At 30.5% G+C, this 128170-nt stretch overlaps 1 protein-coding gene across 5 annotated transcripts; it reads right to left on the reverse strand.

Annotated features, from left to right (window-relative positions):
* Positions 1 to 17685: 17685 nt before the first annotated feature.
* On the reverse strand, positions 17686 to 108800 carry LOC142330943 (facilitated trehalose transporter Tret1-like). 5 transcript variants are annotated; one of them, XM_075376438.1, is made up of 9 exons: positions 87807 to 87965; positions 70665 to 70836; positions 54693 to 55048; positions 52436 to 52711; positions 44667 to 44975; positions 41720 to 41834; positions 39077 to 39250; positions 34122 to 34255; positions 17686 to 17709 (listed from the first exon to the last, which is right to left on the reverse strand). In XM_075376438.1, the coding sequence occupies exons 2-8, from the start codon at positions 70792 to 70794 to the stop codon at positions 34128 to 34130; spliced, it is 1488 nt and encodes a 495-aa protein (XP_075232553.1). In that variant the 5' UTR covers positions 70795 to 70836; positions 87807 to 87965; the 3' UTR covers positions 17686 to 17709; positions 34122 to 34127. The 5 variants fall into 5 exon arrangements, with proteins under 5 accessions (XP_075232553.1, XP_075232543.1, XP_075232535.1 ...); XM_075376428.1 differs by lacking the exon at positions 17686 to 17709 and adding an exon at positions 30714 to 30776; XM_075376420.1 differs by lacking the exon at positions 17686 to 17709 and adding an exon at positions 81190 to 81250 and having other exon boundaries at positions 32272 to 34255; positions 87807 to 87940.
* Between the last annotated feature and the right edge of the window lie 19370 nt (positions 108801 to 128170).

Here is a 128170-nt window from a genome sequence, read left to right on the forward strand (position 1 = left end):
TATATAAAATATTTTTTGTTTTGTTTTCCACATGAATAAATTGAACTAAAAATATCTGGCGATAAACAAAAATAATTTAAAAAATTTTCTATATGCACCGAGCCAATCTTGTTATCGCTGGAAGAATTACATGGAGAATACAATTGTTTAACATAAACTAAACTAGAAATACTACTGTACAGAATGTACGAAATGTTTTGTCATACCGTAACTTTTTGTGATAGATTTGTATTTTGCAATAAGGAAATAATATTAAATTACTTCATTAAAATGATTTTATTCAGTGACATAAAAAATAACAATTTTGTCAATTACAAATTACAAATAACAATTGAATAAAAGTAATATTTATCGCATATGATCTGCTTGAAGAAACTGAACGATACAGTACTTCTCTTTTCTTTCTTCACTTAGTGAAAAAAAAAGAAAATTATGAAATACATAAACTACTTTACATTTTTACAAGTATTTACCTATATGTAATATAGAAAAATGTAATTAACTGGAATTTATAACGCTTGTATATTTAATCACTTAAATAATTACTTGAAATAAAACGAATTTATATTTCGCAGATGCAGTTATTCAGCTTTAGATGTTTATATCGAATTTTACGAAGTTAAACTGGAATAATGACATAATTTATTTATAGATTTTTTAATATTATTTTCAAAATTCCTTTACTGTAGTTTACAGGCTTTTCCTAATACAGAGAATACAGAAAACGTTACACAACAAAATGGTGACAAAACAACATGTGTAGTGCTCTGTATTTCGCAACAAGCGGTTTGATAGCGAATAATTTATAATTACTAAGTTGATAAATAACAACTTTTGCAAATCTTTATTTCTCAAAAATCTAATTTATTCACACCATATAATTTAAAATGAACTTCAACGGTTAATATAATATATAACAAGACAGATTTTTAGTTATAATACATTTAATGATAGCAAGTGTAGTAAGCATAGTACCAGTAAGTGAATTTTAATATAATTTGTGTTATTTTAATTTTCTTGGTTCTAAATCTTATAATTTAAACATTATAAATAATAGAGAACTTGATTTAATGCTTTTTATTTAATACCTTGAATTAAATAGAATATTACAATTACAATGCTAGCAGACATTACAAAAATGATGATATCTCAATTGAATTATAATACTGATAAATCTATTTATTCTATTATTTATATATATATATATATATATATATATATTGATATTCGTTTTGGTCTTCTTTGGACCTCGGGTAACTCGTTGCTTGATGTTCAGTTTGTTCTTCTTTACTTCCCAGACCATTTTCTATTTTCACTGAACTTCCAATAACTTTAATAACTTTAAAAAACAGACTAATAACTTTTAATTATCTAAAAAGAATATATATTTATTGCAACAAATTATAGACATTTTAGTAATGCTGCTTTATTTATAGACTATGTTATTTCAATGTACTATATTTTAAAATACTTTTTTGTTATTTATGTCCTTTTTAGTTTTTCTTCGAAATTTTAATAAGATTATTGTAGTTTGAAACAGGGCGGAATTCTATTTCTTGTATTTTTCAGGCTATAGTAACTTTTTTAGTTATTCGCGTTAAAAAGAAAAAAAAATAGTAATAAATAAATAATTTCAAACTTCTGTTTCGCATACTAACATGATTAATAAACTGTACGTTTCCAATAATGGAGAATTTTATCAAGAATGGAGAACATACAAATGTATTACAAAGAAACAGATATTACAAATAATATTAATAATAATATTACAAATTAATATTATTAATTTGTAATTAAACACACATAAAAACACTCACTATTTTTTACGTATCATGTAAAAAAATTAGTCTATTCTGTATAATAATGAGTTTTTAAAAATGGCTATTTTGCATTTTTTTTTTTTTTTTTTGATTTTTTGTGAAAGTAATTTGTTTTTTTTTATATGGAAGTACCGTCTTACGGTGAAAAATACATTATATTTCCAGATAACAATTATTATAGTCGAACTTCTTTTGCCATAGGAAGGTAATTTTTGAAATGTTTTAATGAGGCCAGTAGCAGATTAATTGATAGTAAGACTTATAAAAATGTAACGTTTTGCCTAGATAAACCTCAGTTCAATGTTTGAGACCGGACTATATAATATTAAAAAAAATTAAATTATTTGAAAAAAATTGATACTGTTAAAAAATCCATCAACGAGTTTTTGAATCTACTGGTAGTTCTGATAACACAAATCGGTTCAGAGTTTGGCGAAAGAAAATATTTTATTTAAGCAATTAACTGTGTTTAGCAGAAGATCATAAATGAGGTCGAGTAACAAAAGGACAAGATCCATCGAGTAAGGAAATAAAAGAATAAAAAAAAGTTGTAAAAGACGTCCTAAACAAAACATTCTGCAATCAATTGTATACATTTGAATTCTGTTACAGATTTCAAAAAGAAGTAAAATAGAAAAATAAAGAAAAATTACAATTATTTAGAAACAAAAGGTTTTAAATTTATAATTAAGTCCGATTTTTTTTCAATTAAGGAACTTAATAATTCAAATAATATATATTTTTTTCCAAACTTTTCAGTGTGGAATTAAGTTTAAAAAAAAATTCCTGTACTGATTTTTATAATTATTATTATTCCTTTACAAGACTAGCTCTTTTTGATTCTACCTCACAATTAAAATAGATATCACATATATAAGAAAGAACAGAAGCCAACCGAGCAAAGATGTTGCCACAGAATAGTTATCAATTCGCGATAGACAATAGTTGAAAAGATATGGTAATTGATAAAATCAAAGAGTTTTAATACTCAAAAATAATTGTTTATTAATGGTGGCGTACATAACTCCCTAACAATACTCAGAAGCAGTTAATTACTACGATATTGTCTGACTACAATAAGTCTTATTCGATGTAGATATGTCATTATAACGAGCTTTTTACCTTCAACTAATTGCATGTTACTTATTGATTATCATCACATTTTTACAGTACTCTGTTGAGAAAATCAAAATTAATAAATGAAATATTACTAGGGTAAGGGCTGTAGACAAACTAAAATACGCTGTTAGCATGAAGTATAAAAAGCTAATCAACGTTCTTTGTCCATCAATTATTACAGTTAGCGGATATCCTTGCTGCAACATCCTTCACCAATTGCAGATGACTGACAGTACTAAACAGTCAACCCAATTATTTTAATTTAACAAGACAGAACCGAATAATAATACCAGTATTTAATCATTACGATCTGTAATAGTATGTTACCTACCACGAAATTATAAGTACATTTATGAAGTGGTTTTATTTAATAACCAGATATAGTTACACTGAAGCGTATATTAAAATAAAGTAGTAAAATTTTATTTTAAGATTAAAAATCAGCACAATATTTAAAATCAGTAATTAACAGTTTATTATGCATTTTAACGTTTTCAAGAAAAAACGTATTCTGATACATTCATTATGTTTATATTTATTGTAGAGAATAAATAATAAAAAACTATACAGAATAGGTTACTCGGACACGTTTATACATTGTAATATATCCTCTCTCAATGAATTGTTTAATGATGCCTTTGACAAGATTATTAACTGAACAAACCATGTCAATATAATTACCAAAACATCACTATATTCCGCAATGTAGATCTCAGAACAGGTAACAAAAATTAATTTTCAATAATTTTGAATGAAAATAGGATAAATTACTTTAAAAGACGTAATAATAAATTCAATGGCGTATTAAATTATTTTCTCTCATTGTATTGCCGGATAAAAGTTGTCAGTTTAAATTTTCTATGGTTTAATTCATTTTTTTTTTTAATTCAGGCTAATATACTAAATTAAGGAAATTATAGTAAATAAAGAAAGAAAATTTTTATAGTGCCGGAATACCGTCAATATTAAGATAAGATTAAACACAAAATATTTTTTTCAATCGTAGCATTTTAAAACAAAAGACGTAATTTAAATAATGTACTCAAATTTAAAGCGAAGTTTTAAATCATTTCTTTCGTTAAATAAAAAACCAAAACGGCTCTAAAATCGTTTTAAAAAAATAAAGTTATTACTTTCCCGTCTAGCGCTATAGCAGAGCAATAGCTTTAGAAGGGGAAGTAATGTAATCGGTCCAGTTTAGGCATATGCGATTTTCACCGGATCTTTACGTTTTGACACCAAAGGAACCCAAAAAACCGGATGGAAATTTTACGGATGTACATGTGTATGTTTGGTGTCGCCCTCTAAATCACCTTATATCTCCAGAAATTCTGGAGCGATTTTCACAAAACTTGATCAGATTACTTCTATGTATGGGAAATTGATGTCATTAAATTTTCAACTTAAAAGGTCAAAGGAGTGATGCTGTAGAACAAGGTCACCCTCAGTATCTCGAGATTTCGCTTAAGTAAGATGTTATTTTTCTTAGACACATTTGTTAAAAATTAAAAAATAATATCTGCAAAAAAGGTTTGCAAATCGCACTCCCACCCCAAAAAATGCGCTAAATAAACTAGTGGATAACTGTGTATACTGCGTTAATAGTACCCCCTCTCACCACAAGGAGCACTAGTGTAGCACTGAAGTACAGTTGCTGCTGCAGTCGTCTGCAGTGTTGTAACGTCACATGAGCGACAGAATTAAATAAGTGAATAATATATTTAAAGTGTAAAGAAGTATTTAAAGTGGTCGTTAGTACCGCCACACCCGCGTGAATGAAATACAATATGCGCAGGCGCTTTAGTTAGAATAATTAAATTAAATACACAAAAAATATTATATTTAAATTAAACGATAAATATTTTAAATAAGTTGTATGTGTGTGTAAGCCGTGCACCAGAAAAAAGCCGCGTGACGGGAAAGTCCTACAACTGTGTTGTCAGCTTTAATTTTGAAGAATTTCTTTCTCAAGAATTCTTTCTCAAGAAATATCAAATAACAATAAAATTAATTTCCGGTCTCTGGCATTATATCGCAGTCTATGGATTAGAATTCCTCTTGGAGTTCAAGGGATTTTTCTTACATCTTTTGAATCTATTAGTGTATCCACAAGTTTAAAAGTAAATCCCAAAATCCTCTTGCACTTTATATTGATTACAGGGAGAAAGTACATAACCTCTGATAAAACATCTCGATGATTCACAAATTACTTTTGAAATTGAAAGAGCGCGCCAAAACTTGTGAGTGCGGCCAAGAGCACTGCATGTTTGCATATTATTCAATAATTGTTACCTTTTTTAATCCTTACATTAAGATAATTTAGGATAGTAAAAAACATGATGCTAACTCATAATGAATTTAAAATGAATAATAATTCTATTTCCTTCGATAACCAAAGAAATATGTTTTTTTCCAACTCCCCTACTGGGGCCAGACCCGCTATTAAGCGTAACACAGTCCTGGGAGGTGCCTTCAAGCATGGCAGCTTCGACATGACAGCTCGGCTCGCCAGTTGGATCTTGCTTTTGTGCTCATGTAATATGTTGAACAAGTTACTTTAACATGTTTATTCGATACGGTAATTAGAAAAAATAAAACTTGCTATTTATTCTGCTGGTGAGTTATATTTTTGAAGATAATAACTACCACATATTACATCAGACCAGACTCAGTTACGCTTTATTAGTAACGAAACTTTTGACCTTCAAAATAACCCTGATGCATCCGCGTGCTTGATTTTATAGTACTTATATTTTACCTCCTTATTAGATAACATTAATATTTTTATTCAACCGTGTTAAGTATGTGTAAATAAACATATAAACTTAATATGTTGTGTAATTCAAGTTTTGTAAGGTAGGTCTATATTTAGTAAGGCCTATTATCTATATTAGCCTTGCTGGAATATGTTATTTTGTTAAACAAATTACCTGAATGTTTTATAATTAATATTTATTTATATTCCATATTATTTTTAATATCAGTGATAATGTTATTTTGGTCGCAAAAGTAAATATAGGATACTAATAACTTGACCTGCTGTAAAACAAGCTGATTCAAGATTGTCTGTCGCTTTGATAGAGTAAGACACAATAAAATTTATCAGGAAGATACTGCTAGGCAGATATTCAAGAAACGTAATCCTTGGATAAATTTTGCACAGCAATTACATTCCCGAATAAAATATTAAAGCATTAAATTCCTATTCTAAATTTATATATGTTTTATTTATTATTACTACTTCTCGGTTTCTGGTGATAGCCTTGATTTATTCTTTTATTGTTAAGGTTCTGTATGGAGAGGAGATAATAGTCTAATAATAATCAGTATACTAGGTGGGTTTGGATGATGAATTAGAGTCTGCAACGACTGCTACAGTAGGATATTTGAAGTTGTTATTGTGGTCAATAGCATTTTTTTTTCCACATAGCTTTTGGATATCATAATCCACTAAATACTACGTTATAACAATGTAAATATCTAGAAAATTATAGGTATGTAATAAGGACTGATTTTAAAAACTGATGAATCAAATTCTAGAATAACGACAACGAGGCCGATTAAGGTTTAGGTTTTACAAAAATGTGGCTGAACAACTGTTTTTTACCTAATATTTTAAGCAACTAAGCTTGATATCCCAGTAACTTTAGACATCAAAGATCCCCAAGCCTTCTATAGTTACAAATAGGACATAGTATAGGGATCGCAAGGTCGTTAGGAATAAGTAAAATAGTACTAAACTAATAGGACGGAAATAATTCCTATCAGAAAAAGCTCTAACTGTTCGTGGGAATGTAATTAAAGAATTGCGTATTGTAGAATCTTGTCTTATAGTGCTAGTTGCTGCTTTATTTGATACTTCTATTTCATCTTTTTATGTAAATATACTAGTAAAATAGTCATTTTACTTCAAATATATTTTTTTTTGCCATGGTGACAAAAATGTAATTAAGTAAAAGGATTCATTTTTATTTCTTTAATGAATATCTTTAATTTACAACTCTTTAACTTCACTCTCAACAGGGCTAGGGACTCGATGTATGGCTTAAAACCTTCCCTGGGATAACAAGAATGTATCCTGAAAATTTGAAAGCAACTGGTCGATTGGTTCTTGCGTGATACTGTTGCAAACAAACAATCAGACAAAATTTGAATATATATATATATACATTACAGTTGTATGAAATTTAAATAAAATACCACCTAAAGAAAATAAAATTAACCTGTTTCATTTATGCAACATAAACAAAGTTTTATTTCATTTCTCAATTTTTAATTGATATTACTTGTCTTACTACACGCTGTTAATCCAGTTGCAATCTTGCAATTCTTTTTGTCCAAACGCAGTCGACTATTTCAAAGCAACGTCCTAGGTCGAACAGAGAAATCATTATTTGGCCGGAATTATGACGTTGATCTCTAGCCCAGAATTGTTTTATTCCACTTAATTTCGGTTACATTTAACTTAATATGGTTAAAAGAACGCTTGTTTAAAGGCAATTATTTATTACCACTTCTGGGTATGAAATTAGAAGCGATAATTTGTCAGTAAAATGGAAGATTATTTTTGTATTCGTAAATAAAACAGGTTTTTTAATCGATTATTCTTGTAAAACAATTATAAAATAATTAATGTAAAAATTACTTAAAAATTTTATTCATAAAAATAAACCCGCTTTGTTTTACGATCTATTTTCGTAATTAAAAAGGTAATACACCTGTATAAATAAAATTACATAATTTCTTTTTTCTAATCAGCTTTATTTGCAATCGGTTTCCTAAAATACATTTTGAAACCATAAGTAAATTGAATAAGAAAAAATGACAAGAACACCCAATGTTGATACAAACATTCGGACCTCAAAAACAGTACTTCATGAAATTATAACAACAAAAAGTTGATAGCGGTAACTAAAATAAAAATATATGTAACAATAAAACGACAAACTAGAATAATATATACTTTAAGTTAAGGGAATATTGAGGATAAATTAGGAAACATTAGGGGTAAGAATATCAAAGGAATAATAAAGAAAAGAAATGATATTAAGAGAACTAAACAATAATAATAAATGAGTCAATAAAAGCATAGTAATGATAGTAGTAATTCCTGATAACCAGTATCAGAATGTTAGAATGCCACAAAAGTAGCAAGTTCATAGATAATAATGTTCTTGGAATCTAGAATAGAAAAAGTAGCGATAGATACCAAGAGGAATAACAACGCTAATTCGAGCATTGAACACAACACTGCACAAAAAAAATAATTACTTATTAAAAAATAATTTGCATACAACACCGAGATAGTATATGACATACGATTTGTGTTATCAACGACAATTCATGTCTAGAGACTTAACACGAATCACTGAGGTCCAGCACATGAAGGCTTTTCAGCCGTCTATCGTACCTACTGTTATCCAACAGGTTTACAGCTAAATGTTTATCATGAGTATTAAGTCGAGACATGTAAATCCCGCTCATCCAACGAATTTCCTCCTACGTACGAGATCTGTAGATAGTCATGAACCTCGTTATTCGTTACGAACCCCGGTGTCTTCGTTATAACCCACAGGGTTTTGTTTTGAAATTGGATCGCCTTAATGTTACTGCATAACTCGTTCAATTCGTTCCCCACAGTCCTATACCTTAAGTTCAAATCGGTTTTAGAAATGCTTTGTATATCAGTAACTTATGCGAGAGAGACCGGTTAAAATTTCTACCCAGTATTCAGTGTAACCGCATAAAGCTCATGTTACTGTTTCATATTAACTGTTTCTCTTCTTTTCTTTTATGTGATTCCTCCAGATCGATCAACGATCAAGGTGCATACCTAGGCACCGAACTGCTCATATCAGGAATAAGTATATTGTCTAAATGAACCCGAAGGCAATCGCTTCTCCTCATGATAAACGTCAAGCGATCGTCTTAGCTGGGTTTACCCTTATTTTCCACCTGCATAACCATTCGTCGATGAAGTTCAAAGTAGACTGTAGCTTTCTGGATCCTCCAGAAAGCTACTTTGAACTCAATCGCTAAGGTTGTTGCCACATCTGCAAAGATCGCAAATGTGACATGGTGTGGGCCGGAAAGGTTCGCAGTGAAGATCGCATACAAAATCGGGTTCATGTCTGAACTTTGAGGAACCCCAGACTGAATGTTGAAAAAGAAGGACGTTACACTTCACTTGCGTAAATCGACAGCTAGGCGGTTTCGTAACGCTAGCGTTACGAAACCAAATACTTTATCTAGATAAAGTGTTTGGGGCAGACTCAACTTTAATTTGAAGAGAAGGCCAGGCAGCCAGACTTTGTCAAGTCTTGCTTTACATCTAAGAAATCCGCTGAACAGTATTTCTTTCTTTCCAAGCAATCGTAGATATTAACAAGCTCCACGGGTTTGCTCATCGTTGAGAATTCACACCTACTGCCGAATTGGTGATTCGGGATAATGTTGTTCTCCACTAAGATTGGCCATAGCCTCTGAACGAAGATCCTCTCAAAAACTTTAGAAAGAACCGGAAGCAAACTTATGGGTTGATATGAAGCCGTTTTGTCAGCAGGCTTACCCGATCTCAAGATCATAGTTAATTATCGTAAGTTTCACTTCGTCGGGTACCAAGTCGTCCGAATGATAGCATTGAAATATTGGGTTACGTAGAGTAGTGATAAAGGTGGCAGCATGAATAACATCCTTCCAGTGATAGATTTAAATCCCAGAGCCTTGTTTCTATCCTTTATCCTTTTAAATTCATCCGATATTTCAACACTCGAGATCGGTCTCACTAATAGACATACTGGAATCGGACTATCAAGAAACTCAAAGATCTCTTAAAAACAACATACATTATTATAATGCATTCCGATGTAATGATATAGCATTATAATGTTCGTTGAGCTACCTCCATTTCAAACCAATCATATTCAGGCAACTTCGGTGGCTGGCTTGGGCCTTTGAGTATCCTTGAGATCTAATGTCCACGCTGTCACGTAATATCAGATAACATGTTTTCTGAATACTTCACATCAGCATTATAATGATCGAGGTTATTTATTTGATAGGAGTAAGTCAGAATTAGAAACACCTTATGATATTCTAGGTTTACGAAGGGTCGTCACTGTTCGCCATTGTCGGCATTGTTTGTCATTCATTTGCGAGTCCATAACCTCATTCTCTACTTCTCTACTTCTCTGCTTGAGGTGTCACTAATGGTATCAACAATATTGTATCTGATTAGTTTGCTACGGGCCGCATTAGGAGGATCTCTAATAGAGGCAACAACTTGCTCCCGTTTCTTGTTATTTGGAGCGCCACTGTCCATAAGTGTTGTTTCCCCTCACAATTATGAGCAGCTCTCAGCTGTCCCAAAACAATGATATAGGCAATGCGCAATGTAAATTAAGGAATAAAATTAAACAACGTCTTATAGTATTCCTTAAAGGCAAAATTCCAATAAATTATTACTAATATAATACCTACTCCCAGTTCTAACTCGAGTTATTCCTTAGTACACTTTTTACACAGTCCTATAAATAAACCAGCGCTAATAAATTAGTCAATCTTCATCCTTCAGAAACGATTGTTAAATAATATTACATAATGAAATATAAGAAACTTATACGGTATCTTCTATCATTAATTTTATGTTAATGACATTTATTGAATACAAACTTAAAACATTTTTATTTAAAAGTTCTGAATTCTGATATCCATGATATACCGTGTTACAAAAATTGAAATCAATTGATAAAATGATATCAATTGAAAATTGATACACTTTAAAAATTAAAGTTGTAAAATAAAGTATAGAATATTACATAACACATTTCAATTCTTAAAATTTCAACCTTTGTTAAATTTTAAATATCTTGTAACTTCAAGATAAAAAAGCTACCAACAATTTAATTAATTTGACGCCGACTTTAAAAATTCAAAATGTAAATGAAGTAGGTTTTTTTTTTAAATCGGAATTCTTAAGTTATTTTATTTTAGTTGAAAAAAAAAATTGATATTCAAACAAAAAAAAAAATTTTATAAAAATAAACATTATGTTGAAGACATAATCTTTCTTTACGATGAAAACATCATTCGGTGTAAATCCCTCTCACATCAACAAAATTCACAGAAAACCTTCATTACTGAGAACGAAAAAGACAAAAAACAAACTTCTTATACCTCAAGATCATAATATATATATATGTGTGTGTGTGCGCGCGCGCGCGCTTCCGTGCGCGTTGAAGATCTGCAGAAACCTATCATAACTAAAAAAACCTTTACACACTTATTACAATTATGCCATATAATACAGCATTTTTCATCCATACAATACAATTTTTTAAACGTATACTTACCACATTCTAGTTATACAAAAAGGTTATGGGGATTTCAATAAACAATATAAAATATTTAACATACGCAAACGGATCAACAGAATGTTGATAGACAGACATTTACATAATTTCTTAAAATTAAAAACATTACTTGGATAAAAAACGCTGAAACATTGTACGCACATTAAAACACAGATTATAATGTTATGCACAGAATGACAAGAGAAAAAAGTAAATATTATCACAGGGGATTTACAAATAAAATTCAATAAATTTGATTTATCTTAGGTATATAAATTTGACTGCCCAGTATGTTAAAAGTTATACTAAAGGACAAAGAGGTCGTGACTTATTATAAGATATAAACCCTAAATCTACTTTCAAAAACGAACTACTTTCTCATTGAAACAAACTACACATTCACAAATATCAACAGTAATATTAAAATCTTATGTACAAGCAAAAAGGACGCAAATTTGACATACTTGAGTACTCGAAATGTATATACACTTAAAACACAAACATTCTTTGGAAATATCATGAATAAGGATTTTCATTAGTCCATTCGTCACCATCATGACTTTCGGCGACGAAACAACAAAAAAATTCCCAGCGGTAGTTTATGAAGTAACTAAATACACAACAAAAGCTACTCAGGCAAAAGTAAACATTTATTTTTACAATCTTTCTTCCTTAATTAGTGTTCTGCAGTCGATTTTTAAGAAGTCTTCAAGTATTTTATTTGAATAAAAGCTTCAAAACTGAAAAAAGCATGATGGCCGAATACAAGAAATCAAAAAATAAATAAATAAAAAATAAAATTAATAGCCTAATACTAATATAAAATAAAGGTTGTTCCCGTTCCCCGAATTTAATGACACAAATATATTAACAAAAAACTGTGTACATAATGTTGCAGAACTTCTCCATAAACACTAAAATTTAACTCTGATCGTGATAATCAAATTAATGAGTTAATAATTCGTAAAAATAAAGTAACAAGTTAAAAATAGTAAAATAAACGTCTTAGAATATTATTTTAGCCAATGTTATCATTTAAGATAAGCAAAAATTACACCCCACTTTCGGTAAATTTTTTGAAAAGTCAAGTTTAAACACAGAAAACGAATAAAAGATGAAAACATTAAATTTGTTTGTTATATTAATAATTTTAATTTCTTTGTTATATTATCATTATGACTTTGTGACGTATATCAGTTTACTATGAGTTAGAGGAAGGGATTTCCAATGCAAATTAAGCACTATTCGATTGAATAATTTATATTTTAAATAATTTTACTGTTAATTGTAATATAATGTTAAACAAAAACCTTCTTAACTTCATCTTTATCATGACTGATAAAGCGTACATCCATTTAAGAATAATAAAAATTAGTAATATAACAATTAAAACATATTTTTTAAAAAATTGTTAAAAATAAAAAATGTAAAAATAAGTTAACAAAAAAAAAGAAGAAAATCACAAATATAACTAATTCATCGTTTACTTTGAACATTTTATGATTTTACTCACGAAAAATTTCATGAAAATTGTGATAAAATAAACATTAAACAAATGAAATAAAAACTAACTTTAAAAGCAAGTCCTAAAATGTATAAATAACACATTTCAATTCTTAAAATTTCAACCTTTGTAAAATTTTAAATATCTTGTAACTTCAAGATAAAAAAGCTACCAACAATTTAATTAATTTGACGCCGACTTTAAAAATTCAAAATGTAAATGAAGAAGGATATTTTTAAATCGGAATTCTAGTGTATTTTATTTTAGTTGGAAAAAAAGTTGATATTCATACAAAAAAATGCTGCTTGTATGAAATAAACTACTTTCAAAAAACAATGCATGAAACCTCGATCTCGAAACAAGGAAATAAATACAGAGGTGTGATTGCTACTGAGCCCGAGCTACGTTTCCCTGTCGTAAATAAATAATATACGTTAATGTAAGTTTTCTAACTAATCTTTTTGAATCTTACCAGGAAATTCTTTGATTATCATAATGGTGGTAGATTACTAAACTATACATTATTACTTTATAATAAATAATCCAGTACTAAGCAACGATGAGATTTGTATATAGCTTCATAAATAAACTTAAATATATACGTATAGTTGAATTGAAAACATTTTTTTTGGAGTCGGTTGGAAAAGTGAAACTATGTATGAAGAATTCGATATGATCCAGGTATGAAAATAGTATTTATCTAATTTAAGTGACGTTGCTTCTGTTAAATTTTATTCAGTGAAAGAACTGGAATAAGATGAAATACGGTAAGATAAAACAAGCTTGTACAAAAATGACAACATTACTTTTAAAAAAAAATGATTACATGAAGCAGTTGAATACATGCTTTTATGAATAAAAATAAAGTTAGTTTTTTCACTCATCTTATACTTGAGTAACATAGACTGCACTGAACCTCACCTTGAATAGTATTTGTTTCATTTTCTTTTTTTATTACGACCTCGGACACGCATTTGCAAGTAATTTAAAAATCTAATGTAGACACCACATGACTTCCTTGTACCACTATTAAATTACATATACACTTTTTTTTTTTAAATGAAAACTACATAAAATTTTATTTCATTAACAACTTTTGATATTTTTTCATACCTTTTTTTATTGTTATCATTGAATTATTATTTATTGTATTTTTTTTTATAATACAGGTTAATAATATTAATAAATCAATATATTTAAATAAAAAAACGTGAATGCTACATTATTGTCGTCTATATGCTTGCTTTTTTCTAACGTGGCTCAAAAATGCTGAACTGAAAGAATATACAGGATTATTTAATTAAACTTTAAGGTCAGTTTGATTTTCTTATTTAAAGTTAGAGAATATAAAGTGCATAGTATTTAAAAGTAATTCATTAGTTTTCTTTTTAAATATATTTCTTCGAAAACTACTGTTTTCATACATCAAACAGTGGGTGGGTCCAGGCAGTAACATCGTCCTAAACCTCTATTTATGTTTTAGTTTTTTTATTTATATATTAAGTATAATGTAATATTTTTATTAATATTTGAATGAACCATTTATATGTGTATACAACGAAATCTTATTTGATAAAAGAAAAAGTTGAACGGTTCTTTTCAGTTATCTGAACGAAGCCAAAGTTGTATTCCCTATCAAAAAATATTAAATAATGCTACTTAAAGTATGCAAATAATATTTTGAGATTTCAGTTACGGTTTTGTATTTTCAAAGTGGAGTTCATTTTTAGCAACGAACGATTAAAATTTGAAAATACTGAAAAATATGCATCTTCAAGTAAAACTAGCAAAAGCTTGGTCTTTATTTTACGGCAGTATTATCGAGCACATATTCCAATCCGGATTATTTTTCGAACATTTACACCGGATACGTATATTTTTTGGTGTGTACGTACCGTTATATATTCAGACTCCATACATACTAAAAGATAATGTTTATAACGCGCGCAGAATGTATGAAACGATTCATATATATTTTTTTCTATTATAATAATAACCTTATTTCTGCATAAAAAATAAAAAAATAAATACATATTACTGTGATCACAAAAATAACAGAAGTCTAGAACAAGCCTCTGAAGAATTTTTAGGATAACAGAATTTGTTATCGTGCATTACAGAAATATAGTGTATACTTATCATACTCGTAATGCTTACTGCATTAATATAAGCTGCAATTGGAATAACAATAAAACGATTTAAATACATAAACTCAGTCATTATTACATATAACCTAGATAGCGCATTTACATAAATAATATAGACATAATTATTAAAACGTCTATAAAATTCATTTATGTTATTATTATACATTGCAAAATAAATGTACTTCTTAGTGTGTAATAAGAAGAGAAGATATTAACAATATAACTTTTTGATATTTCCTTTAATATTTAACTTAAAAGGCATTTCGGGGTTTACATAAAATATCTGTAGTTAAGTGGCAGTTGGAATTTCCAAAAATTCACATTTGTAGCGTTTACCTTCAACCGATTCGACCGTAACGTAAATATTGCGATTTCCATCGACCAAGAGAGCATGAAATTTAATCACATCTTACTGATAACGCTTGCGAATCCTTCCGTTCAAAGTTTAACGAAAGTTTCAACAGTTCATGATCAAACATTTTTTTTTCCTGGTATACTGAAATGGTTTTACGAGGAAGATTTTATTCACACGCACTAAGCCGAATATAAACCGAGTAAGATTTTTCAGAATTATCTGAATCTGAAGTATAATGTACTGCTATATTAAAACGAAATGTTGACTAGTTTAAATTCGTTAAAAAATCTGTATTTATTTTAGGATGTAATTGCTTTAAATTAGAAATCCCAAATTTTCCTAATTATTTTTTTAATTTATAATTAGTGTTCTTAGGCAACAAAGTTACTCAATCATTCATATCGGTTCCATGCAATCCGATTATTCGCATGGTAATACAATAAGTAATACATATCCCTTTGTTTTTGCTTTTTTAGTTAGATTATAAAATCTAATGAATCGACTGTATTATATTTGTATTTGAACACTTAAAAACTATGATTAATCTATTAAAGTATAATTATTTTAATTTATTATTTAGTCTATTATTTTTTATTGGAAAACCTACTTTTTTCAATTTAAAGAATAGAAAATCCAAAAAAGGTTTATTTTATATAATTTAAGCATATAAACATACATGTTTGCATTAATAGTTATACCAAATGCGCGAGGGCATTTGTTATATTCTACTACTTACAGTAATAAAATTAGAACATTCAAATTAGTATTTATCATTTCATAAATTATTGCAATATCTCTAGTATACCCCAACAATGACCTTTAAAGTATTAGTGTTGTTAATATTAATAGAGTAATATTAATTTTTCTGCTTTCATCAAATTATTATTAGACTAATGAGAAAATTAAAAATATAAAATTTATTGCAATCAAGACATTAAATGCAGTAAAATTACTGCGTGTTTTAGTGAAAATATTTCACAAATTGTAAATAAATTGGAAAAATATAGTTAAAAGAAGAGACAGACTTATAGGCCAAATCTTAAAGCATCCTGGAATAGTCGCTTTGATATTAGGGGGACAGGTAGAAGGGAAAATTGTGCAGGCAGGCAACATGGCAGAATATGTAAAAGAAATTTTTAGGGATGTAGGATGTACGGGACATGAAACGACTGGCACTAGGTAGGGAATCTTTGAAAGCTACATCAAACTAGTCAACTGACTGAAGACAAAAAAAAGAAAAATTACACCATATTATCACATTTCATAATGCTTGCTGACCAACGAATTATTTAATTTCCAGATTTCTATGGAAATATCCATTTTGACCATCCCTGAATCATTTTGACTAGTTTTGGCATGACGTCTGTACGTATGTACATATGTACATACGTATCTCACATAACTCAAAAACGATTAGGCGTAGGATGTTGAAATTTTGGATTTAGGACTGTTGTAACATCTACTTGTGCACCTCTCATTCCTTGATTGCTTTTGACTGAACCAAAAGTGTCCAAAAAAGGCCAAAATCTAAAAAAATTTGAATTTTGGACTTTTTCTTAACTGCAGTAATAAGCCCTCATTGACAGTTTTTCAACAATATATCATAAATGGTACTTATTTTCATTGATTCCAGAGTAACAATTTAATTAATGAAATATTTGGATCTTAGGGTAAGGCACATTGGTTCAAATCAGACTTCATCTCATTTTTTTTAACTTTTTTGTTTTTTTAATTTAAATTCATTGATTTATTAATACTAACCTCTCATTATAAAAATCTTTTTATGATGAATAATGATTGAATTAAAACAAAAACAAAAAATGATATGAAAAAATATCACTGGTTTGTAATGAAATAAAACTTGATGTACTTTACAGTTTAAAAAAAAACTGTGTAAATGTAATTTAATAGGCATTCAAGGAAGTCATGTATTGTCAACATCAGATTTCTTTTTATTATAAGTTATGTGCAATAACATTGTTTCATACAACAGCCTGATGTGGTACTTAAGTGATCAGTAAATAGAGAAAAACTTTAATACAGTATACTAAAGAAAACATCTATTAACAAGAAAACCTGTGAGATTTCTCTAAGACTTATAAAAGCTTTAAAAATTGTGTCCTATTACAATTATTTAGTGTATGGAAAGAATAACTAGGATTTTTTTTAAGTTGAAAATATAAAAAATAAATTCAGACTAATTTATTACTAAATTTATTCATGAAATGCAAATTAATATTGATCATACTTAATGAATTCCTCCATTTTGCAAACATAGCTCTAATATCTTTTGTATATTAGCTGTACTGATATCAAAATGTCTGACTCTATAACTCAAACATTGATCACTATTCATGATTGAATAGTTTTATAGTTTACTGGTTGTTTAGCTGGTGATATTTTTAAGGTAGCTCTGAAACAAAAAATTGAAGGGGACTTAAATCTGGAGATCATAGTGCCTATTGTGCTGCACAATGTGTCCCTGCCCAATTGTCATCATATTTTTCTTCAGTTATTCCTTTGTACATTGAGTAGTAAGAGGTAGACACACCATCTAACACAAAAATTGAATTTAGATCAATACTTCAACCAATTAATTGATCTAGAACTGGTCACACTTCTTCTTCAAACAATTACCTAAATTTCTCTCCTACCTGATTCAACTGAATAAAAAATGGGCTTATTAAATCATCCCTTATAGAGCTCCAAACATTAGAATTTATAGTATGTTAATTACTTTCAATTATTACTCTAGGATTATCATGACTGCAATGAATATCCAATTTATATTCAATTATCTTTTATAGAAATAGACTTATAGAAAATATTAATCTTTCATCAAAATAGAGTTCTAGTTTTCCAAAAAATTACCAAAGGTTCAACTACTAAATTGTAATCTGCATTGCAAATCTCTAGGTGATACTTCTGCGCAAGCTTTTTCTTATATAGATATACTTTATTCTCAATCCTACCTGTTTTTGAGATCATCCCCCACCCCAGGATATGCTGCCATCAAGATAACTGGCAACTGATTAATTCTCTGAGGTAACAATCTCTCAACATTTGCATTTTGATCCTCAGATATCATACTTTTCACTTTATCACAAGTTTTTCAATGAAGCATCCAATTATATATTGATATTTTAATTAGGTGGCCAAAATCTACATATAAGTTTTTTGTAAAATACCTCCATAGTTCTCCAATAATTTTCTTCATTGTGAAACCATAAAATTCTTGATAATCAAGTAAGGTTCTTGTGAGTTATCTTTACACATCATTGAGTGAAATAATTAATTGTTTGTCATGTTTTTGGAAAAAAATGTAAAATGCAGTATTTACTAATATTAATGAAGTGATTAAAAAAAATATATGTGTGTAAAAATATATAGATGTATTTTAAAGAAAGATTTAAAAATTATTTTTCAATACAGTATACAGAGGTCTTAAAAACTGAATGAACAATTATCTTCTTATACCTTTCTACAAGCTCCTACTGTAGAGAACATATTTATAATTGGTATTAATTTTTCTGTAAATTTTTTTGCATTAAAAGAAAAGAGAAAATCCTTACTAAATGCTAAAAAGGTAAGCAAAACAAACACTACTTAAAACAACTTAATTGTTTCAGAAGAATCATAAATAAATGGCTTTTAAAACTGTTGTTGAAATTAATGCAACTGACCTTGACTAACTGTAAATTCAGTTATAATTTTTGGACTGGCTCCAGGGTATCATAACTTTATGTAACGGTACATAAAAACCAACTTCTGAGTAATAAATTTTAATAATAGATCTTTGTCAAAAATATTAAAAAACTAATCTATTTCTAATTAAGGTAGATTTTTTAAATGATGTGTTACCTGAAATTTTGCAACATTGTAAAATGAATTAGAACTTTGTCTGACTCATTAAATTTTCTTATTTAATTAATTGCAATTTTAATGCTAATTCAATCTTCTTTTGGTGGTGATAATGAGATAAGGAATGATGTATTTCCAAATACTTGCTAAGAATGGAAGCCAGAAGCAATTAATTTCAAGAGTAGCCAGCAAACCACATTTCAAACTCAAAATGGTTGAAATGCACTTTAAGGTCACTGTAGGTAATAAATTACTAAAATGAATTACATATAAAACAGTTTTAACATTATTACTGTAGGTAACAAGAGAACACTTCTTGATAGTAGGGAAACAAGTTTTTTTTTTGTTTACTTAACCTACGTAACATAATGGTAATGTCTGTATCTTTCATTCAGAAGGTACTGAAAGCTCTCAATGATCTTGTTTAAGTTTAGCATTTATGTGCTATAAGTATGTCATATCGTATTCCTGTTTACAAGCCTCATGGTGAATTTATCGCTAAAAAAAAAATTAATTTTATTTTAACTTGTTTATCCAGTTATCTTAATTTTCTAACTAATTTCTGTTGATTATTCAGTGTCTTGTTCAGATCATCTATTGTACTCTATTTTATATATATTTTATGCTATTTTATTAAAATTAACAACAAATTTTGTTTGCTTGTAGCCATCATGGAAATTTTGTTTACAGAAAAATACAAATAAAAATGGATATTTTTCAATTTGAAAATACACTGCACACATTCTTTGAAATCAAAGATCATTCTTTATTTAAAATTTAAAAAAATTACTTTCTTAATTAAATGTTTTATTATTTCATTTTATTTTAAGGTAAATATATTTTTTTTTTTACTTCAGACAGCTCAGTTTGTAATAATTTATATATGAAAAATATTTAGAATTTTATGAATCTTCTGTACCTATAAAGCAGCTTGTCCTGACTGACTGACTGACTGACAGATTCATTAAAGCCCAGCAAAAACTATTGAAGATAAATAGATGAAAATTTGCACACATGTTCTTCTTACAGTGTAAGAGCACACCAACAAAGAAATTTTGAAATTTTGAGTTTAAAGGATTAAAATGAAGTAAAAATGAAATTAAATATATATTTTTTTTAATTTTGGATATATCAATTTGATTTTTTATATGTGTAATCTTCATGTGAATTCTAAAATCCACTTACTTAATTTTTGAAATTCAACCTTGAAAGGTGTAAAAAATCTTTAACAATGATTGAATATTCACTAGATAGATAATATACATTATAGATATTCACTCGATTTAGGATTGCAATACTCTTCTTCTGGGAAAGAACATAAAAATGACTTTATACTAACATATAACACTATCTCTGATGGTTATCCGTATGACCTTCAAAAAAGGTCCTAGATCATATGTGTGACTACATATTCCAGTGTAAAATTTTCTGCACTTTTCATTCGTGGGGTCAAAATTCCATTTGAAAAAAATAGTGTTAACCTTGATATAAGATCAAGGTCATGTTCAAGGTCAAATCCAAGGTCTCCATAAGCTATCCCTCTCGAATATAATCAGTTTTTGTTTAGATAATTTTTTTTGTATTGTGCATAGTTTATGAGAAAATCACCTGGGGTGAATAAAATGAAACACATTATATACATTAACTAACAACTAATTGGTCATTTAAATGAGTTGTCTCATAATTTCCAGCCAAACATAAAAGGTTCAAATAGAGACCTTTTTAAAAAACTGACAACAAATGTTTTTTAAAAATAGTAAATTTAATATTTAGTTCATTTTAATCCTTTAAACTCAGAATATCAAAAATTCCTTTCTTACTATGCACTTACACTGTAATAAGAGCATGTGTACATAAAAAAAAACCTTCTGATTCACCAACCTACCTACCTACCTTTCAGGAGAAACCATTAATCTAGAAAGGTTAAAAATTAATGCAAAACCTTTAAAAAGTTACAGTTACAGTGGGCTATACATTGTATGTCCTGATATTGCACAAAGCATGGCAGAACAAATGCAAAACTTTCAATGGGAGATACTGAAACAGCTTTCATACCATCTGTGTAAATATGAAACCAGAATTTGCCCATAGATGGCCATACCTGTCAATGTAGTTACCATCAAACCGCATCACTGACACCATTTTCTTTCTTTTACAGCTAACAAAGATTTCCAACTCACAACAATACAATTTTCATACAACAGTATAGTTTTAATTAGCAATGATCATGTTGAGTTTTGTACCTACAAATTACGATTTGTGGACAGCATTGATTTTCTGTTACCATTTAAAGAACACTGCTGCAGAATCACATCAAATGCTTGTTGAAGCTTATGATGAGCATGCTGTTGGTAAATCACAGTGCTTTGTGTGGTTTAAAAAAATTCAAAAGTGGTGATTTTGACGTGAGAATGAACGTGGAAGACCACCAAAAAAGTTTGAAGACAGCAACTTGCAAGTGTTATTGGATGAGGATGATGCTCAAACGCAACAACAACTCCCGGATCAATTAAATGTAACACGAGAAGGTGTCTCCATATGTTTGAAAGCCATGGGAAACATCCAGAAGATGGGAGAATGCGTTCCACATGAACCTAATGTAAGACAGCAAGAAAACTGAAAAACCACTTGTGAAATGCTGCTCTTCAGATACAAAAGAAAGTTATTTTTCCATCGAATTGACAGGTGGTGAAAAATGGATATATTTTGAGAATCCTAAGCATAAAAGATCTTTGGGTTACTCCAGGCGAACTATTGACATCAATTTCAAGGCCAAATCGCCATGGAAAGAAGACAATGCTCTGTGTGTGGTGGGATCAGAAGGGTGTGATTTATTATGAGCTGCTAAAACCTGGCGAATGCTAACAACAAAAATGCTTGATTTGAATCAAGCATGCATGAAAAATTACCAGAATATCAAAAAAGGCAACACAAGTGATTTTACTTTATGATAATGCACCATCACACACAGCAAAACCTGTCAAGGAAAAATTGAGGTGTTTGAAAGTACTTATATACAGTTTGAAAATACTTTCACATGTGGCTTATTCACCAGCATCAGACTTGGCTCCATCTGACTACTATTTATTTACATCAATGGGACATGGACTTGCTGAGCAGCGCTTCACTTCTTATGAAAATATACGAAAATGGCTTGATGACTGGTTTGCCTCAAAAGAGCAGCAGTTTTTTTGGTGTGGCATTCATAAATTTTCAGAGAAATGGGAAAAATGTATAGCTAGCAATAAATAATAATTCAAATAAAATATTTTTTATCATTTTCATACAATAAACATGTATTTTCTACACAAAAATTATGGTTTCATATTTACACACCTGGTACACCCTGGATCTGCCACTATTACACTTTTATCTACTTAATTACATGAATTTTTGAGTAGAAACAGAAGTAGACCAATAATAACATCCAATAAACTGTCACTTAATTGATTCAAGAAACAGCTGACAGAGTTTTTCAGTGTGGGAAAAACAACTTCAATCCTTTATTTAAAAAATACTCAATGTTAAAAGAGGATACGTTGAAAAGATAATTTTATTTATCTTTATCATAATAACAAGGATTTTGATATAAAATGAACTATCACTTTATGACAAGCAATTTTTATCATATACAACCTTCTTATATTTCTGTAAGTTTAAGTTTTGCAATAATTTATAGGAGAAGAAAAGTTTTGCCATATGCTGAAAGAAGAAGAAAAAAACAGTGTTATAGGCTGGATTGTAAAAATGTAAAAGGAAGAAGAGATTTTAAAGGAAAATAAAATTATAGTTTAAAACAAATAGAACTCATCAACATTAAGGTAATAAAACATAAGAAACAAAGAAACACTGAGGTCATAAGAAATAAAACAGAATAAAGACAATGAAGGTCAGGGATCGACCTCAGGATGCATCAGCTACTGATTACATTATGCAGGGAATAAAAGATTATTTTTTTAATAAATAAATCACAATTAAAGAAATTAGTTTTATTAGAAATTTATAATTAAAACAATTACTTACCAAGATTCACATAATCATTATAATTTTATAAACTACATTAATTACCTATTCTTCAACATCTAATATAAAATATTGTAAATCATTGTAAGAAATAAAAATAATAAACTTAAACTTAACTGAAGTTAATAGATTAGTGTAATTGCCAGTATAAAACAATTCCCTAGTGGATTAATAATTTAATGGAATTCATAGTGAAAATATATTCATGTAATTTGTATGCAGTGATGCTGGCATATAGGCACTGTAGAACTGCAGAACCACCTATTTCTACTTGTTATTATCAATAAAATTTAATATGAGTCCTTTTTTCTTAAATCTTTCTTTATACTCATACAATATATAATCCTTAAGCTTAATGTCAATAGCCATCCCCCGGTTTATGAAAAAGATACAAAAATCTTTGTATGGAACTGTGCACTTACAGTTCCAGCAGCATGGTATTTGGCTGTTGTGCATATGCACACATAGGAAGCTGCATGCAAGGCTGTGAGGGAGAGAGAGAGACCACTGTCATTCCTGCACTGCCTACACTGGCGTGCTGGTGGAAGGTAGTTTGTTTTTTTTACTATGCGTGTGTATGAAACATTCCTTATTCATTCCCTTTCCTAGTATAGTTGGTGGAAGGAATAAGTGGTTTAGTTGTTTTTTCAGCAGTGATCAGAAGATGGCAGAAAGCAACAGCTCTTTGATTGCCAAATCTGTCCAAAACCACGCTGGAAGGATGAAAGAGAACGTAATTACTAAAAACTAATTATGCATTTGTTTCTGTGTACATAGAAATTTAAATTAAGCACCATTGGATTATAGTGTTTTTAAGTGAATATTTTATTAAGTTATTATCTATTAATACTAAAAAATATTAAGCACTATGTGCTTAAAAACTGAATCCCAGATAGATATTTTATGCAGCTACCAGAGAGGAAACATAGTCCCTGACCTGATTAGGTTCGTAGGCAGAGTAGCCTCCCCCCACCCCTCATTAACTACTCAAACACCAATAACATAGTAACTCCAAATGTTGCCACATTCTTAGCACAAACCCAGTGGTAGTCAACTAAAATTCACAAAACATCACCAAGCATAAAAGGTTTGAGGATGCAGGGAAAGAATGGATTGAAACAAAAACAATCTTCTAACAAAGGAAATCAATATCAATTCCATGCATTGAAATGTTTAAAGGACTGGACACCTTCAGATAAAAATAAAGAATTTAAAAAAGTTCTAAAATATATAACTTAAGAGAATAATTTCCAAAAACTAAGCATTGAGAATGTTAAATAATTAATCATTAATAATAAAATCTGTAACAAAAAGGAAAGATCCAAACTGAGTAGAAACACATGTAGACTGATGATGACTTTTCACTTAACTGATTCAAGGTGCAGGTGACAGAGTTTTTCAGTGTGGGAACATCAACCTCAATCCTTTATCTCAAAAATACTCAGATGTTAAAAGAGTTTATGTTGAAAACTAATTTAAAGGAATGGGGATGATCAGGGCAAACGAAGCGAGTCCTGACCATCTGAGCAGGACGCTCTGCTCACTGGACCCCTTGAGTTCATTAAACTAATAAACAAAGATTAAAGACCCTTCAATTTATAAAAACTATTAGCGTATTGTAATTTCTTCAGAGCAACAGCTTGATCAGTACAGGACCCAATTCTTGTTAATGCAATAACAAGAATTGGGTCCTGTACTTTGAATATATAGAATAACTTTATATATATAGAATAACTTTGAGTTATTCTATAATTTTAACAAAAATTTTTTTTACATGAGCAGTAACTCCATATCTTTCACTATCAGTAAGTACAAGCTATTATACCTCAAGATTATTATACTTACTATATTGGGCTATGACAATGGCTTATCAGAAAATTACTAATCTGAATTTTTTGATGATATTTTCTTTACTGATAAAGCTAAATTTACAAGATTGGCCATTCTTAAAACCCACAACATGTACATGTGGTCAACTGAAAACCCTCATGCCATTTCAGAGAACCATTCCTAACATCAGTTTTCTGTATACATATAGGCTGGTATTCTGGATGACAACTTATTTGTCTGTTTTTTATCTGAAATGCTCAGTGGTGAAAGATATTTACATTTAACAGCTGATCTAAGACTTTTAATCAAAGATTTCCACCAAACAAATGCAACAAAATGTGGTTCATTCTGGATAGAGATCCGGCTCATTACAGATTACAAATTCAACATAACTTAAATGAAGCATATCCAAATTGATGGATTAGTCGAGGAGGCCCAGTTCATGGCCTGCAAGATCTCCTGATTCCCTTGACTTTTTTTTATGGCACCATCTAAATACACTAGTATGTGGCACTTCTGAGGATACCAGAAGAATTTTGCCCAAGAATACTAAATGGGACTGAGAGGACTCATCAGACATCTGGCAATCTGACTCATCAGAGTATGGCAATCAATGAAAAAACTCCTGAATGCATGTGTTTTGAATGAAGGCTGCCATTTTGAACAGTGGCTCTAGTTTCTTTTATTAATGTTTTATTATTTCATATGATAATTTTTGTTGTTAAATAAATTTAAATGGAAAAAAACGTTTTGTTTAATACTCAGTATCTGCTGCCAAAACTATTTTTTTCTCCAGATATTAATTGCCTCCTGAGAACAGAAGGGCTTTGCCATTATTTCTTTGGGAATACTCTAGCCCATCTAAAAAATTATGTCAAATGACAATGTACCAAACTAAAACAACAAACCATTCAGCCATATTCCAATTTGGAAATTTGAATTAAATTTATTAAAAATTAAATTAAATATTTTCTATAATTTTTTTTTTAATTTACTATTTATTTACATTTTACACATTTTGGGCATAAAGTTTTTTCTAAAGAATAATAATTTATTTAAATTGCAGTCACTTGACAGAAGTCAGTCAGGGTGCTAAACACAGACATAACATTCAAATCTATATCATGGCTACAGCACTTTGTAGCGTGATCTACATACAAACCAAGCAAGCCTTCATACTTAATTATATTGCTTTCACAGTATTTCACAAAAAACTTAATGTAAAAAGTAAACAGTAAGATTAAATTAGCGAATGTATAGTGACTCAGAATTGTAACTGAATTGCTCTGATGACTGATAGTATTATTACTACTAAATTATTACTGGTTCAGCTTCAAACACAGACACAATGGATAAATAAAAAATTCTGTGCAGTCAGCATTTGCCAATGTTCAGTTGGTTTTCACTAGCTGACATATTAGCATAACATCAACATTTTCCACCAACTTTTAAAAAAAAATCATAAATGGATAAACATTAAAAAAAGGGTAAAAGATATTTTCATTTTATAACTGTGCACGCTTAAACTTAGAATTTGTTTATTTGAAATAACAGCTGTACTTTTAAAAATTTTATTATTAATTTTGTAATTACCATAATTTAAATTAATTTATCAAATTCAAAATTTTCTGCTACTTATAACTTAACTGGTAATTCCTTTATTTAGTATTGCTGTTTTACTAATACATACAAACTAATATTGTTTACCTTACATTTTTTCTTACCAAAGTTGACACTGTATGTAGATGGCAAGTAAAAACTTGATTTAATTATTTCAGAAAAGATTATTGGACTTGGACATTATATAGTTTTATTATTTAATTGTTATTTCATTAACAATAGAAAAGTGATCATCTTTTAATTAATATTCAAGAAGAAATTTTCCTAAATTTTATTTAAATTAAATTTGATATTGTAATATATTTATTCATAACAGACTATATTTGTTTATAATAATCACCTGAGAAAACAGTTTGTTTTTTCTCATAAATAATGCATACTTAACCCATTTCTAATTCTGATAGACCATCCTGCCACCCCTAGGAGAAGATATCCACCTTGTGATGATTCTGGTCACCCCAGCTAATCCTAGCCTTGTTGGGCTTACTGAAGGTCATCTTTTAGACCTTCTAAATCTGATTACATATCAGTCATCAGCTTGGCCTCTGTCAGGATGTACTACCAATGCAAATTCCTCAGCAGATATTTCTATCAATGTGTTAACTCAAGTTCTCTGTAGCCTTCGTATTAGACTTCTTCCAATCTTGCCCAGCTACTCTAACACCAAAGATCAACATCTTTGGTGGTATGCTGTGTTTAAATTTGCCTCGAATTACGAGACATTCACGAAATTGACTCAAATTAAGTAGAACTAGGCGCGGGGTTCGTGCATTTGCGAACTCTGTTAACTAGTTCAGAGGGATACGATGTAGGGCATTCAAGATGCCCGGACGAGGTCTACAGCAAAGGCAAAAGCTGAGTTAATAAATCACTGATACAAATATCTACAGAGGCATTTACATCGGTGGCATCTCAATGAGGCCAGGCTTATTACTATAAGTCAGAGGGCGACAGACGATTCCCATTAAAGCCCAACAGGACCAAGAACGGGGTGGGATGGTGTGGCCGGGAATGTCACTAGGCGGATGTCTTCTCCTACGGGGTTGGGATGAGGACTACAGACAACCCATGGTCATCCAGCCAAGCACCGACTCTGTGCATGGCTCGACTGAGGCTCAGTTGGGCGTGTTCCATGTCACGGTCTGCAACAAGTAGTGCAACGTCGTCAGCGTACCCAACCAAGACAGATTCTTCAGGCATCTCCAGCCTCAGCAAGCCATCATAGATGGTGTTCCAAAGGTCGAGGCCGAGAATCGACACCTGCACCGCCACTGACGTGATCGCAGTCCTACGCCAGCCTGCCGTGGTCTCGTAAATGAGATCGCGGTTCCTCAGGTGTGCGTCCACCATTCTGAGGAGGTATTGAGGCACATAGAATGAATGCTTCAGAGCCCGAATGATATTGCTCCACCGTGCGAAGTTGAAAGCATTTTTAACGTCCAATGGAATGAGGACCACACGTCGCGAAAAATGATTGTGGTCCTCTACTCGCTGCACTGCCACAAGAACCTCTTGAATTGCATCTAAGGTCGACCGACCCTGCCGGAAACCGTACTGGTTGGGTGACAGGCCACCTACCTGATTCATCACTGCAACCAGTCTTTTCTTTAACAGCTTCTCCAATATCTTCCCAGCTGTGTCAAGCATACACAGTGGGTGGTAGGAGGACGGCGACTCTGGGTTTTCTTTACCCTTGCGAATCAGCACAAGATACGCGGTCTTCCATCTGACGCTAAAAGACCCAGCCTTCAGATATGCATTATGCATTATACATGTCTAGAAGAAGACGGGGCCTGTAGCGCCCCAATAATAATAATGATGCCCTGATGTAGATAATCCCCACGTCTGGAACACACAACATCTACGCTCCACGTCCAGGGCGGCAACAGCTGTACTTACGGACGATACATGTAGCTGGGTAACGGGGCTCCGAGTGTTTTCTCGGAGGTGCAATTTTTTCGGCCTAATTACATCTATAGGCCGTATTTGAGGACTGGATTTTGCGGTCACCTGCAGATATAAAAATTTTATTGATTAAGGAAATTGATTGATACCACCTTTAGAGCTGGCGATTTGGCGGCCACGGTCGAAGTGATTGCAGGTGTAACGGAGGCCTTCCGCTGTCCACATGCCCTCTGTGATGGCAAGCTTGTAGTTAAGGTGCCCATGTATGTCGGTGCATGGGAGCCCTGAAAACCTCAGTGTGTAGGGGCCTGGAGTCAGTGCAGAGACTGTGCGTCCGCTCTCTGCCAAGACATATGCAGGTTCCACCGGAATATCAGAACGGACTTCCAGGGTTGGTAGCCCTGGAATGGGGGGTGTACCCTGGCGGCTAGCCTTACTACAGAAGGGATCAAATGACATGCAACTTGAACAATCAAAAAACATGGCAGAGGGTTCACGTAAACAACCTCGTTTAGAACCAGCCGTTTCACTTGTGGCGAAGCAGAGAAAGAGCGCAGATTTAAGAGGTGTAGATATTGAGGCCAAGAGCTTGCAAAGAGCTTTTTATAAGACTAATATACCAAAACCAAAGTATTTGTTAATCACTTAAGAAAATGGAAATTTCTCGTGGGTGAGTCCTTTTCTCATTGCTCGATAAATAACTAAATGTGCTGGAGGCTCGGTTAAAGACATAAGGAAAACCTATAATGGACTTCACGTGTAGACTACAAATGATGTACAGTCACAGAAGATCCTAGGGTTAAGAATATTGGAAATTTTGCTGTACGTGTCGATCTGCACGGCACACTCAACACCTCAAGGGGTGTTGTGGTCTGTCAGGATCTTCTGAACCGCACGGAGTAAGAAATAGTTGAACAATTGACACCACAAGAAGTAACAGAGTGTCACAGTTTGTACACGAGAAGGAACGGCGAGGTCCTGCCCTCTACATCTCATGTCCTCACTTTTAACTGGCCAACTCTGCCGGAGAAGGTTAGAGCAGGAATTCATCATTTGGATGTGCATGCATTTATCCTGCAGCCTATGCGATGTTTCAAATGTCATCGTTTCAGACACACTGCAGTCAGATGTGTAATTCAAGAAATCTGTGTGTGTGTAGAGTAGAAACTCATGAAGGCGATCCATGCAAAGATCCTCCTGTTTGCATTAACTGCACAGGGCATCATAACAGTCAATCAAGAAAGTGCCCTGTGTATAAATTGGAGATGGCAATTCAGGTATTCAAGATATTGCAGTAAATAAGCTATCCTGAAGCGAAGAATATCGTAAATAGGAGAACTCCTCGACCTACAATGACATATGCTGAAGCAGCTGCTGTCTCTCCGTCATCGAAGGTTAATGTGGAGCAGCTCCTTTCCACGTTTGCAGCAAGTCTTGCAACCATGCTAGAAACAATCATCGAAACAAAGATTGAATCTAGGCAGTGGAAGGAAATAATTACACCTCCAGAAACTCATTCACAAATGGACGTTGAAATGGAACGCCCTCCAACGAAAGAAATAACAAAACCTGCAATAATGGAACCACCAACTGATGTGCATAAAAACAAAGTAACATCAGAAAAAGCCAACTTCATCACTCCTTCATCCAGCCATTGAGTGAGGAAGGGTTTGGCAAAGGCACAGAAAAAGCATGAGGATAGCCTGATGGAGGTGCAAGTATCAATGGAGATAGCACCAGATGTAGAAGTTATCGAACAGACACCCACGGACCCTCCAAAAGCCGAGAGGGCATTAAAGGAAAGTACAAGTGCTTCAACCGAGCCAAGTATGTCACTAGAGATAGAGTTGAGTTTGGAGTCAGTAACATCCATGCTGACCGCTCCGTCTAAATTGTTATCACCAGATGCCACCCATTGAACATCATTGGTATCTGAAAGGGAGGATGATGCCAAGTCTGATGCTTCAGATATATTGTCATCTGAAGTAGAAGCTGTAAGGAGGATGGAGAAAAAACTCAAAAAAGGATCGCCGACAGGAAAGCCTAGGAGGTAAAGTAATTAACATCGATTAGTTTGTTAAGAATCAAGTTATTTTGAAAATGTTTTCTTTATTTTGTTTGTGGAAATGCAGATTTTAGTTACAGCACTTAGTTTCACGTGAAATGTCATGATTTTAACTTATTTTTTCCTTTTGGTGTGGGAAGGGACTAATGACCAAAGTAGTCGATGCCACTGAAAACCTCAAAAAAAGAAGTAATAATATAATTTTATTTTATTTATCATAACATAATATTATTATAAAAAATATATGATCATGTATATGTATTGTATTATTTATTATAATATTATGTTATATTATATATTATTTTAAATATTAATATAATATTTCATTTTTTATATCTTGAAATAGTATATCATTCCATTACTGGGCATAGGAGTTGCATGTTCGTCCATAACAACTTCAATTTGTAAAAGTAATACTGTTGTTAAAACAGTAACAATTTCTAAATTTTTATAAAACAATTGATTTTATATAATTATAGAATTGACTATCAACTGAAGATGTGGGATCCTGCAAAAATCAATTCTTGGTGTAAATTTGGTAAGTTTAACTTATCTATTTTCTGTGTTTTGGAGGTTTAAATTTCATATATATATATATATATATATATATATATACAGTACAGCAGCCATCATTAATGGTTAGCTTGGATGATCAGCCCACACGTCACTGCTGTACTATTGTTTTCTGAAATATTGGCACATCATGATTAGTCATCTCTTAGTAGTATAAACATGATGCAACGTACATTGGGAAGTAATTATTGCCACTCTAAGCAGGTCATTACGTAGCGGAAACTTTATATATATATATATATATATATATATATATATATATATATATACAACACACATAAGATATGTAAGTAATAAATTCATTAGCTACTAACAGATGTTTTGAATAACAACTTATATTCTCCAACCAAACAGAAAAGGTTCAAATTGAAAGTCATGGAAACGAGAAGTTGGGTGGGATTGCAAGGCAATCTTCTGATTCACTACCTGCCTGCAGAAGAAACCTTCAGGGCAGAGAAGTTGAAAATCAATCCAAAATCTTTAAAATATTATGCTGTACTACACATTATACGTCCTGATATTGCACAACATGTGACAGAACAATTGCAAAAATTTCAATGGAAGGTACTCAAACAGCCTTTTTACATCCTTGACCTGCCACTATTTCACTTTTATCTTTTTATGAAATTAGAGTAATTTTTGAGTAGAAACATTTGTAGACTGAAGATAACATCCAAAAAACTGTCAAGATTATCTGATTTAAGAAACAGGTGGTAAAGTTTTTCAACAAGGAAACAAAAGTTCAGTCAGTTTCAAAACCTCAATTTTTGATTTTAAATATTAAAAGAGGTTATATTGAAAAAATATTTTATGTCATATTTTTATTGTAAAAATAAAGATATACAGTTAAAATGAACTGTTACTTTATGACAAAGCTGTTGTTATTTAAAAAACTATCTTTATATACAACCTTCTTACATTTCTGAAAATTAAGTTTTGAAACAATTTATAGGAGAAGAAATGTTTTGCCACATGTTGGAAGAAAATTTAACAATATTGTTAATGGAAGGATTATAAGAATGTAAAAAGAAAGGACTTGAAATGAAAGGAAAAGGATCTCATCAAACAATGAAGGTAATAGCAAGAAGAAACAAAACATAAATTATTGCAAAACTATAATTAAGAAATAAAAATAATAAACTTCTTAAATTTAACTTAAGTTAGTAGATTAGTATAACTGCCAGTAAAAAAACATTTTAACATTTTATTCTAAATTAATAACTCAGTATTGATAGAGAAAATCTATTCATGCAATTAATATATATATATATATATATATATATATATATACACACAATAATTACAGGAAGATATACATAGATAGAAAACAAAATCACTGATTATGTCCATAGGATGAGTTGCCCACACATTACAACTCAAATGCCAGCAACATTGTAACTCTTGCATATTCATTTATTCTGACAAAGTATTCACTATCAATTACCATCCTACCCAAAGAAGTGCTTAAAGGATCCCTCCAGGTAATAGTCATCCATTCCATCCATAATTTCACATTTCAGAATATCTTTATCTAGAAATTTAAGCAGCACATACAATAATTTTACATTGATCAATCAAATCTATATGCAGCCAAAACCGTTTCCTCTCCAAATATAAAATAAACATCTGAGAACAGATGGACTGAAGCATCCTTTCTTTAAGGATATCCTAACCTATTTCCAAATTTATGGCAAACGACAATATACCTAACTAAACTAACAAGCTATTCAGTCAGATTCCACTTGGGAGAACGTACTAATTTCTGCAGTTCAATAACTTTCATTGCATTGAATACTATTATTATGGTAAAACTAATTTTGTAACCTGAAAGAGTTGAACCTGATAAATAATTCTAGTACCTACACAAACATACTGATGCTATAACTGTAATGATTTGCCATTAAATTTAATTTAATTTGTAACTTATGATACAGTGAAATAAGTAGAAAATATTTAATGAGAAAATAATAAGAAAAAGCATCTCTTGTAAATACTTATTATGAAAAAGATAGAATAAATTGTGTATCATTGGAAAGACTATGCAATACTAGAAAGCTTGGAAAGGCTGTGAATAATAAGAATCAATAAGTGTTAAAACCTTAATGAATCCTTAAATGTAAATAAGAATTATGGTTGGTTGATTTTTATGTTTTTATTTACTGAAGATTATGATTTAAATTTTACTCATGTACAATTTGTATCCAACTCAAATAACCATAATTTAGTTTTCATGGACATTCGTAGAAGTAGTTAACTATATTTTTTCATGTTTTAAACAGCTTTAATGTGCCACTAATGATGTGTAAGAGTTTGCAAAGATATACATTAATATTAAAGCCCTAGTAGTAATTACAGAGACTAATCTAAAAGACATACGAGTATTTATTCTTTCAGGCTACAAATATTTCCTCATGCGTATAAGTATATAAACATACATACACATTTAAAATTTGCCTACAAATTAAAAATAGTTAAAAATGTTCAGTTGTTTAAATAAAGAAATTTAAAATCACATCTAGTTTATTGTACTGTTTTCCAAATGAAAGACAGAATTGGTAATTCATTAAGCGCATGTTCAATAAAAATGTATACGTTAACTGAATACTGGTTACAACATGAATTATAATTTAATAGTGGTAACCAGATATAATCTACAGTTTTCCAGAATGAAAATATAATTATTGTAGTATACATGAACAACACCTAAAAAGCTAAATCATTATACAGACTTTTATTAAAAATCTGTATTGTGACATATAATAAAAAAATTGTATTGAACGATTTTAAAGTATAATGTGATTATTTTCTTTTCCAAGTATAATTCCTTTTACAAAAATTTTGAACTCAAACATATATAAAGATCCATACTTCAAAATATCTTATTTTCTTTTTTACACAAAAACAATAATAAAAAGTGTAAAATTAAAAAAAAACATGTAATTAATTACATAAATTTATCCTCCAGATTTTCTGTCTCTATTAACAATACGACCATTCAGAAGGTCTTGAATTTCTTGCAAGGACATTCCACGTGTATCAGGAAGAAGAATCACCGTAAAGGCTAGAGCAACTAAACAAAATCCTGTAAAAATAAAACTTTTGTTAATAACATAAGTAATTTAACAAAATTTTAGTTACTGATTTTAATTCCTCTAATTACAACTTTTATATAGTAGAGCAAAACCACAACATCAGTATATATAACAGCAACATGAACATTACCAGATTATTTTGAATAACCACAAATTTCAGTCTGATTATGTTTTAATGAATAATTTTAAAGACACACTGTTAAGAGTAAAATAGGAAGTTTGATTACGTAAGATACTGGTAACGATGTATCATTCAGATTAAATTAGTAATAATAAATATTATATTACTTTTTATACATTAATTTTTCAGTGACTAAAAAAAATATGTTTACGGCTAAAGTTGATAAGTGCAACATCACAGAAAACTTTAAGTCAAATTTAATGAAGACTCCAAATAGGATTCAGATTAAGGTATATACAAAAAGCAAAACGGAGTTTGGAAGTCACAATATTTTATGTTGAAAAGATGTAATATTTTTAATTTTCCAGTATAATAATTTTAATGCATTTATAAAAAAAAAGGTTATACCTTTGACTAGTATGCAAGTCTTTGTTTTTGTTTTTGAAATCTGAGCCAGTTTTGCACATTTTGGATGTAAAATTTTATCCTGAGGGATAAATAAAAGGGATCCAAATAAAAGGAAGCCTCTAATGGGGCAAAGTCCAAACTATGACATGAATGTAGGTGGAAATTTTTCTAGCTTAATCTATTAATGGTTTCAAATGTTGATTGTTCTGGATTGTACGGTGCGTAAACAAACATTATTCTGAAGAAGCATCACTTTATTCCTCGGTAAACTTGTTTCATTCAGCTAATTCAATTTTTCAAGTACATTTCTGTTGTACTGGATATTGATAATACGCAGGCCTTAGAAAAGTCACACAGAATTAGTCCTTTAACATCTCAAAAAAAAAATTGGCATCACTTTACTAAGTAGTGATGATTGAATCTTGAATTGTTTCCTGGTCAGAGAAACAAAACACTATTTTTTCTAAAAACTTCTTCTTTTAAATCAACTATTTTTTTTAGTTTCCTACACATGTAGTCTGGTTGGTTACTTTTTGATTGTTGATACAATATCTCGAAATCCATTTTTCACATACTGTACATTATGATTTTTTTATGAATAAATGAATGAGCTGTAACAAAACTTAAATTACAATTTTCAGTCATTTTAATTGATTATTTCTATTGCAACTCCTGTTCTATTGCACATGTACAAATAAATTCATCAGTATGAGACTACAAAATTGGAAATGAAAAAAAAAAATAATTGGTCATGTCTCATACCAATAACACTTACTTACTTGGCTTATGTTCAACCCACGTGTATTTTATCATGTTGCTTGAGCATTTAGGATTCAATTTTAGTTAAGAGACTTGAAATCCTCTGAAACTAGAAATCTTATCACTGAATTCTGTTCTTGAAAAGTTTATTTTTCAATAAGATTTGTCATTGTTGAACTATTGAAGATAATTATGAAAATTAAAATAGTTATATTATTATTTATTTAAATAAATAAAATATTTGTTTATCAGCTACTTTAAATAGATTACATAGATATCAACAAATAATTCTGGAAGTACCTTACTGAATTGAATATCAGAACTCTCTGATATTTTTTCCTCTTCTCCTCCAGGTCGGACCAAACTGGTAGATACAACTCCACCTGAAGGAGTGTCTGGTTACTCTAACGAGCCTTCCCACTTATGGTTGTATGTCTGGCATGGTAGGTCAGCTCTTTTGAGGAATCTTCTGCCAAACACGGCACCAGGTTTTTTCTTTTAGTGTTCAGCTTACTATCCCCTGCTGTCCCCAGAGGTTCATTGGTACTGTCACACCTAGGCATACCACCCTCACCTCTGGGGCTGTCCTCCCTACCCTACGCTAATAGCCCAGGCACCGCTCCTCTTGATCCTTACTTTTTAGCACTTCCTTAGCGTATGCGTCTACTCTCCTCCATTGATCTTCACTGCTTAATATGAAGTCCACCAGATCATCTGGTGTACACTCAGCAATTCCAGCCTTATTCCGCAGTGTGTCCCAACATCGACATCTGAAGACTGTGTGTTCCACAGTCTTCCTCCTCACAAAACATACATGTTGATGACTCTCATTTACCAATTTTAAGTAGGTAATTCTGAAAAGGACCATGTTCCATTACAATATGTGCTGCGTAATAGTTCATATCTCCAAATTTCCTTCCATTCCATGCTTCTAAATCATGTATGTTCCTCTTGGTCCACTGTGCCACCCCTCTTGATCTCCACCTGTTTCTTCCATTTAGTGATCAGTCTTGCTCTGGCATATTGCTAGATCAAATCTTGTGCTATGTCTACCCTTTCATTCACTTGCAACTTGAGTGGCAGGAATGAGGCAATAATGCATAATGCTTCATACGAAACCGTCCGGTAGGCAGAAACTACTTCTATCAGGGCTCTTCTGTGTACACTATTCACACATGATAGGTTCCTTTTAACTCGTAAGGCTTTCCCCCACACTGATGCTGCGTATAAAATAGAGGAGCTTATCATTGATACTACTAGCTTTCTCTTAGATGCCTTTGGAGCGCTTTTTGACGTTAGTATTGCGTTAAGCGCTTTAACCATTCTTTCTGCTTTCTTACAGCTATTGATGATGTGGTCAGTAAATTTTCCACTTTTATCTAAAAACACTATAAATATTTTAAGGAGTTGGTTTCATAAATTGATTCCCCATTTACTACTAAATTTATTGGCTGGATTTTTCGTTTGCCGGTCCTGACAATTTATGGTATGACAATGTATAGTGACAAGGTATGGACAATGTATGTATGTTTTCTGGGTGCTAGATTTAGTCCTCGTGCAACTCATCCAATTATTAATCATAGCTAATGAGCGATTGCCTCTGTCCTGAATTTCTTCTTCACTTCTTCCACGCACCAAGATCGATAGATCATCCATATAGATAATCGTCTCCACCCCCTCAAGCAACTGTAGTTCCAGAACCCCATCATAAGCTAATATCCAGAATAATGGTCCTAATAAGGAGCCTTGTAGACCTCCATATATATTGAATCTTACTTTCTCTTCTTGTGTGTCTACATAGCACCATCTGTCTGTTAAATATTCTTTAATTTGTCTGCGTAGGTATGGACTTATTCCTTTTTCTACCATAGCGGTCATGATGATCTTCCAAGAGATTGACCCAAATGCATTCTTCACATCAAAGGAGATGAGAAGGGGAATTGTTCTGGTTTGCCAGGTCCCAGATCTCACTTCGCCTGCCCATTCGGTAACTCTGGCAATGGCCTGGATCGTTAATTGATTCTTCCAAAAGCTATTTTTGGTTTATCCCCAATCCATTGTTCAATTCGTCTACTAGCTTATTCGCCAACATTTTTTTCAACCAACTTCCCTGTGGTATCAGGCTTAAAGGTCTGTACTCTATGTTGTCATTCTCATGATTGTGCTTTGGGAGGAACACCACTCTCGCCTCATTCCAACACCTTGGGAACTCTTTATTCTCTATACCATAACTGGTCACATGAACCATCTGCCAAGGCATTTTTTTGACTAGTTCTTTCAGCAATACTGCTGGGATACCGTTGGGTTCCGGGCTTTTCTTATCACCTAGATGTGCTACTGCTGTTGTTACTTCTTCTAAGGTGAACCTTCTTGCTTCACAGTCATCGACTCTTCCATCACTTCTTCTGCAAACGGAAACAGCACTGGCACTTGTGCCTTTGATAGTATAGGTAGCCTCTTTCCAAAGCGTTTTGTGACTATCTTGTAGGCTTGACCCCATTGGTCATTATCCAGTTCTTGACACAACAGTCTCCAATGTTCCCTTTTTGATTTTCTTATCTCCTTGTTGAGTGTCCTCCTACATTCTATGTACCTTAAGACCTCGTAAGCCTCACCACCAGTATGCCTGAGTCTTTGTTTTTTCCTTCTATTTGACAGTAGAAGTTGCCTCAAATTGACAATTTCCTGAGACCACCGATACATTTTATGTTTACTTACGTGTTGGGTTAAAACTCTACCCATTTCTTGCTGAATTATATTTTGTAGTATTTCAGGAGTGAGATTTAATCTTAATAATTAACATGGTTACCATTTTTAAATATTAATTGTACAACTTCTTTGTGGTATTTATTAATTTTGTAGAGAACATCAATTTAAACATATGGACACAATTTCATTATAAATATCAGTCTATTCTTGAAATTTGAATGTCTGACAATGATATGCTACTGATATGTTGATACTTTTCTGTTACATGTCCTGAAGATCAGAACTTGTTTGATTATATACATTTAAACGTTTTAATAATACTTTAGAATGGTCATACTTGTGGCTATTTTTATATAATAATGTACATAATTTAGAATGCACGATGTGAAAAATAATTGTAACAAAAAGATATCAGAAGCCCTTTTACAATAAACAATATCCTGATAAACGGTGAAATTTTCATTTGTTAACTATTATCTAAATATTAGAAAACTTTTTTCCCTCACTCAGTTATTCTGAATATAAGAGCAGCAATTTTTCTTGGGTTATGGTTAAAGATAATTTGAGTGCAACATAATAAGAATAATACGAATAGTTTGATAAAATAAATACCCAAATATATAGCCATGACTGAAATGTTTGTAATTTTTTTTTTTAATTATCTGTATGATTAATACAGTCTCACATTACATAAAATAATTATGCAATATTTAACATAATAATAATAATAACAATAATAATGTAATATTTTACATAATTATAAGACTACAAAAAATATAAATAATTTAACAATAATTAATAATGATTTCAGTACCAGCAAATATCCAAAATGCCATGTCTGTTCCAAGCATTTCACTCACTGATCCAAAACCCTTAGTCATGATGAAACCAAGTATCCAACAAAATGATGCTGTTACAGCTGATGCTATGGCTTTTATATTAGCAGGAAACATCTCACCCATTACAGCCCAAGGAAGAGGACCAAAACCTAATATAAATCACATTGATAAAAACAAGCACAAAATAGAATATACTTAAGGAAAAAATATGAAGTTTTCAAAAAATTTAAGGAGAATTTCACCAAATATGGCATCAAAAATTAGTAGCAAACTTTGTAATTATTCATTTACACCTGATGTCATCATGAAGAATAACATGACAAAAAATGTTTAAGAGAAGATTCTATATGTAAAAGCAGTACATGATAAGTACATATATTATCAGGTATTTATAACAAATTAATAATTCTCATCAAAAATAAATTAAAATATTTTATAAAATAAAATTAAAAAAAAAACAAATACTACATTTTTCAAAACCTCAGTACCAAAAGAAGTAAAAAATAAAATAAAATCATTTAAAATTATTGTTTTATACTTGAGAGGCTTGAGAGTCAGTAAAGATTACAAAAATATATGACGTCATAATAATAAGTCATATGAAAAAAACAACATACATAAATTTCATTGAACAGAATGATTATGTTTAACAATTCACATGACAACGCTTAAAATTACTAATTTTAAGAAGCGGTACTAATGAAGTAGGAGTTACTTCTTAATGAGTTCTGAAAAATCCTCTGAAACAATGACTACCATCAATTTGAAAATAAGTTGTATATTATACATCATAAGTATATTTTAATAGTTTTTTTACTGAAATTTCATAATTTTTGTTTACATAATCATCAATGTTTAGTTTATCACTTTGAGAGCATTAATTACTTTACTAACATTAATTGAGTTTTAGGGAACAATAATTAATCTAGTAAATAAGTGTATTCAATTTATATACATTTAATTTTTATGTAAAGTGCATTTAAAGTAGATTGGGTATGAATGAGACAGTTTAACGAGCACAGAACTCCACAAATAAAATTTGTGATTTGTATTTTCATACATTTATGAAGGGCTAATATTTATTTTTAATTTCAACTTCAACAGGTGAAAACAACTAAAAATCGGTTGTTTTCAAAATGTTTCTTCACTTTCTTAATCTTTGTCTAAGTGGTGATGAGGATATAGTTCGTTAACAGTGGATAATTAATAAGTAGATAAATTTTACATGTGATATTTGTTCTGTTAGCAATTAGTATTTAAACTACAGTAAAAATTTCTGCAATCTATTATTATCATAACTTATGAATATGTCTTTTGATATGATTAGTTCATCATATCTATGCTACTGAATTTTTATGGTATAAAAAGTTTTTCAAAATAAAATAAAAAAATAAATATCATATTTACTCTTTACGAAATCAATTTTTCATCAGTATTCAACCAGTAATCTATTAATTATAACCTCAAAGAGCATATCAAAATAATTTAAAACAATTTATTGACAATCATGTCAAAAAAGTGGTAAAACTTTTCAAAAACTTAATAAATGTTTCTAATTTTTCTTTCAGATTTATTTATGAATAAATGAATTCGAAAAAGTAAAGTTTTACTTTTGAAAAAGTAAAAGTTTCTGTGTAAAACTGATTTTAAAACAAAAAACTAATTTTAAAAAAACCTAAAAAAATAACACTTTTTCAATTCTATTTTATATTTTAATTTTTTAGTTGGGAATAACTCAACTTCAAAAAGTTAAAATTTAAAGAATTGAGAAAGCATTATTTTCTTACTTAAGGTTGGTTTTGTCAGTCAGTTATATATTTTTTTATATCATTGAATTTTAATAAAAAATGTGTTTAGCCTTACAAAACACTGTTATTATTAAACAAAAACTATAGTCAAATAAAGTAATGAAAGGAGCAAAACAAATTAGTGGTTATGGACTTAAGTCAGGTAAACCATTAAAAAGTTAAAACAAGCCATTTATAAAAAAAATATTAAAGAAAAAACCTTCATCTTGAAAAAATAAAAAAAAGAACTGCAGGGAAATGTCATAAAGAGATTGCTACCTAGATAAGAAAAGACACTGACTGAAACATGGGAATATTATAAATACTTTTACCACAAGTTTTCCAAATACCTTTTGAATTTATATATGAAAATACTTTTAAACACAGAATGATTTCAGTTGTGTTACTACGATTTAGCCATCATTAATTAATGATCATTATAAAAAATAAGGAAACATGAAAAAATATTTTGTTACAATATGAATTTTGATAAAAAAAAAATCTTTCACTACATGGAAAAATTTTGTGAAACCAACTACTTTCTATAAAATATAAAAGAATCATCCAAATTTTTTTATTTGATCATGAGGAAGGCTTGAACAGAAAAATATTGCTGCACTATAGCTTAAATACTATTTCCTATTTTAAATTCAATGAAAAATAAAAAAAGACATAACATCTTTTCATAAGTTTTGATAAAAAAAACTTTTCTAGAGGATTTTCTGTTAAAAGTAAAAATATATATAAATTTATTAAAAAAAATATATGTAATTATGTATATTTTTTCAAAATATTATCTTAACTATATTTGTCAAATAAATTTCAACTCACCTAAACAATATGTAATAATATAAATAACCATACTACCAAGAGGTAGTAAGTTCCATCCAGGAATGTCAATATCTGGATTATTTTTCTTTATGAAGAAAAACAGACCAAGAACACCCTAAAAAAAATTTAAAAACAAACTCTACATTGAATTATTAAAGATTACTTTTGTATAACTAATTTAGAAATATTCTGTATTTCTACCAGAAAGCTCACTAAAAAAATAGTACTGAAGCTCAAAGAAGCTCCTTTATCTCACAAAATTTTTATATTAATAGTGATGCCCAAGACATCTAATTAATAAAAATTAAAGTTTAATTTTAGCTTGACCGGAGTGTATTTTGACTTCAATATCTTGTGGATCATATCTTGAGTTCTGTTACAATCATTTTCAATTTCTAAGAAGATTAAATTAATAATAAAAGAGGAGATAAGAGGAATTATGTTGGTTTCTGAGGGTCTATTCACTATTGATTCTCAAGATCAGCTGATAAAATAATGTCTACAGATCTACAAAAACCAGGCTTTTAGGAAGATTTCATAAGAAAGCTATCTACTGTAATGAGTACAATGATTCGGCTTCCAGAAAATTTTGACATATCTTCACATTTCACATCCCCCAGACCCCAAAACCACTGTCAGTTCAAAAGTTTCTATATACATACGTATATATCAAAGACAAAAGTATAAAAACAGTTTACCACTAAGAGTACAGAATTTGATAATACGTCTGTCTACCTTCTGCTTATTATTTTTTTGTAATAGTACTTTTGATGTTTTCCCTTATCATCAGTTAAACTTTTTCATCCAAATCACACATTAAATTCAAACTATTAAAATTATAACATATAAAAATATGTAGTCATAAATATTAAAAAAATATAAAATTAAAAATTTTTTAATCTGGCTAGCCACTCATACCATACTGTACTGAAGTTATTTGAATTTATTTAAATTATATAAATGTACTGCTATCTAACATGGTTTTTATAAGAAAGTCATCAAATTCTGTCTATACATTAATAAAATTAAACTTTTGTCTATTCTTGTATATATAATATTTTTCCAAAATATTAAATTTTTTATTATTATCACACCCTTTTACAATTTCTACTATATTTAAATTTGTATCCAAATCAATGATTGAATGTTTATTGAATATTAAATGGTGTGAAAGATTGGAGAATCGTAACTAATGAATTATAATAATTTGTGTGGTATCTATAAAATAACATGCAATGATTGTAACAAAATTTATATTGGGAAAACTAGTAGATCATTTAGGGCAAGGTTTGCAGAAAATGTTAGATCTTATTAAAACAACAAGTTAAGGTTCTCCAATCTTGCAGACCATTTAATAATCAATAAACATTCAATCACTGATTTGGATACAAATTTAAAAATAGTAGAAATTGTAAAAGGGTGTGATAATAATAATAATAAAAAAATTAAATATAACTTAGTGGAAAAATATTATATACATATATATACAAAAGTTTAATTTTATTAATTTACAGACAGAATTTGATGACTTTCTTATCAAAATCGTGTTAGATAGCAGCACATTTATACAATTTAAATTACTTCAGTGCGGTAGTGTATGTATGGCTAGCCACATAATAAAAAAAATGTTTAATTTTTTAATTTTACATTTTTTTAATATTTAGGCTTCATATTTTTATATGTTATAATTTGAAAGGTTTGAATTTAATGTGTGATTTGGAAGAAAAATTTTAACTGATGATGAGGGAAAACCTCAAAAGTGCTATTAGGAAAAAATAATAAGCATGAGGTACGAAGCATTATCAAATTCTGTACTCTTAGTGGTAAACAGTTTTTATACGTTTGTCTTTGAGATATTAGTACAGAGGGGAATATGGACAAATACAATAACAAAAAAATTTTGTTTATGCTAAGTTTATATATTATATTATATATATATATATATATATATATTGTGTTCACTTTCTTGTGAACACAATAACTGCTGTAATTTTGCGCCAATCACTTTCAAATTGATACATAAAATATAACAACCCAAAATCTTGGTTGAGTTTGTTAATGGGCAAAATCGGACCATGAGGGTGGAAATGGGGGGTTTTTAAAAAAACAACAAAATATCGCTATAACTTTCTTATTAAGTAAAATATTGAATTCATTTAAAGTTCCTACTATTATTTGGATAAGGGCCTAAAATTTATCTAAGTACAGTTTTTTGATATCACCAACCATTGGCCCAGGCGGGTTGAAAAAATGGGGTTTTGATGACCAAAAATATCATATCTCTCTTAAAGACTTCAAGACTTGCAAAATTATAGATATTTAAGTATTAGAGACTGACTAAGAAGAAAGATTCTCTAAAATTTATTTCAAAGATCAAAAGAGGACTCTTTGATAAAGAGCTTGTTTCATATTTCAAATTGTAATCTTTTTAACCTTACCATAGTTTTGTTCTACTTCAATTCAATAAAATTGTGTAACGTTGGAAAACTGTTACTAGAGACACTGACCACCCAGAATACAATTCTGTATTCTGCAAAATATGTTTCAGCTAGTTGGAATACATATTCTGTTAGTTTAAAATATGATACAAATAAAATTAATCTTTGCTACAAAAAAGAAGAACTGTGATTACATGATAGCATGACAGAAAACAGTGAAATGAAATTTCATCATCATTTCTCATTACTGTGAAAACAATTTAGTCATCATCCTGAAAAAAATCAAAATCCCGAAAAATAAATTTTTTGTTTGTTTTCTGTTTTACTAAGTACATAACTTTACTAAATAAGAAGTCTGAATAATAAAAAATTTGTAATAGAAGTGGCAAAATAAATTTGTTTTGATGATATTTTAGTTAATTAAAAAAAAAAAGTTTTATTACCTAAAAAATCTTTTGTTTTTATAATTTTACGAGTAGCATATGAAGATTAATGAATGTTCCTTTTACCTGACATATGGCCATTCCAATAGCAGAAATTATTAGCAACATCTTCATGCCAAGGCATTTTGCCAAAGGAGGAGCAATACCAGCAGCGAAAACCATTACTGCTCCTACAGCAATACTGCAAACACTAGCATCTAAACTGGCTCCAGTGGCTTCAAATATTGGTTCACTGTAGAACAAAACTACATTTATTCCACTAAGTTGTTGGAAAGCAACTAAACCACAGCTCAAATAAAGTGCTTTAATATTTCCTTTTGTGGCTATTAACTCTGTTATTCCTGATTTTTGAGTTGCTGCTTCACTGACAGAAGACTGTAAAAAAAATGATAGTAAAATCACATATAATTTAATACACAGCCCTATTTAATAATTATACTTAATTAAGTTTACTTACTCTTGTATTTCATTAATATTATAAATGAATTATGTGCTTCCTAGTTGTGAATAATTCTAGATAGAAAAAAGTAACTTCCTTAACCAAAAACAAGAACTTAAGAAGTGTGCTTGCAGCAAGTACAATGTGTGAATGAGAAGAACTGCATTTCCTTAGAATTCTTTGAGACAACAGTATTAATATAATGTCATACTTGAGCTGCAATTAAATTAGTATTAAGTTAATTTGTTTTCAGAATTTTGGACTTGATTTTTAGGAAAGACAAGAAATGATTTTATTTTAATTATTCTTTTATAAAAGTAATTTATTTAAATAACTACTGGAATAATTTGGCGTTTTGATGTCAGAGGTATAAAAATGTATCAAAGGAAGATTTACAAGATTAAGTTAAGATGTGATGCCTACCTGGTGAATTTTGACATCTACCAAAGTAAAATCCAAGAGGATAAACTCTATATGAAGAAGATTTTTGAAATTGTGCTTCAGTTTTTATGTATCAGTGATGATAAATTAAAAAACCTGTTTGAACAATTTTTTTACAAGGACTGTTACAATCTGTGTAAACCAAATACCTATTTTTTACTGCCTTGTAAAATTTTTATTTTTATTTTTTACTGTCTTGTTAGGTACTGTCATGACAGCACCTATGATATGAGGGAAAAAGTAATGCACAGAAACATGTGTTGTTACGATTTGTTTTTGTGCATTGTTTAAAAAATATAATAAAACATAAATTGAATTGTATTAATGACCCTTTTCCTCTTGTATTAATTACTATTGAGTATGGTTTAAAAGAGGATGACATTAAAACAATCAAAATTAATATCAGTATGTTACAGCTTATTGTAAAAAAAATCTTAAATTGCAAATGTTTGAGTACTCAAGTAAAGATTCTCTATTAAGATAAATGTTGATTTTACCTTTAAACTTTGGAAAAAAAATTTGAATATTATTGAAATAATTGTGTTGTATATATCTCCACTGTTTAGAGTATGCCATAATTATTCTTTATGAATAAGTATTTAAACAAAAAATGGTCATTAAAAAATCAGTCTTATATTTATTACGAGAGACTACTGCTTATATTGGTAGGTTGTAAAAGTCACCTTTTAAATATATACAGCCAATTTTAAGGTATTTTTCAATTCTTTGAACTAAATGCTGATGCATTTTTGCAGAGGTAAATATTAAAATAAATTCGTGCACAGGTTATGTATTGATGAAGCTACCAAACATTACAAATAATTTTTGAATTACCTTACACAAAATGTGTATTTGGTGATGAGAAGGTGAACACTAGACTAAAAGAAAGTAAGTTGGAAAATAATCTACTCTATTTTAATATGTTAGTTACATAATTTATAAGTTTGTAGGAGAGTGACAAACTTAAATTGTATTTTAGAAGTTTTAAATTGATGAAATCTGTTAGTATACTTTTAAAAAAATATGACATCTAGTACTCAAAATAAAAACTACATTGTAAATTTTTAATAATTTAAGGAAACCAAGTCTGTGACGAAAAACATCAAAAACAGGTTAAGGTCAATTATTAAACATATTTTAGTAAATGAATAACTTAAAGATTATTTTTTTAATAAAAGCTGATTAGACTGACCATAAATGTAAAATACATAATAATAGAAGGAATGTTTCTAATTTCATTTATTTATGCTTCAATTTTTGATAAGGAACATATCAGATGATCATGTTAGCATTCACTTCTCACTCACAATCCTAATCACTGGAGTTAACAATGGTTTATTGAAAAGTTTAACCAATTTTTTTCAAGGGTATACTTAACCCTTAAGTAATCACGTGGCGTACTGTATATGCCATACCAACTTCATGATTGGGATGGTTGGCAACCCTGCTATACTGTATCCTGCCCATTCATGTAACTAGTACGTTTTCAACCTGTTTGTGTGTGTGGAAGTAGTGTGGATTCGTTAAATTTTGTTATTGTAGAGAAATTGTATTGTGTCTACACCTTTGGTGTACTTTATACGCCACGCAACATATTATGTAAGTACAGTAAATTTATTCAAACCATAACCATCTATAACATAATTTATTTTCTGATAGATCTGCAGTTTCCAAAAAATCATCAGATGTGGTTAGCTGTCCGATAAAAGCTTATTTCTAAGATACCATTACTTTATTTTTATAGGTTTATAAAAATTATGATTTTAGAACTCTATTTTTTCAATTTAAAAGGTTTAAAAGAATATATTTAAATTTATTAATTATAATTTAGAAGAATGATAATTAAAAGAGATTTTCTTTGATAGGGATTGGGAAATTGTAAAAGATGACCAGATGGCCATTGTATTAGAAGAAATATCCGAGAGTAAGAAAGACAATGAATTTGACGATACCACTAATTCAAAAGTGGAAAATACTGAAGAAAGTGATCATGATACTGATCAAACAAACAAGGATGAGGAAAATGAAATTTGGTCTGAAGAAAATGAAGATTTTTTCACTAAAATTATGTACAAGAGATGGCCAATGCAAAAGAACAGAGAACCAAGAAATCAGTTTATGGCTTTTATTGGACAATTATACCTATTAGCTTCAAAGAAAGCAAATCACACCAATTTAGAAGAAATTTGGACTTCTGATGATATTGACATAGAAATTTTCCATGGCGTAATGTCATTGAAACGATTTCTATTTTTGCTTACAGCCATCAGATTTGACGATAAAAGTACGAGACTGAAAAGGAAGAAAGCCAATAAATTGGCTTCATTGAAAAAATTCTTAGATCAATTCACGATCAATAGTAAAAAATCCTATTCAGCTGGGGATTTTATAACAATTGACGAAAAATTAGAACTATTTCGAGGTTGGTGCAGTTTTATACAGTACTTACCCAAGAAATCCGCCAAATATGGATTAAAGATTTTCACTTCAGTTGATTCAGAAACGTATTATACTAATAATATTGAAGTTTATTGCGGATTACAGCCAGAAGGGCAATGTAGAGTTGACCATACTCCGTGTAGCATTGTGCATAGATTATTAGACCATCTTAAACATTCACCTAGAAATCTCACACGTGGCAACTGATATTCCAGTTTCCACTTACAAAGTCATTACTTGAAGATGGGATTAGTTTTGTGGAACTCTTAGGCGCAACAAACAAGAAATTCCAATAGAATTTTTAACAACTAAAGATCGTGAAGTCGGAACATCCTTATTCGGATTTCAAAGAAACATAACTTTAGTGACATATGTTCCCAAAAAACGTAAGGCAGTTATTTTGATTTCAACAATGCACAATGACACAGCCATGAAATAATGAAGCAACTGGTAAACCATACATTATATGCAACTACAATATGACGAAAGGTGGTGTAGATACTGTGGATCAAATGTGTGGGTCCTACTAAACATCGCATCGGATTCGAAGTGGCCTTATACTTTGCATTACTAAATATTGCAAGAATAAATTGTAGCATATTATTTAATGCAGTAAAACTGTACAAAACCACTGTACGGAGAATTTTTTTGAAGAATCTAGCTCTCGGTTTAGTAAAATCCCATATCCAACGAAGGCAAGTCATCAAAACATTGCGCTTGCACATCAAATCAATCATGGAAATCATAGTAGGGACAGAGCCATTCAACGTGAGGAACCGTATGAGGCCCCAAAGCGCAAAGGTCGGTGTGTGATTTGTGGACTATCAAAAAATAATTAATGAATCCTTTGGACAAACTGACAAATTGCAATCATTTTTCTTGTAATAAACACATCGCAGTAACTAATTACATGTGTTGCACTATCTGCACTAATGACTTGTGCAGATTCAGATGACTCAAAATAAAATTTTCATTACAAATACTTATACTTTTATTGAAGTAGAACTAAAGAAGAATGATTCAGATAAATCATTACAAAAATTGTGTATCACGGAATATAAAATATGAGGCCTTATATTTTTAATGTATACCCTAAGTAATTCAGAAATCCTAGTAATATTTTGTATTGTTTATTTAGTAATATTAGTTGTAAAATATAGAAATAAAAAAGTAATATTACGATGAACTACTATGATAAAAAAAACAATTGTGCCCATACAATGAGAAAAACATTAATCAACAAAATACTTAAACATTATAACAAAAAATAATATAATTATATGAAAAAACATAACCGTTAAAAAATATGAAATACACACTTGTTAAAAGTGAAAAGAATAGGCTGTGGTGTGTTGGTGGACAGCATACACCACGCGACCAGTTTCATGACTTTACGTAGCGTGACTACTTAAGGGTTAATTAATATTATTATAAATTAATATTTCAATACATTAATATTTATTTAATTCAGCTGCATCCTAAAATCGATTGTAAAAGAGTTCACCTCTAGAGTTCTATAGATGTTTGCATGCAATGAAAATAAAATGATGAGTTTGGATGTTAGTCGACAGGTTATGAATGATTTACAACATTCAGTACAACTGTTATGAATTATTAATATAAATAAACACAGGTCAACAAAAAAAAAATAATAATTTGGAACTGAGATAAAAGTAAGTGAAATAGAATGATTTTTTTATGCTGAATCTTTAAATGAAATCAGTTTTTCTTCATCACCCTCAGATTTTTAGTTATGACCCTTTAAAATACTGAAAAACTTCTTAAATAATAGAATACAAAAATAATAAAAATAATTACAGTCAAAATTTCTACCTTTATTTTGCATACATTTACGTTTATCTTAATTTCTTTTTTCTTACCTGGCTTTTGTGTTCAGTGAAGTCTTCTCTTTATGTCATCCAACAGAAGTCACTCATCATAGATTCATCCCATCTTCCTTGATAATGTTGTTCTGTCTGCAATATATCTTGGTGGAACATTTCTCCTTGTTTGTTGTTGATGTCACCCAAGTTTAAAGGGAAAAAGTCCAAATGAGAATGTAAAAAATGAATTTTCAGTGACATTTTGCAGCCTAAATCTTTGTAGTTCAATAAGCTGATCATGGTTTTCGGCTTTTCTGTTTAAAAAAAAAAACCAGTAATGGCATCTTTGAATGTCCATGCTGCTAGTTCTTTAGAATGAAGTTTTCTGTCAAATATATTTTCACGAATTAATTTTCTTATTTGTGGCCCATTGAATATTTCCTCTTTTAATTTGGCTTCACTTAATTGTGAAAAACCTCAGTTAAATATTTGAAGCCGTCTCCATCTTTATCTAATGCTTTTACAAAATTATTCATCAGGCCTAGTTTTATATGCAGAGATGGTAAAATAATACGATCTGCTTTGACAAGGGGAATATTGACATTTTCCTTTCCTGAGGTAAACTGATTTCTTTTTGGCCAGTCTTTAACTGCATGGTGTTTATCTGTAATCCGACTACCCCACAAACACAAGAAACACATGTATTTTTTAAAGTCACTCTGGAGACAGAGAAGAAGCCTTATCGCTTTCAGGTCAGCAATGATTTGCTATGATTGTTCATCATACTTAATAGATTTTAAAATGTTTGTCATACTTTCATTGTTTCTTTCATTCCTAAAGCATATGCTACCAGTATATTTATTATACCAGTATACCAGTATTTGCTATACCAGTATAGTTATTTGAGTTATGAAACAACACTGCCTTTAAGCTTCTTTTTGATTAATCTATAAATAAACGCCAATCATTAATAACATATTCAATGTCCAGTTCAGATATTAGCCCCCTAACATCATGGCAGGAACTAATTAAATCATCTCTTCTAAAGTTTTTCAGTAAATTTTTGTTTTGATTTTTATATACTGAAATTTTAATATCTTGTTTAATAGTTGACGATTCATCGGTTGAGCCTTCTGAGGAATCGGAAATTTCTTTCCAAGAAGTTGGAGTAATAGGAATCAGTAAATCAACACCATGAAGTACTGATCTCACAGCTGAAGGAACAATATGGCGATTCGAACAATACAGCGGTATACAATACTGCTTTTATTTTTTGAATCGAAACCAATAAAATTTGTTAAGCAAAAATAGCAATCAGCATAATGGTTAGTAAGCTCTTACCAAATCATAGGTATGCCAAGAGGCAAATACTCTTTTTTTTTCCTTTTAACCACTGGATTAGTATAACCTAGTACTTAATGCATACTACATGTGGAGCCCAGGATTTATCTTGGTCTCTCAAGGAACAGTCAAAATAATATTTGAAAGCAGTTTTCAGAGATTCTATATTGGTTTTCATTGACTTTTCGTGATGAATTCTCTGCGAACGTAACAAAAAATATTTGTAGAATTTTTACAAGCCTGATTTTCATTCATTGTAAAATTCAGAATGTTTTAATGAATGAAAGTAAACTGAAATATTAGAGAAATACTTACTTAATTATAAAAATAATAAGTTTTAATTTATAAATACTTAAAAGTTAAAATACTTCATAAAACCATGGAGTGCAATAAAACACAGGGTGAAACACACACAACTTAAGAAATCTTGATATTCAATAAAATAATACAAAAAGTTGTTCTGTCATAAAAATCTTTCACTAAATTTATGACATCACTTATAGAACAATCTTTATGGTATCTGTATGATAAATCCACTACCACAACTAAAGAATCCAGCAAGTCATATCAGCAGAATTCATACTGAAGAAAATGTCATCACGTTGAATTACTCACTGACATGTCTTTTCTTCTTCCTGTTTAGCCTCCAGTAATTACTGTTCAGATATTACTTCAGAGGATGAATAAGGATGATATATATAAGTGCAGTAATCTAGAGTCTCAGATCGACCATTCCTGAGATGTAAGGTTAATTGAAACCAAACCACCAAAGAACACTGGTATCCACGATCTAGTATTCAAATCCGTACAAAAATAACTGATTTTACTAGGACTTGAACACTGGAACTCTCGACTTCCAAATCAGCTGATTTGGGAAGATGCATTCACACCACTAGACCAACCCAGTGGGTTACTCACTGAAATGTCTATATATGTCTGGCTTGACATGAAATGGTATCATTTGACTGTTACGAATCAAATGTAGGTGTATAGCATACATCGCAATGTAAATCAAATGTCAATAAGCAAATGTACAGATGTACTAACTTATTTGTATTGATTATGCCAAGAATGACAGAACAAATAAATTTAAGGGGTTGTAACTTAAGAATGTTACGTAATGGGTTGTTTCAGAATACATATTCAGATTCAGCACATAAAATACTATGCATATAAAATACACCTACTCTCTTTTCAGTTCCAAATTTTATGTTGACCAATGTAACAGACAGGTTAATAACAATAAATAAGCTGTTATAAAGAAATATACAGATAAATTTGTTAGGATATATTTAACTGATATATTTAACTAGGTTGCCGTGTATTAAATAAAGCTAATCTTCTTCACTTACTTGTATCTCTGAAAGTTCTTTTTGTATGTAATTTGCATCACTAACACCACGAATCCATTGCAAGGCCCTCATGGCCTTTGCCTTTTCATTTTTACTAATAAGGTAATATGGGGACTCTGGCATGAAGAAGAAGCTTACTGCAAATACAATAGGTGCTGCTGCTGAAGCCAGAATAAGTCCCATGAATGAGGTATTAGGACCAACAATATATTCCAGCAAAAAACCGGCACATAGGAAAAATGCTAGCACTGATCCTAAAGCACCACGTACACTATCCTAGACAGAAAAATAAAATTAGTAACTATTATTCTACCGGTTACTTCATTGATCCTTATTGCTGAGTAAAATAAGTTAATTAGCTTAGCTAAAATTTATCTTATCTTAATCAGGTCTGCAGTACTCTGAACCAATGTAAATGTTAGTTTTGAACTTCCAATTAATGCTCATTAATGCTTATGACAAATGCTTATTAAGTTAATTTTTATAGTTTTTAACATTTTTTGTGCTCAATTTTCCATCTGTTTTTACTTTACAGACAATTTCATTCATATATTTCTTTGAAGATATTATTTTAGTTTAATAATCAAAAAAAATTCTGAACGAATGAATAATATGTATGTCATACATGGCTGTACTAGTTGGTGCTTTTTCTGCTATGTTTAACCTAGACAGAGATGAATGAAACAAATCAACTGCTTTATGACAAAACAAAGCAGATAACAATTAAAAAAGTATGAATAGTTACATTCACACAACCACAATTTTTAACTAACTAGGTTTTCAGTCAGGATGCTAACTTAAAGATTAATGGAACTGTTTGCATCCCGAAATTCTTGCCAGTCCAGCAGCCTTTACTGTAATAACTGCATATATTCAGAAGGATCACTGGACCATTAGGCAGTTTGATCACACCTAAAGGGTTCTACATTCTTTTCAACTTGTCTTTATTTTGATAAATGCTATACTATATTGAGGATTGTTACGATGAGAGAATTTTTTTGTCATTCTTAATTAATAATATTGATTTAGAGTTAGAATTATATCAGTTTTATATTTATTCTAATTACATGATATAATTTCTACTCAATGTTTCTTCAACTGCATATTCAACAATTAATATTTATACACTTTTCTTCTTTTGAGGAAAAAATTAGTTTTTTTCATTAGATCTGAATATAAATGAATTCTTATATAAAGAAAATGATAAAAAAAGTTTTTCATATTTTATCTGAAACTTCTCAAGGGTTATAAAAAAATATGTAATTTTGTATAATTATTACTTCTGAACAATTTTCTTGATACACAAAAAATTTGATAAATATATCAATTTGGCACAAATTGAAATTGAATCAAAAAATCCTAATAAACTATAATCAGTAAAACTTGTAGACTCAACGAATGAAAAATAAAATAGTTTTTTAAATATTACCATAATAAAAGTAAATATCTTAATATATTAATATTTTATCCTCCACTAAGTTGGAATCATGAAGGGCATCCATATGTAAAACACTGCAAAACCTGCCTGTTAGCCAGAAATATTCTAAATTGAATTTATAAAAACCAAGAGCTCAGTTTGATTTTTCCAACTAGTTCTTATGAGTTTGATAAAATGACATTGTGTGTACTGTTACTATATATTTATACTGTATATTTAAAAACATATTATCTATTTCTGAAGGCAATGTAAGCAAACCATATTCTTTTTTTTTCAGAATACTTATAAATTTAAAAAAAAATCACATTTTCAAAATGAAATTTTTCATAATTGCTTTATCTAGAAGTGCAGTGAACAGTATGAAAGGGATCACTAAATATTTTTATTTCAGTGGTTTTGACATGTTGATGCAGGATAGTATGTTTGGTTTACTGGAGAAGGCAACAGGAAACCATTCAATTTTATTAGCAGGTTTGAGGTGAGGCACTTGTTATCTTGAGAGTAGTTACACCAGTTTGTTAGTCTATTTTCAATCATTTTGATCATTGAACCTAATACATGTACATCCTTGTTTGGTGTCTGTAGCATTTGTTTTTTTTTAAAGGTACCATTTTCAAGGAAGTTCCTTTTTTGGAGCTTAAAAGCAAAAATCACTCCTCTTATTTATAGAAGGTAGTTGTACAAAAAAAAATTAAACATATTAAAAGAAACTAATTCAGTAAAATTTTTATGTATCACTAAATGTCTATTACTTTTATTCATGATGTAATAACCTACAATAATTTTTAAAAAATTCTAATTGTAAACTACATTACTTACCTCAGCAATTTCTGCAACATACATAGGTGCTGCAGTGTAGGTAATACCTGCACTCATCCCTGCTATAACCCTAGCAATATATATTATAGGATAGTTTATTTCTGCAAAACTAAAAGAAGTGGCAATTAAAGCCCAAGAAGCAAGAAACATAACAGAAGTAAGAAGTAGTGTTGTCTTTCGTCCGATTCTATCAACAAGAGCTCCAGCAACAAATGGACCGACACTGGCACCAAGAGCAATCGTTGAACCAACCCATGATTCTTGTTCTAACTGGATAGCACCAACTTTTTGTAATTTTGAAATTGTTGGTGAACTCCAAGTAAGGGCATTTCCAGCTGAAAATGCTGCCAGGTTACCTACATTGAACAAAAAAAAGGTGATAATTATATATTAATATTAGTCAACAGGTAATTTTTTTGTAGAACTAGTACAGATTCGATTAGTGTAGTGAGTCAGCTGCGTTTTACTCTCATTCATCCAATCCAAAAAATTGGTTTGGAAGGATATTTAATATCCATTTTTATTTTATTTTAATATCTTTTTTTATTATTATTGGTTTTATTTTATGCTTAATTTAATATCACTAAATTAAAAATAAATTATTCCTTATTTGTGCTGGTAATGAAATGTATAATGGTAACTAACTGTTATCTTAAATTATATTTTAGAAACATAAAACACATGACATGGGCCCTTTTGAATATTTATCACTCATTTATTTATCCTGGGCTTCACAAACGCATTCAAATACAAAATATTTTTTCTTGTTCATTATTTGTCATTGTCTTCATTTATTCTAATCTTTATTGAAATATTACAACAAATTACCCAAAAATTACATATAAAATGGAGGCATCACACTTAGACATGCTCTTATATAGTACAATGAAATTACACAATGCATTGTAAAAGGGGAGATTCTGTTATCTTAGTTATTTAATAGTGCTTATCAGCATGAAGGTGGTTTAATCTATCGAGCTATCTTCAGTTGCTACACAAAACCTTACCATTACTTGAAAGATTTCTTAGGAAAGTTTTCTGAAGCATAACATTTTTGAGGCAGTGAAAAATGTTCACCGCTTAGAAACTTACACCTACATCTAGTGATTAATTCATTTTTTAATTAAAATATATTTTACAAAATTATTGTGTTTATTTATAAAGCACTCTAATTTATATTGTGCTTTATAAAGCACTATAATTCTCAATACAATACCAACAACCTGGCATCTATTTTTTTGGTGGTGAATAGCTGAGTATAATAATAATAATAATAATGACTTTATATAAATATACTGACCAACTAACCTACACATTTAAATGTAGGTATATTAAATATTTCTCAGTGTATTCAAAACATTTATTTATTTATTGAGTCTGATATAATTATAACATTTATTCATTCCATAAATTTTCATAAAGTTTTTGTTGTCTGAAACAGTTTGGTATTATACAGAACGTTTCATAATGTTCTTAGGAGTTACAAAAATTCAGTACAAAAAAAGTATTTCACTTACCTAAATAAAGTTGTACGAGGTGATGCAGGGAATCGAACAGTTTTTGTTAAAATCTATAGATGTTCAATATGTGCTCTTCTGGTGACACGGCACACATCAACACGAAAGTCTAGCTCTTGCCAAACTCGTTCTAACATGTCATTTTCGATAGAGTAGATTGCATTGATTATGCGATCCTTTAGCTCAGCGATATCGTGCGGCATTGGTGGGATAAACACCTTATCTTTCACGTAACCCCAGAAAAAGAAATCAGATGGCGTGAGGTCTGGTGATCTTAGTGGCCACAGCATAATGTCTTCTTCAGACGCACGTCCTATCCAGCGCCGAGGTAATGTTGTGTTAAGGTACTGTCGAACCTCGTTATGAAAATGGACAGGACAACCATCTTGCTGTAAAATGAAGTCGTTGAGCAGCTAAGGCATAAGCCATAATTGAAACATATCCAGGTATATCATGCCGGTTACTGTCATTTTCAAAAAAAGAACGGCCCGTACACTGCCTCAGGAGAGATAGCACAAAAAACGTTTACTTTGGAGAATCCCGAATGTGTTCCACATAAACGTGTGGGTTTTCAGTTCCCCAAACTCGCACATTATGACGGTTTACTTTGCCGCTAATATGGAAGTAGCTTCATCACTGAAAATTATCTTGTTTAGAAAAGCTTCATCTAACATCTTTTCCTGTAACTGTAAACAAAAATCGAGCCTACATGTTTTATCTCCATCAGAAAGACGCTGGATTAATTGAAGATGGTACGGTTTGCATAATAAACGATTACGGAGAACACTCCACACTGTTGTTTTCGGAATTCCTAATTCTCTGCCTGCAGCCGCAGTCGATTTTCACGGGCTGCGAATGAAACTTGCACGCACACGTCGACATTGACTTCTGAGGTTGATGGACGACCAGTTGATTTTTGCTTGCACAAGCAACCAGTTTCACTGAATTGTTTATACCATATACGAATTGAATTGTAACTTTGTGGCTCCTTTTGAAATTTCAACCGAACGCACGTGAAATTACTGACTTTGACAAGTGAAATTCTAACACACAAACCGACTTCTCGCTTCCCGTGGCAGCAACTTTCTCTACTGTCGACGCCTAGCGAGCAAATTGTTTACTAACTGCCTAGTATATGTGGAAAAAACTATTTGAAGTACTCTTTCGTACAGTACTTGTTTTATTCTTATAAGTGAAATAGTTTTTTTTAATGAATTTTCGGAACTCCGAAGAACATTATGAAACGCTCTGTATTATTAGTGTTTCTCTTGATAGCCATTCTGGTTGTTCGCCTGAAAAAAAATTCTGCTAGAAGCACACTGTTCAATTTAGTTTCAATTAGTTTTTATGAAGTTGCATTCTGACAGCGATCACTATTGTAGGATGTAATATAATTGATCATTGTTACAATATTTCTATGAAACGCAATTTACAGTTAAATAATGCAAAAAAAATCTTTTCCATCATAGATCTATTGTTAATAAATGACATTATTACAGATTAAAAAAAAAAAAAATAGAAATGTTATAATATAACAAAAAGATTAATTGATTTTAATACAATCATACATTCATAAATTTATACTAATACATCCTTAAATCTTTTGCTTATGACATAGTTAAAGTGTAAAAATAATATCCATATTTAAGATTAATAAATTAATCATTTTTTTTTAAATGTTATTTCTACACATACAACATTCTTCTTTGTTGTACTAAAAAAAAATTCATCCTAAGTTTGTTAAACTTAAGAAAAACAAATTTTTGTGAAAAACATTTTTAAATTTTAGAAGAAAGTAAAAAGTTTTTTTTTTTGTGAAAATGTGCAGCAATTTATTAGTCTGTAATAATAATAATAACAGCTAAATATCTACCAGTTGTTTATGAATAATTAATTTAAATCAAATCATAAATGTCTTGATTGACCTGTAGAACTTGTAATTTATTGTCATAGTAATTTTGATTACATATAGTGGGTGACCTTGGAAAAGACAATAGTATGGTTATCAGAATTGACACTTTGGTTATCAATATTACAGAAATGAAGAGGTTATTGAAAATCACTTACGGATTTGGAAAAAGCTGACGTCATTTTGTCATTAACTGATCAGATATTTTTTTAATTCACCAGTAATAAATAGTTATCAACAGCTTTTAACAAGTAACTATTTGTTTACTTCATATAAATATCAACAAGCATGTATTTCTTAGCTACTAGTCAATAAAATTATAATACATTTAAAAACATCACTCACTCATTTAAAGAAACTTATTTAATTGATCACACATTTATTAAAAACTCTACAAAGGGTTAATTTATTCAATAAGTCTATGATTCATGATATTTTTTTTATTCATAGAGTAAAATCTCATTACAATATAAGCTAGTAAATCCTAAGTCCTGATTTCAAGACTCTAGGGTAACCAAAGGTTAATTTTTCTTTAATCTTTTTGATAGTGTACTATTATACTACTGATTTGGTGACTAATCTTTGATACTATGCTTGGTGGAAGATTACCTGCCTTTAAACTTTCATCACTAAGGCATGAAATATAAGAGAAGTAAAATAATTTCATTTAAGTTTTTATTATAAAAAATAATAAATGTAATTTTTTTAAATTTACCACAATAAAAAGAGAATGGATTACATTTTATTTTATTTAATATTTAAATTTGTATTTGTACATTTAGTTTCATTTGCACCTTTCACTGTTGTATACAATTATTTATCACACATAAAAAATCAAGATGAATTGCATTGAATGATAAAATTAGTTTAACAATAATATTCATATAATACGATTATAAAAATGATACATGTAACATAGAGTAAACATCAGTACATATGTTGAAATAGAAATCTTGTTTTTCTTCTTTGGAAGTTGGGCTATCTCATTATTTTCTAGCAACCAATTTCTTTCCAGTCAAAATTAACTATTATTTTCATTACTGCAGTACTTTGAGAACCTCCTCCCTCTTGCAACTATCTAAATATTAAATATTATTCTAATTTTAAATATTAATATGATTCTGTGATCCATCCAGCATATTAAATTATAAAAAATAACCCACCAGTTTGGTCTAGTGATAAACACGACGTAAATCAGTGATTTCGAAGTCAAAATTCTCAGGTTCAAATCCTAATAAAGGTAGTTACTTTTATTCAGATTTGAAAACTAGATCATGATTCTTTGGTGGTTGGATTTTAATTAACCACACATCTCAGGAGTAGTCGACCTGAGTTTGTTCAAGGCTGCAAATTTACTGGTACAGTTACATTACATTAATAAGTTGCTAATGATTTTAATTTTTGATGCAACTATAAAGTATTAAAAAAAAAAAATTATAAAAAATTTCATGAATTCATGACCAATTCACAAGACATAATATTCTGAGAATATTATTATCAATCATTTTAAACAAACATGCCATTGTTTAAAGTCTTTTAAGTTGTAAGAATACCCTCCAATAAGTATCTTGCTGAATAATTGATTTTCAGTTAGATCATTTTCAGTTCAGTTGTATATAACCATACACCACAAATTTATTGATGAATAATGTCCTGCTTCCAGTGTGATTAAAAATAAAATGACTGTTGGGAGAGGATCTTAAGCTTTTCTGAGTAGTTTGTTTTGTACTGTATTTCCCCGAGAAGCGTAGATCAACCTTTCTTTGCATCTGTCTTATGTTTGCCCCTTCCTTATTCCCATATTTAATATCAGTCAGGTCCTCTATGGACTGTTAGTACTAGAATAAATGTGATATAATCAAATGGCTGTCTAGAGACCTGTCTGAGTCTGTTGTTTATTGTATGATGATTCATAGTTAAATTGCCTTTTTTTTTGTAAAACTAGTCCTGCTAATTTCTTGTTAAGTATATATAAAAGTAAATTCAAGGGAAAAAATTTGTGAATTTATTATGTGAAGAGGGTCAGCCAAAAATGTAATGGTAATAATAATAATTATAGTAAGAAAATAGAAAGCTGGTGTTATGTCCTAGTGCTGTAGTTTGAAAAGTGTAAGTACAATGCAAGTGTAAGTACAAAGGTTGCAGTAAGGCCTAAATTAAATTTTTAAAAAACGTTTACTGTGCACATTAAAACAAGATGATTTTTCGTTTTAAAGATTATTTGTTAAAACAAAAACTGAAGAATAGAACTAAGAATTTTAGCAAGACTTAATCAACTTCAAAAAGTTAAAAAATCAGTTAAAAAAAAGAAAACATTGACTTAAAAGATAATAAAACTTTCTTTCTTTTCAAAAGTAGTTTCTTTAGACCCTTTTCAGAAATGATTGCCTCATATCTTGGAAGTACTTTACTATTTAATTAATAAAACTAAATAAATTTGCAAAAATTTGGTTTTATTTAATTTCATGCGTATTTAAAAATAATACAATATAACTAATTTACTATTTTAGAATACTTTATTATTCAGTTGATAACTATAAGTAAATCTGCAAAAATTAAATCATATTGAATTTCAAGTATATTTTAAAAAGTACCTTTTCAGCACAGACAATCCAGAAATTCTTGTAAATCACCTAAAAAGTGCATAAATTGCTTTGTATGATGTTACTGCTATTACATTTTGTAATGCTGTAAATGGTTATTGTTTGTAATTTAACAATTAACTTATTCATACATATAAATACAAAGCAAACATATAAGTTAGCAGTAGTATTTTTAAGGATAACCAGTTGGTTACACAACATAATTATATGTTTAGAGATATTTAATTATAAATTTTAAAACAGTCAGGCACGGGGATTTTTGTGACTGATATTTGATTCATATCAAGCTAAAAATATTTATAGTTATGCTGCTTAACAAGTAGATTTGTACATGTACATATGTACTTGTTAAGGCTATCAAACTATTATAAATAAAATGGTTAAAATAATCTTTTTATATAAAGTAAATTATTTATTTTTATTAACATCAAAAGGGAAAACCACAGTTCGAGAAAATTTTGGATATGTCAAGTTAAATTTTTTAACAATCATAAATTTCCAGTGAAAAAATGCAGTATTACTGAGTTTTTATCTAACCTCAAACTTACCTCTTCCCAAGAATTTTTACAATTCTCGAAAAGTTTAAATCGTTTAAATTTTTATACATCTAGTATCACATCAATATTAGTAATTACTAAATAATTTATTGTTTTGTAAGAATTAAAGTGATCTTTAGTTTGATTAAAACCATTTTTTTTTTTTTTTTAAAAGTAAATCAACAACATAAAATTTTTTTTCTTCTAAATAAGCATCAACTGATTCACTTTTATGTGATATCAACCAGTTTTATGTGAATAGGATATAATAAATTTTATGTGAAAGTACATTCCAGTGTATGTATTATGTCCACCCTAAGGATTAATTTTAATATATTAATAGTGTTTAATAAGATTGAAATAAATTGCAGCAGCTGTCTAACAACCACTAAAGGTTTTTTTTTACATTTTTTGATAAGAGTATTTCATACTTTATTAAAAAAATTGTTGCGTATTGAAATTTGAGAGAATGAATAGGAATAATTAATTTTTTAATTAAGTGAAATGAACATGTTTGTGAAAACATTTAAAATATGCTAACATTTAAATTGTTATTACTATTATTTATTGTAATAATATGGTATAATTATATAGTAAATAATATAATTATTTATTATTATTATTATTATAAAATTATTAATTTTTGGGTTTTTTCATGTTTATTGCAGTATTCACTACAACTGAAATATTTCGCAAGTATTTGTCTCTTCAGTTCATATCAGTGTAAAAAATTATCTTATAATTATAATATGAAATAATTAATTAAACTCAACTGATGTCAGTATTAGTAATTACTAAATAATTTATTGTTTTGTAAGAATTAATGTGATCTTTAGTTTGATTAAAACCATTTTTTTTTTTTTTTATAAAAAAAGTAAATCAAGAACATAAAATTTTTTTTCTTCTAAATAAGCATCAACTGATTCAGTTTTATGTGATATCAAAGTATAACTTTAACCTTCAGATGAAGCACCATTGCTTTCTATCGTGTCATACAAATTTGAAGAAATAACCAAATGCAAATCTTAACAGCTTTAATTTATTTCTTCAGTTTTAAGTTAATGATAGGAATAATTTATACGGTTATGGCAAAGTCTATGAGATGATTTCTTGAGTGGTTTTGTCTATATATGTTCTATCTGATAGATAAAGTAGTTTTTATAATCCTATCCAAAAAAATTCTATATGTATAACCTTCTTCTCTTTCTTTGCCCTTATATATATTTTTAAGTAAAAGATTTATATAAGCAGTTCAGCACAGTCCAGGCGTCAGTACATGACCTTTTTCTAAGCGGATCAGAGTTTCACATTTGATGGTTTGGAGGAGGATTCTTAAACAAAACAAGTTTAATTCCTTATCATAAAACAGCCAGATCAAGATCTACACTCAGGAGATGATTTGCTTCGCTTGGAATTCTGCAATTGCTGGAATACAAATTGACAACTACAAGAGTATTTTGTTCATTGACGAGGAAAATTTCACTCAAGATAGCGTCAACAACTTATGCAATTGAGCATACATGGGCAGAAGTAAATTCTCATGAAACAATGGAAGTTAATTTTCAATACCATTTTAGCATCAATGTATGGTGCGACCTTCTTCACAGTCAGCTGTTTGGATCGTTCATATTACCTGGCCACTTAAATGCTGAGGTCTATTTGTGTTTTCATCAAGAATAATTACTGCGGTTGCTTGAAGATGCTCCTCTAGCACTGAGACACAATGTATACTTCCAGCATGATGGCATGCCTCCCCACTTCTCTTGTGCCATTTCCACTTACTTAAATTATCATTTCCCTGAGAAATGGATCAGTCATGGAGGTACACATTCCTGACCACCAAGATTGGTCTAACAACTTTAGATTTTTGTATCTGGGGGCAGATGAAAAATATTATGTACAAAAAACACATTCTTCTTCTTCAAGTGGTATCTACTTTCAGGTGGTTTGCAATCATCATCGCTACTTTGACCTTTGAGTAGGCAGCTCGAAACAGTTCTGTGGATGTTGCGCTGAACCATTCCCTCAGATTGCACAACCATGAAATTCTGCACCTCCCAATGTTATGCTTGTCCACTATCTTACCTTCATGATCAACTGGAGCAACTCAAACTTCTCTCCCCTCATTATGTGACCTAGATACTGTAATTTCCTTGTTTGTACTGTAGATGTAATCTCGAGTTGTTTATTCTTACTCTCTAGTACCTAGATGTTTGACACCTTATCCTTCCAAGATATCCTTAGCATGCATCTATAGCACCGCATTTCAAAGGCCATCAACTTTTTCATATCTAGTTTTTTCAATGTCCATGCCTCCATTCCACATAGCAGCACAAGAAACACATAACATTTTACCATTCTAGCCCACAGATATAATCTGACCTGCTGATCACACAAGAAAGTACGCATTTTGAGAAATGCTCTTCTAGCCATTTCTATCTAGGTTTAAATTTCCAGTGTTTGGTCCATGTTGTTGGTTATCCAAGTATCAAGGTATTTGTATTTAGTTGTTCTTTAAATTATCGCATTGTCGATGTATAACTCTGGGCACACCATTTGTGATTTAGTTATCACCATATACTTTGTCTTCTTGTGGTTCATTCTGTGGCCATACTGTATACTAGCATCTTTAATCTTTTGAACTACTCTCTGTAGCTCAATCAAAGTCTCTGTTATGATGACAGTGTCGTCCGCGTACTTCAAATTACTAATTGGACAACCATTGACTATAACTCCAGCTTTATCTTCATTTAGAGCCTCCTTGAATATCGCCTCAGAATACAGATTAAATCGCATGGGGGGACAAAATGCTTCCTTGCCTTATTCCCCGTTGTATTTGTATTCCTCTGTAATGGCATTATCTACTTGAATGGTAGCTGTTTGATACGAGTATAACGATTCAATAATCTGTATCTCGTGAGTCAATATTTCGCTGTCTAAGTAAGCTTATTAGAGTATTGTGGCGAACTTTATCAAAAGTCTTCTCGTAATCTATAAAACAGATGTGCATATCCTGGTTCATACCTAGGCACCTCTGAGATAATAAATTAAAACTAAATAGTTCTTCTCTTGTACCGAAACCTTTCCTAAATTCAAACTAGGTGTTACTGATATCTTCTTCCAGTTTATTGTATATTCTTTTGCGGATGACTTTCAAGAATGCTTATAGTATATGACTCATCAAGCTAATAGTTAAGTAATCACTGCATTCTCTTGCATTTGGTTTCTTTGGTAACTTATAAAAGTCTATTTTATCCATTGCTTCAGTATTATTCCAGTTTTGTACACCTCATTAAAAAGATCTACAACAACACTGAGCTGCTCTTCATCTATTAGTTTTAGGAGTTCACATGGAATTTCATATGGCCCAACTGCTTTTCTGCTTTTCAATGTTTTTATAGCATAAAGAACTTCTTTCATGATGTTTGGCCCCTCTATGGCATTTTGATGTATCCTCGTAGTTCTTGTGCCTTGAAATAGCTCTTCTATACATTCCTTTCAGCATAGAAGTTTATGCGCTGATTCAATCAAGATTTTGCATCTTTTATTTTTAATAACAGCGAGTTGTCTTTTTCTGGTTGTTCCTGTTAGCTCTTTAATTTTCTTATGCAAATTGTGGTTGTCATATTTCATTTGTAGCTCCTCTATGTGTTCACACTTTTCCGAAATCCATCTGCCCTTTGCTTCCCTAATCATTTTTGTTATCTTCCCTTGTAAGTTTTTATATTTATTTGCATCATTCTTAATTTTTCTTCTTTATTCCATAAGAAGCATTATCTCTTGGGTCATCCATTTCTGTTTTGGCTTCCTCTTATCTGATGTCAATCTGTTCCTGCTTCCATCAATCATTGCCGTCTTTATGTTACTCCATTTATGCTCCATGTTCAAATTCATTTCCCTGTGCCGTACCGAATCAATTTTAATATTTATCCCTCTCTGTACTTGTTCTCTTATGCCTTCATCCCTTAATTTCTCTGTCGCTATCCTATTATCCTTACTTTTATGATTTATTTTTTTAAGCTTGATATGTACTTTAGCAAATACTGAGTTATGGTCTGATCCAGTGTCAGCTCCTGGGTAAGTTTTTATTGATCTTATACTATTTCTGAATCGTTTCTTGATAAGTAGATAATCAATCTGGTTCTTTACTATCCTACGTTCAGTATCTTGAGCTGATCTCCATGTCCATAATCTTCTCTTGGATAATTTATAGTATGTATTAGCTAGTATGAACCTCCCTATCTAACAGAATTCTACAAGCCTGTCGCCTCTATCATTCCTCTCCCCTAGTCCATAGCCTCCAACAGTATCATCCACTTTACCCTTCCCCACCTTTGCATTAAAATCTCCCATGATTATAGTAATATCCTGTTCCTTGGTGCCTTCCAGAACAATGCATAAATCTTTGTAGAACTATTCAATTTCTTTACCAGGCTTATCCACTGTAGGTGCGTAATTTGAAGAAGATTGTTTTTCCTTTTATGAGAGGGCATCTATATCAACATGATTCTATCTGAGTAAACAAAACTGGACATACACCTGTCTACATTCTTATTGACCATAATAGCAACTCCATATTTATTCGCTTTATCAGCGCTTCTGGAATAATACATAATGCATTCATCCCTTTGCTGCACTCCAGTTCTTGGCCAAAACACATTGTCAGGAGAAATTAATTGAAACTATTATGGACATGTCTGAGCAACTTAAGGACAGGCCTAAAAAAGTAAAAAAACTAACAAAAACAAAACAGAAACGTACCAAGAAATGTGTTCAAAAGAGGGGGGTCTCATTTTTGAACACTTATTATAAATTGGTACTATAATGTACTTTGGTTCAGTGTACTATTTCTAAATAAAATTTGAATTTTTGTGACTTTTCTTTGTTTTATTCAGTATATCTTATAACTCCTTGTTCAGAATTAAATTCTCTACAAGTTTTGTTTAAAATTTTTATGTGTTTATTACCCATTTAACAAAGTTATTGTACATCAAACATAAAAAGCAAGGATTTTACACCAATTTTTGTTTTCAGCATAGATTTCTCAAAAATTACTGCAGATATCATTCTGGGTCCTATTTTATCGATTTTTAAGGTAAAAAATCATAAGAAATCACTAATTTTTCCCCTTAATTAACATTCTAAAAGTTTCAGTATGACCTCATTTCACTGGTGTAACTGAAATCCAAGAAAAATGTTTCACTAGCTGTAACTAGCAAACAAATTATTTTAGGAGATATGTTTATATAGTCTTTTTCCATTATTTTCTTGCTTAGAATAGGTTATGAAAGTCCTGAGAGAACTTCGAGATACACTCGATAAAAATTTAATTTTTCAAAAAGAAATTTTATGTAATTATATACAGTAATTTTAATTTAATTCAGTTTCCTGAATTTAAAAAAAAGTGTTTTTTCAATAGGGTGATCCAATTTTAACTCATAAACTTTTTTTTCTGTTATTATTTGCATTTTTAATTTTATTAAACATTTATTTTTTTATTTGTTTTCATATTCAGAAATTTGAATTAAATTTGTTAAATATTTAATTAAATATTTTCTATAATAAATATTTGTTTTAATTTATTTTTATAATGTATGCATTTCTGCTTTAAGTTCTTTTATAAAGAATAATCATTTCTTTAAATTGAAGTCACTTAACAGAAATCAGGGTGATAAACACAGATATAATATTCAACCCTACATCATTACTGCAGCACTTTGTACTATGTCATCTATATACAAATTAAGCCTTCATTCATAATTATTGCTTTCACAATATTTCAGTGAAAACTTAATGAAAAAAGTAAACAGTAAGATTAAATTAGTGAATGTATAGTGACTTCAGAATTGTAACTGAATCATTCTGATAACTAATACTACTATTATGACTACTAAACTGTTACTTCTATTGGTACAGCTTCAAACAGACACAATGGACAAATAAAAAATTCTATATAGTCAGCATTTGCCATTGTTCAGTTGGTTTTCTCTTGCTGATACATTAGCACAGCGTCAGCATTTTCTATCAACTTTATAAAATAAATCACAAATGGATAAGCATTTGAAAAAACTGTAAAATATATTTTCATTTATTAACTGTACACGCTGAAATTTAGAATTTGCTTATTTAAAAAAACAGTTGTACTTCTAAAAATATTATTATAAATTTTCTAATTACCATATTTAAACTAATTATCTAAATCAAAATTTTCTGCTACTTTTAACTTAACTGGTAATTCCTTTATTAAATATTACTGTTTTACTAATATATATCAAATTATATTGTTTACCTTACTTTTTTCTTAATAAAGTTGACACTGTGTGTAGATGGCAAGTAAAAATCTGATATAATTATTTCAGAAAAGAGTATAGGACTTGGACAATATATCGTTTTATTATTTCAATTTTTTTTCATTAACAGTAGAAAGGTGATCATCTTTTAATTAATATTCAAGAAGAAATTTTGCTAAATTTTATTCAGATTAATTTCGATTTTATAATATATTTACTCTAAATGGATTATATATAGTTATTTATAATTAGTTTATATAATCTTCAGGGAAAACAATTTATGTTTTTTCTCATAGATAATGCATACTTAACCTCATTTCTCACACTGATAAACTAGTAGTTTAAATAATGCAGATCTGTGGTTCTGACAGTAATTCAGTTTTATCAAATAAATTTTTAATTAAAACTTAGGAGAATAGTGATGTTTTTTTTTTATTCTGGTCAATCTTGGCTGATATAATATTTACATTAACAAATTATTTTCTAAAAGTGGATTATAGTTACAGTCATTTCTACTCAAATTCTAAATAATGTACTCTTCAACTGCTTTTAAATATATTTATTTTTTAATCTAAAGGAACTGTCCAATAACCAGCCAATATTTTAGCAAGAAATCTGCTCTGTTAAATGATTTCTAAAACAGCAGGTAGTGAGTTCTGTTGACATAAAAGTAATTATTTTATGGATAAGGTGAATATTATTATTGTTAAGTATTAGTGTAATTGTCATTACCAGAGTCTCACTGAGGGGGTCCCCTCATTAGAGGCTTTGCATGCAAATAAAGACCGTGTCCCAGCTACCTGGGTGGGACTTTGTTTCTACCAAGTTGGCTTGTGGCAATGGCCCCCGCAACTGAGTTTATACTTGGTTAAGGGTTGGGATCCGAGGGCAGAGAAAATACAGATGTAAAAAAAAAATTATTAGCGTAATTAGTACACTAACTTTTTTTTTTTAATAAACAGTCAGCAAATACATAATAGAGTATTTCTGTAGATATGTAATCATAACATTTGTTTCTAAAATTGCAGGCTACTATGAAACACAGTTTTTAAGTGTCAACTAGTAAGAAATTAGTTTCATAAGCTATGATAAAATGAAGAGGCATAAAATTTATAATTATAAATTATTACATATTTTATTGTAATATTACAAATATTTTACCTTATGTTTATTGTGTGTGGGTTTTTATATAAATGAGCATAGATGTTATTTCTAGAATGATTTTTTTTTTTTTAAATAAAGATAAGATCCGTTTTAGTTTATTAAAAAGGAACTGGAAAAAATATATTCAACCTTGAAAAATACAGGGATATGTTGATTTATGTCAATTCAGCACAAAGCAAATTGATAAACATATATTTTAAGACCTCTAATACCTTTCTGTTGTAAAGAGGAACCCTAAAATATTTTTTCATTACTATTTTACTTAGTTTCTTAAAATTTCAGTAATATTACAATAAAAATCATTGTGTGTTATGTGATGAAGTGTTATAGTTTCTTACAGAAAATGAAGAAATATTATAAAAGAAAATTATCAAAGTCTAAATATAAAATTTAATATTCAGGTATTGTAATTTTTTTCAAAAAGAAATACATTAATATTATATTTTATTGGTTTGTAAATGAGAATTGGTGTCCTAAATACAAAAAAAAAGCAAACAAAATATAAATTCTTTTTATAGTTGCGGCTCACATGTCAATATATAAATGCAACCTTATTAATATGTAATATGTAATGTAACCTTATTAATAAAATACATTATTAATATGTATCTTATTAATATGTTACTTCACACACGCACGCGCGCGCATACACACACAGAAAGAGAGAGACACAGTGAGAGAGGGGAAGAGAGGGGGAGGGAGTGGGAGAGACATAATAATATTTATCCACTTCCCTCCTTTTTTTTTGTTTAACCGGGACTACTGTTAGGTGTTGCTACAAAGAATGAGATGAATGATTTGTAGCGTGTCTGAAAAATGTCATGCTTGACCGGGATTCTTAACCTGGACCTCCGAATGAAAGGCCTAGACGCTAGCACTCGCGCATCGGAGGCCGGCATCCACTTCCCTCCTGAACACATAATGTGTAGCCTGGTGTGTGCATTTATACTAACAACCAAGGTAATTAGGGACACTTCATCCAATAAAATGATGTAAATACAGAAATTTGAAGTAAATTTATATTTTAGTTCTACTGAAATAATTTTTTAATTTTTTATTAAAATTTTCATTTTAAACTGTTGTAAATTAATGATAGCTTAGGAAAATTTAAATAAATGTACTATGTGCATATGTGTATCTGCGCCCGCGTGCATGTTTATATATATATATATATATATATATATATATAAGAATTTAACGATAAACTGGACAAAAAATGTATAAATCTTTAAAAAGGCTTACTTTAGGATTTATTAAAAAATAATCAGCCATAAATATTTTATCATGGTTTTTTAAATAAATTAATATTACATACAAACATACTGTAAAGTGCTACAAATTAAAAAAAAAAGAAGAAAAGTTAGTACGACTAAAATAGAATGAACTATAGAAATCTAGTTGTGAAATACGTAGTGAGAAAATTTAGAAATTAATTAATTTATTAATACCTATTGAATTGCTAATATTATTAATAAAAAAAATATTTGTTATTGTGAATAAGACTACAAAAATAATTTTATTTTTCAAATGTCAAATTGGTCTCAACTTTTACTAAATAACTAGAAATAAATAAATGATTTTATAAAATTTAACCGTGCATATATATTAATTCTCAAAAATATTTTTTGCAAATTAGTTTGTATTTAAAAAACAGAAACAGATTTCCGAACAATTAGTTACAAATTTCAAAGCGTAGTAGTATTTTGGAAAATCATTAATATATTATTGACGCCCGTACTTCTTAACAGTAAAACAAAAAAGTTTCATATTTTTATATATTTTTTAATACAAACCGTCTTGTAGTATAGTATAAATTAAATTATAAAAAAATAAAATTACAGATACAAGGAAAATTATGTTTTCTTTATCGACACTTTTCACTGGCTAGTAGCTACTTAAAAAAACAATTACATTAAAAAAAAAAATACTAAAAATAAAATAAGTAGTACTTACAAGCGCAAGTAGCAATATAAAGATTGGTGTTAGAAATTTTCCCGGCCGACGGCGTTGCCGCCATGGCGGCACCGGGGGTGCCTTTCAACAGGGGCTGTTGCGTATCAGTCCGAGCGTTCTTGGAGTCCATATTCGACTGACACTATCCAACTCATCGTGCCTTGAGCGTACACTGCAACAGATAACGTATGACGTTATCACAAGTACTTCATTCAGATATTTCCTCATGAAGCCGGTTAAACGGGATCCTTCAGATCATGTTAGTCTATTTAGTTAAATTTAATTTATAAATATCAATCATTTTCAAACTCGTACGTGAAACAAAATATGTACAACAGTGAAATGAGGTAAAATTCGTTAAACAGAAATAAAAGGCATACCAGGTGTTTACAAACAACGCATTACATAGTAAAAACAAACATAATTTGTTATATAAAACTATCTCTGAATGTGCACATATTCTAGCAGTTAAAGAAACACATGATGTAGATTTTAAAAATAAAAAAAATAATAATAACAGAATGATTGTGGTCATTGTTCGTAGTATTTTCTGACATATGAGTATAGCATATCTTAATGAAATAGAAGCGGTAAATTAATTTTATTTCCTAGTTATCTGACGAATTAAATAACTTTTAATTATTCTCCTCCTTGACTGGGTGTAAAGAAATGCTATAGTTATGAAAAAAGAACATATTATTTAAAAAAATATGTCAACATTATTAATATCCAGAGACAAAACTACGACTACTCTTTTTTTTTATTATTTGTATCACAAGTAATAATAGATCTACACGTTTTTTGTTGCCAAAATTACATAGTAATATATTTTTTTTATTGACTAAATTTTCCTTTTTCTCTTTTCAAAAAATATCATACTTTGTCTACTTACAACGAATAACATTAGTAAAAGTAAATCCTTTTTCATACTCCGTATATCAAATTTTGCAAGGGATAGAAATAAAGGTCGTTAAATGCTTTCTATGCAGAAAAAAATAATTTACTCTCTATTTCAACTCATCTATTCTTATGTAGGGAAAATGAGAAAGATTAAGGTAAGTGTTACTTCTCAAGTAATCAAAGAAACACTTTTATTATCAAACAGGAAGCACGAGAGAGAGCAAGGGTATGTTATTTATCTTGAATTTAAAATTATACTCAGTCGCTGTAGTCACCTGTTATTTTATGTGTATCAAAAAATCCATTACCATTATGATTAGTTATACAATGAATAGCAAGATATTTTATGGTGTTATTCTAAATAACAAAATTATATTTGTAAAATCTAATTACTTTGCATACTTTGAGCTAAAAATTAAAAAAAAAATAAATATTATCATTTTGGTTCGGTAATGAAACCAGTCTGTTTATAGTAAAATTATTAATCAATGACTGAAATACAAATGAAAAGAGTATTTATTAAAAATTAAAATTTAATCTAAACTCTACAAATAAACAATGATAACGTAATTAATTTAAATTAAATGGTCTTCCAGACATGTATTAAATTGTTCAGACGGTTGGAATTAGTCTATTCTATTTAAAACTGCTTCTTGTAAGTAATGAAACAAAGCGTACAATATGAAGGATGTTTTATCATATAATTTAATAAACTGTAAAAATTATACATAAAGCAAGAGATGAAAATAAATTACCAAAATATTTTTCTCTTGTACGTAACTTTCAAAATTTATTGAAGTCAATATCGTAAATATTCCCTTGCACTGCATACATACAGTTTTCAAATGAAGATAGAAAAAGACAAAGTATGCGGCAGTAAGGCTTTACATCGCAAGAGACAAGTTTGCGATAGATCGTGTCACAAGATTGTGACGCGAACTACCGCTGTGGTAAGTACGTAATCAAGTTCTTTCTTTTTCCTGTTTAGCCTCCGGTAACTACCATTTAGATAATACTTCAGAGGATGATATGTATGAGTGTAAATGAAGTGTAGAGTCTTGTACATTCTCAGTTCGACCAATCCTGAGATGTGTGGTTAATTGAAACCCAACCACCAAAGAACACCGGTATCCACGATCTAGCATTCAAATCCATGTAAAAATAACTGGCTTTACTAGGACTTGAACGCTGGAACTCTCGGCTTCCAAATCAGCTGATTTGGGAAGACGCGTTCACCACTAGACCAACCTGGTGGGTAATCAAGTACTTGGGAGTGTGAATAAAATAACGATTCACGTTAGAAATTAAATTCTATGGCCACAATATTTTTTCACCGAAATAAAGAGTATTTATCAAAAACATTTTCTTCAAATCTGTTTATTAAATTCAAATTAACGAGAATGTGTTTTATTCTCGGTGTTTCTGTGTGGTTTGGAGTGTTGACTTAATTGAAAAAGTTTCTCAAGACGATGGAATCTTGCGAATTTTGGATATACTGACGAATTCTTAAAATTCTATAATTTGTAAAAGTAACTAACAAGGAAAATATCTTTAAATCGAGTAAAAAAACAATGGAATTAATCTTTATCAATAAACAGTTGATAAATATCAGCCGAATGGAAAGAGTATAGTATATTTCATCTACTCATGTAAAGTAGTTAGTAAACGGTAGTTCTGCTGGCGGAAGTAGAACTTCTTTGTTGAGAAACTTACAGCAGTGATTTAGTAGTAGTACTTCTCTGTGCCTAGATGGTGAAAGTAGGTATTTCAGTTATAGGAATATCGTTCATCGAAGGAACACAGCACTATGAAAAACAGACTACCACTAAAAGAATTTCCTATGGATGCCGCGCATGTAATGCACCTTAAAACGGAGGCAATGCTCTTACTTACTTTCTCCAGAAGCAAAATGCTCTTCATTGCGCAAATAGTCGTCTAGAGTGAATTTTCAACAAGTATCGCTTACTTCATCTGCATTTCAGTGGCATTGGCTGCTGATTTTAAAGAATATATTGAAAGTGTTAAAGAAGCGAACGAGATAGCACTTCATTCTTTACTATTCCTTGTAAGCCTGGCTTGAAATGGATGTTTGTTATTTTTGAGAATGGCTGTTTCGATTTCGAAAGAATCATGTTGCATATCAAATGGACAACAATCAAGGCACCGCAAGTTTGGCAAATAACACATATATGTAACATGAAAGATTTTCCTCATCACAAGGCCATCACTATTCCGAAGATGTATTTGTTATAATCTGAAAAACTCTTTTCATTCGTATTATCTTTAGTTTTTCATTTAGAAACCGTAATAGTTATAATTTATTTTTTCTGTTACCAAAACAACCATAAGTTAAAACCCAATTTTCTAAATTACAATTAATATTTTTTATTATTTTAGAATTCTCACGTTTAAACGCCAAATGAAAAAGGAATCAAACAAAATAATTCTCTTTCTTTTATATTTCATTAATAATAAGTTAGTTTTTATTACGTAAATGAAAAAGTGCTGTAATAAAATTACATTTATCTTATTTTTTTCATTTTTAGATTTCCTACTTTGTTTTTTAAGTAATGCATTTAAAAAAATAAAATTTAGTAGTGTAATTTAAAAACGTAAGAATTATAACAAAATATAAACAGTTTATGTAAAAGCAATAGAATAAAATACTACATAATATTAGTTTCGGCCGATATAAAAAATATATATAATTATTACCATTAAAAATAAATATACACAATTCGGTTTATTATTTGTTAGAATCTGATACACTTCATAATAATGATAATACAGTCAAATAATAAACATATTTCCAAAGAGTATAAAAATAAATTAGTACCCTCTGTATACATTGTAGCTAATTTCATTCTTCTTGCAACATGTTATTATTTACTAAACATTATATAAATATTTATACAGTTTTTGCATCAGTAACAGAGAAAATAACACACCAAGGAGTCAGCTCATCAAGGCAAGTTCAAGATCTACTATAGTATCGAAGGCGGTGACCGCAAGACGTAAGCCACCATTCTGGGGTCATTAAAACGTGTATTGAAGACATCAGTATCACCGGTGTTTGTTCTTCCCGGAGGACCGGTTGTTACAGCTATTAGAAAGATGTTAGTGTATTTATCTATGAACAGTGATGAACTAGCGACGATGGTGATTTCAAGATCAGCTGAGACATCCGGCCGTTCAAGATCAAGGTCCGCCTCGGCTCAAAGGTCGACCCCTTCGGCTGAAGACAGCAGAGAAGTCGTAGTAAGAGCTCAGGGTAAGTCCTACGTGGACTTACTACAGACGATGAAAACATCCGTAACCAAGGAAGAGGCTGAGGAGATACTTTTGTTAAGGAAGGGACGCAATGAAGACCTCCAAGCCAGTTTCAAGGGTTCGCAGAATGCGGAAAAGTTTACTGCAGCTCTCTGAGATAAGGCGGCGGAGCTGCAGGTGGATATGGGCACCAGAGGCGACAGGAGAGCGGTTGATCATGTCAGGGACATGGAACTGAACGCATCAGAGCAGGAGATAAACAATTTCTCGTCTGAAGGATAGTTGTGCAAGGGCCGAAAAAACCTTGAAATCACTGAATGCTTTGATCACTACTCAGTTGGCCCCAAGGGCTTCCAAACGCCGATTAATCATGTCAATGTTAACTTCAGCGTTGTTATATGCCGCCCTGGTTTGGGGTGTAGCAATGAGGGTCATGAGGAACCGGGCGCGTCTGCAGAGGGTCCACAGGCGTACATTGTTGGGTGTCACAGCGGATTATAGAACTACGTCGTACAGTGTGGTGTGCGTGTTGGCGTCAGCTTTGCCAATTGACCTGCAAGTTAGAGTGGCAGAGCTTTGCTACGACGGTATGGGGAAGAGTGATAAATATTCCAACTAATTTGCTATGTTTAATAAATAAAAAAAGTAATAAAGGATCAAAAAAATAAAACAATATACTTGTTCAAGTGTTATTCAGGGTTGTTCAGGGTGTTATTTACTTATTCGTTCATTTTTGTTTAATGTACTTTTGTATTAAATTTTTTGGAAACTGAACAGTTCCGAATACACTCCATTCGACTGCATCCTCAAGCTAATCCGTATATTTCTGTTTACAAAAATATTAATATGCAATTCGTTGGACGTATTATACTGATAAAATTTTCATTACATCAAAACTTCTCGAACTTAAATTTTTGAACATGGTTTTGGTACAACAAAATTAGATTAAATTTTGTTTTGAAATGTTCAGATATTTTAATTAGAGAAAGGTTTGTAAATTTAGCTAAGTTATTATTATTTTACAAATTAAAATGCTTGATTAAAATATACTTAATATGGGAATAGGTAATACGATTATCTTGAGGATGCAGTCTCATTGGGGGAATTTGGAACGTTCTTATTCCTAACCTTTAAAGATTTAAAGTGTTAATATGTAACGTTTATTACAAAAATAAATACTATTTAAAAGTTTTTTGTTTATTTATAATATTGATGCTGTTCGAACCAAAATAATTACAGTCGTTAAAAAAAACCTTTAAAACACTAACATTACACAAAATATCCTCACTATTACGGTTTAGTTTTTATATTTTATATTCCAACGATGATCCTTATGATTCTGAAAACTTCCTAATCTTAAATAAATAATCTCATTAAATAAATTACAGGAATATAACAAAAACCTTTTCACGTTTTATTATTACAAATTGGGACATGATGCGATTCCCAGAAGGAATAAGGATTCCCTCCCAGACATCTCAATATTTTAATTGCTTGATTAATTCCTTCTGTTCCAACTGTATTTTTTTATCATATACAACATTTTTTTATAATTTAGAAAAAAGTAACCTTTTGACTTATGTTCTGAAAACTATACATTTTGCATAATTGAACGTACCAATCGGTATAAACTAATCTCTCTTTCATTCACTATTTTTTTTCCTTCTATCATTTTTTCTTTATATTCATAGTATTTATTTTTTTAATTTAAAAGAAAATTAAATTGTTATTTATTCCAGAGTTTTCATATTGCTAGATAAACGCATAACGACTGTCCAGAAAAAAAAAACATACATGTTTATCTTCATCATATAGATGTTCTTTCATTTTTTAAGAAACTGTCACGTCTTTTAACGCCCATAAATATCATCGAAATCCATCTAGCTGGGAAAAGTCTTTTAATTTCTTTTGTTGAACCAAGTTTCGCCCGTTTCAAGGTACCAACAGCTGTCACTAATCTCTCTAGCAATTAAATAAATTTTACTAATTATACTTATATTATCAATTAAGAGTTGACTACACTTTAAAAATCGTGCGTTTAAATTATTTATGTTTCTAGTTATATTTTTATAACTAAAAATGTTCTCTTTTTTTCGGTAAAAACGAAAATGACTTTTACTCGTGATGAATAAAAATACTGTAAACGGTGAAAATTACTATTTTCTTGGAATAAATAGTAGTACTGTAGTAACCTTTTTACATCTGACAACAGTGAACTTAATGTCATCTTCTTTCAGGTTTCAATAAATGATGGCCGATTTAGTGATTGATGTAAAAAAAACAACGTTATCTTCATCGGATTCGTACCGATATGTTCAACGAAGGAGTGGAAGCTCACGTAACCTTAGGGTTTTGAAAGCCGATAGCCCAAAAGTTCCAGTCAAGTTAAACTGGGTCTTCATGAGTTTCCCAGGCTACTGGAACGGAGCAAGATTCATTTTATGAGAGGGGTCTGATGCACCATCTTGTAAATTTATGTTAAATGAAGTTCTGGAATTTTTAAATATGTTTTATCGGCGATTATTTTCTGTTCTATTGTTACTAGTATGTACTGGAATAAAAAAACTTTTTTTTACTTAGTATTTTTTGTTTATACTCGTAGATAAACGCATTAATTTGCAAATTTTTTATTACCGACTAAATGAAAATAACTTAAATGAAAACAAATGTCGCCCGCAAGCTGTGACTGATACACGTGCATTTAAATTATTATGAAAAATTTACTGGGACACTCGTGTGCTAACAGATGACTCCAAACGAACGAACTCTCCAAAAAAGGAAATCTATATGATTGTGGCGCCAATAAATTAATTTATTTACAATTTAAAGATAAGTAATAATGAAATATTAAAAATCAAACGAATTTAATTGTGTTGGCTGCTATTTAATTTATAATTTATCTATTAAAAGATAAGAAAATAGGCATAGTTTCTGTAGTGACAAGAACAATAACTGCAGACTACAACTACATTGAAAAGGATTATCAAAACAAAAAATTGAAATTCTGTTTGACAATGGATTAATTATTTTTCATTTTATGCGAAAAAATCTTATCTTTCTACAAGTAGTTACTACATCATTATCTCAAATAAAATAGAGTGAGAGGTGATTGATAAAGTATTTTCAAGTTTATTAAATGACCTTTAAAATGAAATCAATTTATTTTCAATATTAATACAGTCCGTTACACATCAACATAAAAAATATTGAAGAATATTTAAAAAAATATGTTTTATAGGTATGAAAAATTAATCTGATCTGATCGAAATGATTCCATAATTTAATTTTGAGTTACGATGGAAAATTAAAAAAAAGAAGTTATTTATTCCATATTAATCAAATAAATGCGAAATATAAAAGAATTCGTAAAAATCTTTATTTAATTTAATATTAACTAAGCTTTACAAAACGTCTAGGCTATTAAATATTTATTGTTATTAAGAAAGGTTTTTAATTTAATTCTGTGATTTTAATTCATTTGCCTGTACCTCTAATGCAATAAATGAATTCATTACTGTTTTGTGAACAAGAAAGGAGTATCTCCGTCACTGTAGTTCAAACTCTTTCAGCTTTTATCACAAAAGGTGGTTAAAACTATTATGTAATATTTCATTTATGTACTTATGTTGCCCGTAATTTTTTGTAATATTATTGGAAAACAAACTATACTGATTACAGAGGAATTTATACAGGCAGGCGGCAATATATATATATATATATATATATGTGTGTGTGTGTGTGTGTGTGTGTGTGTGTGTGTGTGTGTGTGTGTGTGTGTGTGTGTGTGTGTGTGTGTGTGTGTGTGTGTGTGTGTGTGTACGCTCGCGCTAACTCTTGCACCTTCTGTGCTTGCAAAATGTAATTTTTGATGTATAACATGACTAATACTTTCTTTTATATCTTATTGCTTCATATCAATCTGAAGGAAATGAATCTCGGTTTCATGTCTGCTACTGCATTTTATAACAAGCAAGAGCAGTCGAACTAAATAATTCATGTTAAACCTGATTGAAATGTTTTACCTTTCGCAGAAATATTTATATTATTGAAAAAAATAGTTTTATAGGCCTTAAAACGAAATTTTTCATGAGAAAAAATAAAATCACTCTTGTAATTCAAGTTAACCTTATTTTTAGTTTTTATTGATGTATTACTTTTTAATTTAATAAAAAAATGTACTGATGTCTGTTTTTGGCGACTTAAGTATTGACTTCTATTTTAAGTGAAAAAAACAAAAGAATTTTGCTTTTACTGAAGAAATTTGAACAAGATGTTTTCGGATCATTTTTCACAGTTTTTAATGTGCTTAGTACAGAGAAGGAATAAAAATCCCATCTAAGAGTAAATTTCTCTACAATTAATTTTTAGCTTAGAATCAAATTAAGTAAAATTTAAGTCTACGACTTGAATATGTGACTAGAATCTTTGGAAAAATCTTATCGTGATATATATGTTTTTGGAAAATGTTCTTCGATCATTACTCATTCATTTCAGATTCTCCTGTCGTGAAAGTTAAATAGTTAGTTGAGAAAGGTAAATTTAATTATTTCATACCTGTGACCACAAACGGGACCTGTAGATACTCACTAAACGGTATCCAACTCAAATTGAATTAAGAATAAAATTAAATAATATTTCTTACAGATTTTAAAACGTAATAAAATTAGGTTGTGGAAAATAACTAATATTTATTGTGATATCTAATCATTACTAAAGGCCGGTGTTTTGGTTAATAACTATCGTGATATCACCTTACTTACAGTTTCTTAGTGAATTCTCTCAATGGCAAAATATACTTCAGTCAACCCATAATGAAATCATGGAAAACAATGGTATTTTTAAAAAAAATTACAGTCTCATCTATGTACATTGTGTTTTAAGAAAATAAGAAAAAGTAGTAGAAAGTATTTCGCTGTGTTTTATTTTTAATTGAATTTACATAAAACAATTAAACGGACACGATTAAATAATATAAAACTGATAAAAATAATTACAGGGAATAATTTTTATAATATTACCGTTTTTTTGAAGTACATTTTTTATGATTTAGTCCCCTCTAGGCAGCATTTCAGTAAAAGTTTCAAGTAAAAAGTTAAACTATGTAAAATTTGAAAAATAAAACTTTTCTAGTGAATATGTAACTGAAAATTCTTTAAGACGTCTTGAAATGTAATCTTCAGGAATTTACGCGAAGTTATTAAAAAAGAGAAACAAAAAAAAAAATTAAAAATGGAAATCTTTATTAATTGAATATATTACTTTTCAAAATATTTTATGAAAAGAAATTATGAAAATTCATTTAAAAGTACGTTAATAGTTGTGAATAGATTTTTATTCTTAAAAAAAAATCGAGCCATTAAAAGTGATTAAAAACTCCAGTCACTGAATGAAAACCGTATTGGCTACAAAAATGGCATACACTGTCGTTCGCTTTCTACGCTATATACCTTGTTTTCTTTTATTTACCACTTTCTCTTTTAGATAATTTGGTATGCTTCAAAATAATAAATTAAAATAACGTTTACTTTATTCAAATCAGTAAATGTATCGACATTATTATTTATTAGAAGAAAAATGACAGATTAAAAGAATAAATCAATAAATAATGAAACCTTGTATACTAAAACCAAACTGAAGAAAATTCTTTTTCCAATTAATTTTTTACACAACTCGATTTTATGTTCGTAACTCAAAAATGTCTGAAGTTATTTTTTATTATCCCATAGCAAAGGTTCTTTGCTCATAGTACTTAGTAAAGTTGAAAGATTTTTCACCAAAGTTTTTCAGATTTTTGTGCTTAATTTTAATGAAAGTAACTATTTTCCAAATAATTACTTTTTAAAAAATATATAAAGTTGTATATGAAAATGAACTATCAGTTGAATGACATAAGTGTAGGAGAAAGTGTCAGTAAACTGACATTGCCAGTACTGATATTTAATAACTAATTTACTTATATTTGAATCAGTTGCATTAAATGATTGTTAAAAACCAAAAATTAGAAAACAAAATTTAAGGGGCTACCACTTTTGTATTTATGTGCAATGTGTTTTTCATTTGACTATATGCAGACTAAACACTAAAGTTATCTAATGTATCTTGTACAATAAAAATGAAGATAATTGGTTTCATCTGACCGGTTACGTTTTTCTAACAAGCTTTTTTAAATTACGGTCGGATCTCTTATGAAGATCTGTTAATTATCCTTAAACTATATCTTGCAGATAAGTCGGGTAATAAATTCTAAGTATTTTATTTAATTTTAAAACTTTCAGATGATTGTGTTACCGCATTTCAATAAATTAATAAATTTTAACTACTCTAGAAATAATACGCTACTACTTGAATCACTAACCTGTAAAAACCTTGAATCAGTCCTTCCTGTAAGATGTAAAACGGTAAACAATTGCAAATCCCTGAAAATTATTGTATCGTTACACGATTTCGGTTTGGACATTAGATTGACAGAACAAAATAACTTACAGGTTTTAAAACAACATTTTTACATTTTTTCCAAGTTATGTCATCGTCAAAAATCATTCAATAAAATTTAATACAGTTGTGTTGTTAAAACATTCCGAAAATCTCTTATATTACCTAACTTAAATTACATTATGCAAATCGCAATCGGTTATTTTTCTTCTCCTATACAAAATTTGAAAATTAATAATTAAACTAACATAAATATTTTTAAAATAAAATTAGAAAATATTTGATGTGGACACCACATAACTTCCTTGTACGCCTATTAAAATACATATACACATTTTTTGCTGCATTTCATTTAAACTTATTGTAATTGAAAGTGAGATAGATTCTCCAATTCTTTAATAAAGTGGACAGTAACGCAATAGCTGAAATATTAGTTTTTATTAACGTCAAATATTTATACAATTATTAATTCAACAATCTTACATGAAATATTAGGTTAGAGTAAAAGTCCTTTTATTACTGTTATTACTAGATAAGTACTATTAGTATCTTCGTGAGTTGCTGATTAACAAAAGTTTCAGATTTCTGCTGTGTCTTATAAATAAAAGTTAATAATAATTAAACTATTCCGTTTAGTGAACTCCTGTATACTGATTACAAATGTTAATTTCGACCTTATGGTGTAAAATATTCAGTTTTTATTACTGGATTATTTGGTGAATAATCACAAATGAAAAAGAAAAAATCATACAGGAAAAATAAAGATAACACGAAGAAATATATCTCAAAAAAACGACAAGAAGGTAAGTATGAAGAGGAAGAAAATGTTAAGAACAAGGGAAGAATAAAAAAATTAAGAGAGAATGATGAATTAAAGAGAGAGAAAATTTGAAAACTAGAGAACATGTACACAAATTAAGATCATAGGAATTATATCAAACCAAGGGCGACAAAATGATTCGCAACAAAAAACCAATAAACGAAATGATTATCAACTCTGACAGGGAGAATATTGTCTGACAATATTAGAGGAGTAATGAACTAAAAGAAAATAATTTTTTGCGTTTTTCTAAAGATCGGGCATGTATGCCTCAGTGTATATGTCGTTCTTATGGTGGTCTATTTTTCAGTCAGTCTGTAGTTAACTTTTTTTTAATGTAGATAAAATTAAATAGAAATTTCAAAATAATTAAATAAAATTAAACAGAAATTAAACTAAAAATAATAAAATTATAAATTATAATTTTCAATTAATATTAAATAAACAGATATTTCACCAAATCTATTACATATACACATATGTGATAATGCCTATTAAATTAGATATACACATTTTTAAAAGTACATAAAATTTTATTTCACTAACAACATCTGATGTTTTTTTCATTTATTTTATTATTTTTATTATTATTATTGAATAATTATTATTTATTGTAAAAATTTTCATTTTCAACAAGCACATACTCCAGTCACTTGAATCTCGTTATAACCGAATTTTACTGCATACATTAAAAAATATTATTATCAAAATTATTATGTAAGTTAAATGAATGAAGTTGTCACAACCTAATAACACGAATGCGTTAAAGAGGTACTAAACTTAAATAATATCTAGATTAGCAAATGGTGATGTAGAGGAGGCTGACATATAGTAACAGAAAAATGATCTGACATGTAGTAACACGAAAGTGGCTAGCTGTATGTACAGTTATTTTATAGATTTATTACTGCTGTTAACGTCTTTGTCATATATCCATTTTATTTTTATTCTAAATATCAACTTCTTGCATTTGCATACAAAAACAAATTACGATTGTTTATTTAAACAACAGTTTTACAAAATGATACTTAATAGTAGGTTAACATCTACAGATAGAACAAAAAACAACAAATTGTGAACAAGCGTTACGTGATATAATACTGTTAATATTTTTCCCATTTTTAGCACCAAAAAATCTATTGAGATTACTAGATACTCACTAGAACCATTGATACATATCTTGATTACATCCAAACATAATGTGGGAAGTGCCTCTCTTGCTTCTGAGCCCTTATGAAATACAAATGTTTCTCTAATATCCATTTGAATTTTTAAAAATTGTGTTTTGGATTAAAAGAAAAACAAGAAGATTAAAGAAAAACAAACCAAGATACTTGGCGTTTATAGACCTAGAAAAGGCATTGGATAATGTAGACTGAAATAAAATGTTCAGCATTTTAAAAAAATTAGGGTTCAAATACAGAGATAGAAGAACAATTGCTAACATGTACAGGAACCAAACAGCAACAGTAACAATTGAAGAACATAAGAAAGAAGCCGTAATAAGAAAGGGAGTCCGACAAGGATGTTCCCTATCTCCGTTACTTTTTAATCTTTACATGGAACTAGCAGTTAATGATGTTAAAGAACAATTTAGATTCGGAGTAACAGTACAAGGTGAAAAGATAAAGATGATATAGGTCATTTGCTGATGATATAGTAATTCTAGCCGAGAGCAAAAAGGATTTAGAAGAAACAATGAACGGCATAGATGAAGTCCTACGCAAGAACTATCGCATGAAAATAAACAAGAACAAAACAAAAGTAATGAAATGTAGTAGAAATAACAAAGATGGACCACTGAATGTGAAAATAGGAGAAGAAAAGATTATGGAGGTAGAAGAATTTTGTTATTTGGGAGGTAGAATTACTAAAGATGGACGAAGCAGGAGCGATATAAAATGCCGAATAGCACAAGCTAAACGAGCCTTCAGTAAGAAATATAATTTGTTTACATCAAAAATTAATTTAAATGTCAGGAAAAGATTTTTGAAAGTGTATGTTTGGAGTGTCGCTTTATATGGAAGTGAAACTTGGACAATCGGAGTATCTGAGAAGAAAAGATTAGAAGCTTTTGAAATGTGGTGCTATAGGAGAATGTTAAAAATCACATGGGTGGATAAAGTGACAAATGAAGAGGTATTGCGACAAATAGATGAAGAAAGAAGCATTTGGAAAAATATAGTTAAAAGAAGAGACAGACTTATAGGCCACATACTAAGGCATCCTGGAATAGTCGCTTTAATATTGGAAGGACAGGTAGAAGGGAAAAATTGTGTAGGCAGGCCACGTTTGGAATATGTAAAACAAATTGTTAGGGATGTAGGATGTAGAGGGTATACTGAAATGAAACGACTAGCACTAGATAGGGAATCTTGGAGAGCTGCATCAAACCAGTCAAAGGACTGAAGACAAAAAAAAAAGAAGTGTTTTGGATGATCAATGAATTCCTGTAGACTCATATTTTTAAACAAACAAATGAAAGGAGACAGCAATTCACTGAGGATATTTCAAGACCTGTATATTTTATTAAAATTCTTCATCTACATGTCGATGTGACTATCATTAATAAGCTTAAGGATAAAGGAAAAGTCCATTAGATCCTGGATAACTATGTTGTTTTCAAAGCACAAATTACTTCCTTGTTTGGTCATCTTATCTTTCAACTAATCTCACCTTTAATCTTTCCTTGTATTCACATAAATCCGGGTTCATGTTATCCTTAGTCTTTTGAAGTATGTTGTTTTACTACACACAAATCATTCATCCATTTTTCTTTCTTTCCTTGACTCTTTTAGTAATATTTTGCATGGATCAGTTACAAAATCCTTAGATATTTCTTACTTTTTCATTAATAAAACATCATTCATTAGATTTAACCTTTTGTTGGATTTATTCTTTAATGTTAACATTTTTCATTTCTGTGGCTGTTTTACTGCTTTTTCCTTGATATTTTGGAAGCTTAGCTTGTTTTTTTTTTCTTCAGAAATTTGACTGGTTTTGATGCAGCTGTCCAAGATTTCCTATCTAGTGCCAGTCGTTACATTTCGATACATCCCCTATATCCTACATCCTCAACAATTTGTTTTACATATTCCAAACATTGTCTGCCTGCACAATTTTTTCCATCTACATGGAAATTTATGTATTTCCATGTACCTCCAATATTAAATATGGAAATACCTCCAATATTAAAGTGACTATTCCAGGATGGCTTAATATGTGGCCCATAAGTCTATCTCTTCTTTTAACTATATTTTTCCAAATGTTTCTTTCTTCACCAATTTGCCACATTATCTTAAAAAAAAAAGATGGGTGGTTAAAGTGACAAATAAAGATTTGTGACAGATAAATATTTATCTGTCACTTTAACCACCCCCTGATTTTTAACATTCTCCTACAGCACCACATTTCAAAAGCTTCTAATCTTTTCTTCTCAGTTATTCCGATCATCCAAGTTTCACTTCCATATAAAGCTAAGCTCCAAACATATACTTTCAAAAATGTTTTTCTGATGTTTAAATTAATTTTTGATATAAGCAAATTATATTTCTGACAGAAAGCTTGTTACACCTGTGCTACTCAGTAATTTATTTATATCAATCCTGCTTCAGCAATCTTTAGTAATCCTACTTCCCTAATAACAAAATTCTTCTATCTTCATAATCTTTTCTCTTCCTATTCTTATATTCAGTGGTCCATCTAAATTATTTCTACTACATCTCATTACTTTCATTTTATTCTTGTTAATTTTCATGCGGTAGTTCTTGCATAGGACTTCATCCATGCCATTCATTGTTTCTTCTAAATCTTTCTTACTCTCAGCTAGAATTACTATATCGTCAGCAAATCATAGCATCTTCATCTTTTTACCTTGTACTTTTACTCTGGATCTAAATTGTTCTTTAACATCATTAACTGCTAGTCCTATGTAAAGATTAAAAAGTAACGAGGATATGGAACAGCCTTGTCAGACTCCCTTTTTTATTACGGCTTCTTTCTTATGCTCTTCGATTTTTATGTAACAGTTTGGTTCCTGTCAATGTTAGAAATTATTCTGCTATTTCTATACTTGAGCCCTAATTTTTTTAAAATGCTGAACATTTTATTCCAGTTTATGTTATCAAATACTTTTTCTAAGTCTATAAATGTCTAGTATGTTGGTTTGTTTTTCTTTAATCTTTCTTCTACTACTAATCTGAGCATTAAAACTGCTTCCCTTGTCCCTAAACCAACCTGAAACCTGAAACCAAATTGGTCAAAATGAAATTGGTTTATAACAAAAAACAAAATCTGTCAAGATTAATTCATTTTTGAATTAATCAGTTTTGCTGCCTCAAAATGTTTATTGCATGTTTTGTTTTTTTCAAAATAAAAAAGCATGATGAAAATAAATTTACTCAGCCTTACACTCCCCCTGAAGATAAATATAAAGAAGGCAAAAAGCATGAAAAAAAAAATCAAAATCAAAAATCAACCAAAAGGGTAACAATAAGGACTGTGGGAAATAAAGTTGTGCAAGTGGCATCCTTCAAGTACCTGGGGTGCATCATTAAGGAAGATATGAAGTGTGATCAGGAAGTAGGAATTGCTAGGGCAAAGGAAGCATTCAGCAAAATTAGGAGAGTGCTATGTAGCAAACTAGATCTGCAGCTAAGGAAAAATCTTGCAAAATGTTTTTTGTGGAGTGTGGTCTTTTATAGGGCAGTGACATGGACTATTAGGAAGGGAGAGGAGGGAAGATTGGAGGCCTTTGAAATGTGGGTTTGGACAAGGATGGAAAAGATCAGCTGGATGGAGAGAGTTCGGTATGAGGAGGTGCTTCGTAGAGTGGGAGAAGAGATGGCGATTACCGAAATAATAAAAACAAGAACATGCAGTTGGTTGGGACATTGGCTGAGACATGACTGCCTCTTGGTGACGGCGTTGGAGGGATTTGTAACGGGGAGGAAAACAAGAGGTCAGAAATGAATTAAGCTGTTAGACAATATAAAGAGGGAAGAAAGTTACTATAAAATGAACCGGAAGGCACAGAATTGAGCAGAATGAAAAGCGGCCATGTGAAATCCTGCCTTTGGGCAGAACACTTATTATTACACTCCCCCTCTTACTGTATTGCATTGCATTGTATTGTATGTGTGTGTGTGTGCGCGCGCGCTCGCGTGAAAATAAACCGACTTCATCTAATAAGTAAATTTATAAACATACATCAGTAATGCTTTATGCCATGTTCTTGTCTAATCTGAATATCGATATTATTGATTAATACGTGCTGTTGCTTTATAAATTTATCGTAAACATTATTTTATAGCAACCATTGGCTATAAATGTTTTTGAAGGGAGAAATATTTTGTCACTCTAGGTCGTGAGTTAGATTAGTACATCTGCTAGTGCTGTCTAGGCTTTGCGCTTTGAGCATTACTTAGTGGCCTTATTTAAGAATCTTTCTTGAACTGAAAAATTTCCTATAAACAAAGCTAAATACTTATAAATTGTAAACTATCAGTTATTGTCTGTACATCAGAACATATTTTATTTATAAATTGTATTTAATTTACGCTTTGAACCAACATTAGAGGAAAACTGCTATTTATATGCATATGTGAATCTGATCTGTTTTCTTGTTTTTAAATTAAATACAATCTAGTTATTAAATTTTCAGATTTTTTAATGTTTGCTGAAAGGTAAATTTACATTACACAAAAGGTAAAATTACTTACATTAAATTAAGTTTATCTTCTTCCGAAAAGTGAGTAAACAAAGCAATACAATTAATTAATTACTAAAAAAATTTTGCAAATAAGATATTTAAATGGTTAAATTTATATTAATATATTGATTTCCAATAACTGTACCAGTGAAACTGTCACAAATGTAACACCTGAGAATTAGATCGGTGTCAGTTTAACGTAGAATCAACAAGTTCTGTGTCAATATGCTTATGCATCTGTTATTATTAATGTTCAATAAGTATTATACTTGAAAAAACAACGTTTTCTTCTTCTCATATATATTGCTACTCGCGGTTGTAAAATTAAGATCGTAGCTCTCATAAGAGCCTTTCTTAATCGATTTAAATTAAAGGAGCATAGTGTTTAACTGAACCCAAATTTTTTATCTGTTCATGCCTTGCTCGTCACCGGTGAACTGATTTCAATCAGCCTTTTGAACAAATCATTTTGGTGACCTATTATCACATAAAATGGGTGAAACCGTTTTTAAAGAAAAATTACATGGTTTATATACAGGAATTGAAACTGTTTTGCCATTATCATTGCTTTGCATTATTGATCCATTGCAGCATGAAGTATAACCGGATGTCATTCTGATATTGAGCCTTAGCTCACTGTCTATAGCACTCTGCATCTTCCATTTGCACTCGTTTTCTTATTTTTAATAAGATGCAAAATTTTCACCTTTAACTTTTTTGGAAGCGGCTTTTTTTCATGAGGGCCTTTTAAACGCTTTTTCAATGCTTACCAAAATGTTTAATGAAAATTAAAGAATTTAAAATAAAATAAACCTAAAACCTAATAAAACGCGTTTCATAAATGCATTAATAAATATTTTTCAGTTCTTTTTTAAATTTTTTCCAACTTCCAAAATCCAAAATTAAAGAATTAAAAATAGTTTTTTAGTCTATTTTATTTATTTATATTTATGTATATATATAATTTTTTTTTCTTGCTGATATTGTCACATAAGCTTGAAGCTTGTGCGTGGGATACGGAAATGTTTAAATTAATTTTTATAAATGATAGGTTTATTTTTTATGTTAAATTAATACAGTACCATAAATAATAAAAATTATATTTTTGTTATATCTAAGCATCACGGTTTTGGAAATAAAAACTGCGATACGAGCAACAAGAATTTTTTTTGTAACCTTTTCTCTGCTGAGTAGACGTAATGTCTACAACCGATTTTCCACTATTACAAACATTATTTGTTCGTTGTTCGGTTGCAGTCTTTCTTATGACTGTGACATACGTAAAACACTGAAGTTTAAGGGGGACTAGTCAGTGTTGCTTTCTTCGTTAGTAATGACTATCACTAGTGAAGACCTGAAATGATCAGGGCGAATATGTGCATTTAAGAATAAATATTCCCCGAGTTTCGGTAGGTTTGGTGCTAGATATACAACAGTGTGTTTGGCTCTTAGTGAATAAGGAAACGGGAAGTTATTTAATTTTCACTGCCTAAAATAGAAGGTTGTTATTCTTAAGTCAGCTATTTCGGTTTCGAGGGTAACTTTTAATTCGTGTCAGGTATACGAGTATCCTAGTAAAGACAGTTATTTTTACACAGATTTGAATACTAGATCGTGGATACCGATGTTCTTTGGTGGTTGGCACTCAATTAACCACACATCTCAGGAACGGTCAAACTGAGACTGTACAAGACTACACTTCATTTTACTCATACATATCATCCTCATTCATCCTGTGAAGTATTATTTAAAAGGTAATTACCAGAGGCTAAACAGGAAAAACAAAGAAAAGGTGTGCGAGTATAAAACCTTTTTGTTGCATGTACGTACACTTACACCCCAAAAATAACACAACCGATCTATTAATCGGAATGAATTTAATAATTTCTAAAGATAAAATGCAATTTTTCTAAAAAAAAAATAGCTCGTAAAAAGTTTAATTTCTAAATAGTAATCTCTGCTCGATGATATGCTTAAATAATTTTATGTTTCTATTACGTAAATGTATTCTGATATATCACTTGCTGCTCTTAGTATTATCATTTAGAGGAAAAAAGAAAACCTGTAGTGTGACAAAGTAATGAAATAGATTTTAAAAACTGTAAAAAGAAAAAGGACAAAGAGCCTATAAGTAGGCTTGTCAGTACCTGGCTGTAACAATCTGGTCCGTTTAATTAAGAACACCTTGTTCACGTAGTAATGTTTCAGTAATACAAAGACTGTAATCGTGTAAGCAAACCGTTATCTACACTAACTTTGATCTAAAATTTATCTATAATACCATCACTCGTATTACAAACCTTATAAAGCAACGGAGTAGTGTATTAATCCAAAAGACAATTTTATATTTTATTATTAATCATAAGTGGATAACAAAAATATTATGTCATATATAAAAAATTAATAGGCCTTAAACCTTTTTTCAGTATGTATGGTGACGACTAAACAATGTGTTACTCAGTTGGAGAATTATTTGAAAACTTTCTTCAGAATCGATGAAAATTTTTATATCTGATCGATAAAAAAGTTATTTTTATACCTCATAGAGAAACTAATTGTAAAAAAACATTGCATTATTAAAAGCAAATAAATAAAACTTCCAGATTATTATTTTCCAGGTTTTTTTTTATTTAAAAATATTAGCCCAACCTAATTTAAGCAGTAATAAGTATAATTTATTTTATTTGTATTCTGTAAATACGAATGTTGGTTTGTCAAGAATATAATAATAATTCAAGTAATAAGTCTTTTCCTTTTTTTGCAAAAAAAAAAGAAATTTTTTTAAATACTTTAACGGTTTTATATTGTAATAAAAAATAAAGATTACTTTAGTTTTTTATTAATAATTGTTTTAATATGTATAAAGTATACATTATTTTTATTATTTTAAAAATAAAATTTTAATAAAAATGGGAAAAAAATTGTGTAATAATTTAAGATTAAAATATTAGTTAATCCAGTAGTAGAAGTAATAGTAGTAGTAGTAGTAGTTGTAGTAGTAGTAATAATAATAATAATAATAATAATAATAATAATAATAATAATACAGGTTACGGATGATTCTCATGGGAGTAATACAGAAAATATAATATTAACATTAAAAAATGTGTATTGTTTATACACATCAATGTATAAAATTAAAAATGTTTAATTCTTTTTTATGCAAAAAATAAAATTCTATACTTAAAAAACATAAAAATGAATAGACTTTAACGAATATAATTAATTAATTAGGGTTTTTACATATTTGAGTAAAAATATATAGCCAGTTTATAAATAATTAATAATAAAATAACTACAGAATATCTGTAAATTGGTTTACAACATTATTATTCAGATTATGTAGAGCTGAAATGAATGAAGGAATAATTTTTAAGAAATACTTTTTAGGAATAATTTTTTTTGAAATAATATTTGTGAAATTGAAAAAAACTGAGAAAGCTGTCGTGTATAATTTAAGAAGATTATGACTGAGTCTTGTCTTGGTTGGTATTGAGCAGTGTAAGTGTAAATAATCAGTCCTAAAAACTCTGAAAACATCATCAAAAGAAAAAAATATTTGGTCAGTTGATATTTAGTTAAACTTGAGTCATAATAAATTACAACCGTCGGTGGTTCGTTCTGATGTTTATAATCTAATGGTTTATAAGTTTCTATTTGACAATTCATCTCATGTCGTTGACGGAACGTCGCCGATTCCTTTTCTCATAGACACGAATATTTGTGATGCTACATTTAGATTTATATGCATGACTGTGTTATTTTTATAATTTGGGTACTTTTTATGCTTCTTTGCAGTCACTAGACATGATTTATTAAAAATGAAACTACGTAGCTTGAAAAATAAACTTTTTGTTACGTGATAGTTTTTACAAGTTTTTCTGTCCAGTAAAAGTTATTTAAAGTAATAATTTTAAGTTAGTTTTTGTTTTAATCACACACATATTTTTTATTAACGACAAAAATGCAAAATATTTCATTATTTTAATGTAATTTAATAAAAAAAATTTATACTAAGGTACATGCTTCATTGCGGATAAGAAGACGAAAAGATTCTAAACATAAAAGTAATGACAATGATAATAGCAGAAGCCTGATTGTAAGAAATGAATTCCAAATTTTACTTCAGGGTTGTTAGGACCATTAATGTCTCATAAACATCGACTACAGCTGACGGTTCAATGGATGTTACAGCACAGCTAATAAATACGGTATGTACATTACGATTAGTTACGATTGTGATCATGTCTAATATATAACTTTAATCGTTTTGAATAATTTATCATGAAACATTTCTAATAATTAATAGAATCAACAAATTTTCTATCACTATCTGTAAAATATTTTCTATCACTCTTCTGTAAAATAGAAGAGATAAAATTACCAATAAATTTGGGTTCGACACTAGCGTTTTATAAAATCCCAATTAATTATGCGAGAAAGCTTTTTTTAACTTTATGCAAAATAAGTACAGCCAATGGAAATAAGCAAATTAAATTACCTCGATAACACTGATAAATAAAATAAAACTTTTTTTAATGTTTCTCTAAGTGTGATACCATTTATTGAATTACGTTTTTGCGTACTTTACAGATGTGTAAATACAATTTTTCTATCACCCTTAGTTATAAATAAATTACTCTTAAAAAAAAATTAAGGTAAAATATTGTTAAAACCTGTAACTTTGCATGGCCATACCTGTGTTAGAATGATTTGGCTTGATTTTCTTTTATAAATAGCCTCAGGCACATCCCAAATTAATATCCAACAATAATCGGCTAGCACGTTAGTATTCCATTTCCCTGTATAGCGGTTTTCTATCACAGAAATGTCTTGGTGGAAACGTTCACCGTGTTCGTTACTTACGTCTCCGAGGTTGTCCGGGAAAAAAATCCAGATGTGAGTGGAAGAAATGTGTTTTCAAAGACGTGTTACATCCCATAGCTCTGTACGAAGTAAGAAGTTGATTAACAATATCGTGGTAATTGTTGGATTTTTGTTTGCCGAGAAACCTTTTGCAAAATGTCTTTAAATGAAGCCCAAGCTGCACTTTCTACATTATTTAACATCGAGTTAAATACAAATTCTTTGACCAACACTCTTATGTAAGGACCAACAAATATTCCTACCTTAATTTTTCCTTCACTCACATTCGGAAATTTCTGCCTGATGTACAAAAACCCGGGATTATCCTACTTCATTAGTCCTAGCATGATATGTTCCTAGCATAATATTTTAATCCAAAATATTATTTTGGATTCAACTAAGGGTTCATGAATAATATTTTTTTCCATTTAAAGTTAAGTTGTTTAATTGGAGTTAAATTTGGAGTCCATTTGGAGTTGATTTCTTCCACTCTTTGGTAACATAATGTTTATCCCTAGCTTGGCTGTCCCATTCACAAAGAAAACACATGTACTTAGTACATGCAAGCCTAACTGCATGCCTAACAAAATAGCTATAACTTTCAAATCAACACATTTGTTTTAGCTCTGTTTTTTATAATTTATTTTTCAAGAACGTCTTTCATCACATCGTATCTCTCTTTCAAATTAATATCATAAGCGATTGGTATCGAAGGATATTTGTTATCGCTGTGTAGTAGAATCACTTTTAAACTATACTTGAACGAATCTTAAAAAGGCGCTAGGCCTCAGGGTTAAGAACTTGTCCTAAGTGCGACATAAACTACAGCCAATAGAAGTAAACAAATTAAATTACCTCGATAACACTGATAGACAAACAAAAACTTTTTTAATGTTTCTCTAAGTGTGATACCGTTTATTGAATTACGTTTTTGCGTACATTACAGATCTGTAAATATATAAAGGCATCCACATCATTTACAAAATTTCGAGGCATTATGACACTGCACTTTAACAACCTTAAGACAGCAATATGACTGAACAATAAATAATATTAAAATAATAATAAATAATATTTGTGCAATAAACTGAAAGATTCTGAGTACATATTCGTTTTCAGCATAAAATACAGATTAAAATCATGTATCGCATGTTAGTAAACAAAAATATTTCCATCAATAAAGTTCTGAGAAAGTTCTTTTAGTCGGCCTTGAAAGCCCGAAATTTTTGTATTTTTTTTAAGTAAATTCCAACCTTGCAGTCTTGATTCTAACAGTTCAGCTTGATTTTTTGATAAATTTAAATCCCTAACCAAGTCATTTAATTCACCTTGTGATATAAGATGTGGCTTACTGGAAGATAATTCAAAATCAAAGTCATTGTTGTCTTCTTCAGGTCTTCTTCACTGCCCGATTCTTCATCGCTGCTTTCGAAACATACATTCACAGGCGGCTCAGGAACTGAAATAATTTCACTGTTAGGTACAGGCCTGATTGTAGATTGCAATGAAGGATATTTTACAGTACGTTTAGATTTTTTAGAAATTCCAGACACACTTGTTAAAGAAAAAAAACAATCGGTTTTTTTTCCATGTTAGGAAACAAAAATTATGTTATTTTTTAAAGAAAGCTATGAATCTATGAAACACAAACTTATTCCTATTCCTCTCTTTAAATATCTCTATCTAACTACCCTTAACAGCTCAATGGCATCTCTAGTTCCTTTCCTTTTCTTGAAGCCAGACTGCAGTCTCTTCCATTATTATCAACCTCAGGATTAGGACGCTTAACAATATTTAAGTGGAATGGATGTTGTTCTACGTTCTGTTTTTTTTTGTTTTTTTTTGTGGGCGAAAACGCTTGGGCGTTATCATCGCCCGGAATTTTATTAATAAAAGGGTAAAATAACTCCAAAATAATAAAGCCTATAAGGTGTAAAAGTAATATTAATCATATAATAAATATTTATTAAAACAAGTCAAGAAGGCAAAATAAAACTCAAAACTAACACCACAGACGAAGTCTATGTTCTGTACCAATGTAATTAATAAATCTATTATTATTGTCCGTTTGCATTAATGTTGTTTAATTAAATTAACCAACTTAAAATCTATTAATTTTTTTAAAGAAATTTGTAATAAACATTTGTTTAGTTTTGTCATTCATCACTATAATAAAACAATAATAAAATAAATAAAAATCTATGGCAGCTCTGAAAAAAAACGCTGGTTGTCTGTTAAATATTTGTGTTTTATATAATATTAAGAGAGACTGTTCCATAATAACAATTAAAAAGCAAATACGAGAATTGATTTTTATAATTTTTAATCATTTATGTAAAAAAAAGTGTTACGAATTTTTCATATCAAAAAAGAAGATATTTTATGATATTTCCTACAATTAATTATTCGTAAATCTCGGTCAAATTAACTAATATTCTCATTCTCTAATTTATAAAAAATCCGTTTAATAAAACAGTGGTTTAATAAAATGATAAGTATTAGTCACTATGTTAGTGCGTAGAGGTACAACATTTTTTTTATTAAAGTAAAGATTAGATAAACTATACATTTAAAATCAACGTTTAAAAACTGTATAACCTTCATAAGTGGTATTGTTGTAATGATAGAACAGTACACAATAACTGGGTCTTTACATATTTAAAAAAAAAAAAAATGTTTAGATGGCATAATTATGTCAATTATTTTATAAATATTTAATATCAGGAAAGTTTCGTAATAGTTAAAAAAAAATTTATTGTTTCATCAATGTGTTTATCTTTCACAATCATAACAATATTGTGTTTGTTATCCAAAATAAATAAAAAAAGAAAAGAAAAAGATTGGTAAGCACATTTTACCCTTGTAAGAATTGTATATTTTTAGCGTGCTAAAGAATTTTTTCTATTTAAAATTTCCATTCGTTTTTAAATTAACTTTTAACATAAGTAAAAATAATGTTTTTTTCGTCTGTTTGAATTCGACAATAAATAAAAACTACCTACCAACAACTTACTAACGCTTTAATACTAACTTAAAAATTTTGAATTTTATAGAACAGAACAATATTATTTTTTATTTTCTGCGTTTTTTGACTTTGGTTATGTGTTTTTTAAAGTTGTTTTAATTTTAAAACAATTTCTATTTTTATTTCAAATCTGATAGGCCTACAAATCAACGCCGCCTGCATGAGTAAGTAAGTCTACAGGAAAAATCAAAAAGCAAGAAACCATAATAAATGATTATAACAAACATCAATAAGTATGGAGAAAAACGTCGTTATGTAAAAAATAATATTGAGCAAGAGATTAGGGTACCCTGGATATATATATATATATATATATATATATACAGAGAGAGAGAGAGAAGTAATATTCTTTTTCTCATTTTCTAAATATTCTTTCATTCAAGTTTTATCACCTTAAATTGAAACTGGAATAAATAGACCACCAAAATCTTTTAAACCATTCAATACAACAAAAGTCCCGCGATTAAATACAAGTATTCTTATTTCATCAGGAATTATAAAAAAAATTTATCTAATAAATATAATAATATATACATATATATATCAATTTTATCTAATAAATTCTCATTCTTAGAAACAAACTTAAAACGAGACGAGTAGAGAAACTTGTCTGCAAGTTGGGTAAGATAATTAGAATCGATATTACTCGAAAACTGATCAAATTTTAAATAAAATAAAGATTTTTGTGAAATTCAATTGCTGTATGACTTAGGTCTAATAAGTGTGCTCATTTGCAAGTTTTCAGTCTAATTACACTTCATTTTTTGATAGATTTCAAGAGAAAGCTACCTATTGTAATGGGTACCATGATTCAACTTCCGAAAAATTTCGACATATGTTTGCGTTTCACATCCCGCTGACCCCAAAACCACCTTCACTTCAAAAGTTTATATATATTTTTCAGTTTCTTGTGAACACGATAACTGCCGTAATTTTGCGCCACTAAGTTTCAAATTGATACATAAAATATAACGACTCAAAATCTTGGTCGACTTAGTTAATGAGCAAAATCGAACCGTGAGGGTGGATATGGATGAGGGAGAGCTTTTTCGAAAAAACAAAATATCGCTATAACTTTCTTATGAAGTAAAATATCGAATTCGTTTAAAGTTCCGGCTATTTCTTGGATAAGGGCCTAAACCTTATCTAAGTAAAGATTTTTGATATCACCAACCATTGGCCCAGGGGGTGGAAAAAATTGGGTTCCGAAGACAAAAAATCATACCTTCCTTAATAGGCACAGTATCGAATCGATTTAAAGTGGTCGTTAGTCCTATAAATATAATTTAAAACTTTTGTCTGAAACAATTTTTGATATGACCAACCCTTACGGCAAGGGATGACCAAATGTTGCTGGAATTATAAAAGATGGGGGCTTTTCGTATGCTAATTATGTGAAACGTTTTTTCACATGCAACCATTGCCGTATTGAGTAAATTTGAAGTTTTTCTTAACTTTAAGGTGAAAATCTTTTTTATCCCCTACTTAGCACCGGTGAATTCTACCTCCGCCTTTCGGCGTGCCGAAAGGGACTTTTTTTAACATACAATCACAAAATTTTTGACATTATTAAAACGAACAAGAAATATATTTATTTGATTTACTTAAATACTATTACGTTATTAAACTAATAAAAACGAATTTTAACTATTCATAAGCTAGTATTTTAGATAGATATGGAGAACCAAAAGAATAGCTGGCCGCCTATGATACCCGCCTGAATGGCTTTCTATTTATTAAAAGACAGATGATATTAAATTTCACCGATAACCGTAAAGATGCATTCTCTCTTTATTATGGCACTTCCAATCACTACAGTGCCGTAGAGATAGCTGGTCAATCGAGACTGCTGAGTGATGAATGAAATTCTCTTAAAATATTATTAGATGACATAGTGTTATCAATCATCTATCATTATCAACTTTATCTTATCAATTAAAATTTATCTTTTTAAATCTCTTAAAAACTTAAGTAAACTTTTAACATACAGTACTGAGAGAACTAAATTAAATTAAAATAGCAAACATTTATTTTGTTACGGCTAAGAAATTTCAAATTAATCATTTTGGGATAGAAATCCAGGAAAAATTAGTCTTAATAGTGATGACACTAGGTAATGAAATAACACTTTTTTGAGGCTAATGAAATTAAAAGATATTTCATAAAATTAAAATTCAATTGAGGAAGAATACTGGATCAATCTACAACCTTTAAACCGATAAAATGAACCGCTTCCTATCGTTTTACAACACACTTAATTCCCGTAATTCTAATTTCAGTGATACATTTCTTACAAAATCTTGAATAAAGTCAATGAGGTAATGAAAGTAATAAACCAGAAATTCGAGCTTGACGTCATAATCAGGAACTAAAATACGGTGTAAAACATCTGTTTTTGTTCAGTCATTTCTACAGCTTTATCAAATCGCAAGAGTAAATAACAATCAAAATTTATTGTCATTTAACAAAGATTAAACGTAAAACTAAATACTGAAATAAATAAATATGTGTTTTGCAATGTTTACTACTCCTATAGAATAAACATGTAACACTGTTTCTGGCAATAAATATTTTAATAACAAAATTTCAGATTATCTTCGGACTAACGCATGCTACCATGAATAAATACAATAAAAAAATACTGTTTCACTCATTGTACATTTTTTTTCACTCTGTACATTTTTTAACAGATTGTAACCTTTATATTTCAATTCACATCTAGAAATACAAAATCGCAAAAGTAATTTTCCATTTAGATGAAATTTTATACGAGTACATTTTATTATAGACTAATTAAAATTGATTGAATATTTTATATTCTTTCCATTTCTTGAACTGTTTCAAAATTTAATAGCTTTTATTAGGAAAGCAATAAAAAGCAGAAGTCTTTTATATTTCTATCAAAGATAGCGGTTTCAGAATGTTATACGATGTAAACTCTAGTCAAATCCAAACTCTGAAGACCCCCGACTAGACGGATAAAATCATTTAACCTATTTAGGGGTTTGAGCTTAGAGCTACATACATTTTATTCTTCATGTTCCTTTAAAATGGAAATTGTAATGAAATATCATTATAATTCTCTCAAAGTTAAAATTTTATCTTTTTTTTTTTTTTTTTTCTGTTTAACCTCCGGGGCCGCAGTTAAGCATTACTGTGAAGGTATTAATAAAACCTTCCTGTTAGTTACGACTATTTAAAAGGAAAGTAAAAGAATAGAGTTTTATGGAAATTCCTAAAGCGGAATGAACTGATCCGCTTCAAATATTGAAAAATATTTAAATAAGAAGATTATTAAAACTGTGAATGTTTTTTAACGATTGAATGATTGATTTAACATTAAACAATGACGGTCAATTTACTTTGCTTATGTTCAATCGAAAATAATTCATTATTTAGGCTTTAACCTTAAGGAAACTTATGTAGCTTGGGAATTTCTGTATACTATCCAAAGATATTCCAGACGCTATGTGCTACAGTAATCGTCTTTATTCTATGACCACATTATACTCGTATTTCGTAACACAAGTTATCATTTCAGCATCAGAAAACTTTTTCGAGGTATTTTTAATTTACACTTTTATTTATAATAATGAATTAAAAGGACTTCACGGTTACATAAACTAAATACTAAATATATACTGCATTAGATATACTAAATATATTGCAAAAGTAATAATTATTTTACATCCTAACATTTTCCGATGTAGGTATTTAATTCCAGTACAGGAGAAAAAAGCTTCATTCCTTTAACAATAACGATAATATAATCACTTAATAGGAAGAAATTGTACAGATAGGTTATCCAATATAAGTGAACTACTGATTACGACATCATAAAATCAGAGTACTTGTTACATTTTATGTTTTTATAACTTACAATTCATGCGGTTAAGTATTCATAAGCAATGTTTTAACGTTTTTCTTAATCCCAGGAGGAATTTTAAGAAATAGTTTAATTTCTTTTTGTTCAGTTATTTTAATTTTTTTTTCTCCGTTATTTAATGTTCTTAAGAACCAAAATATTTAAATTTATATCTTATATTTTATTTTTTAACGGATTCATGTATAAATACAGCCTTATAAATGTTATTCAGCTGTGCCTATAAATATAATATATTTATAATTATATAATAATATTCCTTCAGCATGTCTGATGATAATAAAAAATTCACGCGATTGAAAATATTGTAGAAGAAGTTTAAAACTAATAAACCCAAAGAAAGATGACCGCGAATCTAATTCTCACCGAAATAATATCACACATTACTATTTTTGTTCATCTAATTGCCTTAACTCTTTATCATTAATAAATCCAAAATTTACATGTAAAAAAAAATTTTAAAAAGTGTATCCTAAATGAAAGGAAAATAGTTTATTTTATTTATTATCTCTTGAGAAAAAAAACAGGCTGATGCCCTGTTATAGTTTATTAAATGTAGATGAACTTTTTAGCGTACGAAAAACCAAAACCTGACAGAAATTTGAACCAACAACCTTACAGATATAAAACACAGATGCTACTATTACCACTCCGCCATAAACGTCAACAGCGCAGTAATTGTAAGTTATAAATAAAAAGATTAACTTTTTTTTTGTTTTTACCTCCGGATCCACCGTTAGGCATTCTTCAGAGGAAGAAGATGAATGATTTATAGCGTGTGTGAAAATGTCATGCCTGACCGGAATTCGAACCCGGGACCTCCGGGTGAAAGGCCGAGACGCTACCGCTATATAAGATTAACTTATATAGATTAAAAATACATTTTTAGTCGATGTCAATAAAAAGATGTTTTTGTTGAACGCTACCAACCAATATTGGGGCTAATAACCTTTAATTTCAAAACAATTCATAAAAGTGATTATGTTAACAATTTTATAAAAAATAGTTACACAGTTCTTGCCTCACATTTACTTCCTCAGCTAATTCTGTGTACTATATGGTGACGGTTACTTAAAAGAAAAGTAAACAGATGTTTTTAGGTTAAATTGTAGTTCATTTAGCATATTTTATAGTTAATATTTTTATAGGTTTTTTTTTAATTTTATATATTTATATTAATATTATTTTTTAGTTATTCTTGAAGATTGAACTATAAGTTTACATTCTAATCATTTTATACTTATTTAAACATTATTTGTAACCAAATTAAAAGTTAATTAAAGTTTATTTTCATTAAAATAATTAAAGTTCATTTTTAAGTTTACATAATTTAAGTTAATAGTTTAGTCTAATATTTACTCTCTTTATATTTTAATAAGACTGAGACAGAAAAATATGTTCTTAAATTATTGGCTTCAAGAAGATTAAGAAGCGGCTACGGGTTTTACAAAACTCAAAACTATTTATGTAAGAAAGAAGTCAATAAAATACCACGATTGGATAATAATAAAGACTTATTCTACAGAATGAGTTTATCTTACACCCAAACATGTTAAAGAACACATTATTGCATTATGAAGAATTTAAATCTTTTGTTATACCTGTAATAATGGCTAAAACCATCTTTTAAAATCTTTTGTTATACCTGTAATGGTAATAATGGTTATACCTGTAATTTAAAATCTTTTATTTATAATTTATAAAAAAAGGAGTGAATAAAATCTAATACTGGTAGTATACAAACCTTTTTGATAAAAACACTTGAAGTGAATTATTCTCCGTAATTAATACTCAACACATTTTGTACGTCTAAACAAGAAATGTGTACTGCGAAATAAACAACAGAAGATTGACTGTATAATCTTCTCGTATGAATTGATTGGAGAAGCTAAATAAACCGCGAGGGAAACGAACAGCTTGTACCAATAAACATGAAAAGAACTAACGAAATCAACTCGTGAATTTGTAATCATTTTCTATCAGATTTCTAGTTTTATATACAAAAAGCACATGTTTTAAATTAAATCGTATGTTAAAAATAAAATTATTTAAGGATATTAGATCATTCATATGAACTTGCACGCGCACGCACACACACACACACACACACACACACACACACACACACACACACACACACACGCACACACACACACACACACAAACCACATACACACATTCAGAAAAAGCTGGACAATAAAAGAAATCTACGTTAATAATTCTGTTCAAGAATGTATTGAGTGATATCCTGATCCCTGTGGGGAAAGAAAACCATTGTGACAACGAATAGTTTCTCTATTTAGTAGTTTAATTCACTTGTATGGGCAACAATGCAACTAATACTTACAAACATACTTTTATTAGATTGCCGTAAAACCTTTAACTATGCTCCCGAATGAATGTCATAATAAAATAGGATATTGAATAATTATTCTTTGAAATAAACTTATAATCGAAATAAAATAATTAACGCAACACTGAAACAGTAGTAAACAGAATTAAAAATAAAATAAAAAATAAAACGAAGCTAAATATTTTACATTTTAGTAGTCTTAAATCGTTTACTGAATTTGACTAATTTTCCGATGACAAGTTTGGGAGAAAATAGATAACAAAATTCGGACAACCTAAGCCAAAAAAAAGTCAATTAACAATACCTATGTTAATAAACTATTGCCGTGTGAGTACAAAAGAGTAGGATTAAAAAAAAGATTGAATGTTTACTTCTTATAAAATATTAGATCCACAAATTCACAAACGAAGAATGATAAAAATGATTAAAAAACAATTAAAAAATTTGTGAGTACATGTATAAGTAAATTAATGAAAAGAAAATGCATAGGTAGCCGCTGAGAAATTAACATAATAAATCAATAATTAAACGGGAAAAATAATTAAACAGAATTAATAGCTGAAAATTAATAGAAACAAAATTTATCTGGATTGAAACGTGAAAGATTCAAATTCATTCAAATCCCATTCTTAAAATTTCTTTTAGTTATATGTTATCCAAAATATCGTTGATTCCGCAATCTAACTTAGGTTTTTTCCTGTTTAGCCTCCGAGAATCTCCATCAGGTATTACTTCAGAGGATGATAAGTACGAGTGTAAGCGAAATGTAGTCTTGTACAGTCTCAGGTCGACCATTACTGAGATGTGTGGTTAATTGGAACTCAAACATCAAAGAACACCGGTATCCACGATCTAGTATTCAAATCTGTTTAAAAGTAACTGCCTTTACTAGGATTTGAACGTTGGAACCCTCGACTTCGAAATCAGCTGATTTGCGAAGGCGCGTTCACCTCTATACTAACACGGTGCGTAACCTAACTTAGCTATACACCATGTACACTCTACTGGGATGAGATGAATCGTTACAAGAAATTTACGACGAAAATACTGGAACATTCCCGACTACTCTCATCAAGAAAATGGTGAAGGGCTACTTCTTGGTTTCACTTATTTTTTATATCGATACCAATTTTTATGTTTCCTTTTTCATCAATAGTCAACTTAAGCTTTGCCATTCTCAACTGCCTTTAACTTTTAGTTTTTTTGTAGTACATCTATAATAGCAACAGAACTTACGGTCTGTGAAAGCAACTAAATAAAAACTTTCTTTTTGGCCAAACTGTTGTCTTCTTCCTTGCCTGAATATCTTCCTGGTTAGGAATCTAGCAAAAGACTTTTAGTGCGTTACACGTTTACTAGACATCAATGTCTGTTTGTATATTTGAACATATTGTGATGTCATTTTGTAGGTGAATCTGCTTATTTTAAGTGATAACAACTGACAATTTTATAGCATAACCTGTTGGTTAATTTATAAGATATCCAATTAAAACTCGTTTAAATAATAATTATCTTAACCACTTAAAGAATATTTTAATTTTGCTTTGGGTTGATTTATATAATTACATATATAGAATTCCCATAGTCTATTTTTTTTTTTTTAACCTCCGGGTCCACAGTTAAGTATGGGACCTCCGGGTGAAAGGCCGAGACGCTACCACTCGCGCTACGGAAGCCGGCCCATAACCTAGTTTAATTTAGTGTAATTTAATGGACGTGCAACTGATGATTATTCCTATGTAAAATAAAATAACGCGTTTGGTTATTCTTGAAATTAAAAGTATTTGCAGGTTAAATAAAAGTGCAATTATAAAATAAATATAATTTAATTGTTGCGTGTGGCACTGATGTTAACTACATCTGAAAAATAGTGATAATTTAAATTTATTTAACATGCGCTTCATTCAGGACCTTATACAAATATTTTTGTAACTTTAAAAATAGTCCTCTTGAGAAAACAGTAAAAAAAAATCATTAATAATTTGATTAAATCATACATAAAAAAATCTAATATGGATACTACATAACTTCCTTGTACATCTATTAAATTGCATATACACATTTTTAAAGTACATAAAATTTTATTTCACTAATAACTTCTCTTTTTTTAAATTTTTTATAACTATATTGAATTATTATTTATTGTAAATTTATTTTTACAATCAGAGGTTAATAATTATTAATAAATCAATATATTTAAATTTAAAAAAAAATCGAATCTGTATAAAATATCTAACTGTTTACCATTATTTAATTTACTTTTATTCTATAATTAAAATTAGAACTTTTTTCAAATTACTTACACAAATTTATTTTATTTAATTCCACTATTATTTTGTTAATCGCTTAATTGATTATATTTGTAACATAATTACAATTACAAATCAAGTATAAAATTTTAAACTCATAATTACAGCACACCTATAAAATTTTTTTTTGTCTTTTCCTCAACATTTCAGGTGAATTTAAAATACTAGTCCACATTAATAAAACTTTATTTACGAAATTCTGTTACTAACAAAAATTTTAATTTTAATCTTTTGTTTATGTTGCATAAATAGTAAGTAGTACCTTTATTTGATTATCCTTCCAGTAATAAATTTAAAAAAAATAATAACAATTACGTTGACGTTTAAATGAAACGTTAGGAATTTGTATAAAATATATTATGTTTTTTAAAATTATTTTAATTTTATAATTTTAAGAACTTTAATGGTTGATTTAAAGTGACCTTTATAGCTTTTCCATGCTCTGTTTTAAGTAAAGGAGTTATAACTACAGTTTTCTTTTATCTTACAAAATCATTGTCTCTAAAATTTTAGACGAATGAATTTTAGGTTCCCAGGTTCCTGAAAATCGATTCGTGAAAACAGTGATGAAGAAACAGATATTGTGAAAGAAGATAATTACGATTCAGACTTTGAATCAGAATCCAGTGAAACACATCTTATGTCAGAGGCTGAGCTAAGCGACTTGAAAAGAGATTTAGACTAATAAAAAAATCAAGCTGAATATTTAGACTCAAGATTGCAAGGTTGGAATTTACTTTGGAAAATACAAAAATTTCGAGCTATCAAAACTAATAGAAAGATTTTTCTCAATATTTTGCCGAAGAAAATTATTTAGTTTACTGTTCAAATATTGATGAGCTTACATCACAATTAGGGCAAGTTAATGAACCTGAGTAGGTGCGCATATTCATCAATTCCTTCAAGTGCAGCTTAAAAGCAGTTCTGGTTCACAGTAGTGATAATTATTCTTTTGTACCGATATGTTACGGAATTAAAATGAAAGAAACCATGATGTTATGAAAACCATTACTGAAAAAAAGTATACCTTTATAAAAAGTATAAAAAGTAAATCGTTATAAAAAGTATATTTGGAAGGTGTGTAGAAATTTAAAAGTAATAGCTCTTTTTTTAGGATTGCAGTTAAAATAAACAACATACTGTTGCGTTATTTGTGAATGGGACAGCAGAGGTATGGATCCGCAGTATCAAGTACAACAACAGAAGAAACATGAGAATTAAATCTTACGAAAAAATATTTCGTAAGATATTTATTTATTTCGTAAAATATTTTGTTAAATCTTTAACAAAAAATATTTGAAACAGCGAGCAGTTCTTGTGACTGAATATAGAGATCGTAGATCTCAATATTTTCACAAAGTTCTGACGGTGAGAGGGATTCCTGGCGTTCCTTTGTGTGTGAGCAGGGGAACAAGGATTTCGGGGAGTCGTCTATAGAGTACTGGGACACAAACGACGTAAGGACATTCTTTCGTCTGCCCTGTCCATCCGGTTTGGCGTAAATTCAGACATGATTGAGATCTTACGTAAATTACTTGACGATTTACTGCCTGACGACAGTGAAACTAGAGATAACGCAAACCAACTGCGGGTGCGACGTAGTTTGCTCGGTTTCGCGAGGGTGTAGTGTCCTTGGAGATTACCGATGCTGAAGTGCGTCAAGTTATCTACACTTTAGGTAGGGGCTACAAAATTACAACAATATTGCAGAGCTATGTATTTGTACTAAAATCCGTTCCCTGCATTCATATGATTTCTACCTGCCAAACCTTGGTAAGTTATGAACACGATGATTGTTTCCACCAAGATATTTCATTGTCGGAAATCCATTAGAAAAGCAAACGGGGTGTTAATATGCTAAATGATTACTCTTGAACTTTAATTAAAGAAATACCTGAGGCTATCTAGGAATGGAGAGTATCTGTTACGAAGTCTTTATGTAATTATATGACATCCTACAACATTAGTTACATTAACCTTTACGGACATTTAAAACGCCATTTCTATTAAATTAAGTACGAAGCTTCATTTTGAGACCGGATCGCACGGTATGTTGAAGTAGTCAAATCAATATGTAGAAATTTCATAAGATAATTTAAGTCTGATAAAAACTATCTTCTTTTTATAATATAGTAAAGTTAACTTCGTTAAAATCTTCCATTATTTTCAATTACCTTAAAATTGCATACTTAAACAAGCATTGAATAAATTATTTAAATGACATCGGTTTTACTACGTAATATTAATGTATAAACTATACATATTACGAGTATTTCTTAAACTGTTCCACTGTTAAGTATAATGTAAAGTATATTTTCCCTTTATTTATTAAATAACATATATATGGAAAGTTTGTATACGTATGTGGCAGGGTGGCGCGTGTGTGCGTATGTATGTGTAAGTGATATTTTATTGTAAAACCAAGAAATTGTGCGAAAGTTTGTAATTTCCTTTTTGCGTATTTCCAAACAATTTATTCTTAGAATATTGTACTATATAAAACTTTACAATAAAATTCTTCAAAGAAAATAATCCAGTTCTGCAGTAAATATACGCAAAATGTTATGCTTTATATAGTGGGTATTATTTCTTATAATTAGTACACTTCAATTTTGTACATTTATTTAGATTTAGTACGATGATTGTATTTTTAATTCGCTTATTCGGTAAGTGGTTAGCACTATCGAAATATAAGTATATTTGTTCTAATTTAAACGAAATTGTATCGGTATCAGTGTTCATTTAGAGATTTTTTCAGGATCGATCGATCTGGGAATGTAGAAAATGAAAACATCTTGTGGTATTACTATTTGGTATACAACTTATAAAAATGCTATATAATACCACAAAATTAACGCTGTACTTTATTTGGTAGAGGAACTTATTTATAAACGTAAAGTCCAGGCATTGATTCTTGGTTTAAGCATGAAATTTTTATAACTCAAACATTCCACTGGAAATCCACATGCATATATATATATCTCGACAGTAAAGTTCATTATTGTCACACGAAAATTATTCGTGTAATTATTGTATCTCATACTCAACAAATAAATAAAAAATAATTTAAAGAATTATATTAAATTCTTAAAAGACATTTTATTAATAGTACAATTAAATTTAATTAGTTAATAAACAGAACGGTGTCCAGCCACAAGCGCAATAACACATATCCCCTTCACTTTTTTTAATCCTTAGCTATTAAGCTACCTATTGTAAGTGGCCCATTATTCGACTTCCAGAAAATTTCGACATCTTTGGGTTTCACATCCCCCAGATCGCAAAACAACCGTCAGTTCAAAGGTTTATATATATATATATATATATAAAATTCACTTTCTTGTGGAAACGATAACTGCCGTAATTTTGCACCAATCATATCGACCCAAAATTTCAGTCGAATTTGTTAATGAGCAAAATTGAACCATGAGGGGCTTTTTCTAAAAAAAACCAAAATATTGCTATAACTTTCTTATTAAGTAAAATATCGAATTCGTTTAACGTTCCTGGTGTTCTTTGGATATGGGCCTAAAACCTATATAAGTAAAGTTTTTTGATATCACCAACTGTTGGCCCAGGAAGTGGAAAAAAATGGGATTCCGAAGACAAAAAGAATCATACCTTCCTTAATAGGCACAGTATTGAATCGGTTTAAAGTGGTCGTTAGTCCTCTAAACATTAACTAAAACTTTTGTCTGAAAACATTTTTGATATGAGCAACCCTTACGGCAAGGGATGACCAAAATTTTTCTGAAATTGTAAGAAGATGGGGCTTGTCGTATTGAGTAAATTTGAAGTTTTTCTTAACTTAAAGGTGGAAATATTTTTTATCCCCTACTTATCACCGGTGAAATTTTCCTCTGCCTTCCGGCGTGCCGAAGGAGATTCTTTTTTAAACAGGTAGGCGTTCTGCATTGTTTTTGAAGGCTAAAATATTCATTCGCTTTCTCTTGAATGAAATTTATTAATTTTAGTGTCACACTTCTATTCTAAATGACTGAATTAGTCATACATAAATAATACGTTAATCTAAGAACTGAGCTTAATTTATCCCAGGCTAATTTTTTAAGCCTTCTAAAACTTCAGTAAAAATTTTGGACCAAGAAATATGAAGGGCCAACTATAACTAATTGTGTGAGATTAAATTAATCGAATTTTTTGAACGTGTAATACCACAAGAATTACACTTTTTTTCTTAGCTAATTAATCACATGAAATTTCCAACGATGAGGGAAGAAAGATCTGTAATCCACCGATCGATTATATTTTACAGCATTCAAAATTTTAACAATCTAAATATATCCAATATTAACCTTAATTATATATATATTTTTAAATAGTGTTGGACTTTTCAATCCATAGAAATTATAATAAATCTAGAATGTATTAATATTAGAAAAAAAAACTTGTTTACCTGCTGTGACAGTCTCCATGTCGACAAACTTCATCAAATTAGTATTTAATAAAATTAAAATAACAAATGATAAAATAAGAAATAAGAAAAATAAACACCGAGTGCAGTGAACGGCAATGAAAGCAGGACACAATGATCGTTAAAGATTATTGTAAAAAGCTCTTTTAATGAAAAAGTTGAAAGTGGATGACTTCTTTTATACGTTACATATAATCAGATCTATAAAACGATTAAGGTTGGAATGAAAAAATCATAAAATTATTCCAATTAATGACAAAAAAAAACGGTTTTATGATACATATAAATTGATAGGAATTTTATTTCACGCGATATCTAATCCTTTAATGATTGCTAAAACACGCGTTATTGCAAGTGATTAATAACTTAAAATAATCTGTTCTTCTCAAAAAAAGTTTCATAATAGGATTTAAAACAATTTTCGTAGTGTTTAGCAAAACTAATGGTAATGTAATGTACACTAAGTCAATTTTGACGATTTTTTTTCTTCCCTTCTGATTCTGTTACAAGTTTAATGAACCTTTTCCACATTTAACATGCGACTGAAGTTATTTAATGAAAACAAAATTTCCCGTAGGTGATATGTTTTCACTGAAGGGAAAAAGTTTTCCTTATCAGGATTTTTGAGATTACAAAAAGAGAACAGTAAAATAATTATGCAAAGCAAATTAAAATATAATTTTTTTTTATTTTGGATTATTAGTGATTACATTATTAAATTATTAATAATAATGTTATCAAAAATGATTTTAGTTAATAAAGATAAAAAATTGGTAATAATTATTTTTGCAATTGGAAGTACATTAATTTTTAAGTCTGTTTTACTGAATGTAATCATGTAATTAATTACTGTTGTATTCAGGCAGACATTACTGGATATATGTTCCCATAACTGTTGCCGTGGAACAGATTGCAACAGTTCTTAAAAAATACTTGTACTGTTCCTGATTCGTACTAGAAAAGAGAACAGAAAAAGTTACAAATTCGAAAAATGTTCATATTACTAATAAATGAATATTTTAATTTATGCTAATAAGCAGCAGTGATGTGATGTAATAATTTACTTGTTTTATATCTGAAGAAAGTTTTATGACGTGGTTATTGACTATCTATGATAGCATGAAAGATCGTAGTTTGATTATCATAATTCTTTTTTGAGGTTATAAAAGGCGGCAATGTGTTTCAGATGAATACTGCAATATTAGAATACACTGTTACTTATCTAGGTTCCGCCAACAGAGTAACGAATAAATTACACATGAATAAAATACGATGAACAGCTACCAAACATAAAATAACCGATTAACAATATTTTCAGAAGATAATGAAATTTTAAATTTATTTTTGTTTAGGCTGTGATGACTATAATTAACGCGATTTTTTGTCATCGGCGATGACAAAAAAAAAATAATTTTTCATTATCGACCGAGCCAATTATATTAAAAATTAATGTTTTTAAACATATATCAAACCGTTTTCAATTCAGTCTTTGATGATATTGACTGCTAGTGAAGTCCACTCTTTAATTTGTTATAGCTTTATTTTTTTGATATCTTATTGGAAGAATACCAAGAGATCATCTCCTCCGAAAAGTACAAGTAAAATATGCATACAGTTACGCAGCTTTTTTAAAAAGAAAATAACTACTAAGTTGTACAAATGAGATTTTTCTAATAGCAGCAAACAAAACGAAATAACAATAAAGGATAGAAATGGGACCCAACGCACGGATAGTAAAAGATAATCTAAGTTGACGTAATAATCTACCGTTTAAAAAATGAATGAATAAAAGAGAAAAAATAAAAGTAAAAGAAAACAGAAAAAGAATTCAAATAAATGCCCGTAAATGTATATAAATTGCAAGTAACTGAGGAGCAAGTGTAAAGGATTCCATAGAAAAAATTTCAAAGCAACTGGACTCAGGAAAGAAAGCAAAAGATTTAAAAAATGTTAATTGTTTGTTAATATGGGCCGTATCATCAATCGAACTGCCGCTAACAACCGGTTGAATACCCACAGCAATGCCAGATAATGTACACTATCAAGGAGAATTTACGAACCGTTAAGCGGCAGTTCTCCATTGTAGGAACTGGATATCTCCAGACTGCATGAAAAATTGACGCATCGATCTAATATTCTACAAACACAAATAACAAAATAACGACCTCTTCACGGCGACTACCTTGTATTGGCAATTTCCGCTGCACTATAGTATATTTAATGTAACTAAACTTAATCTCAACAATTGCCGATCATTCAATCTGCCCCATAAACCGACGTTATTAACGTCGCCATTAACGACGTTTCAGGAAGCACGTAGAATCCAAATGGATTTCGCGCTCCCTGAAGTCGCTGAATGCAGTCGTCATTGGTGGCTGCAACGCTTTGTTCATAAACAGCAAATTCTATGTGCGCAGGGATCCAGAAGAAATTGATACTTATGTTACGTTATTAAGAAGAGAAAGACGCGAGTAAGTCAAAAAAATATAGGATTGGTGAAATGTATATCCATCAGGCATTGAAATGCAATTACTAAATGAAAGGAAACAAGATCTATATTCCTGTTTGCTGGGATATCGCCATAAGTATCCGATACAGGGTTATTCAAAGAAACAGGAAATTAAAAAAATTAAATAACGTTAATGAAAAATTATTTTAGAAAATGAATTTTATTTCATGCAATTGTACAAATGTTGCCATTTTAGGATACATACATTTTAGTTTATTTTTTAAGATGACATCTTCCAGGTGACCTCCTCTTCTACGTAAACACTCACGAAGTCTCTTCGTTAAATTGTTCATGGTTTGACGTAACATCTCAACTAGAATTTTCGCAATTGCTTCTCGGATCTTTGCCTTCAGTTCTTCCGTTGTAGCAGGTCTACTGTGGAACACTTTGCTTTTAAGGTGACCCCACAAAAAGTAATCGCAAGCTGAGAGATCAGGCGATCTGGGAGGCCATCTAATGTTACCATTTCGTGAAATGACGCGTTGTCCAAACAATCGGCGTACAGCTGCCATCGATGTTCGTGCAGTATGTGACGTTGCTCCGTCTTGTTGAAACCATGCTGTGTTAAGAATTGGTGGAAATCTCTTTTGTTGTTCCACAACAAAGGTTTCAAGCATGGCTACGTAACGAGCCGATGTCACTGTAATCGCAAGACCATTGTCATCCTCAAAAAAATAAGGGCCTATAACACCGTAAGATGACATAGTACACCACACGGTCACTTTCTGGCTGTGCAACGGACGCTGGTGTAGCTGCGTAGGCTTTTCTTGTTCCCAGTATCTGAAATTTTGCTTGTTAACAAATCCACTGAGGTGGAAATGCGCTTCGTCTGACATCCACAGATCGTGAACAAACTCTTCGTTATCATTTATCTCCTGAAACATTACATTATAGAATTGTGCTCGCACAACTGCATCGTTCGGTTTCAGTTCCTGGACGATCTGCAACTTGTATGGATGGAATTGCAAGTCCTTCACTAACATTCTTCGAACACTTGAACTATGCAATTGTAAAGATGCTGAGAAACCACGGATTGAACGATGTGGACCGTGTGACAGCATCTTGTAATGCTTGAACATTCTGTGGTGTACGGACAGTTCGCTCACGGCCTGGAGGTTTCTTTTTCATTGCCGAACCAGTTTCCTCAAAATTAGATATCCATGTTTTAATTGCATGTATTGATGGAACACGGTCGTGCCGTCCCAGATTAAAATGACGGCGAAATTCTCTACGCGCTCCCTCCACACTGTCATTGTTTTTGTAAAACACTTTGATAGCAAATGCACGTTGCGCACCACTCCAAGGATCCATGACAACTAAACGGCAGGTTAGGTTAGAGAGGCTGGCGCCACTTATCAAGTGGTACCAATCGCCCACGGCTACCAACACAACTTTCAAAATTTCCCGTTTCTTTGAATCACTCTGTATAAAGCATTAACATTTCATAAATTTTAGCTTTAAATACGCTGGTTTGGTGAGGCAGAATGAACGAATAAGCTTCGTGACCATTCATACACGAGTATCAGACTAAATCACTGCGTTTAAATTTATCTTCATAAACAACAGTATTAGGATTTTCTTATCAAAGAAGGTTCGAAAATTCCAGCTAAAATATCAGGTGATTTCTAATTATTTAATATAAATTAGGCAACTTTAGATTGAGATATAATGGAAATTCTCATGGAGAAAATTCACATAATGGATTAAATAAGTCACGGTTAATTTGATTACACACATAAAAATGTGTACTGAACTTGACAGACAAATGGAAGGCACACAACATCCCTACATTAAAATGGCTTGACATATGTGTCAAATTTACAAAATAACAAAGTGTACGTTGTTTTTCCGTCCTAATACATCGCGTACAAGCCATTAAGAAATAGTTCCGCCGGCACCAGATAGAAGACGCTCCCTTCACTAAAATGCCTATGAACGGGCTAGGTAAAAGGCTTGAACAGAAAAACGAAGAAACTTGATATGGCAGAATCCAACATCTTAAATGGATAATAATTAACATTTTTTCAGCGTTTTGGACAAAAAAACAACAAAATATTTTAATGGTGATAAATAGGAAGATAAGGAGACTGATTCGTTGAAGCTGACTGTTATGATGGGGCGACTACTATAGAGCTTGCCTCAAAAAGCCTTTAATGATGAGAAGATGATATTTAAGATACAGGATTAGCAGAAATTATCCTTCCCAGTATCTCGTTGGTCAAACAGGGTTTTCCTTTGCCATTACTGCTAGCAGGACGTTAGTCTAGTGTCGTCATATACTAAACTCCTAAACAGTACATGACGAACTCACGATATCAGAATTCGTCCCATATGTCCGTTATATATTTCAAGATATGTGAACATCAAGAAAGTATCCTGAAGTATGGTAGGCTAAAAGTGATATACCATTGATATCTTAAATTCTTTCAGGATATGAGGAATTCCATATGACATCCTATAAATAACAGAAACAGAAAAGTCTCCAGTAATTTTTTTAAATTATTTTTTATTATTTTAAGTAACAACAAGATCAAGATTAATAATAATTTTTTTTTTTTTTTTGCGGAGGTAGGTGGAAAAGCATTTATGCACGGAGTGTCGGGCTCCCACTGATGGTATATCCAATCTCTATCAGCAGACTACCGACTAAAACCACCCCCCTTTATACCAGGACGACCCGGAACCGTTTAACACATTACTTCCGGTCGGGTCCTCCTATACTAGCCTAACTAGGTGCTACCTAATTTTCATGACTATCCAGGTCAACTGTTTTGGCTCTGAGAATGTTGCCAACGAATCGGGCTTCACTCTCCCAGCCGCTCAGGTCACGGAGCATCATGGCAACCACATTGTGGGGACTGAGTGCTCCGAGATTCGCCTCTAGTGTCCCTCGATCTACCGCCCACCGAGCACATTTGAAAAAGGTGTGCTCAGCGTCATCCCGTACACCGGGGCAATAGAGGCAGTCGGGGGACGGCGCTTTCCCTATGACATGGAAGTAAGCGCGGAAGTACCCGTGACCCGATAAAAATTGAGTCATGTAGTACTCAACCTCTCCATGCCGTCGCTCCGTCCACGGTCTGACCAGAGGGATAAGGCTTGCGGTCCATCGTCCTCTGGTCTCGTGGTCCCAGGTCTCTTGCGATACGAGGAACGTGCGAGTTCGTTCCTCTTTGGCAATGGTCTCCCGGTCTTCGCCTGCCCGTCGCCTCCTGTAGATCACCTGGTGCTCCCTTGCCAAAATAGCAATGGGTAAGACGCCGGCGACCACAAGTACTGCAGGCTCGGAGACCGTCCGATACGCGGAAGCGACTCACAAGGCTGCGGTGCGTTGTACCTGTGCGAGCCGCTTCCGGTTTCTTGCAACTCTTAATGCCTGGACCCACACTTCCGACCCGTATAACAGGATGGAATGCACCATGGACATCAGAAATCGCCGTCTGCTGGCCTTCGGTCCGCCGACATTCGCCATGAGCTGGCTGAAAGCAGTTACAGCTCTCGCAGCTTTGTCGGCGGCTCTACGAACCTGCTCAGCAAAGCTGAGTTTCCAGTCAATCATCATACCGAGGTACTTTGCCATCATAAACGGCGTTCCAAAGGTCGGTGTCAAGAATCGACCCCTGCGCGGTCGATTAAACCGCGGTCTCGTAAATGAGACCGCGGTTTCTTAGGTATGCATCCAACATTCTGAGGAGGTATTGAGGCACATAGAACGAATGATCTAGGGTCCGAATCATATCGCTCCACCTTGCGGAGTTAAAAGCGTTTTAAACGTCCAACGTAACGAGAAGGACCACACGTCACGAAAAATGATTGTGGTCCTCTGCTCGCCGCATTGCCTCAAAAACTTCTTTAGTTGCGTCTTGGGTTGACCGACCCTGCCGGAAACCGTACTGGTTAGGTGACAGGCCACCTGACCGATTCATCGCCGCAACCAGTCTTTTCTTTAACAGCTTCTCCAATACCTTCCCAGCTGTGTCAATCATACACAATGGGCAGTAGAAGGACGACGATTCTAGGCTTTATTTGCCCTTGGGAATTAGCGCTAGACACGCGGTTTTCCACCTGGCGCTAAAAGACCCAGCTTTCAAACATGCATATACGAGTACATGTCTAGTAGAAGACTGGGCCTGCAGCGCCCCACTAGTTTGAGTACCTCAGCCGGTATACTGTCGGGACCAGGTGTTTTTTTGCCTTTCAGCGACTGTAGCATTACCTCCAGTTCCTCCATCGAGAAGAGCGGGAATTCGCCCACTTCGCCCGCTTGGGACGGACCGATTGGGCCGGGAACAACATCTTAACGACATGCACCGCTTTAGCCTTGTCTAGCGGAGCTGGTGACCCCCAATCGCCGAGTTACTATCTTGTAACTCAGTCCCCAAGGGTCTGCATCCACGGTCTCCGTCAGTTCTCTTCAACAGCGTGCCTTGCTCACGTGGATGGCTCGACGGAGCCGCTTCTTTGCCGTCTTATACTCGGCTGACATGGCATTTGCATCTGTGCGATTCCTTGCACGTTGCGCCACTCGTCTTAGTCGAAGGCATTCTCGGCGCAACCCCGCAATCTACGGTGTCCATCAGTACAGCTAATAATAATAATAATAATCCCCCGAAGTAAATCCATCTCCACGTCCGGATCAGTTAAACATAATCAAATGTATGTCGAATATCAATTGGGGATCGGATCGAGAGGTTCTTCTACGTCTGTATACTCATTGATACAATCAAGAATCGACTACGGCTGTGTTGTTTATTTCTCGGCTAGAAAGAACTGTCTAAAAGCCTTGGACGTCGTACAAAACGCCGGAATTCGATATGCGACTGGAGCGTTTCGCACCAGTACCATCGGCAGCCTTGCATGTGAATTAGGATTGTCTCCACTACGTTTTCGAAGAGACATCCTGTTACTGCGCTATGCGGTCAACGTCACATCATCACCGCACCATGTAAATACACCAGCGTTCATTAGACATCCTCTCCAAGAAGCTTATAACCGTCGTCAGACCTATACCAGGCCGGCCGGAATCAGAGCTCGATCACTGATGGAGAAGTACAACATTGTGCTTCCAAGAGTTGTTGAATCAACGGTGTGTGAATCACCACTGTGGCTGCTTCCATCGACCTTTTTTCATATGGATCTAGCACGTTTTAAGCAATGCAATTCTCAGGAAATAATTCATTGTTTTCAGGAGCTTGTGAACGAACACGACCAGGAAGTAGTTTTCTACACGGATGGCTCTAAGATGGCGAACGACGTTGGCAGTGCCTTCCATTTTTTTTTCTCTACTCTCCCCGACCGGATATCCAATTAAGTATTCTCAGTCGGGGAGAGTGTCCTTTTACTCTCAAAGGAGGCGTCCCCCACCCGCCGGCTATACGTCCGGCACGGCAGGTTGGCCTCCCCGGTCTCGGATCTTTTGTTTTACATTGCCTGCCTCTAATCCCCCGCTTTAGAGCCAAGGTCCGGCTATGCCGTCCCCCAGCGCCTCAGCAGGGAACCGGGACTCGGTCTTTACGCCTTTGGCCTCTAATCGACAGCGCCGACCCCACAAAGAGCCTAGGCTCCCGCAGGGACGACCCCGCCGACCGGGACTTGGTCTTTTATTTTAACCCAAACTCAAACTCCCCTGAAGTTCACCCCCTTCTCAGATACCCGCACACCAAGGCGTACAGGCCCTCCATGGAGTGACTGTCCGCCCTACCCTACTGTTTATACTCCCATTCTTCTGTCTTCATCCTCTTTGGCCCGCAGGACCTCCCCGGCGAACCTGCGGAACCATTCCCAGTTCTCATTGTTGTACCCCAACCAGTTTATGAGATTTTCTGGTGTAAGACCATTAATTACTATTTGACCTCTGTTAACGGCCCATCTTGGACATATGAACAACGTATGTTCGGCATCGTCGTTCTCTGGACAATAGATGCACTGCGGGGTGGCTCTCTTCCCGATCCTATACAAATACTGACCGAAAGAGCCGTGCCCCGACAGTAATTGTGTCATGTAAAAATTGACATCTCCGTGTCTATTGTTATTTCAGGTTTTAATATTAGGGATTAGGCGTCTGGTCCATTCTCCCACTCTGGACCCTGCCATTCTTGTTCTATAATCCCTTCCATCTCTTCTTTCGACATACTGCTGTGTCTGAGGGTTCTGGCTTTTATCTGAAGGTCTATGGGTAGGACCCCGGTCAGTACGCACAGCGCGTAATACGATACCGTACAGTAACTAGCAGCTACACGCAGCAATGCCAGTCTATGGACACTTCTCAACTTCTTTTTATTTCGCTGTATGTTCATTGCCGCCCCCCATATGGGAGCCGCATACAGTACCGCCGAAGTGATAGCCGCGGTTATCAATCTTCGAATAACCATTTTAGGTGTGCCGTGGTTTTGAAATAATCCTCTTAATCCCTTTACAGCAGGAGTATCTCTCCCACAAATATTGTGCCTTCCATTGTGTTGGCGTTAGTCATTCGTGGTCCTTGCCGGCAGTTTCATCTCTTTATACAACTGAGTTGTATGCCATTTGGCAAGCTCTGAGGTATTGTGAGCACTATCATGTAACATCCTTTTCAGTCTGCAGCGACTCAATGAGTGATATTCAAGCACTGCAGGATGCGTGCTCAACGGACCCCTTGGTGAAAGTGATTCTTGCACTGCTCCAGGTGCTAAGCAAGAAGGAGCAACAGTGCACATTGATGTGGATCCCGGTATTGTTGGAAACGAGGCTGCGGATGAGGGAGCTCGAGTGGCTGCTGACGAGCCTGAGCCTGAGGGAATTCCCGTCAGACCTGGCGATTTTAAGTGTCACGTGTCTGCCTGTGTCAGACGTGAATGGCACAGAGTTTGGAACGGGTTAACCACAAAACTTAACGCCGGTAAAGACTCTCCTCGCAAGTGGACCACTCCATTTACGATCAAAAGGAGAGAGCAGGTTGTTATAACACGGTTGCGAATAGGACATACGTATCTAACGTCTAATTATATGCTGACTGGCAGCAATCAACCGGTTTGTGACGTGTCAGCAACCGTTGACAGTCAAACACAATTGGAGTATTGCATCGTACATGGGGATCTACGTCATCAATTTAAAATAGAGGGAGGAATAAAGAGAATTTTGAGAAATGAAGAATGTGTAATTAGAGACTTGCTGCTTTTTCTTTATACAGCCGGTCTCATCTACTGTATTTAAATTTAATTTTCGAATGACATATATCCTATGTCCAGAGAGGATAGTTAGATTTTCCTTTTCTTTGTTTTATTTCTAGTTTTGACCAGAACGGGACCGTTTACATCCCATTCGGTTGTGTGAGCTTTTAACAACGACGAAGTGATTATATACGTGTGCATAATTTATTTTTGTTACTTTATACTTTTAATTATGTGTTGTCGTTTATTCGTACTTTTTGTTTTGGGAATTGACAAGGGGTAATGATCTTGGTAATCGATGCCCAATAAAAAAAAAAAATAATACAGCCGGCCTCCATAGCGTGATTTGAAGAATCTCAGCTTTTAACCTGGAGGTCCTGGGTTTAAATCTTGGTCAGGCTTGGCATTTTTCATATGTTACAAATTACCATTTGGGCTAAATGATCATAGCAGTCGATCATTAGGAAAACAAAAAATGGAAGATAAGAAAATTGAACAATATTTGTTAGACCAATCCATATTATAAATGAATTAAAATAGTTCAATAAAGATAAACAAAAAATCTATTACAATCCCAAATCTAGCATCCCCATCGCGGCTTCCCCCGTTCTCTATAGTTACTTGCGATTCCCGTCACGATCATAGGGTTATGGCTCGCTTCGCTTTCCCTTCCTGTTTTCTCCCATTTTCCTTTCCCCTTCCCATTCCTAACCCACATTTCCCTCTCCCCTTCCTCTTTCCTATTTTCCCTTTCCATTTCCTTTTATTCCATTTTCACCTTCTTCCCTTTATACCCTCTTCCCTTTTACCTTTTCCAATTTTTCCCTTTCACCCTTCTTTCGCGGTTTTCGATGAATTTCGGTATAGGTTCATTTTGCCGCTAGCAAAGTTCAAGCTTGGATACATGACTAAAATACATCCATGTTATTAATAATTGCACAGCTTATGGTTTATTTAGAAGTAGTGTAGAGATTTTAGCTCGAAAGAAGGAGGGATGAATCAATAAGTGCTATCTTTTAACAGGTTGAGTGTTATGAGAGACATATTTATCTCTCGAGGAACAAATCCAAGACTGATTATTCAAAAAAAAAAATTTTTGGGTCAATTTTGCTGAATGTTTTTTATTAAATATTTGAATTTTTTTAAAAGTAAAAATTAATCAGAAATATGTAAAGTATTATTATTGTGTTTTTTGTACTATTAATAACCAAAAAAAGTTGAGAGATAAATTTAACCAAAATACGGTGTAGCACTCAACCTGTCAAATCATTAATCCTAATGGCTTAAGAAAGATTTAAAATCTTCATTTTAAGTATACTTAAGTATCTAATTTATGTAAGTTAAATTAAATTATGTATTTAAATAACTTATTGCAGTAAGATGACCTACAACACAACTTAAGTATGTAATGTGATAAACGTAGAAAATCTCTTTTAAGTTTAAATTTTATAGAGTTACTTTGTCGGAACAGGCATGCACCATCTCCTTTGATGATAGGTTTAACTTTTGGGTTATTAATGTGTGGTTGACATTATCATTTCAATTGACATGTTTATTCACTTTTTGAAACACTAAACTAACCTGTTGACTCATAAAAAATCATGACTTCTTTTTTCTTAAATGTTTATAAACAATTGGTAGGAAGAAGCAACACCAACAAAAAACAAAATATAAATAATAAAAAAACAAATAAGATCCAGAAGAAATAAACAATAAATAATAACATTAATAATAAATTAAATTAAAAAAATTAAATTAATAATAAATTTACTACAGTAATCCATTCATTCAATATTGATTGATCTTAAAACACAAATATTTTTGATACAAATAAATCGATACTGAAAATACTATCGATTATTCATTTGAACCCCTTAAAATCAAAATTTTGCAAAATCCTTTCTTAGTGCACGCCTACTTAAAGATACAAAGGTACCCTGAAAATGTCAAGTCTCTACCTGTAATAGTTTTGGCTGTACATTGATTATGAGTCAGTCAGTCATGAGACATTCTCTTTTATGTACAGAGATTTGTGCATTATGAGTTAAACATGTGGTCATATTTTAAAATTTTCTATTTTGATTCATCCAAAATATCAATGTCATTGCAACATGTGGAATGCCATTGCCAAGCTTTCCCGGCATAAAGGCCAAATTTGGTAACCGTAGCCATATTTTATATTTTGTCTGATATACTATATGCTTTGTATGAGGTTTCCTTCAACGCCTAATTATTTTATACAATATGTATTTTACAAGTTACTAAGATATCAGTCTTTTTACCTGTTATGAAACATATCTGGGTATCTTGCTAGGATACCCATCAGCTATTCTGAAGAGGTATTTATGCTGATGAAGTACTTTCTCAGAAAAATTAAAATCTATTAAACAATAGATTTTAATTTTTATTCCTCATTGATCAAATAACAGTTTTTATGCACATGCTCACATTTGTTTTGTCCGGTGCTTAAAAAATCCAGCCAAAATAAATCTTATGCTACAAAATCTGTTATTGCCTCAAATTTTGGTTTGAAAAAATTATCGCTAAAAACTCCTTCTAAGAGATCTGCACTATACTGAGGCAGAAGGTCAAGCATTTCACGAAAGTTAACACATTTTTGTAGGACTCCATCCCAGTTTCTGAGGTAAATCTTCTAAGTTCTGAGGATCAATCAAAGAAACTTTTTTTTAGAAATAAAGATCATATAATGGAAGGTTCAAAATGCACAACCCCAAAGTTAGAAGATATTCCCAAATTTACATAGATTATAAACCACTAATTTTTTGTTTACAAGAAACTCATGCCTAGATGATTCTTAAAAATAAAATTAACAACAGCTTCAGTAAAATTATCTGAAAATAGAGAAGGGCTTAAGTGGTGGCTATATATAAGTGGTTGTACCAGCTAATCAAACCAATTGCTACTCATTTCTCTTCTGTTACTACCCATCTCTTCTGTTACTACTCTTTATTTTCATTCTAAGTGTGTAATTTGTAACATTATATCTGAATATTAAAAAAAAAAAACAGATATCTGCAATTTCCACATTCAAGTTCTTTCCATGTTTGATGGTAGAAAATCTCAATAGTTATTATCTCACTTGAGGATGGAATTCTAATTTTGTCAGGTGAAAAAAAGTAGAGAGGATTTACATCTGCATCTTCTCAATGATAGTTTGTCTACATTTTTTTCATCTGCAGGTATGCAGTAATATTGATACTGCTCTCTCTCTCTCTCTCTCACTCTCTCTCTCTTTAGTTCTGTTCCATTTTCAAGTTTTCACTGGTTAGAAAGCGCAATACATATTTCATCAATATTTTGAAAAATGTATTCTGTTCAGTACTACTACTCTACAATTCAAAATTTCAAAGAACACAAATTACAAAAGTAATTAATTAACTTTCATCAGTAGGACCAAAATGTATTTTGGTATAATTAATTGAACTAATGGTAGAAATGCCAAAAATACAAATTATTCGGAAAGTATATTTTACAGTCATAATACATTTAACATAAAAATTATAATACCTAGCAGCAATGATAAATTCAACAAGAAAAAGTGAAGTTCTTCTATGATTGTAACATAAAAAAAAAAATTATTATCATAAATTATGAAATTTAGGCAGTGAAGGATTAGCTAAGCAATAAATAATATTGTAAAACTATTTTCCACTAAAATACAGAAAGGGAAACTTTCCAAAATTTTAATTTAATTTTCTTGTATATAGGGAAAACACTGGCTGGATTATTATATCCACTAGCATGTATCTAAGTGCTGTTCTACACATAAACTATTAATAATATTTATGTAATTTTTTAGAAAAGCTGTTCATAAAATGGATATAAAAGGATACACACATATTTTATAACCATGTTACACAGCAAAATGAAACAATATAAAGTTTTAGAGACCCCCATGAACAGAAGGAAAAAGTAAATACAAATTAACAAACATGGGTATAAATATTATCATGGATAACCTGTGGTAGTTATCCAAGTAGCAAATTAGACTATCACTAAATTATATAATGAAACCATGTGTTACCATGCAGTTTACTGCATCTCATTATTAATATTTGATCATTGATTCTGCCAAGTTTTATTCAATGCACAATTTACATAGGGTGTAAAATACCCTACATAATGTGAAACATAAGGATTGACTTAGTACAAGCTTCTTTGGGACTAAATCTATTCTTTCAATTCTTGAGTTTCTTACATATCTTGGGATCCACTAGAAGAATCACTCACTCACATATTACTGAAATTGCTAAAAATAAACAGATGCATGAATATCTGCAATTACTAGATGTGTAGTAAATATATAAATATAATGGTGATTGAAGAACACTTACTGAACAACAGGACACATATGGTAGAACCCGTCTAGAACTTGATGAAGAAGTAAGACATAATTCAACCTAAAAAATATAATGCATTTATAAGGCAATGCAAGTATTTATATTCCTTTTTTGTTGGTTACAGCGTTAACAAACTCTGTGACTAACCAAGAAGAAACAGCCAATGTAATCACCTAATTCAGACTCACCTGGGTTCTCCTGGAATAAAAAGTTTTATTCCAACATGAGGTGAATGACATTGATTTTCCTGAAGTTAGCATAAAATGATAATAAAATGGTGAAATTCTCTATGGAGTTCCAGCAACGTAGATAGGCAATGAATATATCAAGAAGTTTGTGACCCGATTAGAAAATATACAGCACATCCAAACACTCGTTGGAACTGTTCTGAGACAACCTTCAATCTGCTACTGTTTGTAATATCATACATAGTAACCTGAGGTTGTATCTTATTTGACAAAGAGCAAAGATTCTCTACTCTTTTAAAATGTTTAATACAGTACTAGTTTGGAAAATATTTAAAGCAAATTTAAGAAAGATACAATGGACAATACCTAACATGACTTAAAGATGTTTGTTAGAGAATTAAACAACTGAGTAATGAAGTACGTACAATCATTTATTTATCAATGCTGCTAAATTTAAGTAGACATATTCAATCTGGTATCATTAAATAGTCGATTTGGTCTTATATGCAACATACCTAAATTCTTGAAACATTGTATTTCTAATTTACCTAAACATCTGATCTGTGTCAAGGGTTTGTTGAGGTAAGGACCAAAAATTTTCCATATAATGGTTTTGAGATCTCTTGCTGATTTAAACAGAATGGTAATTGGCTTACAAATGAGAAAAACAAACAAGATTTATTTTAACTGAAACTTTGAACCCAGTATTCATCACTCTAGCAATGATTTAATGGTATTTTGAAGTAAATGCCCAGCATTGTCAGTGAAGCGTAATGATACATTCATATTAAAATCATATTTGTTTTATGAGCACATGACAGTTCATTTATGAATTTTTAACTTTCTTCATTGCCAGGTTAAATGTAAGATGGTAGAATTAACAATGAGTTTAGGTACACCATTTTCTAACATGAATGACCTGGACTCCTAATTGACTAAAGAAAAATTTTATTTCTAAGTAACATTTGAATAAAGTTTTGTATATGGCTGTCAGGAGTCCAGTTTTTTAACTTGTTCAAAATCAAAGAAGAAAACAGTAAGATGGCGGAGAGACCACTAAAAATATTCTAATGCCCACTTTGAGGGGAATTAAATGACTGGTGGAAGAAATGGCTTGCTTTATTGGTACCTGAATTGTTATGGTCGAATAAGAGAATTTTCCATTCAGTAACAGAATAATAGATCATTAAGTGTATAATGCAATTCACAATTTTTCCCATCAGATTAGATTAAAAAGAGCAGGATTCTCTTTAACAGCATAACAAAAACTTAGAAGTATAAGAACAATGAAATTGAAGGCTCAGTGCTTGTCCTTACTGAGTTTTAGTTTTGAAATACTAACAATGGCCGTACCGTAACTTAGAAAAAATACATTGTTTAATATTTTTTTAAAAACATTTACTATGTCTTATAATGAAGATATAAAAAGTGTAATAACACATATAAGTTAATCATTTTTAGGGTTAGTGTCGTTAAAGAATTTCACAGTGTAGAGTAGTTCTATAAAAGTGAAGAGAACAATCAATTAAATTATGGTGACCTGAAGGCCAATTATGCTACTTACAAACAGTCCTAAAATAGTAGGAGTGTGGTTGGCTTGCAAACAGTTCTTTATTTCCCCCACCAAGTGATAAAAAAAAATAAGTAAATTCATAATCAAGTAAAATACTAAAATAGTTGCAAAAATTCACAGGTCATTTATATTTTTGAATGAAGTAAAGTACAACATCAACCTGATAAAAGATTATGAAAACACAAGAGAAACTTTTGGTAAAACAGAGACCTGTAAAACTTTAGCAAAATAACAGTATATATGGCATCTCAATTATTTTTTATTTTTTTTGTAGTTTTAGTTTTAGAAATATGTATGATATGATATGGTTTAATAAATGGGCAACCTTATTTTTTTAATAAAAAAAATTTACAATTTTTTTTAATAAATGAGGCTAGTATATGAAATTTGAAAGCAACACTAAATAAAACAAATCACTAAAATCGTAATTTTTGTAATTAAAATTATATAGCACATTTTAAGCGATAGATTATTTCAATTTCTTTTAATTCTTTTACGACACTATTACTTAACAGTGGCAATAAACATACATTTAATAACAGCTACTAAGTACAGATGACTTATGTATGAAGTACCTTATTTAAACACTTTTGAAAAGATAATAAATACAAGTGTTTACATAAATTTTATTGATTTGACACAGCTCGTGCAATGATAACAAAATTTTTTAATATAAGCGTGCTATTCTTACAACAAATATTTTTAAAATAAATTTTTTTACTGTACGTAATTTTATATTAACTACATTTTCTAATCTCAAAATAAAGTAGATCTATAATAATCTCAAGATTTTATAAGAATGTGTAAGAAAATGGGCGATGATAAAAATTTTTATTTACAAAAACAGTAGCAAGCAGTCTTTCCCTGTCTCAAAAGCAGTAGATGATAAAGAAATTTGGTAAACAATAATTTTCTTGTCATACAGTTTATCTATTCTTAAATTCTTGCATTTTTTCCATCTATGTCAAAGTTTGTAAAAAAAAGTACATTTAAATGAAAATTCTTCTTCAATTATCATTGTTTTCAAGTTGTCACTGCTGAATTCATTCCCTACCTCCATTCCTGAGTGTGTGGTCAATCTAAACTCAACCACCAAAGAACCCCAGTGTTCATGATCTAGCATTCAAATCCATATAAAAGTAACTGCGTTTACTAGGATTTGAACCTTAGAACTTCAACTTCATAATCAGCTGATTTGCGATGACAAGTTCACCACTTGACCATTCCAGTGGGTTTTGGAGTACTAAACTAAGCACTATCCAACATCACCTAGGGGAAACTGCTAAAATGCTAAGAAACTTTTACTGAGATACAATAATCTGATGTGTTAAATGTAGCCATCAGGTTGGTCTAGTGATGAACTCACAATCACAAATCAGCTGACTTCAAAGTTGAGTGTTCTAAGGTTCAAATCCTAGTAAAGGCTAGGATTTGAAATCCGTATTTTTGTATGGATTTGAATACCAGATCATGGATTCTGGTATTCTTACCACACATCTCAGGAATGGTCAACCTGAGACTGTACAAGATTACATTTCATTTAAATTCATACATATCATCCTCTACAGTAATACCTTATATTGGTTTTGGAGGCTAAACAGAAAAAAGAGATATGTGTAAAATGTGAAAACAACAATGAACAAAATAATTTGTTATTTTTCTTTATCAATAAGATTTAACTAAAAATTGATTATTTATTTATTTCTGGGATATAAAATAAAATTAATTAGTCTCTATTACTTAACCTCCTTTTCCAACAAGTTTTCATAGTTCCAAGCATAAATCCCCATTTCTAAAAGCCTTTTTCTCACAGTGTGGTATATTACAATGACCACATAAAAATTTTGATCTTTTTTTGCAGATTTCATAACATTTATATTTTTTACCAGCAAAATTTTCTACTCTTCTCCCTATTTCAAAATTTTCAGCAACACTCTCCCATAAAATCTTATGGTGTGTAAATGGCAAATAATATAGTTTATACTTAAAATTTGTACAATACCATTTATTATGCCAATTCCCAATCCTTAATTATGAAAATATATGAGACTGTATAACACATTTATAGAATAACTCAATGTAGTCATATTCTACAATTTTATTTTGCACCATTTTCTCTCAAGATTAAATTTCATAAAAGCAGATAATTGGTTTTATATAAAAAAACAAAAAAAAATCCTGTGTATAAAATATGGAAAGTCATGGGATAAAAAAAAATTGTCATGTTTCCCATAATTTATTGATGCTGAGCAGCTCTTACAAATTTTTCTTTCAGGAATAAAAATTTTCATGTAAGAGATTTAAGAAGCTTAGAAAATAATTTACTTTTAGTTATCAATGAAAATGATTAATGTTTGAAAGTGATTACCAACTTAATTAACTCTCAGTCAAGGCTGTGATGGATAAAATAACAACAAAAGAGTTTTTTTACGTGTATACCTGATATTTACAAAATAACGACTTATCATTGGCATACGTGTTTAAGTGCAACAGTTTTGATACCAATATTAAAATTTTTAACTGTAAATTGTACTAACAGATATTTAAAAAAATTAAATACTGTCTTCTCTCCACAAATTACCTAAATATTAAGAAATAACATACAGTGACTTGATTAACACTGTTGTTAATAGTGATTGAAATTACATAAGTTAAAATTTAAAAGAATGTTTATAGTATGGTATTTTAATTAATAAGTTACAGATATGATTAAATAAGGCACTGGAATTACTTTAACAAAACTATATGCTATACCTAAGTATTTTTTTTTTAGTATTAGTCCATAATTAAAATTTCCTTAGTCCATATTAACATTTCAGTATTCTTTTATTGCTCTTTGGCAGTAAAGATCATACACAAGAAACAGTTAGTATCTGTTCATCAAGTACTTTCTGCTATAGGTGCAGTAAAACAAATAATATTCATCAACCCTATGTAGAAATGCATATTTTCAGATGTGAATTCAATGAAAATGAAATTAAAATTTTCTATTTTGAGACTGTCTTCTTCACAAGACAACAACCTGGTCTTACAGGAAGTTAATACATTTTTTTGATGTATTTCATATGGTAAGGCAGCAATTTATTTCTAGTACATGAATGCAAAACTTCTTTTTTTTATGAAGATTGTTTTCAAATCATCTGAATACACAGTACATGAGTCTCACAGTATGCGAGATATTATTAGAATAATTTATGGTTAATCAGTTTGAATGAGAAAATGGTCAGTATGAAGTAGCTGAGAAGAAAATTAAATTGTGCACTCCAGGACCAGTCAGATAACTTAGAAAGAATTTGAAAGTATAATATAATTTTATATTAATCTTCTTTGTTACTATGAAAAGACTGGCACAAAGAAAAGTGAAAGGTTTATGGTGGGGATTATTTTCTAAACTTTTTTCTGTAAAATGTTTCTTACAATTTGTAATTTTATTATGAATATATATATATATTTAACTCTACAGATAATTTTTGGTAAGTCTGTTTTATTGCCAATTAAAAATATTCTATACTAAGAAATCTGATTTCAGTTAACATATAACTCACAGCTCTAATTTTTAGATAGTATTGCAGATTGCAGTTAAGATAATTTTAGGTAAATGTGTTTTTCCTCTGTGTATAATAATAAAAATAATTGAGACACCATTATTGTGATAAAACTTTTTATCATATTTCCATCCCACACTTCAAAATAACAAAAGAAATCAATCATTAATAAAATGATAACC

This window comes from Lycorma delicatula, chromosome 1 (assembly GCF_047948215.1).
Source record: "Lycorma delicatula isolate Av1 chromosome 1, ASM4794821v1, whole genome shotgun sequence".
NCBI lineage: Eukaryota > Metazoa > Arthropoda > Insecta > Hemiptera > Fulgoridae > Lycorma > Lycorma delicatula.

Coding starts and splice junctions, on each gene's coding strand:
- LOC142330943 (XM_075376438.1), bottom strand. CDS start 70,794: ATGGACTCCAAGAACGCTCGGACTGATACGCAACAGCCCCTGTTGAAA. Junction 55,049..70,664: donor TTATATTGCTACTTGCGCTT/GTAAGTACTACT, acceptor TGTTCAATGTAG/GTAACCTGGCAGCATTTTCA. Junction 34,256..39,076: donor GGCATTTTGGATATTTGCTG/GTACTGAAATCA, acceptor TTATTTTTACAG/GATTTTGTTTAGTTGCTCTA.